Source organism: Salvelinus fontinalis, chromosome 19 (assembly GCF_029448725.1).
Source record: "Salvelinus fontinalis isolate EN_2023a chromosome 19, ASM2944872v1, whole genome shotgun sequence".
Classification (NCBI taxonomy): domain Eukaryota; kingdom Metazoa; phylum Chordata; class Actinopteri; order Salmoniformes; family Salmonidae; genus Salvelinus; species Salvelinus fontinalis.
The window spans coordinates 41,930,888-42,075,066 of record NC_074683.1 but is presented as its reverse complement, the minus strand read 5'-3'; the positions used below and the strand labels follow the sequence as shown (position 1 = coordinate 42,075,066).

General features: G+C 42.5%; 4 protein-coding genes across 9 annotated transcripts in view; all 4 read left to right on the top strand.

The window, feature by feature from the left end:
- The window catches only part of arhgef7a (Rho guanine nucleotide exchange factor (GEF) 7a), a 201,777-nt gene extending 174,100 nt beyond the window's left edge, over positions 1–27,677 (top strand). For both annotated transcript variants that reach the window (XM_055871610.1, XM_055871609.1), the window contains one exon: positions 25,975–27,677. The gene's annotated coding sequence lies outside the window, so the exon portion shown is untranslated. The remainder of the gene's footprint in view (positions 1–25,974) is intronic.
- Positions 7,428–11,667, top strand: sox1a (SRY-box transcription factor 1a). The gene has a single exon (XM_055871614.1). It carries the CDS (start codon positions 7,804–7,806, stop codon positions 8,827–8,829), a length of 1,026 nt encoding a protein of 341 aa, XP_055727589.1. The 5' UTR covers positions 7,428–7,803; the 3' UTR covers positions 8,830–11,667.
- Positions 27,678–66,981: 39,304 nt separating the features above from the next.
- On the top strand, positions 66,982–127,677 carry LOC129816750 (phospholipid-transporting ATPase IH-like). 5 transcript variants are annotated; one of them, XM_055871589.1, is made up of 31 exons: positions 66,982–67,593; positions 92,630–92,752; positions 93,239–93,328; positions 93,635–93,715; positions 94,035–94,142; positions 98,075–98,203; positions 98,361–98,464; positions 98,556–98,606; positions 98,724–98,788; positions 98,979–99,060; positions 99,531–99,681; positions 99,900–100,097; positions 101,379–101,552; positions 101,990–102,156; positions 105,248–105,319; positions 105,972–106,045; positions 107,796–107,899; positions 111,350–111,531; positions 112,582–112,815; positions 112,916–113,093; positions 113,316–113,418; positions 113,582–113,727; positions 113,967–114,026; positions 114,145–114,272; positions 114,440–114,575; positions 115,120–115,143; positions 123,251–123,316; positions 123,503–123,606; positions 123,706–123,871; positions 126,567–126,813; positions 127,584–127,677. In XM_055871589.1, the coding sequence occupies exons 1-31, from the start codon at positions 67,555–67,557 to the stop codon at positions 127,589–127,591; spliced, it is 3,594 nt and encodes a 1,197-aa protein (XP_055727564.1). In that variant the 5' UTR covers positions 66,982–67,554; the 3' UTR covers positions 127,592–127,677. The 5 variants fall into 5 exon arrangements, with proteins under 5 accessions (XP_055727564.1, XP_055727563.1, XP_055727566.1 ...); XM_055871588.1 differs by having other exon boundaries at positions 126,567–126,834; XM_055871591.1 differs by lacking the exon at positions 127,584–127,677 and adding an exon at positions 125,839–125,945 and having other exon boundaries at positions 126,567–126,653.
- Positions 127,678–135,429: 7,752 nt separating this feature from the next.
- LOC129816749 (guanine nucleotide exchange factor DBS-like) overlaps positions 135,430–144,179 on the top strand; it is a 68,549-nt gene continuing 59,799 nt past the window's right edge. The window contains exon 1 of the mRNA XM_055871585.1: positions 135,430–135,814. Within this exon, the coding sequence (XP_055727560.1) occupies positions 135,736–135,814 (79 nt within the window). The 5' untranslated portion in view covers positions 135,430–135,735. The remainder of the gene's footprint in view (positions 135,815–144,179) is intronic.

The following is a 144,179-nucleotide window of genomic DNA, read 5'->3' as shown; positions in this document are numbered from 1 at the left end:
TAAGAATGATGAAGGCCACTGTGTTCTTGGGGACCTTCAATGCTGCAGACGTTTTTTTGGTACCCTTCCCCAGATCTGTGCCTCAACATGATTCTGTCTCGGAACTCTTCGGACAATTCCTTCAACCTCATGGCTTGGTTTTTGCTCTGACATGCACTGTCAACTGTGGGACCTTATATAGACAGGTGTGTGCATTTCCAAATCATGTCCAACTAATTTAATTTACTACAGGTGGACTCCAATCAAATTGTTGAAACATCTCAACGATGATCAATGGAAGCAGGATGCACCTGAGCTCAATTTCGAGTCTCATAGCAAAGGATCTGAATACTTACGTATATAAGGTATTTCTGTTATGTTTTTTAATAATAAATTAGCAAAAATTCTAAAAACGTTTTTTCGCTTTGTCATTATTGTGAAGATTGACAAGGGGAAAAAATATTGAATCCATTTTAGAATAAGGCTGTAACATAACAAAATGTGGAAAAACTCAAGGGGTCTGAATACTTTCCGATTGCACAGTACAGCTTCTTACTTTCTAGTGTTCTTCTTATTTTTATTTTTATTTGTTGTGTGTTTTTGTTCTACCTTATGATATTTTTAGTGCTACATTGATATTGATTACTGCATTGTTGGGTTTGGAGCTTTCAAGAAAGGCATTTCACTGTACTTGTGCCCATGACATTAAAACTTGAAACTTGATGGGGAAGCAAGCTGTTTAGGTCTACTGAGAGATTTGTCTCTTTATTCTGTAAATAAAGAAACACATCTCACTCAATATAGGTCTGCTAATACACTTGTAGACACTAAACTCTATTAGTGCACTGTGCACACCTGATGTGAGAACTTTTAATTATATCATAAAATAAAGGGGTACCAAAATGTAAGCCTTTGCTCTCCACTCCTCAATTCTCTCTTTCTCTATTCTGTCCTCTCCTCCACTCTTCTCTCCCAACTCTTATGTCCTCTCCTCCTCTGCTCTCCTCTCTCTCCTTCTCCTCTCTCTCTACCTTTCTGTTTGCGCGTGCTTCGGGACCAGCTTTTGTGATCAATGTGAGGCCATATCCATGAGGGAAGCCGCAGGCGGCACACAGCCAAGTCCCCGCCCCACTCTCCACTGAATATGACACAGCTGCTTTTCAGAACCCAACCGCTCGAGCCCCTTCATCCTGAGAGCAAACAAAAAAGTGGCTATTTATTAGAATACTTGTTTTGTATTGTTCAGCGCCACACAACAGACGCTTCATTATGTAAGAAGCAAACCCCTTTCACTGAGAGAAACAAAAACTTGAAATTGTCTTTTAGAGTGTATAATAAATGTAATTTCTTCTTGTCTCTCCCCTCAGTGTGTGTTGAGTGGTGGGTTTGGGCACCGGGCACGGATGGCACACACAGCGGTTAGAGTTTAGGGGCGATGGCGGTCTTACAGGAAGCTTTGGTGTGTTTAGGACGGCTTTAGGAGGAAGATGGGGAAAGAATCAAATCCTACTTCACTGACTACGATAGAGGATCAGGGAGACGTGCGTAAGTTTGCATAACCTCAGCTATTTTATGCACGAGGAGGTTGGTTAGTCTATCTTTCCCTTGTCACGTCTTTATTTTCTGGTGGCTGCTGTTGGAATAGATTTTAGATATATATTATGCAGAACTGAAATCATTTATGTTTAAAAACTATTAGTGGGTGTGTAACAAGTGTTTTTAGGACAAGTTGAGATAGCTAAATAGAATAAATGGCAACTTTGGGTTCATCAGTCCATGTTCTCCGTCGTCCCTTAATTCAACGCAGATAAACTATAATATATTTTATTTGTGTGTATAATTCAATTGAATTGGACGCAAATGCTAGTCTCAATGCTTTGGTGAGTCTTGGAATCAGAGTGCGTAACGAACACCCACCACAATAACGCATATGCTACGCGCTATCACCTCTGAAATTTTGAACCAAATACTATTTGTTGAATTACTGCTAACGGTATTTTGCCTATATTCTTCAATAAAGAGATAGCTTATGTTGATTGAAATGTGTAATTGTCGTGTTACCTTATAAACAATTTAACAATTAGACTATCCCCTCAATTTATTTTAGACAAATATTCCCCCGCATTACTCCCTTTTCTCATAATGCCCCTCTTTATGTATTATATTTTTTTAGCTGAATGGAAAAACGCATTAGGAATAGCCTATTTATGTACGTTGATGTGGTTGTTTTGCCGGGCACCCGATGCAGATTAGTTCCTTGAACGCACAGTGAGTGCACGCTGACCATCAACATGCAGTGGAGGGAGGGCGGATTAGTGCCATATGGATCCTTGGGACGTCCATACCCTAAACCCTAACCCCTACCCTTACCCAACCCCTTGTATTACCCCCTTTTAAATGTCAACGACTAAGAGGACAGATTTGGGACGTCCCAGGGACCCCGTTTAGACTTTTTTGACTTCCCTCCACGGAGGGAGGCAGGTCAACAGATAGAGCAGCTCGCCTGATCTCTGTTGTTGTCGTTTTCACATGATATCCGGGTCGGTTAATTGACTCGTCCAAGTCGTGACTTTAAAGATCTTATTTTTGTGCCAATGCAGCCATTGCCTTTAACTGGGCTATAAAGATAAAAACAGACTATAGATGACCATGTCATGCCCGATAAACAATCATAGGCTATATCAAATATTTTTTTGTATTGTCACTTGCGCCGAAACAACAGGTGTAGACTTTACCGTAAAACGCTTACTTATGAGACGTTTCCCAACAATGCAGAGTTAAAAAGTAAAACATCCTGATACTCTTCACACACAGCCGCTGCTACTCTGTTCATTATCTATCCTGATACTCTTCACACACAGCCGCTGCTACTCTGTTCATTATCTATCCTGATACTCTTCACACACAGCCTCTGCTACTCTGTTCATTATCTATCCTGATACTCTTCACACACAGCCGCTGCTACTCTGTTCATTATCTAACCTGATACTCTTCACACACAGCCGCTGCTACTCTGTTCATTATCTATCCTGATACTCTTCACACATGCTGCTGATACTACTCTGTTTATTATCTATCCTAATTGCCTTGTCACTTTTTCACCTAAAGGTAACAGTGACTAGGCAATCAGGATAGATAATACACAGAGTAGCAGCATGTGTGAAGAGTATCAGGATAGACAACAACCAGAGTAGCAGTATGTGTGAACCTCTGCAGGGTTAAGGTAAGGGTTAATGTTTCCGATAAGCTTAAAACATAAATATCAAAAGCAACTTTCTATCCTGTATTCGAACTTGCAACCTTTGAACTCAGAGGGAGATAAAGTACTTACAACCGAAACCTACTTAAAGGTAACAGCACTCACTGTTGCTCCTAGTGGCCGGTTTCCACTTCATCTCCCGACGTCCTCAGACATGGATGGATGTCGAATATGGACTTGTATCACAGGTGACCTGGCCAGCGAGCGAGAGAGTGTGTGTGTGTGTGTGTGTGTGTGTGTGTGTGTGTGTGTGTGTGTGTGTGTGTGTGTGTGTGTGTGTGTGTGTGTGTGTGTGTGTGTGTGTGTGTGTGTGTGTGTGTGTGTGTGTGTGTGTGTGTTTAATTATTCTTGTGGGACCAACTGGGGACATGTTGTTGGTCCTTACAAGGTCAAATGCTATTTCTAGGGGGTTTAGGGTCAATGTTATAATAGGGTTAGAATTAGGTTTAGGGTTAGGAGCTAGGGTTAAGGTACGGGTTAAGGTTAGGGAAAATAGGATTTTGAATGGGACTGAATTGTGTGTCCCTAGAAGGTTAGCTTTACACAATTGTTTTTGTGCATGTGTGTGCGTGGTGTGGCTATAAATAGCTCTTCCTGTATAGGCTATTGACATTTAGCCTATAGGCCTACATATGTATCTCAAAGCAGCTTAGACAGACTAAGGTTGATAAATCGAATTTGTGTGCAGGCTGGTTCAAAATGCTGTGCAGGGTTATTATCACAATGTTACACTATGCCTTCTTGCCCTTCCTCCACCCCCCCCCCCCCCCCCCCCCCCCCCCACACACACACACACACACACTTGGGAGAAACTGGTTTGAGTGGCGCCAAGTGAACGGTTTTAAACATACAAGTAGCCTGACCTGAAGCTGTATCCTTCCCAATTTTGTTTTGATTGATTACTATCAAATTATAGAAACGAATTAGGCCCCGAGGATATATGAAAAAAAATAACGTTTTAATGTTCGCACGGTAAAAATGTCAAATCTTTCGGATCCCTATGATTACCATTTCCAACCTGCATCATCCGGATTAAGGCATTTCCCCCGTTGAAATCTGCATATAAAGTAGTGCCAGAGCGGCAGCAAATAACTATAATAACGTGGAAGGGGATGAAAGTAATGACCCTGCTCTAGGGACCGCGGGAAACGGCTCTGTCCTTCTACCTCGATGGCTTCAATTGAAAATTCAGGGGCATTTATGTCAAACGCATGATAGGGCGGCCTAATAGGTAGGCCTAATTTTGGTTCATTTCCTTGGGTAAAGGTGGTAGTTTAGTCTAAATTTAATGGCTGATGGTCCGCTAAAACCACTCGTTAATGAAAATTAAATTTAAACCAAAAAAAGAAAGAAAGAAAAGAACGAATATTGTTCTAGGCTGGTTGAGGGGGCTGGATAAGTGGTGTGACCCTTGGCCCCGCGCGTGCACCTGCAGCAACGCGTGTGCAGCGTTTCGCAGAGTGCGCACAAAGAAGCGGGGAGAATTCTAAGCTTGAGGCGAGTGATCGAGAATGACAGGGAAAGTAAATATGGCCCACGATGGTTGCAGTGCGTTTGAAAAAACTAATTCCTCGCTGATGACGTTCAACACCGGTTCCACTTTGGTTTCAGGCTGTTTGAATTGTGTAAGATTTTTTGTTGTTGAAAATATAGGCATTTTGAGATTATGTTAAAGAGGATAAAATTATTAGCCTATAATTTTGTAATATTTAATAAATATGAGAATAATAATAAATACTAAGTCTAATTATTATAATACCAATAATTTCCTTCATAATCATCATCCTCATCGTCATAATTTAGCAAAAAAATATCCCTAATGAAATACAAGGTTAGCTACATATGTCTAAATAAAGGAATCAGAAATCATCGAAATTAGCCTACATGAAATAAACGTTTTAGTAGGCCTACATGTTCCAGAAACATTTGTCGATATTAATAATATTTATATAGGCCTAGGTCGTCAGCCATTATCCACTTTGAACACTCAAAACCATTTGATGCAATTTCATAACGATATGCCCTAGAAAAACTTTATCTTTAGTTATTATTAAAGGCACTAACATGTTCAAATATGCTGTTCAAAAACAGGGTATGTTCACCCTCCTTAGACCAAATAAATGTGTTTTTTTCGACTCGAGCACATTTGTTCCTTATTGTTGGCTATTTTAATGGATCGCAAAAACCAACTGCCAGTCAAAATACACATTTAAAAATATATATTTTCATACTTTCAGAATATTTTAAATTGCAAGAATCATTATCATCATCATTAGCTTATAGGCCTTTGAAGTTACAGTATTTCAATGGCTTGTTTGTGTAATCACAATTTAAAGATGATGCTATAATGACAAGCCTCTCTCTGAATCATATTGTGGATTGTGTGATTTTCTTATTCATCGACATTATATTTAGACCTACATTAGTATAAAAACATGGGCCTGTGATATTGTGTTATTATAGACTATAATATAGGCCTATTATTATGATGTTACTTACTTGTTATTATTACAATTGTCCTACTATAGTCGGCCTAGTAATAGTCTAGTTGTAGTGGGCAACAGCTGTGATGTGAAGTCAAAAAAGGGGCTCATATTTATTGCGATTTGATCTGGGAAGAGTGGTATCAGTGCGCTCTCTCTCGGTGGTTTGCGCACGCAAGTGTGTCAGTAGCCCATTCTCGGTGTGTCACAACCCAAAAAATATCTAATCATCGAGCCATAAACCACGAGACGTGGGTTGCGAGGATGTTATTGACCATTTGCGAGATCCCTTAACTCTACCGGTCGCAGAGGGATAGATAGGCCTACACCTGAATGCTCCTCCAGCTCCCGTATTGAAGGCTATATCAGCCTAATTAAAAGCAACAAACCATGATACAATGATTAAATCGTTAGCCTCGCGGCGGGGAAGGAATATGTTTTTTTGCCTTTCAATTAGCCGCTGATTGGGTTTTTCAGGGGAGGTCAGCTGTGAAATTTGATGCACGTGCGCGCGATCTTGTGCCAGTTGAGACCTGACACCATAACACTCAGCCTTGCCAGTTTAAAATTAAATGAATTTGTTTTATTTTCTGTGTGGATAGGCATAGACCTAAATCTATTAACCCAACGTTATTATTGGCTAAAAAGACAGCATTGGAATAGCATGCGTGGTTTTTCCGCATCTTAAAATATACATATCGAATTATGGTTTACTTTCTATCATCAAGCCTATTGTGTCACATAATCATTCACTTTGATGCCCATATCTGTTTACAAAATGTTTTTGACTTTGGGTAGCGTAATAACCAGCTGTGAAGTGTATGCTATAGGTTCTTATGGCAACACAAACGGCAATGGGAACACCATGGCGCACGCAAGGCACGCTCCCATGCTGTTCCCCTCCAGCAGACGGCGATGACAGTCTAGAATCTCAAGTCTGCCCCAGTGACTACTTTAACAGCCTCCTTCACAGCTGATTAGAATAAGTAGCATGTCTTCCCGTGGTCCAAAACCCCATTTGCTTGTTTGTAGAAGTATGACATCTGATAAAGTCACACTTTGACGCACGGCTAGGTTGTGGTTAGTGATGCAAAACAGTGTGTGTGCGTGCGTGCGAGCGTGTGTGTGTAGGCCTATGTGTGGCCAACATCTTCAACAAGCCAACAATCTATATTAGCAGACTATACTCAATATTTTACTCTAAATGTATTAAACAGAAGTAGCTTATAAACTACTGACTGTTATAATGTATGTCATTTTGAAAAGATATAGCTGGGTCGTTCAAGACTGAAGTCGAAATGGGATGCCTATCCATGTCCTGAAGACATCGTGGACACATTTTTTTGTGTGTTTTTTTGACCCTATCCCAAACCATAGTCCTTACCTTAATCATTCGGACCGAGTGCCTAAACTTAACCCTTAACTTAGAAATTTGACTTTTGAAGAAATGTAACGATACAGAGCAGCAGGCGCTACAAAACACTCGAAATTGAATGAATGTCTAAATCTGCAGTGAGACTGTGAGAGCTTGTTTCAAATGCTCAATGAATAACTATGTGGTTGAATAACCTTTAGGCTAGAAGTCTAGTCTTTAAAGTGGCAAACGGATTTATATGTAATTCCCCGGAATTTTACTCACCATGTTACTTAGCGAGGGTGACCCACCTCTCACCCCCCTGCCAGTATGTTCCTCTTTCACTGGTTCTGCGTCACCTGACTGAGCGCCATGCAAATCGCTTTGCTTCTAGAACGCTATTGGCCGCTCGTGGCTCATTTAGCCGCTGTCAAGGCGCTTCATATGGCTGCCGCTTTAACTAACTTCTCAACTCCGACAGGGAAAGTGGCTCAAATGCGCCTTCTGTCAGCGTGGATGTGAACCAACAACCGGAGAGGAGATAAAGCATCCACGGGGAGAACATTTCTCTGACACTCTATGTATTGGATTATTAATTAAGTTTGCATTTCATTCTTTTTGTGGTGTAGGATTGTCGTTCCCTCGTGTGCACCTGCTCTGCCGGACTCGCGCGCCGACTGAACCAGACTTTGTTTCATCTGTTGGTTGAAAGTTTGAAAACCAGGTGAATGTATAGCATGATGATGGAGACGGACCTCCAGTCCCCTGGACCCCAAACGAACACACATTTGGGGCAAACGGGGCCGAACAGTGGGTCCAAAGCGAATCAGGACCGGGTGAAGCGTCCGATGAACGCGTTCATGGTGTGGTCCCGCGGGCAGCGGAGAAAGATGGCCCAGGAAAACCCCAAGATGCACAACTCTGAGATCAGCAAGCGGCTGGGAGCCGAATGGAAGGTCATGTCCGAGGCGGAGAAGAGACCCTTCATCGACGAGGCGAAGCGGTTACGAGCAATGCACATGAAGGAACACCCGGATTACAAGTACAGACCGAGACGGAAGACCAAGACGCTGCTGAAAAAGGACAAATACTCTCTGGCCGGTGGCCTGCTCTCTGGGGCTGGCGGCGGTGGAATGGGTCTGGGTGTCGGGATGGGTTCATCCGGCGTCGGCCAGAGGTTAGAGAGCACCGGGGGCCACGGGGGCTCCACCAGCTCAGGCTACGCTCACATGAATGGCTGGGCGAACGGTGCGTACTCGGGGCAGATGGCTGCAGCTGCTGCGGCGGCGGCGATGATGCAAGAGGCGCAGCTAGCTTACAGCCAGCACCCGGGCAGCGGGCATCACCACCACTCACACCACCACCACCACCCGCACAACCCCCAGCCCATGCACCGCTACGACATGTCGGCACTCCAGTACAGCCCCATCTCGAACTCTGAGGGCTACATGAGCGCATCTCCGTCCGGCTATGGCGGGATCACCTACACCCAGCACCAGAGCTCTGGCGTCTCCTCCTCGGCTGCCATGGGCACGTTAGGGTCGCTGGTGAAGTCAGAGCCGAGCGTAAGCCCTCCCGTTAGCACTCACTCCAGGGGCCCTTGCCCCGGAGACTTGAGAGAGATGATAAGCATGTATTTACCGACCGGAGAGCCCGGGGACCCGTCGGTGCAAAGTAGACTCCACGCATTGCCGCAGCATTACCAGAGTGCGACGGCTGGGGTGAACGGAACGGTTCCATTAACGCATATATAGATTATTTATATGACTATGGAAACTGCAGACAGAATACAAAAACCCATAACCAAATATTTACTTATTTTTTAAATGATCACTGAACTACCTGCATTTTGTTCAGAATGTTTATGGTGTTCTTGTAAATTAAAAGTAAATTAGCCTATCCTTTTCCCATTTTGGAGTATACACTCTCTTACGAACAGGATATGAGTTCAGATACTGGTTGTTGTGTTATCATTTTGTAATTTTTTATTAACCACACTTGTGGTTGAGGGCGATGCCAACCAAATTAATGAACACATTTGCTTAACTATAATCGAATTATTTTTGGTTCACTGTAAGTTATTGAAAAATAAGAACATGTTTTCCATAATCATGAAAGATGGTTTTAAAGATTGATATTTTCCCCATTTAAATATTCCCCAAGAGATTGTAAACATTTCCGTTTACACTGTCTATTCATGATCATAATTATCTCCTCTTATTGTAATAACTATTGTAAATTGTGAATAATTTGAATATTTTAAAAGACTGACGCGCAACTGCTATTGTATAATTTACGAAATGCATTTCTGCTAGAGAGAGGTTCTGATATTGGGCTGAATTACATTTTAAATAAATTTCACACATATGTTGCTCTGATTCTACAAAAAAAGTGTTAGCTTGATTATTGTTCACTATCTTCAGTTGCAAATGGTAATGAGTTATATATTGAAGGCCACGAAACTTTGAGTCCGACGTAAAGCTACCTATACAGCTAATATTTTTTTTAATGGGAGTGTGTCTCTGGCAAACCCGTAACATGAAACAAATAGTTACAATGCGTAATATTTAATATAAGTAAATTTATTTTTTGGCCATTGGATTATTAAGAGAGGCATGTCCCATGGTACACCCAAACTATTCTCAGGGTTTACCTTTATGGGTTTGTAATCATTTCTGTAAAGATAACGTTACTAGCAAGTTGTCACAATAGAACAGGGTCCACATATTTCAGAGAGAAGCACACTATTCACATTAGTCCTTCAGAATATAGCCTACATTTCGGATATATGCGTGCATCGTCTCACTTGCAACATAATTTTATAATTAATTATGCTCTTTTTGTTCTTGATTCGATTTTAAAAGTTTTATTTTTAGTCTTTTCATGGTTTTTCTTTCCCATGATAATTTGAACGCAATTAGGCTACATGCATTAGGCCTATGGTTTGTTTTATTTTGATTACTGACAAACTTAGACTAGACCTGTTCCGCAGGTATTGGTTATACAATAGGCCTATAGCACTTAATAACTTGTTTTTATGTTGTTATAATGTACAATAGATTATTCAAATAGCATAATATGATATATTTCTGTAGTAACTTGGCAAAAAATACATTAATATATCCTATAGCCCATAGAAAACAAGAGCAAAGCTATCTCGAGTTGGGTGACTTTTGTGGCTTTTTGAAAGACATATTTTTCTTGCAAGCGCTGAAGGAATGAACCATGCAGGCCTATTTGGACAATAACGCTATGAATGCAAATGGCGATCACCAAATGCAACTAGTAAATGTTGAACGATTATTCAGGCTCACTCAAATATCCTAGGCTATATTTTATCACAAAAATGATGTTTTTAAACCTAATAAATGTGTAGGAGGTTTTGACGTTTTTGTTATTGGCGAATTTAGGCCTACCCGTTTTATTGTTGGCATGAACAGTATAATAGGCGTACTGCTTTTCAGTAAGTTAGCCTAATATTATTTTACTTCATAGCATATTGTCCTAAATTATTCCACTTAAATTATTATTGACTTATTATAATTCAAATAAGGAGTTGTATAAACCAGAATTAGGTTGTATACATATATAGCAAGCTTCATTTGATTACTTTAGAATAGTTTAGTATTGAATTGACCTCATCTCACATTTTACTTGTGACTGACTATCTCCCAGTATTGAATACATCGACTACACTGTGAGTAGATAATCCTGATAAGTATGAGCTGAAGGCTTTTTAATGGTCTATTTGGGAGAAAAGTGGAAACTTTTCTGTTTTCTTGTTATGTGAGTAAGGGTCAAAGTTCAGGCTGTTTCCTTGATCCCTTAACAAAGCCTGTACCCCTGAATAGGAAGCAGTATGGATACAAAGAAACCACATTAGTCAGTGATTGACACACTCTGCATCCCTGCCATAGGCCTACTACAGCAAGTATACTTATGAAGGCTGCAATGCCAGAACAATGTGCCTGATTCACAATATAGGGACAATTCAGTACAGCTCCGCTTGGTTCGCTTGACTTGGCTCGGTTTGGCCCTATAGTGTGTAACAGGCACTTGGATTTTAATGATCAAGAACCACTTTTCTATTGAACTTAGATTTCCCCCCAATAATGGTTGAATACATTTTGCACTTTCAGGGAATATATTCCAGATGGCAGTATCATCCAAGTAGATAAAGTTCTTTATTTAAGCCATGGTTGTATTACAGACGACATAGTACCTTCAACTCATTTGATCGTATTACCACTGTGTGTATTGGATTGATTTAAAGTTTGACCCTTTGGAGATTCTGAGATGATGGTTAGTGTGTATGGGATGTTATATTCCTTTCCTGTGTGCCATGATGAATGGAGACTAGATGAAATCACCGTGCTGGAGACGGAGATCTAAAATGTGTTGAAGAGGGTGATAAGTGTGTATGACTCGTTTTGAATCAGAGCAGATCATCTGTAGACATTAGGAAACAAGGAAGGGTGAGCTGTTCACTAGGTGTTTCAAGTTGAAGTGTTTTAATACCCACATGGCAGTCATAGACACTGAAGCACATAGGCATGGCTAACATGATGAAATAAACAATTACACACAATTTAGATGAGAAGACTCACAGTCTTATTAATACGTTGGCAGAAGTAGGATATAGGGATCTCTTGTGTCTTTCAGTTCAACTGGACAGTTAGCTATAAATTACTTTATAAAAACGGAAAGACTCATATGTCATTTGAGTAGGCCGTCATTGTAAATAAGATTTTGTTCTTAACTGACTTGCCTAGTTAAATAAAATAAAACATTTAATAAAAATATGGTGTTACGAACAATCCATAAGAGCACAACACATAATGATGCGCACGCACGTGTATTGAATTGACAGTGATTTCCTCTTTGGGAGCAGCTTTATATGTGCATGATACATAATTGCTGTTCTTATCTCCTGTTCAAATACTCCAATGTAATATCATTGCTGGGGCAGGAGGTTTTGGTCAGGGCACATGGAGAGGAGAAACTCCCCGCCCTATAGTCATTGCTAAACCTGTACGCAGCAACAAGTGACATGACCTCTGACCTCAGGGAACTTCTCTCTCACGCTGTGCTATGATTCCACAACCTTCTCCCCAAAGTGGGCACTTGCTCCATCCCTCTTATGGGTGGAAAAGTATGGGAGTAAGCATGGGTTAGAGCAGAGGGAGTTCCCTTTGTATCTCACAGTAGTCCATTCCCTCTATGGGGGTTGCAGGAGCCTTTCTGTGCCTCATAGAGCCTGGAATAAACATATTTGGTGCATTGAGAAAAAGTATGAGATGGTATTTTCTGTTGTGCCTTATGAGGACAGTTACATCCTGTTTCAGGCTCTTGTGTCCACGGTTAGTCCAAATCAGGCCCCAAACAGCATTATAATACTTATTATTATTATTTGGAACGCTTCTGCACTTATACGGTTTAAACTAGAAACGTCATTCAAACTTTAAAATGTGCAGACTGGTATGGATTGAGTTACATACATGCAACTTTTTGATATCTTTTATACTTTTTAAACTATTAAGCTTTTTGTCCTTCTTTCTTACCTCCATCCACTTTAATGGAATGTCCTCAACGTTCTAAAGGCTCCATTGTGACATCATCACTTCCAACATTCCATTCACTGTAATTGCAACAATGCGACTTTTGACACAAATAAGCTACTTTGACCACTTTACCATCAACTTGGACAATAAGGCTGCCGAGTGGCGCAGCGGTCTAAGGCACTGCATCTCAGTGCTAGAGGCTTCACTACAGACCCTGGTTTGATCCCGATGATTGGGAGTCCCATAGGGTGGTGCACAATTGGCCCAGCGTCGTCCGGGTTAGGGGAGGGTTTGGCCGTGGTAGGCCGTCATTGTAAAATAAGTATTTGTTCTTTTAACTGACTTGCCTAGTAAAAAAAAAAGTTAGAGAGTGTATGAAATCTTTCTCCACTTCTCTTATTTTCAAATTTGAACTCAGAACAAAAATATCTTATTACACTCAAACGACAGCTCTTTTACTAACAACATTTCCTCGAACTTTTTTTAAGCAACGGAAGTTTGGACCACTTTCCCACAAAGTTAACACAACGTGTGAGGGTATGCAATCTTCCTCTACTTCTCTGCTATTCAAATCTGATTTCAGAACGAAAATATCTTATTCCAATCAAACGGTACAGCTATTTTAGTAACCACATCAACAATTTCTTTCCGTAACTTTTTGAAACAACTGCCGTTTTGACCACTCCCAAAACAGGATAGACAAACACTTAGCGGATCTAACATCATGGTCTAATTCTCTGCTATTCAAATCTGGACTCAGAACAGAATTATCTCATACCAATCAAACGCTACAGATGTTGTTCGGAGTTTAGAGTGACATAAAGTAACTAGCTAACGTCAGCTAACAGCTCTCTCATGTCTCATCATTGAGAAGCCCAAACGGAGCCGTTGCTATCGATACTCACAGACGTAGAGGCGCACAGGCAAAAATTATGAGTAGTGTGAAGAGGGTGATTGAATTTAGAACAATTGTGAACACCAAGAAAGTAGCGACAAGGCAACAGCGCATCGTCCTCCTTCTTAGGATCGTGCCTCGCGCTCTAAATAACTCAACTGGCTAGTTCGCCTGTCTGTAAAGAGAAGGACGGGCTGTACTTTGATCCTGCTGCTCTGATTGGTAATGCTGAGCATTAATGCTTTTTCAGACCGGTTCGGTTTCGGTACGATTATTAAAAAATAATCATGGTTTTCGATTTTGGTTTTGATTATTTTGTTTAACATTAAGTGCACTATGCATTATGTGGGTGCTTTAACAACACACAATAAAATGCTTTAACAACACATAATAAAGCAATGAATAAAAGTCCCATGATGGTAGTGACGGCCCATTACTGCTTATCACTTATTAACCATAATTTATTCACATACTTTACTTTAATAAAATATTTCAGTTGTGTATATTACATTGGTTTTATTTGAAGACTTGATTATTTAATTCGAAGTAATCATCTCATCTCTATAGAGCTGCTGCCAATGCTGTATGACAAAATCACTATTTTAGTAGTTCTTCAAAGTAAAAGAAACACAGACCAGACAAGTAGGAGTGCAATTGATTATGGTCATTGGAATGAATTACCATGTTTTCTGCACTAAACTGGGTAGAAATATACACTACAACTTCCTACTACATCGCACAGTTCAGGTTTGATCTGATTTATCTCTAGAGAAACTTTGCAATGTGTGCGTTGAGCTCACAGGAAAAAAAAGAAAAAAATGGAATTCAAATAATTTAAATGACGTTGGTCAATTAGTTGTTTAATAAATGAAAAATAACTGACATTCCAGTTAATCGCTCAGCACTACTGATTGGATAGAGTGAAGCTGTCTCCATTCACTCCTTTCATATTTAACCTGATCACTTCTCATCGCACATCTTTCAGTTTTCACGCAACAGTTAGTTATAGTTTAGACACCGACCAGAACTACTGACCACAACCTACTGACCATAACCACACAACTACTGGCCAACTTCTACTGAACCACAAATATTATAAACAACCACACAACTACCGACAACAACTACTGACCACAACTACTAACCACAGCTTCTGACCAAAACCACACAACTACTGACCAAAACCACACAACTACTGACCACAACTACTAAACCAAAACTACTAACACAACCACAAAACTACTAACCACAACTACGGACCACAACTACTGACCACAACAACTGACCACAACTACTGACCACCAAACTTCTGAACCACACAACTAATGTCCACAACAACACAACTCCTGACCACAACTGCTGAACCACACAACTACTTACCAAAACTACTGACCAAAGCTACTGATCACAATTACTGACCACAACAACACAACTCCTGACCACAACAACACAACTAATGAACCACACAACTACTTACCAAAACTACTGACTGCTACTGAGCATAACTACTGAGCACAACTACTGACCACAAAAATACTGAACCACACAACTACTGACCACACCTACTGACCACAACTACTGACCACAACTACTGACCACAATAATACTGAACCATGCAACTACTGACCACAACTACTGTCCACAACTACTGACCACAACCACACAACCACTGACCACAACTACACAACTACTGTCCACAACTACTGACCACACCTACTGACAACAACTACTGACTACAAAAATACTGAACCACACAACTACTGACCACAACTACTGTCCACAACTACTGACCACAACTACTGACCACAAAAATACTGAACCATGCAACTACTGACCACACCTACTGACCACAACTACTGACCACAACTACTGACCACAATAATACTGAACCATGCAACTACTGACCACAACTACTGTCCACAACTACTGACCACAACCACACAACCACTGACCACAACTACACAACTACTGTCCACAACTACTGACCACACCTACTGACAACAACTACTGACTACAAAAATACTGAACCACACAACTACTGACCACAACTACTGTCCACAACTACTGACCACAACTACTGACCACAAAAATACTGAACCATGCAACTACTGACCACAACTACTGTCCACAACTACTGACCACAACCACACAACCACTGATCACAACTACACAACTACTGTCCACAACTACACAACTACTGACCACAACTACACAACTACTGACCACAGCTACTGACCACACCTACTGACCACAACTACTGACCACAAAAATACTGAACCATGCAACTACTGACCACAACTACTGTCCACAACTACTGACCACAACCACACAACCACTGATCACAACTACACAACTACTGTCCACAACTACACAACTACTGACCACAACTACACAACTACTGACCACAGCTACTGACCACACCTACTGACCACAACTACTGACCACAAAAATACTGAACCATGCAACTACTGACCACAACTACTGTCCACAACTACTGACCACAACCACACAACCACTGATCACAACTACACAACTACTGTCCACAACTACACAACTACTGACCACAACTACAAAACTACACAACTACTGACCACAGCTACTGACCACACCTACTGACCATAACAATACTGAACTGCGCAACTACTGAACACAACTACTGTCCACAACTACACAACTACTGACCACAACTACTGACCACAGCTACTGACAACACCTACTGACCACAACAATACTGAACCACACAACTACTGACCACAACTACTGACCACAAAAATACTGAACCACACAACTACTGACAACACCTACTGACCACAACAATACTGAACCACACAGCTACTGACAACACCTACTGACCACAACAATACTGAACCACACAACTACTGACCACAACTACTGACCACAGCTACTGACCACACCTACTGACCATAACAATACGGAACCGCGCAACTACTGACCACAACTACTGTCCACAACTACACAACTACTGACCACAACTACTGACAACACCTACTGACAACACCTACTGACCACAACAATACTGAACCACACAACTAGCTCTGGTCCAGCTCTGGTCCTGGGTGTAGCAAGCTAGCTAAGGTTTGCACTTGCTCTGGTCTAGCTCTAGTCTGCACTATAAATTATAACTACTTAAATGTGAATAAATTAGCATATAATACCCACCAACAATAATTGTAACTATTGAACCGTTCAAGCTAGAGACACCAAACCAGCTTTCACATGTTCAGGCTATCATACCCCATAATTTCCTAACAATTAACCAACCAATCAATCAATATTTTAATCTAACTACTTTTTCAACTACAACCAGTCACCACCATTACTACTGCAGACACTACCACTACTATAACTTATTTAATTTCATTTGCTGGAAAAAATGCTTCACCCGTGCTGCAGACGGTTATATCGGTCCGCTAATACAGGACTATTAAAGGCCCAGTGCACTACTTTTGTGAAAAATATTATTTTCTATTTTTCTTTTTATTATTATTATTTTAATTCTTATTTTTCAGGTGGTGTTGCAGCACCCTCAGCACCCCTACTTCCCGCAGCTATGCTGTTAGCCTAAATAATGTATTTATTAGATAGAACTACAGGTAGCTAGCTATCAGTAGGTCTACATGTGAACCTATTCTACCTATTTCTTCAACTACCACAAAAATTATTTCAAAGAGCTGTCATCACTAGATCCATCATATTTCTCTCCCCAAATAATATCCTGAAACTTTCCAATCATTACATCATCATTCAACTAAAATCAAACTTAATTTACACTGAACATTTTACAAAAGTAAAATCTATTTTTCTGAAACTCACTGCATGAATAATTCATAGTGGCTTTGCTTTCCTAATAGTGTTGTCCACATGATCCTACCTTTTATTCCAGTCTTCTGAAAGAAGATCACTGTCCTATGTCTTTCTTCTTTCAGTTTTCACATGCAACAATGCAAGAAATATAGAAATATAGGAATATAGAAACTTTCCCCACCAGTTTTTCCCCAATCAGGAATATCAAACTGTTCCACCATTTAGAAAACGGATGATACATATTGTACTGTAGGCCTATACACATCTATCTGCCTATAGGTAGGTGTGCTGCACTTATTTAAAATTGGTTAACTATGGTGTATACCAGTGGAGGCTGGTGGGATGAGCTATAGGAGGACGGGCTCATTGTAATGGCTGGAATGTAATTCATGGAATGGAGTCGAACATGTGGTTTCCATTTATCCCATCCCAGACGTAACAATTAGCCCGTCCTCCAATAGCTCCTCCCACCAGCCTCCACTGGTACTAACTTTAGAAGTTCAGAGGACCATACCGCACCTAGGGCCGCCTACAGCACCTGTCAGAGAGCCGCCTCCCCAAGATACAGGTGGAGACCATTGAATTCAATAAAACAAACTGCTGAATTCAATAAAACAAACGGCTGAAAACTGAGTTTGGTGTGGATCCTAAACAGACAGTGATATGGCGTATGCAGAGCTCCCCTCCTACGCAGCGGAGGGGCACATAGCATGGCCCGCTTGGAGGTTATTTGTATCTTATCTGCAGATGTAAAGCGACACAGATTAACGCTGAAAAACCAGAGAGGCGGGGCGCGTCACGGCACATCGCTAGGTTAAAAGAGGAGTGTTCTGGTAAATTTAACCCGAATAATTTACTACTCGACCACAGAGGGGAAAGTGGAAGGGAGGGTAAGTGATGAGGAACGGGTTTTGGGGCAAAGGTGGCGATGTGGAGGTTGGGGAATTGAAGAGAGGAAGAGGGGGGAGGGGGGGAACAGCAGCAGTACATCTCTGACCAATAAATCTCTCCAGCATGCGATACTTTTATCTTGTAGCCACCGATATATTCCACGCTAGAAAGCCATCAGCGCTGGCGCACACTCGGCGCTGGTAAAGCCCCGATCCCTTGCACTCGCTGTCCTAAATGGGGATAATTAGCGTCACTTTATCACGCCTCTGCATATTTTCTCCGCTTTCCCTCCATCCCCAACGCCCCCCTCCCCAAAAAACCCAGCCGAGCTGCCTGCTCTCGGTGCCCGCTCTGTCACAGAAGATTACGGAGACAGATTGCACAGAACGAATGTGCCAGGCAAGATTAGCGGGGAATAGAGAAAGCAACTGGGCCAATGAATTCCTCGCGAGGGCCTTATCGTGCAATTACACGTTGACATGTTTAACAATCTTGCTGCCTCTTAATCCTGCGCTCTTCCAGGAGCGCTGCGATGCTGCTGTTGCTGCTGCTCTGTCCAGCACCATACACTGGAGCACAGGCCCCAATGCACCGAAACGTGGTGGCACACAGGCTGCTGACACACACACAGGGAAAGTTTTTTTTCTTCACACATTTACAAACTTTTACTCTTGTTGTTTCTTGCTCTCTTGCAATGCTGTTTTCTCACAACACGAGCTATTTTGAGCACGATGTTCTGTAGCCTATCCTGAACTGTTTGTCAGAAGATTTTCAATTAGACAGTGTCTAAGCAATCAGCCGGGGAAATGATTGTATTGATGATTAAACTTTGAAGTATAATCATCCACATTTTGAATACTTCTCTGTAGTATGGTTTTATTTGAGGACTTTTAGCCTATGAACGGGGACCCTGTGAAAATGGTTGATAATGTTGGGAATATAGAGCTCCCGAGGGGAGCAGTGGTCTAATGGCACTGCATCTCAGTGCTAGAGGCGTCACTACAGACACCCTGGTTCGAATCCAGGCTATATCATAAGGTGAATGCACCAATTTGTAAGTCGCTCTGGATAAGAGCGTCTGCTAAATGACTTAAATGTAAATGTAAATATCACAACCGGCTTTGATTGGGAGTCCCATAGTGCGGCGCACAATTGACCCATCGTCGTTCGGGTTTGGTCGGTGGAGGCCGTCATTGTAAATAATAATTTGTTCTTAATAACTGACTTGCCGAGCTAAACAAAATGTAATTGATTCAGGCCTAACCCGGATTTCACCGTCCATCGCGAAGAGTGATGGTGAGAAACATTTAGCCTTGACCATTTGTTTAGAGTTCGTTTTGGACTCTTTTCCTCTCTCTCTCCTCTTTACTCCTTCACACCCTTACCCCCCCCCCCCCCCCTTTAACTTCCCTCCTCTCCCTCCATCCCTCCTGCTTGGTGGTAGCGGGGCCTGTGTGGGAGTGATTGTGAGCGCCACTGTTGGAATTTGGCAGCGGCCGCGGTTTGGAGAGCCGCCCCACGCTGAGCCCCATTCAGCGACCGGCGCACTGTGAGGTTGGGAAGTTTCACTCAGCCGTACAACTCAATGCCCCAACAAAGGCGATTACAAGCCCCAGTGCATTCCTGAAGGGACCCGGTAGCGACGCAGGTGCGAGGGAACCGGGGGAACCCGTCAGAGAAGTGTCAAAAACGGGACATTGCCGGGACCACACAAAACCTAACGCACCGCGGGAAGCAGGGATTTTTTTGGAAGGGGTCGGGTGTACTGAATGGAAGAAGAATGGAAATAATAAGTTTGATGAGGATAACGTTTTGGGGTGCTTTAGAACAGGCTTGTCTGTCTGCCCAGTGAATGAAAGGAAGAGAAATCGTCCAATTTAGTGAGAGAAACACATTTCTAAGACACATTTTCAAGTCAGCAGTGCCTTGATTGTTGATTTGAAAAGAATATACTGCAAGGTTTAGCCGAAATATCTATATTTGACTAAATAATTGAAAGGACACTTACAAAAACATTTTTTTCATATAAAAAACAAAAAGTAGTCTGCAAGAAAAAATCTCCTCTAATTCTTACTCGACTGGTAGCAGAATAACTGGTGCACAGGGGTTAACTGCGTTGCAATGCGCCCAAGCGTGTGTTTTTGGCTGGCTATAGGTCTGTCTGTATCGCGGAGACAGACGGTATATTTGATTAGAACAGCGCCTAACTATCAGTTACCGAGGAGAAACAGAGGATCCCTAAGGAGTGGTAATCAGCACGCCAGCAGCTCGCGGACCTCTCATTTCCCACCACTGCAACATAATGGAGGCGCGCAGGACCGCATGAGAATCAGCCCAGCGCAGAAAAATAACTGTCACTCACTGTTTGGCGACCGAATACAAGACACAGTATTCATTCCTCTGTAACACTCAACAGCGCGAGTCTGTGAATTAAATTTACCCAAACGAAACTTACTTTTTGTTTGTTATGAGCACCTCGTTTGTAGCATCTTTGGAAGAGTTTCCTTATTATAGGCCTATGGAAAGGGAATTTTGTAAATAGGTGCACAACATTTTCACCTTTTTGTTGTGTGTGCCTCTAATTCCCATGCGTGGACACCATGGGGGTCTTGTGTAATCGGACTACTCCACTCTTCCCTGCCCTCACCTGAGTGCTACCCACAGGGGTGAGTGGGGGACAAAAGCGGTCCCCCGCACCGGCAGCGGTGGTCAGTCAAGCAGAGCGGACTATGCTAATGTTCCTGACCCAGAGAGGCAAAGGGGGGCGAACAGAGATTCCGATTGTTCATGATCTCACGAAACACACAGCTGCAAAGCAATGCTAGCAATGCTGCGAGACTTTCAGATCCAAGCCAATGCATGACCCGGCCAGAGTATGCTCTGTAATCGCCAATTTAAAGTATGTATACCTGCAGTTTGACCACGTTCAGAAAGGGAGTTGTGCCTGACTTCAGGCAAAGCTGAAAGGGCTTCTGTCTATAACTTGAACTTTCTTCTATATCATTAATATGATCCCATGCCTCTCTTTCTATCTACCCCTGCTGTGGCTTGTGTAAAGCACTGTCAAATGCTACAAGATTAGAAACGTAGGTCGTTATTCCTGCGTGCTTTACTTTATACCATTCTGGCCGGACGAGAGCTGTCCAGTGCTGAAATGACAGCGACTGAAATCACGTCATTTCAGCACCTCCTCGAGTCGTGCGTGAAAAAGCCAACTGTGTGTAGACCCTCTGCTGAAAAATGTATTGTAAAAAAAAATATAGGCTATTGGATTAGGCCACACTGGATGAGTTATCAGGGTGGCAGGTAGCCTTGTCGTTATTAAGAGCGTTGGGCCAGTAACCGACATGAGCAAGGCACTTAACACGAAATACTTCTTTCTGTAAGACGCTCTGGATAAGAGCATCTGCTAAATTACAAAAATGTCAAACGTAGGCCACGGAAGAAGTGGAGTGCATGAACTCCTATACTAAAGTTGATTGAATTCAACCAAATTGAGGCACAATAGAATAAATTAATAATATGACAGTAGGCAAATTCTAGATGTGGTGAATCCTTTCCACAAGTTGTACGCATGAAAACGCAATGGGAAACCTAAATTCCAGACTTACAGTACCAGTCAAAGTTTGGACACACCTACTCATTCAAGGGTTTTTCTTTATTTTTTTAAACTATTTTCTACATTGTAGAATAATAGTGAGGACATCAAAACTATGGCATAACACATATGGAATCATGTAAAAAAAAAAGTGTTGAACAAATTCTTCAAAATATCCACCCTTTGTGTTGATGGCAGCTTTGCAAACTCATAGCATTCTTTCAACCAGCTTCATGAGGAATGCTTTTCCAACAGTCTTGAAGGAGTTCCCACATATGCTAAGCACTTGTTGGCTGCTTTCCTTCTGTAAGGACAAACGCTGGGAAACAAGAAGCAAGTACAGGGAGTGAACATTTAATAAATAACGTTCATGAAACAGAATATGAATAGCGTCTGGACAGGGGAAACAAAACAACATTAATGCAGACACCGGGATGAAACTGAGGAATATACAGATATAGGGGAGTTATTCAATATGTGATGGAGTCCAGGTGAGTAAAATGAAGCGCTGCTGCGTGTAACGATGGTGACGGGTGTGTGTAATGATGGGCAGCCTTGCGCCCTCAAGTGCCAGAGAGGGGGCGCAGGCGTGACACCTTCACCCTGCGGTCCAACTCATCCCAAACCATCTCAATTGGGTAGAGGTCAGGTGATTGTGGAGGCCAGGTCATCTGATGAAGCACTCCATCACTCTCCTTGGTCAAATAGCTCTTACACAGCCTGGAGGTGTGTTTTGGGTCATTGTCCTGTTGAAAAACAAATGATAGTCCCACTAAGCACAAACCATATGGGATGCCGTATCGCTGCAGAATGCTGTGGTAGCCATGCTGGTTAAGTGTGCCTTGAATTCTAAATAAACCACAGACAGTGTCACCAGCAAAACAGCCCCACTCCATCACACCTCCTCCATGCTTCACTGTGGGAATCACACATGTGGAGATCCTCTTTTCACCTACTGTGCGACTCTCAAAGACATGGCGGTAGGAACCAAAAATCTCCAATTTGGACTCATCAGACCAAAGGACAGATTTACACCGGTCTAATGCCTATTTCTTGTGTTTCTTGGCCCAAGCAAGTCTCTTCTTCTTATTGGTGTCCTTTAGTAGTGGTTTCTTTGCAGCAATTCGACCATGAAGGCCTGATTCACACAGTCTCCTCTGAACAGTTGATGTTGAGATGTCTGTTACTTGAACTCCGTGAAGCATTTATTTGGGCTGCAATCTGAGGTGCAGTTAACTCTAATGAACCTATCCTCTGCAGCAGAAGTAACTCTGGGTCTTCCTTTCCTGTGGCAGGCCTCATGAGAGCCAGTTTCATCATAGCGCTAGATGGTTTTTGCGACTGCACTTGAAGAAACTTTTAAAGTTCTTGAAATTTTCTGCATTGACTGACCTTCATGTCTTAAAGTAATGATGGACTGTCATTCCTCTATGCTTATTTGAGCTTTTCTTGCCATAATATGGACTTGGTCTTTTGTCAAATAGGGGTATATTCTGTATACCAACCCCTACCTTGTCACAACACCACTGATTGGCTCAAACTCATTAAGAAGGAAATAATTTCCACAATTAACTTTTAACAAGGCCACCTGTTAATTGAAATTCATTCCAGGTGACTACCTCGTGAAGCTGGTTGAGAGAATGCAAGAGTGTGCAAAGCTGTCATCAAGGCAAAGGGAGGCTACATTGAACAATCGAAAATCTAAAATATATTTTGATTTGTTTAACACTTTTTTGCTTACTACATGATGTTATTTCATAGTTTTGATGTCTTCACTATTATTCTACAATGTAGAAAATATTAAAAGTAAAGAAAAACCCTTGAATAAGTAGGTGTGTCCAAACTTTTGATTGGTACTGTACTTCACAGCCTATATTTGACCCCTCTCCCGGAGTCAACCAGACAACAACACCCTGTGAAAGGACAAAACACCATCTGGAATTGTTTTTGTTTTCCCTCCAATGGTTGCTTGCTGTTTTGTGTAGGGGCGAACTTATACCACTGATTGAGTCTGAGCTGCTTCAGTCCAAAGCTATCATCTACGAGCTGACAATAACAGGAGAGAGAAGAGAACGAAAATACTTGATGTTTATGGATCGCTCATTGATCTTGCGCGGGTCTTTGAAGCGGTTTATGTGTTTGTTTGTTTGTTATTTTGATGACTGGCTCATTGTAAACAGACAGCGGGGGTTGGGGGACTGCTAGGAGGGTTGGCGCGGCCGCGGGAGCGCGCACAATTCCCTTTCGCTCGGACGGTCGATGACAGCATGTGCTCCGGTGTTCATGCCTGGAGACTCGAGGAAATGGTGGCAGAGGGAGCAGGGTAGTTTGGCGGTAATGACACCCCCTACAGCTCGTTATTACTTAAAGACCATGTCGCAGTGAAATTATAGTTTGGTGGTGGCATGGTGCTCTGAGCTTGTCAGTCTGTCTCCCCAGCCTGCTCACCCCTTCCTCCCCACCGTCTACTCCCTTCACAGAGCCACATCTGCAAGATCTTTTTTTCTCTATCTCTTTCTCACACAGAGAGAGAGAGAGAGAGAGAGAGATCATTATTGTTTGTTGAAGTTTTCCTTTCATTTCTATGTATCTCTATGAATGCTTATGTAGGACTATAAGGCCATAAATGAGTTATGTCACCATGACGCTGTAGTAATCAGTCTATGGATTGTGATAATTGTGATCAATCAATAAATCAATCAGATGTATTATAAAGCCCTTTTTACATCAGCAGATGTGGTTTAGAGCAAAGGTGTCTTGCTGGTCCGAGTGTTTTGTTACAGGTCCAGTTGACTCAGCTGTCCTCCATGTGTTCTCCTCCACATCTTTAACATTCACATTAACATCAGCCAGTGAAGAGAGAGACTGATGTCGCTAACAATATGAAGCACAGTGTTCACTGCTGCCAAGACAGCTAATCCTTTTAGTGCACTGCTGCTGGAAAATCTTTGGGTGTATAATCACACACACACACACACACACACACACACACACACACACACACACACACACACACACACACACACACACACACACACACACACACACACACACACACACACACACACACACACACACACACACACACACACACACACACACACACACACACTAAAGTGTACTCTCACAATTCTCTATCTTACAGTCACACACACACAAACACACACCAGGCTGTAAAGGATTTCTGATAGCTCAGTGCCAGGTGATTATTTCCAAAGTGGCGTGGAAGGGGTTAATGGGAGCGCAACGAGTCGGGCTAAGAAACATTGTTTTTATTTCCTGACGCTGCAGCCCTGCACCACGCTGATAGCTGTTTGAACTCCCTGACCTCTGACCTTTGTGAGGTCAAGTGATCAACAACCGTTGTCGTTTAGATGGGGTCAGATTGTAGCCTGTAAGGGATGTGCACTTCACACCAATCCTTCAGTGGAGGAGGTGTAAATTGCCTTTAATGATTATGATAACGCTGCTCTAATTGTTTCCAATGCCATTAGATAGTTATAAGCTATCAGACAATTTAGCAGAGCTAGGTGAAATGGGATTCATTTTATTCATTTATAAGTGTGCTGATAACCTTACTGGTCTTAAGGAAATTCACCTTTTGGCCTACATTTACATCATGGGTGTCAGTCGTGTGTGTGTGTCTGTGTGTGTGTGTGTATCTGTGTATGTATGTGTGTGTGTATGTGTGTGTGTGTGTGCATGTGAGCTTTAAGCATGGTAGGTACAATTCACAGGTGGCTAGAGTACAGGCTCATAGTAATTGCTGGAACAGAAACAATGGAATGGTATCAAACACATGGTTACCATGTCCTCCCCTCACCAGCCTCCTGTGGTACAATTACTGTAAATAATAACTCTACCTGGTCAATCATGGATAAGAAAAATAAAGATCATACTGTATGGTTGGAGACCAGACTCCATGTGGATGTGGTCTAGGACCTCTGTTCTTTCCCCCAGTCTGCCAGTTTCCAAGAAAGCTCCATATCTGTGTGATCAGAAGAGATAAATATTGTTGTGGTGTCTGAACTGACTGACTACTGACCTTTAGATGTCTGTCTCACTAAGTCCATCGTCTCTCTCTCTCTCTCTCTCTCTTCCCCCCCCCCCCCCCCCCCCCTCTCCCCAGGGTGTCCAGTATGATGACTGCCATGGGGGACAGTCCATGGATCACCGTGGAGACCTGTGATTGACAGACAGGCACTAGCCCCCGTCTGGCTGGCTGGCTGGCTGGCTGGCAGGCCGTCATTACGATGAGCAGGAGCAGATTTGCTATGCTGGCGACAGGACCGCACGGGAAATGTCAATGACCATCAGAGCCCCAGACAGACTTCCTCCCCTCCCCCAAGTACCTTACCTAATGTCAGCTAATGTCCATGCTCGTCATCCAGACCCTCGGTACCATCAACACAGCTTCACATGCTTCATCTACACTCATTATCAAACCACATGCACACAAAGCACTCTACCCCTGTATACTTTGTCCAACAACTTAACACGCCTCACCCAAACCCCCACATGGCTCACCCATCCCGCACATATTTCACCCCAACCCCTATGTATCACCCAACAGCCTCACACCTCATCCAACCACCACAGTACTTCACTCCTTATGTGCGTCACCCATTGCCCTTCCTTGCCCTTTTTTCCCACATACCTCATCCCAAGCCCCACACATCAGCCCCCCCCCCTCGTCCGTCACCCCCCGTCACCCCCCATGCACCTCAGCCAGCCTCCTATATTAATACCTTGTCTGCCTCTATTGGCCTATGTCCCAGCAGCACTCTGCATGTTAACATTTCAAAATTCCTCCAATTGTGACTAAGAAATATTCTCTTGCCTTCAGTCTATGTGAACAGCCAGTCTGCCCTGCATGCCAGACAGCTAGCTAGAACATCACGTGTGGCCAGTTCTGAGACAGACTGGCACTCTGACAGGCACCCTGACCAGAGTAAGTGCCTCTCACACATATTACAGCAGTTTAATGCAGTTTGGCAGGACACTGCCAACAAGATAAGCCAATGCCTGGCAAGCTGACTGACCCCGATAAGATAAGGAGAGAATAGAAGGAATATGACATTGAGATCATGTGTAAGTGAAAAAGGTTTCAGTAATTCTTTTCTCTTTCCTTAAGTGTTTTTTCTGCAAACGTACACACAGTGCAAACGTTTAGGAAATCTGTTCCAAGGTATCTCTCTAGTAAAGTCTTAACAGTCATCCTTCTCCTCTCCGGGCCCAGACACAGTGTCATATTAATGTTGGTGTTATTCAGAGCTCTGCTGCCTTGAATGATACCACAAAAGTAAATAAACACATTCAAATGGCTTGCTGTCGCCTCTCATTGGCGCCACAGGAGAAAATCTCAGTTTCATTAGATAGGAAATTAAAATGAAGGGTAATTGTAGAGTACAAGGAGGAAAGGTGAGGAAAACTTTCTGTGAGACCACAATCTAACTATAATACATATAATCACTCATTGAAATTGTTTTTTATTTATTTGAATTCTGTTCCTCCAGCCTGGGATTTTTTTAAATTCCTGCCATTGATCTAGAAGCTGCTTGAAGCAGTGGGAGAGAGGGTTAAGATCTGTGGTATGGAAATACTGGGCAGAAGTTATGAATGAGGCAATCAAAAAAATGAATAGGTAAATCAATGAAGCATTCAATGTGCATCAACATTGACTTAGTCAAGCGGTCATCTTTGTGGTCTTGTATTATTGATTTTATATCAACGTATCAAGTTGAAATCTAAATTATCTTTGCTTCTGTACATTTTGAGGATTGACTGAAAATCTGTCCCTTGCATTAGAAATAAAATGCAATGCAAAATAAAGAGTTATCTGTTTTTTGTGTGTCCCAACACCCTATTGTGTGTACGTGTACCCAAACAGACACAGAAACACAGCCTTGTGCATTATGTGCATCAATGTGTTACCAACCTGCAATTACAAACGATTGGAAACACACACGCACACACACACACACACACACACACACACACACACACACACACACACACACACACACACACACACACACACACACACACACACACACACACACACACACACACACACACACACACACACACACACACACACACACACACACAGGAATTGAAGGCTCTTAGCAGCAGTTTGATGTTGGTAGTTAGGTCCATGATGTGCTACTCTGTGGGATGTTAATATGCAGGTGTGTTATTCTGACCCAGACAGACTGTGTACAGGAACATGGTAATAGGCATCTCATGTGACTACACAAAGTCATTACCAGCATGTTACTGTCCAACTAGGCACTGTTCTTCTCCCTGTGCACACACACACACACACACACACACACACACACACACACACACACACACACACACACACACACACACACACACACACACACACACACACACACACACACACACACACACACACACACACACACACACACACTCCGGAGAGATCCTTGGTTATCACACCCCTGCAGATTGTTCTGAACTACTTATGGAAAACAAACATCTCAAGATGTGGCCACTCTTGCCAACAGTGAACCCAGTGTTAAGAACAGTTGTTGTCGTTGTTGTCAATTGTGTGTTTTTACCATCACTAAATTCCCAGCATTGCTAAGGTGCTTTGGAAGAGGATTAACTGATGTTGGCTGGCACCGATGAGCAAGCCTTTCAGATTTCCAACCAGCAAGATAAAGACAAAGAAAGAGGGGAAGGAGGAAGAAAATGCAGAAAAGGACAACAGGGAAACGGTTATAACAGCTTGTGTAAACATGATGACTTGAGAGAGGTAAAAAGGTAGAAGAGATGACGGGGGGAAGAAAGGAGAGAGGGAAGGAAATAAGGAGAGGAATGCTTTTGGCATGTGAATCTAAACAATAATTGTCCTAAAGGAGGCGGTTTCCACTTTCACACCGATACTGGATAGAGGACTGTCTCTCTCCCCTTTTCTGCTCCTCTTCGCTCTACTCCTCCCTCTGTTTAGATCTCTCTCTCTCCCCCCCCATTCCCAGAAGGTGACAGTTCAGTTCCAAGCTCTTTTGTCTCTCTTCTGTCTGACTTCAAACAGCAGTACTGCTCTGGTCATACTGATGGTGCCTGAAGCGGACTGACGCTCTGCGTCTCAGGTTTACGTATCTCTGAGTGTCCTTGGTGACACTTTTCCTCTCCTCTCCTCTCTCTCTGTCTCGCTCTCTCGCTCTTATTTTCTTCTCTTTCTTACTTCTTCGCTCTCTCTCACTCTCTCTCCCTCAGTCTCTCTTCCTTCCTCCTCTCTGTTTTTAATTAGTGTGTGGAGTAGCATCGGCAGAGAGAAGCCGCGAGGAATCTGAACGTTTACTAATTACCAAGTCGTTCAGAAATACCTCAGGGACCTACTCTGATCCTGTCAATCCATTTGGAGTTTTATGTGAATAAAAACCAATTACATGTCAAGTGACTCATATGAATACAGAATATCGTAGATTTTGATAACTTATTAGCCTGGACTGGAGAGAGGCATAAACTCAGTATATCTTGAAGTGCTGTATATTTCCACGACCCTTGATCATGTGACTGTGGTGTGCTATTTCAATAGCAACTTTATTATCCCCAAAGGGCAATTCGTGAGACAAACCACAATAGCATGGCCTACTTCTCATGCCAGCCCCATTCCCATGCAGAGGCCCTCATGGCTGGGCCATGGCACTGGCAAAACCATAGTTGTGGGTTCTATACTTACCAACAAAACTATGATGATATTAATGTATCATGTTATCAAATCAAATCAAGTTGTTCATGCTTTTGTTGTTTCCAATTGTTGTAGTTGTTGTCATAGTTGCTGTTGTTGTCGCTGTCGTAGTAGTTGTTGATGTTGTTGATGTTGCTGATGTCACTGTAGTAGTAGTTGATGTCACTGTAGAAGTAGTTGATGTCACTGTAGAAGTAGTTGTTGATATTGTTGATGTCACTGTAGAAGTAGTTGTTGATGTTGTTGATGTCACTGTAGAAGTAGTTGATGTTGTTGTTGATGTTGTTGATGTCACTGTAGAAGTAGTTGTTGATGTTGTTGTTGTTGTTGATGTCACTGTAGAAGTAGTTGTTGATGTTGTTGATGTCACTGTAGAAGTAGTTGATGTTGTTGTTGATGTCACTGTAGAAGTAGTTGTTGATGTTGTTGATGTCACTGTAGCAGTAGTTGTTGATGTTGTTGATGTCACTGTAGAAGTAGTTGTTGATGTTGTTGATGTCACTGTATAAGTAGTTGTTGATGTTGTTGATGTCACTGTAGAAGTAGTTGTTGATGTTGTTGATGTCACTGTAGTAGTAGTAGTTGTTGTTGTTGTGGTTGTCAGGACTTTGCTTTGAGCAGCCCAGGCAGGATGTCCAGAGAGAGAGACAGAGAGACTTACACGTGTCTGTTTGAATCTCCTTATCGGGCGTCTCATTTCAGGAGCACTGTAACTAGATGCCTCATGGTCGTGGAACACAAAGTACTTGACCGAGGGCCAGAGCTGTGTCTCATCTCCTTCTTCCCCATCCTCTCCTCCCTCCATCCCTCCATCCCCCCACCTGACTGTTTCAGGTTACGCCTCAACCCCTCTCTCACTGTTGCCCTGAGAAGTGGGAGGCAGGTAAGGTACTCTCAGGTGTGTGTGTGTGAGTGTATATGTTCGCTTGTATCTGTGTATGTGTGTGTGTGTGTGTGTGTGTGTATGAGTGAGTATGTGTGTCAGACAGGTGAGCTACTCTCAGGTGCATGTGGGCCGGGCTGGCAGTGTTTTCTGATTGGGTGAGCTGAGGCGTGGAGGAGGCTGCCTTTCAACCACTGATCGCCAGAAGTACTCATCTGATAAGGCCCTGCTGCCTGCCTGCCCACCTCTAGCTCCACGGCTGCCAGGGTCACTCCACCCCACCCTGGGGGTCAAACGGTTAGTTACAGACCCCCTTAGACACAATGTTTTGAGCAGGGCAGGAGGAGGATGAGAGAGAGTGAGTTCTGTGTGCAGGGGTAGAGGAGGTGGAATGGTGCTGGCATCTCTAGTTTTCATCACTCACTCACTCGCAAGTCAGTCACACTCTAACTATAGCCCCCAGGCTCACCCAAGCTGTCTCTGCCTCCCTCCCTCCCAGTCTCTCTCTCTCAATTCAATTCATTGGGTTTTATTGGCATGGGAAACATATGTTTACATTGCCAAAACAAGTTAAATAGATAATAAGCAAAAGTAAAATAAACAATAAAAAATAAACCATAAACATTACACTCCAAAATGTTCAAAAGGAATAAAGACATTTTAAATGTCACATTATGTCTATATACAGTGTTGTAACGATATGCAAATAGTTAAAGTACAAAAGGGAAAATAAATAAACATGAATACGGGTTGTATTTACAATGGTGTTTGTTCTCTACTGGTTGCCCTTCTTGTGGCAACAGGTCACAAATCTTGTGATGGCACACTGTGGTATTTCACCCAATAGATATGGGAGTTTATCAAAATTGGATTTGTTCTCAAATTATTTGTGGGTCTGTGTAATCTGAGGGAAATATGTGTCTCTAATGTAGCAGGAGGTTAGGAAGTGCAGCTCAGTTTCCACCTCATTTTGTGGGCAGTGTGCAGATAGCCTGTCTTCTCTTGAGAGCCAGGTCTGCCTACGGCGACACCTCTCAACAGCAAGGCTTTGCTCATTGAGTCTGTACATAGTCAAAGCTATCCTTCATCTTGGTTACTCACAGTGGTCAGCTATTCTGTTAAGGGCCAAATAGGATTCTAGTTTGCTTAGTTTTTTTGTTAATTCTTCCAATGTGTCAAGTAATGATATTTTTGTTTTCTCATGATTTGGTTGGGTCTAAATGTGTTGCTGCCTTGGGGCTCTGTGGGGTCTGTTTTGTGGGGTCTAATTTGGATAATTAGCGGGTATCGGCCTAATTATGCTCTGTATGCATTATTTGGTGTTTAAAGTTGTACACAGAGGATATCTTTACAGAATTCTGCATGAAGAGTCTCAATTTGGTGTTTGTCCTATTTTGTGAATTCTTGTTTGGTAAGTGGTTCAGTACTCAGAACCATAAAGGGCAATGGGTTCTATAACTGATTCAAGTATTTTTTGCCAGATCCTAATTTGGTATGTTGATTTTTATGTTTGTTTTGATTGCGTAGAAGGCCCTTCTTGTCTTGCCTTGTCTCTCAGATCGTTCACAGCTTTGTGAAAGTTACCTGTGGCGCTGATCTCTCTCTCTCTCTCTTTCGCTCTCTCTTCCTCTCTCTCGCGCGCTTTCTCTCTCTCTTTCTCGCTCTCACTCTCTTTCTCTCTCTCTCTCCTTCTCCCTCTCTCTCTCTTTCTCTCTCTCCTTCTCCCTCTTTTTCTCTAGCTCTTTCTTTATTTCTCCCTCTCTTACTCTCTCTTTCTCTCTCCCTCTTTTTCTATCTCTCTTTCTCTCTCTCTGCCTCTCTGTCTTTATTTCTTTCTTCTTTCAACCTCTCTCTGTCTTCTTTTCCCCCCAGATTGACTTCAATCCTCACAACCCTGTCCTTGCACCCCCAATGGGGGGTTCAACACATTATTCTGTCCCGCCTGGAATTGTTGGCCTGGCCAATCCCGGTTCCCCCCAGGGTGTGCTCTAAGTACAGGACCCTGGACCCAGTAACATTTCCACTGAGCTGACCTTTGCTGCGGCCATTGACTGAGGACTGACACGCTTGAAGAAAGTGCTGCTCACTGTGCCACACACTTAGAGAGGAGCAAACACACTGATGCACACTTTGAAGGAACAGACTCTCTCAAACACACACACATACGCATGCAGGCACTCAAGCACACCCACGCACACGCACACACACACACACACACGCACACACACACACACGCACACACGCACACACGCACACACGCACACACGCACACACGCACACACACACACACACACACACACACACACACACACACACACACACACACACACACACACACACACACACACACACACACACACTCACACTCACACACACACACACACACACACACACACACACACACACACACACACACACACACACACACACACACACACACACACACACACACACACACACACACAAATCAGAGAGAGAAGCAAAGGCCACATCATCAAGGCCATAAAACAACATTAAACTCCATTGAATAGGTAAGCATTGGTCAGGTACAGTCCACTGTGATAATAACATGGTAAGAGCCCACCCTAAGCCAGGTCAATCAACCTCTCTACCTCCACACTCTGTGTGACACCTGTTCCAAATAAAGATAATTGGTCAATTTAGCATAATTGAGTTCTGCTACGCTCTTTGAAATCAAGACATTGTGGTCAGCCATTGGGTGTAAATTTGTTGATGGGCTTCTTACTTTGTTTTGTCCCAAGGTGAACACTGATTTTCTCTATAACCTGACCCCAGGTCATCTCATTTAGCAGCATGTTGAACTCCTTTTGAACTCATGTTGGTTCGTGGCATGATGAAATGTACTTGTTTCACCCCTGCTTTGTTTTCGTCTTTATTCTGTTAGCCCTGCTTCTGACTTGCATCATACTTGGTTAGTTTCTGTCTGCAGGCTATTTGTTTGGCTCCCAAAGAAAACAATGTTACTTATTCTGAGCACAGAGCAACTTGCTCCCAGGGCCAACTCTCAGTCATCAGATAGACTAACAAAACTCATATAGACAAACAAACACACTACTTCCTGAGACTCATTTACAGAAATACTGACTCAGCTCTGATAACTCCTAAATCCCAGTGTGCGTGCAAGAGAGAGAGAGAGAGTGAGAATCTACTGCACTGCATCGCCAATGAACTGTAGAATCAGAAATCATTTGAGAGAGACAGAGAGTTAAAAGTAGCACAGTTCATAGTTCCCAGTGTACAATGTAAACAAACACGGGTAGAGGACAGTAAGTAGGCAACAGTAACCGACCCAAGGTCCAAATAAAACACCAACCCGTGGTGTCACTGCAGCAACAGAATTACGCCATGGGTTAACGTTTTAATTATGCCATGTGATTCCGTATCTTAACTGTCAGTCAAACTCCACAAATGTGAAACTAAAATGTCATTCATTAGGGTTAAGGTTAGGGATCGGGTAAAAAAAAACAATAACAACAAAAATCGAGTGCATGGCACTGGGATTGAACACAGACCCTTGGAGACAGTGTCTTCGGCTTAACTCCCATCCACAACCTCTAGCAAGCAGCAAGACTACTAGATGGTAATAGGTGTTGACATTGCCTCTAGTGGACGGTATGGCCTACACATTTGGCCAGGTCCAAAACTTAGTCTGGTACCTGCAGAATTGGCACCTCCTGGCGCATTCCATAAGAAAATGTGCTGTAACAGAGGCTTGTTGTGGTTTTACCACCGGCTCTTATCACCTTCTCCCTGTCTATCTGTTATCCCTCCGACCATCACGCCAGTGTTCCAAAAGGGGCGTGGCTGTGCATGGCCGATGATGTGAGTGCTCCTGAGAGTGGCGGGAGGACCTAACACTGAACTAACCATCAACCCTGCCCTCCTGATTCCTCCATCCTCCTCTGCCACCCTCCCTCTTTTTTCTCAGAACTATTATCTCTGAACAGGAAGCCAAACCGCCAGCGGCTCAGGTGTTACCTGTTTTGGTTCTGATCTGTTACCCTGGTCACCTGTTACCTCTCTCTGACTACACACACACACACACACACACACACACACACACACACACACACACACACACACACACACACACACACACACACACACACACACACACACACACACACACACACACACACACACACACACACACACACACACATACACAACATACACAAACACACACACAGCTCTGTTCACTGACCCTGGCAGTCTGATGGATAGGTCTGAGGAAGTCATATCACACATGACTAGGAGAAGGGAGCTGAAACTGTAGACTGTGCTAATTAGCTGACTGGATAAAGAGAGATAGAGATAGAGGGAGAAAGAGAGAGGGAGAGATAAGAGATGGAAGGAGAAAGAGAGAGGGTTAAGTCACGGAAGGAGAAGGAGAGAGGGAGAAAACATGGAAGGAGAAGGAGAGAGGGATAAGACATGGAAGGAGAAGGAGAGAGGGATAAGACATGGAAGGAAAAGGAGAAGGAGAGATGGATAAGACATGGAAGGAGAAGGAGAGAGGGATAAGAGATGGAAGGAGAAGGAGAGAGGGATAAGACATGGAAGGAGAAGAAGAGAGGGATAAGAGATGGCAGGAGAAGGAGAGAGGGATAAGACATGAGGGAGAAGGAGAGAGGGATAAGACATGGAAGGAGAAGGAGAGAGGGATAAGACATGGAAGGAGAAGGAGAGAGGGATAAGTCACGGAAGGAGAAGGAGAGAGGAATAAGACATGGAAGGAGAAGGAGAGAGGGATAAGACATGGAAGGAGAAGGAGAGAGGGATAAGACATGGAAGGAGAAGGAGAAGGAGAGATGGATAAGACATGGAAGGAGAAGGAGAGAGGGATAAGACATGGAGGGAGAAGGAGGGATAAGACATGGAAGGAGAAGGAGAGAGGGATAAGACATGGAAGGAGAAGGAGAGAGGGATAAGTCACAGAAGGAGAAGGAGAGAGGGATAAAACATGGAAGGAGAAGGATAGAGAGATCAAGACATGGAAGGAGAAAGAGAGAGGGATAAGACATGGAAGGAGAAGGAGAAGGAGAAGGAGAGATGGATAAGACATGGAAGGAGAAGGAGAGAGGGATACGAGATGGAAGGAGAAGGAGAGAGGGATAAGGCATGGAAGGAGAAGAAGAGAGGGATAAGAGATGGCAGGAGAAGGAGAGAGGGATAAGACATGAGGGAGAAGGAGAGAGGTTTAAGACATGGAAGGAGAAGGAGAGAGGGATAAGACATGGAAGGAGAAGAAGAGAGGGATAAGAGATGGCAGGAGAAGGAGAGAGGGATAAGACATGAGGGAGAAGTAGAGAGGGATAGGACATGGAAGGAGAAGGAGAGAGGGATAAGACATGGAGGGAAAAGGAGAGAGGGATAAGACATGGAAGGAGGAGGAGAGAGGGATAAGACATGGAGGGAGAAGGAGAGAGGGATAAGACATGGAAGGAAAAGGAGAGAGGGATAAGACATGGAAGGAGAAGGAGAGAGGGATAAGTCACGGGAGGAGAAGGAGAGAGGAATAAGACATGGAAGGAGAAGGAGAGAGGGATAAGACATGGAAGGAGAAGTAGAGAGGGATAAGACATGGAAGGAGAAGGAGAAGGAGAGATGGATAAGACATGGAAGGAGAAGGAGAGAGGGATAAGACATGGAGGGAGAAGGAGATGGATAAGACATGGAAGGAGAAGGAGAGAGGGATAAGACATGGAAGGAGAAGGAGAGAGGGATAAGTCACAGAAGGAGAAGGAGAGAAGGATAAAACATGGAAGGAGAAGGAGAGAGGGATAAGACATGGAAGGAGAAAGAGAGAAGGATAAGATGGAAGGAGAAGGAGAGAGGGATAAGACATGGAGGGAGAAGGAGATGGATAAGACATGGAAGGAGAAGGAGAGAGGGATAAGAGATGGAAGGAGAAGGAGAGAGGGATAAGACATGGAAGGAGAAGAAGAGAGGGATAAGAGATGGCAGGAGAAGGAGAGAGGGATAAGACATGCGGGAGAAGGAGAGAGGTTTAAGACATGGAAGGAGAAGGAGAGAGGGATAAGACATGGAAGGAGAAGAAGAGAGGGATAAGAGATGGCAGGAGAAGGAGAGAGGGATAAGACATGAGGGAGAAGTAGAGAGGGATAAGACATGGAAGGAGAAGGAGAGAGGGATAAGACATGGAAGGAGAAGGAGAGAGGGATAAGACATGGAGGGAAAAGGAGAGAGGGATAAGACATGGAAGGAGGAGGAGAGAGGGATAAGACATGGAAGGAGAAGGAGAGAGGGATAAGACATGGAAGGAGGAGGAGAGAGGGATAAGACATGGAAGGAGAAGGAGAGAGGGATAAGACATGGAAGATTGCAAATCAAAAGTAGGGAGGCTTTATTGACAGTGTTGGTTATTTATTCACATGAAGGGTGATGGGAAGTTCAAGAATAACACACTCTTTTGCCAAGAGCTAAAACCACACACACACACACACACACACACACACACACACGCACGCACACACACACACACACACACACACACACACACACACACACACACACACACACACACACACACACACACACACACACACACACACACACACACACACACACACACACACACACACACACACACACACACACACACACACACACACACACACACACACACACACACACCTGTCCATGTATTCTAGTGTTTAAGGCCAAACCCTGTCAGATGGAGGTAAGTCAATCCGGGGGGGGGGGGGGGGGGGGGGGGGGCTGTAAGTCTAGCCTGTGGTGGGACAGGTGAGAGAGTGGGGATTGTTTTCAGGCTCCTGGGGACTTCATGATTGGCATGGCACCACACTGCCCACCCAACTTCAACAGTCTCAGGTAACCACACTCTCATGGGCCCCATAATCACCCTGCTCTGTCTCTCTGTCTGCATCCACAGGGACCATCTGGAGGAGAGAGAGAAATAGACACAACTCTCTTATGTCCACCCGATCATACATTTTCTTCCACACCCAAAAACAAACACAGGCAGACACATTATACACACCTATCCTGATGACATCAATCCTTTGAGAGGGCAAGGTATCACACTAACACACAAACACACAAATATCTGAGGATCCCCGCTCTTTGTTGCCATAGTGACATTGTGATTGACACCCTAATCTCCGTGATTATCAGCTCACTGTGGTAACAGAGATACCTCTAATCCCATAATAATCTTTCAGTCAACACAGGAGTATCCAGACCTTTGACTCTATAGGACTATAGGTACTAATGAGCACTCTGAAAAATCTCTTTGGGTCCATTGAAGACAACCAGAATTGTGATAATCAGCATGATTTCATCAAAATTACCAATGATACTTGTGACCTGTCCATGTATTTTCAGCTGGAGGTTTGAATTTTATAAGAGCTTTGTTATTGTGTTAATTGATTGGTACTGTAGAGAAGCATTGGTCAACAGTCTCCCCCATTGATTACGATCAATATCAGTCTGAAAGGGAATTCCCCTCCACTGTAATATGCTAATTAATTGAGTGATTGCTTTATTGATTGTTTGATTCATTGGATGGGCATGGGAGTGATGCTCATGTCTTGTTTTTACTCTTGTCCACTCTTGTCACCCCAGAGGAAATTAGACTGGTTTTATTGTTGTGTACTCATCCATCCATCCGTTCATCCGTTCATCCGTCCGTCTGTCCATTCATCCCCTTTCACCTCTCCTCAACCAGGGCAACTCCAGGCTTAGGTTTCTAGTTAAAAGCTGTTCTTTTTCTACGAGGAACTCGGGGTCTTTTGTTGGTGAAGTGACAACTGTCTCCCTCCAAATAACTGCAGTGAGATGTGCCCAGCAGGGGGCCCAGCCCAGGAAGACAATGGATGTCACGACTTCGCCGAATAAGACATTGGTTCTTGCACTCTGAATTTAACCCATTTTTGAGTGGCACAATTTGCCATGATAAAGTGTAATAGGTTATGTATGATTTCTTTGTTGAGGAGAAGGCTCCTAAAATATTTCACCACTGAGAGTTGGCATCCAATGCAAAAATGAAATAGTGGTCAACATGGTGTGGAATATACTGTATAGCACCCACACTCAAAAGGCGAACCGCAGTCCGGATCTGGACCCAGAACGGAGTCAATGCGGGCCGCAGGTTCCAACTAAACATTTATTAATTTTTATTTAGGAACTGTCAGCCTCGAACCCTGGTATCATATGAAAACACATAAGACATGGCAAAATGTCTAGAATTGCAAGAAATTAGCTTAGTCATTTAGCAGACACTCTTATACAGAGTGACTAGTAGGAGCAATTAGCGTTTAATGCCTTGTTCAAGTGCACATCGGAAGTTTTTTCACCCAAAACCTTTCAATTACTGGCACAACGCTCTTAACCACCAGGCTACCTGCATGTATCCCAGGAATGTCATTCTACAGAGCAGCTCTTTTTGTCTATGTGTGTGTTTGAGTGCGTGCCTGAATCAGAAATCTCTGTATCTTTGTCTCTGGTAGAGAAAGGGAAGCTACAATTCACTCTTATTAAGGGACCTATGCAGCCTTGGGCAGACAGAGAGGCCTGTCGCTCTCCTTTGGTTTTCAGGGGGAAATAATCAAGCCCAGAGTTTTAGCCTTCACCTTTGTGTAGAAACCAGAGAGCCAGAGAACTTGTCTTCTGTATATGAAGAGTTTCGTTCCAAAACGCTATATCCGCCAATTTTTCACATTTGTGTTTTTTCATCAGAAATGATTGCAAAATTGTTTCGCTGGAATGGAGTGTTCATGTAGAGTATATTTGACTGTACTATGTGGTTGTCACACCTAGCTATCTTAAGAGGAATTTGTAACTGTAAATCACTGTGGATAAGACAATCTGCTAAATGACTAAAATGTAAATTTTTCCATACAGATCTCATATTACTGTATTGATTCGTAATGTTGTATATATATATATATATATATATATACAGTACCAGTCAAAAGTTGGGACGCACCTCAAAGCATGCGTGGACCAACAGTCAGGTGTCTTCACTGACATTTTCAACCTCTCCCTGACCCAGTCTGTAATACCTACATGTTTCAACCTCTCCCTGACCCAGTCTGTAATACCTACATGTTTCAACCTCTCCCTGACCCAGTCTGTAATACCTACATGTTTCAACCTCTCCCTGACCCAGTCTGTAATACCTACATGTTTCAACCTCTCCCTGACCCAGTCTGTAATACCTACATGTTTCAAGCAGACCACCATAGTGCCTGTGCCCAAGGAAGCGAAAGTAACCTGCCTAAATGTTTACCGCCCTGTGGCACTGACGTCGGTAGCCATGAAATGCTTTGAAAGGCTGGTCATGGCTCACATCAACAGCATCCTCCCAGACCCCTGGACCCACTCCAGTTCACATACCGCCCCAAAAGATCCACAGATGACGCAATCTCAATCGCACTCCACACTGCTCTTTCTCACCTGGACAAAAGGAACACCTATGTGAGAATGCTGTTCATCGACTACAGCTCAGCGTTCAACACCATAGTGCTCATGACGCTCATCACTAAGCTAAGGACTCTGGGACTTAACACCTCCCTCTGCAACTGGATCCTGGACTTCCTGACGGGCCGACCCCAGGTGGTAAGAGTAGGCAACAACACGTCTGCCACGCTGATCCTTAACACTGGGGCCCCTCAGGGGTGTGTACTTAGTCCCCTCCTGCATTCCCTGTTCACCCACGACTGCGTGGCCAAACACGACTCCAACACCATCATTAAGTTTGCTGACGACACAACAGTGGTAGGCCTGATCACCGACAACGATGAGACAGCCTATAGGGAGGTCAGAGACCTGGACGTGTGGTGCCAGGGCAACAACCTCTCCCTCCACGTGATCAAGACAAAGGAGCTGATCGTGGACTATAGCAAAAGGAGGGCCGAACAGGCCCCCATTAACATCAACGGGGCTATAGTGGAGCGGGTCGAGAGTTTCAAGTTCCTTGGTGTCCACATCACCAATGAACTATCATGGCCTTAACATACCTAGACAGTCATGAAGAGGCCACGCCAAAACCTTTTCCCCCTCTGGAGACTGAAAAATTTGGCATGGGCCCCCAGATCCTCAAAAGGTTCTACAGCTGCACCATCGAGAGCATCCTGACCGGTTGCATCACCGCCTGGTATGGTAACTGCTCGGCATCTGACCGTAAGGTGCTACAGAGGGTAGTGCAAACGGCCCAGTACATCACAGGGGCCAAGCTTCCTGCATCCAGGACCTATATGACAGTACCGTAGCGTCAAGTCTAGGACCAAAAGGCTCCTCAACAGCTTCTACCCCCAAGCCATTAGACTGCTGAACAATCTATAAAAATCGCCACCGTTCAATTTACATTGACCCCCCCCCCTCCCCTTGTACACTGTTGCTACTCGCTGTTTGTTTGTTACCTATGCATAGTCACTTCTCCCCCACCTACATGTACAGATTACCTCAACTAGCCTGTACTCCTGCACACTGACTCGGTACGGGTGCCCCCTGTATATAGCCTTGTTATTGTTATTCTTATTGTGTTACTTTTTATCCTTACTTTTTATTTTAGCCTACTTGGTAAATATTGTCTTCTTCTTGAACTGCACTGTTGGTTAAGGGCTTGTAAGTAAGCATTTCTACACTTGTTGTATTCGGCACATCTGGCAAATAAAGTTTGATTTGATTTGACCTACTCATTCAAGGGTTTTCTTTATTTTTACTATTTTCTACATTGAAGAATAATAGTGAAGACATCAAAACAATGAAATAACACATATGGAATCATGTAGTAACCAAAAAAGTGTTTTACAAATCAAAATATATTTTACATTTTAATTTCTTCAAAGTAGCCACCCTTTGCCTTGATGACTGCTTTGCATACTCTTGTAATTCTCTCAACCAGCTTCACCTGGAATGCTTTTCCAACAGCCTTGAAGGAGTTCCCACATTGGCTGATCACTTCGCTGCTTTTTCTTCACTCTGCGGTCCAACTCATCCCAAACCATCTCAATTGGGTTGAGTTCAGGTGATTGTGGAGGTCAGGTCATCTGATGCAGCACTCCATCACTTTCCTTCTTGGTCAAATAGCCCTTTCACAGCCTGGAGGTGTGATGGGTCATTGTCCTAATGAAAACAAATGAAAGTACCACTAAGCGCAAACCAGATGGTATGACGTATCGCTGCAGAATGCCGTGGTAGCCATCAAAGCACTCCCACACCATCACACATCCTCCTCCATGCTTCACGGTGGGAACCACACATGCAGAGATCATCCGTTCACCTTCTCTGCTTCTCACAAATACACGGCGGGTTGGATCCAAAAACGTCAGATTTGGACTCAAGGGACGTTCAAAATTCTTGACATTTCCTGATTGACTGACCTTCATGTCTTAAAGTAATGGTAGATTGCCGTTTCTCTTTGCTTATTTGAGCTGTTCTTACAATAATATAGACTTTTACCAAATAGAGCTATTTTCTGTATACCACCCCCACCTTTTCACAACACAACTGATTGGCTTAAACGCATTAAGAAAGAAAGAAATTCCACAAATTAACTTTTAACAAGGCACACCTGTTAATTGAAATGCAGGTTCCAGGTGACTACCTCATGGAGCTGGTTGAGAGAATGCCAAGAGTGTGCAAAGCTGTCATCAAAGCAAAGGGTGGCTACTTAAAAAATATAAAATATATAAATATTCAATATTTTATACAATATACAAATATTTTGATATGTTTAAGACTTTTATATATATATATATACAGTACCAGTCAAAAGTTTGGACACACCTACTCATTCAAGCGTATTTCTTTAATTTGACTATTTTCTACATTGTAGAATAATAGTGAAGACATCAAAACTATGAAATAACACAAGTGTTACTTTTTGAAACAGGTGTGCCAAGCTTGTAGCTTCATAATCAAGACTCGAGGCTGTAATCGCTGCCAAAGGTGCTTCAACAAAGTACTGAATAAAGGGTCTTTTTATTTCATACATTTGCAAACATTTAAAAAAAACTGTTTTTGCTTTGTCATTATGGGGTATTTTGTGTAGATTGATGAGGAAAAAAACACAGTTTAATTAATTTTAGAATAAGGCTGTAACGTAACAAAATGTGGAAAAAGTTAAGGGGTCTGAATACTTTTCGAATGCACTGTATGTGAGTGTGTGCAGTATTTTTCTGTTATGATGCCTGTTCAATTGACATGGCGTGATGTTAACACCGGTATAATTCTCCTTGGACAGGTTATATCAGGTTCCAGTCTTCTCCACTTACAATATGTTGCCCAGAGGACGGCACAGTGCATGGTTTCATATTCAACTCTATCAATCACAGGTAGTTATGTGATCACAAGCACGCACACAGACACACGCATGCACACACACATAGACACACACACACGCACGCGCACACACACTGGTCAGCCATGAAAACAGAAGGTGCATGTCAACCCTCTGAGGTAGCTTTCTATAATCCTCATCTCACCCCTCCTTTATCCACACTTCTGTTCAACTTGTTCACACTTCCTGTCACAAACTTTCTTACACGGAACTTGTTCTGAGCACTTGAAAAGCTAAAGTTCTGCCCTGTTATTCTGAAGTACCTGAGTGCAAGGATAAGGTGAGTGAACGTGAATTAAAAAAATATAATTACAATCCTCTGTACCCTCCTGCCATTGTGTCAAATCTTAAGAGGTTTTAATTGTTCTGTCTCCACCACAAAGACAGTGTGGCTACAACAAGTCTGAGAGGGAAAGGCGCTGTACTCCCTCTTGTTGTTGAATAAATTGAGCAGAAGATGAAATGAATAGACAGACAGAGCAATATCAAGAGCATGGATGTCTGGTTCTCATATATTAGTATATCTACTTAACGTTCAGATATTGAAGGTGGATATGAAGAGTTTTATTCAAAAATGCAATATATACCTTTTCAGAAGTTTTGGAATATTCGCTGTTTTTGTTTAAAGAATTTATAACAGAGATTGATGTGTTTTTCCACCATCTTATCATGTCATAGGGTTGTTCAATGACACATGTATTTGTTTAAAATCTCTTAATTGATGGATTCATTTCAGAAACACAAATAATTATGTTTTGTTGCATATATATATATATATAACAGTGCATTCAGAATGTATTCAGACCCCTTGACTTTTTCCACATTTTGTTACGTTACAGCCTTATCCTAAAATTGATTAAATTGTTTATTTCCCTTATCAATTTACACACAATTTATTAAATATAAAACTGAAATATCACATTTACTTAAAACTTCTTATGGCTGAAGGGGCAGTATTGAGTAGCTTGGATGAAAGGTGCCCATTTCAAATGGCCTGCTCCTCAGTCATAGTTCCTAATATTTGCATATTATTATTAGTATTGGATAGAAAACACTCTAAAGTTTCTAAAACTGTTTGAATTATGTCTGTGAGATTAACAGAACTCATATTGGCAGGCAAAATTCTGAGTTGAAATCAAAACAGGAAGTCAGAAATCTGAGCTTGTCTGTATTCACCAGAGTCCCTTAAAACCTGTTGAGGACAGAGGGCGCTGTTTTCACTTTGGGGGAAAATCGTGCCCAATTTAAACGGCCTCGTACTCAATCCTTGCTCGTACAATATGCATATTATTATTACTATTGGATAGAAAACACTCTCTAGTTTCTAAGACCGTTTGAATTATATCTGTGAGTAAAACAGAACTCCTTTTGCAGCAAACTTCCTGACAGGAAGTGGAAAATCTGAAATTGATGCACTGTTCTAGGGGCTGCCTATTAAAGTCCTTGATATTTATTAGTTTAGATGCACTTCATACGTCTTCCACTAGATGTCGACAAGCAGTGAGAGAAGAAACTGAGTGTGTAACTTGATCTGGGCTCTAATCATAGCTCTTGGCATGACGTGTCACCAGTTTCCTGTTTTCTGGAGAGCGCGAGGAGGGACCTGGATTTGCCTTCTGATAAGCTGACGTTATGGACGACTAATATCTCCGGCTTTGATTTTATTTGATACATGTGACAATATCATCGTAAAGTATGTTTTTTCAATATAGTTTAATCAGATTATTGAAATTTTTTCGGGAGTTTTGCCGTGTTCCGTTCTCTTCCGTTTGTTGACGATGGAGAGATTCGTGCCACTTGGCAAGTGTGCTTGCCAAATCGAGAGGGAAAAAGGCCGTTCTAAAACCAAACAACGATTGTTCCCGACAAAGGACCCCTTGTACAACATTCTGATGGAAGATCAGCAAAAGTAGGACCCATTCTATGATGTTATTTCATATATCTGTCGTACATGTGAACTAGTCGTTTGCGCCCAGCTTTTGGGTACTCTCTCGCTATACCTAAGCTGGATGTCGTAATGAAGTTATTTTTAGAATTCTAACACGGCGATTGCATTAAGAACTAGTGTATCTATCATTTCCTATACAACATGTATTTTTTAGTTATGTTTATGAATAATTATTTGGTCAGAATATGTGTGTCAGAAAAAGTGTCAGAAAAATATCCGGATGTTGTGGGAAAAAGATGCTACGTTAGCACAACGTTAGCACAATGTATAACCACTGATTTCAGCTCTAAATATGCACATTTTCGAACAAAACATAAGTGTGTGTATAACCTGATGTTATAGGACTGTCATCTGATGAAGCTTATCAAGGTTAGTCAAAAATTATATATCTTGCTGGTTTATTCGCTATCGCTAACGTGCCTATTGCTATCGCTAACGTGCCTTGATGAATGAATGCGGTAGTGTGGTAGGCTATTGTAGTAAGCTAATATAATGCTATATTGTGTTTTCACTGTAAAACACTTAAAAAATCGGAAATATTGGCTGGATTCACAAGATGTTTGTCTTTAATTTGCTGTACACCATCGATTTTTCAGAAATATTTTATGATGAGTATTTAGGTATTTGACATTGGTGTCTGTAATTATTCTGTCTGCTTTCGGTGCAATTTCTGATTGTAGCTGCAATGTAAACTATGATTTATACCTGAAATATGCACATTTTTCGAACAAAACATAGATTTATTGAATAACATGTTATAAGACTGTAATCTGATGAAGTTGTTTGTTGGTTAGTTTGGTTGGTTCCTGGTTAGTTAGGTTGGCTTTGTGCATGCTACCTGTGCTGTGAAAAATGTCTGTCCTTTTTTGTATTTGGTGGTGAGCTAACATAAATATATGTGGTGTTTTCATTGTAAAACATTTTAAAAATCAGACATGTTGACTGGATTCACAAGATGTGTATCTTTCATTTGCTGTATTGGATTTGTTAATGTGTGAAAGTTAAATATTTCTATATATCTTTTGAATTTCGCGCTCTGCCTTTTCAGTGGAATGTGGGAGGAGTTCCGCTGGCGGAACGCCAGAGCCAGACAGGTTAAGAAATCCAATTGAGTTATGAATGATGTTGCACTGCCTAGGGGTTCCACTAGATGTCAACCATCAATAGAAATTCCAGTGAGACTTCTATGATGTTGTGGGAGAGAATGAGAGCAGAATCAGTCAGGTGTCCATCAAGCAGCCATTTCCTGAACATGCGTTTTCTTCATGCTTCATTGCTCACGCAGACAAGAAAGAATACTCCGGTTGGAACTTTATTGAAGCTATATGTTAAAAACATTCTAATGATTGATTCAGTACTTAGTTTGAAATGTTTCTTCTACCGGTAATATCACATTTTGAAGTTTTTGTCCGATATAACGCTGACCAGAATTAGCGTTTGGATATGTAAACCAGACGCGCTAACAAAAGAAGGTATTTGGACATAAATAACGGATTTTTTCGAACAAAACAAACTTTTATTGTGGACCTGGGATTCCTGGTGTGCTTTCTGATCTACATCATCAAAGATAATGGAATATTTATCATGTATTTTATTGTTTATAGTGACGCCATCTTTGCAGCTGTGGTATGCTACTATTGAGCACCGTCTCAGATTATACCGTGCAATTATTTTTCCGTAAAGTTTTTTTGAAATCTGACATAGCGGTTGCATTAAGGAGAGGTATATCTATAATTCAATGTGTATAACTTGTATTATCATCTATATTTATGATGAGTATTCATGTTGAAACGATGGGCTATGCAAAGTCACTTGATGTTTTTGCATTTAGTGAATCTTGTAGCCTCAATGTAAACTCAGATTTTTTTATATAAATATGAATTTAATCAAACAAAACATGCATGTATTGTGTAACATGAAGTCCTATGAGTGTCATCTGATGAAAATAATCGAAGGTTAGTGATTCATTTTATCTCTATTCTGGTTTTTGTGAAGCTATCTTTAGCTGGGAAAATAGGCTGTGATTATTTCTTGTTTTGTGGTGACCTAACATAATCATTTGTAGTGCTTTCGCTGAAAAGCCTATTTGAAATCGGATATTTTGGTGGGATTAACAACAAGATTACCTTTAAAATGATATAAGACACATGAATGTCTAAGGAATTTTAATAATGAGATTTCTGGTTTTTGAATTTGGCGCCCTGCACATGGACTGGCTGTTGTCATATCGGTCCCGTTACCAGGACTGCAGCCATAAGAAGTTTTTTAAGTATCCAGAACCTTTACTCAGTACTTTGTTGAAGCACCTTTGTCAGCAATTACAGCGTCAAGTCTTCTTGGGTATGACACTACAAGCTTGGCACACCTGTATTTGGGGACTTTTTTCACATTCTTCTCTGCAGATCCTCTCAAACTCTGTCAGGTTGGATGGGGAGCGTTGTTGCACAGCTATTTTCAGGTCTCTCCAGAGATGTTTGATCAGGGTCAAGACCGGGCTCTGGGAGGGCCACTCATTGACATTCAGAGACGTGTCCCGAAGCCACTCCTGCGTTGTCTTGGCTGTGTGCTGTCATGACGTTGCCTGTTTGGGTACATCAAGGCCCATCCCCCTTTCCCTGCCACTCCCTGCCTCCCCCTTTCCTCCTTCAACCCATGCTGTGGTCACAGAGAGACGTCGTAAATTCCTGAGAATCTCCTCATGGCCAAGCAGCATTAGAGAGAGGGTAAACTTTCAGGACAAAGAGATTTCTTCCACCTCGCAGAACTTGAGGTACGAACAGATGTCTTGTTCCGGAAAAAGTATAAAAGATCGGTGAAGATTCCAGCTATTAACTGGTCCGTTTGTCACAACTTGGGAAACTCATGGGAAACTGTGTGGCTACATTACCATACCACTGTTTATATAATAGCCTCAGATATGAGGTTTACATCTAATTGTTGTATAAAATGAATGAGTGAGTATGATACTGTTTGTATAATTGTGTAATATGATGTTGGACTGTTTAATTAAGAAAAATACAATTCCTTTTGATTTGAACTAAATCCGAGGACCCGCCCCTGAGCCCAGTTGGGTCAGACATCCTGGGACAGCCCCTTTCTGCAATCCTAATAAAAACCCAACTCTGAGAAATTATCACCAGACCATGTTTTTTCTCCATTAGGAGGGGACAAAGGTTGTGGACAATTGCTGAATCTTTAACCATACCACATGGTTAAACTCTTAGACGAATAAGAACAAGTCTTTGATATGGACTACTAGTCTGCAGCTAGGAATTCGGTATCATTGAACGCGAAGAACGACAACCGCCGAAACATCCATTCTATAACGAATGTCACTCTGAACTATCTCCTCTAACCAAGACAGAGGAAGACGGACGAAACTCTCCAACAGAAACTAACTTTTCTCCAGCGATCAAGACGACACACTGAGCGTAAATATATATATATTGATTGCAATTGTTCCCGAATGAGTGAGCGTTCATGTGTAAAGGATTAGCATGTCAATTGTTATAATTATGAACTCTGTAGTGACTTCTTAGTCGACCTCCCCATTTCCCCTTTGTCTAACAAGCCGCCATGCCGGTCCAGCCCACTTGGGCATATTTCTCCTATCATTTCATGTAACCATTTTAAGTTTGTTTGTTTGTTTATGCATTTCTGTGAATTACTTAGTTAGTAATAAATAAATGGTTTAAGACAATTGATGTATGGATGACTCATAGTGAAGACTGGGTTCGTGCAGATAACCAACAATTTACGATGTTTGGAATGAGACTAACGTGAGGTAAAAGAAATAAATCATTAATCAGAAGACTATTGATCAGATATGAAAATATCTGAAAGGTTATATTGGGAAATTATAACTTTGTAATCTGAATACATTCCCTGGTGCCCCAAATTCATAGTTAATTAGTTACGTTATTAATCATGATCATCATTGATCGCGTAATCCCTAATTACAGGAATCTTTGATATAAACTATAAGTCTTCAATTTAATGATAGCAAAGACACGACAGTGCTTAGGGTCATTGTCCTGTTAGAAGGTGAACATTCGCCCCAGTATGAGGTCCTGAGCGCTCTGGAGCAGGTTTTCATCAAGGATCTCTCTGTACTTTGCTCCATTCATCTTTCCCTCGATCCTGACTAGTCTCCCAGTCCCTGTCACTAAAAAACATCCCGCAGCATGGTGCTGCCACCCCCATGCTTCACCGTAGGGATGATGCCAGGTTTCCTCCAGATGTGACGCTTGGCATTCAAGCCAAAGTGTTCAATCTTGGTTTCACCAGACCAGAGAAATCTTGTTTCTCATGGTCTGAGAGTCTTTTAGGTGACTTTTGGCAAACTCCAAGCGGGCTGTCATGTGCCTTTTACTGAGGAGTGGGTTCCATCTGCCACTCTACCATAAAGGCCTGATTGGTGGAGTGCTGCAGAGATGGTTGTCCTTATAGAAGGTTCTCCCATCTCCATAGAGGAACTCTGGGGATCTGTCAGAGGACCATTGGGATCTGGTCACCTCCCTGACCAAGGCCCTTGCCCCCTGATTGCTCAGTTTAGCCGGCCAGCTCTAGGAAGAGTCTTGGTGATTCCAAACTTCTTCCATTTATGAATGATGGAGGCCACTGTGTTCTTGGGGACCTTCAATGATGCAGACATGTTTTGCCACCCTTCCCCAGATCTGTGCCTTGTCTCTGAGCTCTACGGACAATTCCTTTTACCTCCTGGCTTGGTTTTTGCTCTGACATGCACTATCAACGGTGGGACCTTATACAGACAGGTGTGTGCCTTTCCAAATCATGTCCAATCAATTGAATTTACCACAGGTGCACTCCAGTCAAGTTGTAGAAACATCTCAAGGATGATCAATGGAAACAGGATGCATCTGAGCTCAATTTCAAGTCTTATTGCAAAGGGTCTGAATACGTATATAAATAAGGTATTTTTGTTTTCTATGTCTAATACATTAACAAACATTTCTAAAAATCTGTTTTCACTTTGTCATTATGGGATATTGTGTGTAGATTGATTAAGATTTTTATTTATTTAATCCATTTTAGAATAAGGCTGTAATGTAACAAAATGTGGAAGAATTCAAGGGGTCTGAATACTTTCTGAATGCACTGTAGATACATAAAGAAAAGCACATATGCACATATTTATGTATATGACCAGATCTGATGAACATCAAGACATTCTCTCCTGTTCAGAACTCAATAGGGATCATTTACTTTGGACTCAAATGTACAGGATCACTCACTAAGACTCTCTGCTCCTCTCCTAGGGGGTTTTCTGAGAAAGAGGACTAGCTGATCTTAGATCAGCACTGCACACTCAGATAAAAAGACAGATGTGGGAAAAAATTGAAGTGCTTCAAAGCCAACCATCTGCTGAGGTGAAAGATTCCTTGCTTTTTATAAAACACTCAGATCACCACAACTCATCCCCCTCTCATTCATCCCCTGCATCATTCCAAGACAGATTTATTCACCCTTCACCCCCCATTGTGTGTGTGTGTGTGTGTGTGTGTGTGTGTGTGTGTGTGTGTGTGTGTGTGTGTGTGTGTGTGTGTGTGTGTGTGTGTGTGTGTGTGTGTGTGTGTGTGTGTGTGTGTGTGTGTGTGTGTGTGTGTGTGTGTGTGTGTGTGTGTGTTATGGGGTAGTGGCTGTCACCCTTGATAAGAGGAGGCGGAAAATCAATCACCTCAATTGACAGCCATGTAAGTGATACTAGAAGACTGTCATTGGCAATCTCTCTCTCTCTCTCTCTCTCTGTCTTTCTCTCTCTCTCTCTCTCTCTCTCTGTCTTTCTCTCTGTCTTTCTCTGTCTCTCTCTCTGTCTTTCTCTGGCTCTGTCGCTTTGTCTCTCTCTCTCTCTGTCTGTCTTTCTCTCTCTGTCTCTGTCTGTCTTTCTCTCTGTCTCTGTCTCTCTCTGTCTCTGTCTCTGTCTCTCTCTGTCTCTCTCTCTGTCTTTCTCTGTCTCTCTCTGTCTTTCTCTGTCTCTGTCGCTCTGTCTCTGTCTCTCTCTCTTTCTCTCTCTCTCTGTCTTTCTCTCTCTCTCTCTGTCTCTGTCTTTCTCTCTGTCTCTGTCTCTGTCTCTCTCTCTCTTTCTCTCTCTCTCTGTCTTTCTCTCTCTCTCTCTGTCTCTGTCTTTCTCTCTGTCTCTCTCTCTCTCTCTCTCTCTCTCGCTCTCTCTCTGTATCTCTCTCTCTCTCTCTGTCTGCCATTGGCTCTTATCTATATCTGTCACCAGCTGTATGTGACGCTAACACACAAACACACGCACAGACGCACAGTCACTCACACACACACGCACACGCACACGCACACGGCACCTGCTATAGACCCGGCAGGATTAGCGTGTTGTATAAGTTGTTTATGTCACAGTGTCCTTCTCATTATGCTACCAAGCATGTGTGTGCGTGTGTGCGTGAATGCATGTGCGTGTTGGAGGGGTGAGGGGGGCACCAAAGCCGTAGAGAGTACTTGGCAGAGTCTCCCTCTCGCTTCATCGCTCCTTCCCAAATCCTATTTGGCAGTGCCAGGCATTCTCTCCCTGGGATCTCCACAGCTCCGGTCTCCAAACGCAGCTTTAAGCCCCTCTCCTGGCTCCCACACTGGGCTTGGAGAGGAGAGAGACGGGGAGCCCAGCACCACCGCCAACGACACAGACACACACCTATTATCATTACGCTGCTACATGCTCCTTCCATGTACACTTACACATGACCTCATTCACATAATCACTAAGTTTCTCAAAGTGTCTAAAACCCACATTCATAAAGTCACTCGCTCAATCACAAAGTCAACAAGGTTCGCGCACACACTGACCCACAAAACACACATACACTCACTCGCTCATTCACATCTCTTTTGTTATTTTAAATCCAGTCATTTGATTCGGCTCGACAGTTTATGTGTGCCACGGCTGAGTATTTTGTTCTGATGGATGTTTACTGATTTTCAACACTGCTGGATCCACGACATGGAGCAGTGAATTATAAAATCTGAAGGGTGCATGTTCAACAACCCACCACTAGATGGCGGCACATACTCATATTTCATCCTGAACGATTCCTCCAATGCAGGGATCATAAACTAGATTCATGCATGGGCCAATTTCTTCTTGAGGGGATGGTCAGGGGGCTGGTACAGGCCGGGTCGACAGGTAGCCTAGCAGTTATGAGCGTCAGGCCAGAAACCCGAAAGGTCACTGGTTCGATTCCCTGAGCTGAATAGGTGAAAAATCTGTATGCCCTTGAGCGAGGCACACTATCCTAATTGCTCATTTAAGTCGCTCTGGATAAGAGTGTCCGCTAAATGAAAAAAATGCAAAAATAATTACAAATCATTTGTGGAGTGCAAACGGATATAATGTACGACTGAAACATGATCATTTAAAACCTTGCTTACATTTGTATATGATCACGTGTCTCTCTACTATACTTGGGAACATATTTCCTGGTGTTTTTACAGTCGATTATGCCCAACAATTATTACTTTTTAAAAACTTGGTCAACTGCAGAACATCATTGGCTGAAGTGCTATCACTCTGTCCTCCTGTGACAATCTACCCTTCTGGCCCTAAACTGTCTGGTAACACAAGTGAGTCCCTGCATGCTCTTTTACCAAGGCCACTGTCCACAGTGTTTATTCATCATCCTCAGCCAGACATGCTCCCTGGGGTGGTGGAAGTAGACATGGACCAGTCACTACTCTAAGGAACTGATATTACAGCACCCCAGGCTACATTTAGTACCAGTGGAAAACGCGTGCATAGAAGCAGCACAGGAAAAATCGTTTTAGATCCCACTACCAGCGCATCTTATTTCCACTGGGAATCAAAACAATGTATGGTTGGGCTAGTGACATAATGGCCTAGCCTACATGTCGGGAATAAGCTAAAACACTGATACAGGGCCAGATTTTTTTCAATTTCCCTAGATTAAGGTTTGGATTGGGGTTAGGGGTAATCTGATGCTAGATCTGTGATTAAAGACAGCTTCTACCTCTGTTGCCTTCACATTTCCTCTCTCTCAGATAGATTCAGTCATGGGAAGGTAAACAGCAACCTGAAATGAAGGAGTGAAGCAGACCAGAGTAACCTACCCTGAACTACCCACAGAAGCCACTGCTAACACTTCCTGTGATGTTGGTTACCCAGTGGCCTATTTACTGCTGGTCTCTCATGCGCTGTGACCTGTACCCCCACAATTAGACAGCTAGCGGGCAGAGGAGCATTAGCGCTGACCCATTTCCTCCAGTCAACTGGAGCTATGGTGGGCAGTCATCTATGAGATAACCAAGGCAACAACCGAAAGTACAAACACTCCTCCTTGCTATTCATTGGGCCAAACATGAGACCAGATCATTCCATTCTATCTGGCCACCTTGCAGTCCAAACCTAGAACTCAGTTGGGGAACTGGTTTTAGGGACAAATGAATGAATGGTAACCCGCCCTCAGTTATACATTCAACACAAAACAATGCCAGCAATACATTTCAAAACCACAACACAACATAGCCTATGTGACTTGTAATACTCGATTAATACTCGATTAATAATTAACAGCGACAGCCAGTGCTAGCACATTAGCGCTGGAAGTGCTGGATCCTATGCATTATTAATAGCATCGATGCTAATTGAAAGTCTTAACTCCACAAATGAAATGTCTGGAGCAGACAATCAGACACCCTGGTATTCTGCAGGCAATGAATCTTATTCTGATGGGAGAAGAGGCTATTTTTAACTTGTCTTTCCGAATGCTCAGCTCAACAAATACATAGTCATGGAAGTAAGGTGAGAATTCAGTTCTTGTTTACCCTCTGAGCAATCCTCGTAACCAATATGTTATGTCAGGCTGTACGCTAGACTAGAGCAATTAAAATGTACTATCTCAATGACAGGCCTAATACATGCGTTGTTATGGTTACTTATGGATTAAATAATTTGTGATAGCCTCTCTTCCTCTCTTACACTTAAGGCCATAATTGTTTGGTCTGCTGCTGTGAGCTCTCTCTCTCTTTTAATCTTGAAATTATTAACATTTATTTTGCCAAGTTGCCAACAATTACCACATTTGCAGTGTATTGCAATTTATTGTAAATCTATCTATGGGGTGAAATCATAGGGAACTTTTTGCCAAACATTAGTGTCCACGAGGCTAGGGTTTAAAGAGTTTGGAGGTAGGGGAATCTTCATTTAGAAAGCAGCAGTGGAGGAAAAAGTACCTAATTTTCATACTGGAGTAAAAGTAAAGATACCTTAAAAGAAAATGACTCAAGTAAAAATGAAAGTCACCCAGTAAAATACTACTTGAGTAAAAATCTAAAAGTATTTGGTTCTAAATATACTTAAGTATCAAAAGTAGAAGTATAAATGCCAGCAGCATACCACCCTGCATACCACTACTGGCTTGCTTCTGAAGCTAAGCAGGGTTGGTCCTGGTCAGTCCCTGGATGGGAGACCAGATGCTGCTGGAAGTGGTGTTGGAGGGCCAGTAGGAGGCACTCTTTCCTCTGGTCTAAAAATATCCCAATGCCCCAGGTCAGTGATTGGGGACACTGCCCTGTTTAGGGTGCCGTCTTTCGGATGGGACGTTAAACGGGTGTCCTGACTCTCTGAGGTCATTAAAGATCCCACAGCACTTATCGTAAGAGTAGGGGTGTTAACCCTGGTGTCCTGGCTAAATTCCCAATCTGGCCCTCTTACCATCATGGTCACCTAATAACCCCCAGTTTACAATTGGCTCATTCATCCCCCTCCTCTCCCCTGTAACTATTCCCCAGGTTGTTGCTGCAAATGAGAATGTGTTCTCAGTCAACTTACATGGTAAAATAAATAAAAATAAATCATTTAAAATGTCTTATATTAAGCAAACCAGACAACACCATTTTTTTTTTTTTACATTTATGGCCAGCCATGGACACAGTTCAACACTCAGACATCATTTACAAACTAAGCATTTGTGTTTAGTGAGTCTGCCAGATCAGAGGCAGTAGGGATGACCAGGAATGTTCTCTTGATAAGTGCATGAATTAGACAATTTTCCTGTCCTGCTAAGCATTCAAAATGTAACAAGTACTTTTTGCTTTCAGGGAAAAGGAGTAAAAAGTACATTATTTTCTTTAGGAATGTAGTAGAGTAAAAGTAAAAGTAGTCAAATATATAAATAGTCAAGTAAAGCACAGACACCCCAAAAAAACAACTTAAGTAGTACTTGAAAATATTTTTACTTATGTACTTTACACCACTGGAAAGCAGGTTACGGACGCATGTGGTAGTGCATAGGGGAATGTCTCCTAAAATTACACAATTTTTTTGTATTTTTTTTTTTTTAGGGGTGGATCAGCTTAATATTGCGGAAAGAATGTTGCTTCCAATGTAATTGTCTGCATCATTTCCAATCCCCCATATTTTTCGGGGTAAATATATATATCCATACACGTATGCATACATTACACATATATATATACACATACCTATATAGACATACATACTTTTTTAAAGAATATACCTTTATTATTATTCCCCGCAAACCCTACCACCGATCCCCCAATTGGAGTAAACTGATAAACATTTCTGTTTTTACCTTCAATTTATACATCTTATACATATTTTACAGACACAGTCTACTTTATAGTAGTTCTCTCTTGTTTGTTCTTAGTCCTTCCTCTATTTCTGTTGTCCATGTAGTTTGATTTCCACTTGTAACTGTGCTATTTCACAAAAGCTCCGCACCTATACACATTTCACAGGTCCCGTATGCCCTACATTGTTTATCTTGTTATTAGTCCCACCCTTCAGCTCCACTCAACCCTTCCCATCTATCTTCCAACATCATCCATTTCGGATTTTTATTTGCCATATATTTTTCAACTGTGCTGTGATGCTTCACAAAAGATTTGAATCTTCCTATTCTCATAGCTTCCACGGATTGTAAATTAAAAATAAACATTTTTGCTAAAATAATTATTATATTATTGATTGATTGACTATGGCTTTTCAAATCCCCCAGTATTGCTAACTGTAGCGTTAGTTCTACGCAAATGTTGCAATTCTTCAGCCATTCCTGGACCTGTGACCAAAAACGAGCTACATATGGACAATACCAAAATAAATGATCTAATGACTCTGCCTCCTCACAGCAGAATCTGCAGAGCTGGGAAGATTGTATCCCCCATATATATAACATTCTATTAGTTGCAAGAATTTTGTACAATAATTTAAATTGAAAAATTCGAAGTTTTGAATCCGGCGTTGTTTTGCGTATCAATTCATAAACCATGTGCCATGGAATGGGTACATCGAAAATCTCTTCCCAACTATTTTGCAATTTATACGGCACAGCTGTCAGTTTTTTGGTCCTTAAATTAAATTGGTATATGTTTTTATTTATCACACTTTTCTTTAACCATTTATGTTCTTTAATATAAGGCCGACATACAAGTTCCTTACTTTTATCCCCTTCCACCTGCCTCTTCCATTTTTGTGGTAATGCTGCAATTAATTGGTTGTAATTTTGGGTAGAGCAGACATTTCCATATGTCTGTGTTAGCTGCATGTGTGACATTACTCCACCAGTCCTATTTATGATATCATTCACAAAAATTATACCTTTTTTAAACATTTCTTCGATAAATACAGTTTTTTTATCAATTACTATATTTGAATTTAACCACAATATTTGTTGTACTATTTGTTCCGTCCTCTCAGGTGGATTAAACTGAAGTTGCAACCAACTTTCTAAGGCTTGTTTAAAAAATAAAGATATTTTGGAGATTATTTCCTTTTCAAACAACCGAAAGTGTGCAGGTGTAATCTGAATAAAGGGGAAAAGGCCCGTCTTTTTTTTTTTCTTTTTCTTTTTTTTTTATCCCATTTTCTCCCCAATTTTCGTGGTATCCAATCGCTAGTAATTACTACCTTGTCTCATCGCTACAACTCCCGTACGGGCTCGGGAGAGACGAAGGTCGAAAGCCATGCGTCCTCCGAAGCACAACCCAACCAGCCGTACTGCTTCTTAACACAGCGCGCCTCCAACCTGGAAGCCAGCCGCACCAAATGTGTCGGAGGAAACACCGTGTACCTGGCCCCCTTGGTTGGCGCGCACTGCGCCCGGCCCGCCACAGGAGTCGCTGGAGCGCGATGAGACAAGGATATCCCTACCGGCCAAACCCTCCCTACCCCGGACGACGCTATGCCAATTGTGCGTCGCCCCACGGACCTCCCGGTCGCGGCCGGCTGCGACAGAGCCTGGGCGCGAACCCAGAGACTCTGGTGGCGCAGTTAGCACTGCGATGCAGTGCCCTAGACCACTGCTCCACCCGGGAGGCCGAAAAGGCCCTTCTTGAACATAGGATGAGACATTCGTACCAATCTACTAGAGAACCAGTTTGGATTTAAGTATAACTTTTGTATGACTGATGCCTTTAGTGAGAGGTCTAATGCTTTAATATTTAATAATTTCTGCCCTTCCGAATTCATATTCGTTATATAAATAGGCCCTTTTAATTTTATCTGGCTTGCCGTTCCAAATAAAATGGAATATTTTTTGTTCATATAATTTAAAAAGCAGGTCACTAGGTGTAGGCAAAACCATAAGCAAATAGGTAAACTGTGATATGATTAAAGAGTTAATCAGGGTGATTTTCCCACAAATAGACAGGTATTTTCCTTTCCATGGTAGCAAGATCTTATCTATTTTTGCTAACTTTCTATAAACATTTATTGGAGTGAGATCATTTCTTTCTTTTGGGATTTGTATACCGAGTATGTCCACATCTCCGTCAGACCATTTAATTGGTAAACTACATGGCAATGTAAAATGTGTATTTTTTAGTGATCCAATACGTAATATGGTACATTTATCATAATTTGGTTTTAATCCAGAGAGGATAGCAAATGTATCTAGATCCTCTAAGAGGCCGTGGAGAGACTCTAGTTGTGGTTTTAAAAGAAAACATGAATCATCAGCGTACAATGACACCTTAGTTTTTAGGCCCTGGATTTCTAATCCCTTAATATTAATGCTTGATCTAATTTTAACAGCTAACATTTCGATGGCAATAATAAATAGATATGCCGATAGTGGACAACCTTGTTTTACTGCTCTAGATAGTTTAAAACTTTCTGAGATGTAGCCATTATTTACTATTTTACACCTAGGGTTACTATACATAATTTTAACCCATTTTATAAGAGATTCCCCAAAATTGAAATATTCTAGGCATTTATATATAAACTCCAGTCGTACTTTATCAAAAGCCTTTTCAAAATCAGCTATGAAAACCAGGCCTGGTGTCCCCGATATTTCATAGTGTTCTATTGTTTCCAGTACTTGTCTTATATTATCTCCAATGTATCGTCCATGTAAAAAACCTGTCTGATTAGGATTAATAATATCTGATTAATAATATTCTATGCGCAAAGCATTTTGCTAGGATTTTTGCATCACAACACTGAAGTGTAAGAGGTCTCCAATTTTTTAAATGGACTGGATCTTTATATATACCACTTGGGTCCTGTTTCAGTAATAATGATATCACACCTTCTTGCGTGTCTGATGATCTATCATTTATATAGGAGTGGTTAAAACAAGCTAATAATGGTCCTTTGAGTATATCAAAAAAAAAATGGTATACTTCCACTGGTATGCCATCCAGCCCTGGAGTTTTCCCATCCTTAAAGGCCCCAATTGCATCAAGTAGTTCCTCCTCTGTAATTAGGCCTTCACATGAGTCTTTCTGTACAGATGTTAATTTTACATTATTATTAGGAAAAAAATCCATACAATTAGTTTCAGTTAGTGGAGATGGAGGAGCCTGAAACGAAAACATATTCTTAAAGTACTTTACTTCCTCTTTCAAAATATAATTTGGTGAATCATGCGTGACTCCATCATTTGTAACAAGTTTTAATACGTTTTATTTGGTAGCATTTCTATATTGAAGATTGAAAAAGAATTTGGTGCATTTTTCCCCATATTACATCCAGTTCGCTTTGTTTTTATAATATATTACACTGGATCTTTCTTGAATAAGGTCCTCCATTTCTTTTTGTTTTTCCTCTAACTTATTCTGTGCCTCTATGGTACCGTTTTTATTGTTATCTAACTGTACTGTTAGTCCTTCAATTTCCTTTGTTAATATGGACTCTTTTGATCAAAATTGCTTTTGTTTTATAGATGAGTACTGAATTGCATGGCCTCTAAAGGCACACTTAAAAGTGTCCCATACAATATGGGGATCTGCTGTACCTATGTTATGTCTGAAAAAGTCAGTTATAAATTCTTCTGTCCTAGTTCTAAACAATTTATAATCTAGTAGGCTTTGATTAAATTTCCAATATCCTCGCCCACGTGGAAATTCTGTAAGAGTAATATATATGCCAATTATGTGATGGTCCGACCGCATTCTGTCCCCTATCAAACACTTTTTAACTTTTGGTGCCAGAGAGAATGATATAAGAAAGTAGTCAAGGCGACTAGCTTGATTAAGCCTCCGCCATGTATATCTCACTAGGTCAGGGTATTTAAGTCTCCATATATCCACTAATTCCAATATATCCATGACATTCCTGATTTCCTTAAGTGCCTGAGGGTGATAGTTTGTAGTGTGATTTCCTTTCCGGTCCATAGAGGTATTTAAGACCGTATTAAAATCTCCCACTACAATAATAGAGTCTAGTGTTGCTTGTAGAGTTGATACATTCTTATATATATATTGTCAAAGAAGCTTGGATCATCATTATTCGGACCGTATAGGTTAATAAGCCATATCTGTTTATTGTCCAATAACATATTTAAAATAATCCATCTACCTTGAGGATCTGTTTGGACAAGTTGCACATTTGGATCAAAGTTATTATTAATTAAAACCATCACCCATTTTGAATTTCTTTGCCCATGGGAGAAATATATTTCGCCCCCCCAGTCCTTTTTCCACAAAACTTCATCTAAAACTGTTGAATGGGTTTCCTGTAAACAATAGATATTATAATCCTTCTCTTTTAGCCAGGTAAATACTGATCGTCTTTTCTTATTATCTGCTAAGCCATTACAATTGTAACTGGCTATACTTATTTCACCACTTACCATAATGAGACACACCTTTCAATTATTTTTTATCAAAATATGTTTGTAAACGTCCTATTAAAAAGTAACATAATGATTGAGTGTCTATATAGTTGTACCATGATATTTGCATTTCTACTAAGTAAACCTCCAATTTGTCCCTACTATTCCACACGCTAAAAGCCCTCATCTCGAGTTGGGTTGTCATCCCAATGCCCGGCAGACCACCCTCGACCCCCTGTATCCCATAGCCTTGGACCGACAGGAAACCATCCTTTGAAAAGAGCACACAGTGCCATTTACCGAATTGAAGTAGATCCATTGCCAAATGCATTTCCATCGCCCTCACCTCGATTTTTATTATATATTGCTGTGGATCATCCTCTATAGTCCCTAACATCATTTACTTCTTCCTTCGCAACAGTTCTGAGATACACACATACACCCACACACATTCAGCCCTTACCCCCACACAACCATAAGCGCACTTTCTCAACAATTGCACCATCCCAGAGCCCAACTCAAGATAGGTCATGATTTACAAATGTACTTGCAGTTGCAGCTGCATGAGAAGGCCTGCAAGACCGCGCAAAAAATGAGCATAAATGTAGAGATTTATTTACCATTGTCACATCCTAGATGATGGAGGTCAAATGTACACCTTCTTCCTGAAACACCCACAATACGGTCATCCGTCATGACCATGTTCCCAAGCATCTCCATGCAGTCTGACTTTGATTTCGTGCCACCAGGGCCACAATAATATACTCCCTCTCTGAATGTCCGAGTGTGACCCCCTCCCCATGGGTTACTGCACCATTTTTTACACAAACTTCCCCATGGGAACTACACCATTTTTTACACAACCTTCAGCTGAAGGGAAACCAACCCAGCCAGCAAAATGCTAATTCATATCATTAAAAATGTATGTAGACTAAACCTGAAAGAGATGGATTTTAGGCCTATTTCAATTATTGATAGAAATTCTTCAAATAGAATATGACTATGCGACCGCAGCCGGCAGATTGAATATCACTGCATGAATTCCCTTTCCCAGAAATGGAAAGGGGTTTAGACTATGTCAAAGACTGTACTGTATTTCTAACAATGCCCTCAATGGTTGAAGGCAGGCGCAATCAGGTGGGACCATTCTAGCCAATGAGAGGGCAGATACGTGGGTGAACAACAGGCACAACTAATATCCCTTTCATACACAGACCAAAATCCCACTAATTAATAAATCTGAAAGGGGTAGGGCGTAAAAAACATGGAAAAATAAAAGACACCTAAAGAACTAGTCACTCAGAATACCAAAACAGATGTCAGGTCTGTGTGAATGTTTTTTTTTCATTAACATTTTCATTGTTTAACATCTCCCTAATTTGAACTGCAAACAGCCCCCATGGTTTAACAACATCCCCCACCTCCCCACCCCTCCAAATTTGCCAGTTACCACTGATACAGACCCCTTGACTTTTTATTCTAAAATTGATTAAATAACAAATTTTCCTCATCAATCTACACACAATACCCCATAATGACGAAGCGAAAACAGGTTTTTAGAATTTTTTGCAAATGTATTAAAAATTAAAAACAGAAATAACTTCTTCACATACAATAAGTATTCAGACCCTTTGCTATGAGACTGGAAGTTGAGCTCAGGTGCATCCGGTTTCCATTGATCATCCTTGAGGTATCATCCTTGAGGTACCCCCCTATCCACATTGACGGGACAGCAGTGGAGAAGGTGGAAAGTTTTAAGTACCTCGGCTTACACGTCACGGACAAACTGAAATGGTCCACCCACACAGCCAGTGTGGTGAAGAAGGCGCAACAGCGCCTCTTCAACCTCAGGAGGCTGAAGAAATTTGGCTTGTCACCTAAAACCCTCACAAACCTTTACAATTGAGAGCATCCTATCGGGCTGTATCACCGTCTGGTACGGCAACTACACCACCCACAACAGAAATGCTCTCCTTTACAATACACTGCAAGAGTGGTGTGGTCTGCACAACGCATCACCGGGGGCAAACTACCTGCCCTCCAGGACACCTACAGCACCCGATGTCACAGGAAGGCCAAAAAGATCATCAAGGACAACAACCACCCGAGCCACTGCCTGTTAACGCCGCTACCATCCAGAAGGCGAGGTCAGTACAGATGCATCAAAGCTGGGACTGAGAGACTGAAAAACAGCTTCTATCTCAAGGCCATTAGACTGTTAAACAGCCATCACTAACACATTAGAGGCTGCTGACTATATACTGTACATAGACTCGAAATCATTGGCCACTTTAATAAATGGATCACTAGTCACTTTAATAATGTTTACATTTCTTGCATTACTCATCTCATATGTATATACTGTATTCTATACCATCTATTGCATCTTGACTATGCCGCTCGGTCATCGCTTAGCCATATATTTATATGTACATATTGTTATTCCATCCCTTTACTTAGATTTGTGAGTATTAGGTAGTTGTTGTGGAATTGTTAGATTACTTGTTAGATATTACTGCACTGTCAGAACTAGAAGCACAAGCATTTCGCTACACTCGCATTAACGTCTGCTAACCATGTGTATGTGACCAGAAACATTTGATTTGATTTGATCTCTCCCTCCTCCTCCCCTCACTCTCTTTTACATTCATCTCGTCTCCCTTTCACTTTCCCTTCTTCCTTGTCCTCCCTATCTCTTCCTCTCTCTCGTCCCTTCATCTACACAGTACAATACATTATTAAGCCTTCAGGGCCTTTACAATGGGTGTGGTTGGCAGCAGGTGTATCAGTTGATGATTCCCACCAGGAGCAAAGACACATACGTAGAAATATAATCTATCTGTGGATACAGAAACCATTAGAGATCTGGGACCTCTCCCTTTCTCTCTGCCTCTAGAAATGTCTGCCAGTATCAGTAATGGTGTCACAATGACATAGCCAGTGACGCAAAAAGAGTGGATTTCTGCCAAATGCTGTTTTTGAGGCCGGTTTGGATATATGAGAAGTATTTTGAGATATAATACAGGAAACATCCATATAATCTAGCTGAGTAACCATTATACACTGCGCCCAAAATCAGTGAAGAAATCAATCTTAGCCCATATAGTACGCTACCTATCACGTGTGCAGCTGAATACATAACAGAACGTGAATCACTCTTTTGGTGGTCAGAATGGGCCTGACTCTGGGTCAAATATAAGACCACATCCTCACTCCACAGGTAATCAAACATCTGTCCACTAATGGCCTACTTCTATTAAGTGTTTATGTTTGTTGGTCACTCTTGTTTTCACCAGATGCAAATACATTCTCCTGGTATTCTAACCTGGGAACTATGCAGGTTGATGTATCCCCAGTATCCTGGTTACTTCAACAACAAAAACACGTATCCACACACGCACGCACGCACGCACACACAGCTTTTGTGTTTGAGTAATACAGACAGGGGTCAGTAGAGAGAGAAATTGGGGAGGAGAGAAAGACGGCGCGAGGGAGGAGCCAGGAACAGAGGAGCGACAGGGGGAGGAGCCAGAGACAGAGGAGCGACAGGGGGAGGAGACAGAGACAGAGGAGCGACAGGGGGAGGGGTCAGAGACAGGGGCGCGACAGGGGCCAGGGAAATAAGAAAATGAAACAAAGCAAGGGGGAAGTGAGTGTGTGTTTCAGGATGTTAACATTGAAAGACTTCCGAGTATACATACATCATGTATAGTCTTGTACCTGTAGATGATATATTTGAGTGTGAGAGACAGTGGCTTGGGTATACAACAGCAGATGTGAAATACATTCCCCAAACAGAGAACCATAAAACATGTGTAGACTCCATTTAAAGCTCTTAAACATTTCTCTTAGCCAGTCTAACACCAAATATATAATCCTATTCATCATTGACTCTGAGAAGCCATGCTAACTCACTATGCTGTATATATGAAAGGGGTAAACCTGCAAGAAAGTGGTAAATAGGGGGCTGTTTGAAAGGGGTCATATACTGTAAACATTGCTGTTTGAAAGGGGTCATTATAAACATTGCTGTTTGAAAGGGGTCATATACTGTAAACATTGTTGTTTGAAAGGGGTCATTATAAACATTGCTGTTTGAAAGGGGTCATTATAAACATTGCTGTTTGAAAGGGGTCATTATAAACATTGCTGTTTGAAAGGGGTCATTATAAACATTGCTGTTTGAAAGGGTCATTATAAACATTGCTGTTTGAAAGGGGTCATTATAAACATTGCTGTTTGAAAGGGGTCATTATAAACATTGCTGTTTGAAAGGGGTCATTATAAACATTGCTGTTTGAAAGGGGTCATTATAAACATTGCTGTTTGAAAGGGGTCATTATACACATTGCTGTTTGAAAGGGGTCATTATAAACATTGCTGTTTGAAAGGGGTCATATAAACATTGCTGTTTGAAAGGGGTCATATAAACATTGCCTTGTATTTTTTACAGGTAATATACCACATCTTCTTTCTGAAATGGGTATAGGTCGTTTTTCCCAAAGTTGCCAGAATCCCAGGGGCGTTTCTAGGATTTGAAGACATTCAGGGATTTGCCCAAAGCCAGTAGGGGCATTCTCAACCAAATGTCAACGGCTAAATGCATGAATTTGGTGCCCTTTGAGATGAACATTGAGCGATTAGAACATTGAGAGATTAGATTTTTTGGAGATAATTTACACCTTCCCACCTGCCACAGCAGACACTGACAGTACTCAATTAAAGTTGTAATTGTGGGTCTCTCTACTCTGGAACACTCTCTACTCTGGAACACTCTCAACTCGGGAACACTCTCAACTCAGGAACACCCTCTACTCTGGAACACTCTCAACTCAGGAACACTCTCTACTCTGGAACACTCTCTACTCTGGAACACTCTCTACTCTGGAATACTCAACTCTGGAACACTCTCTACTCTGGAATACTCAACTCTGGAATACTCTCAACTCTGGAATACTCTCTACTCTGGAACACTCTAAACTCTGGAACACTCTCTACTCTGGAATACATACATCTACAGTGTTTTGTCAAAAACCACTCAACAACTTCAAACACAGACTCTGACCTGTCCAATGCGCCAAACTGATTAAATAATCCCACAGCTGTTAGCTAATCCAAGATTATCATTTTAAAAGGCTAATTGATCATTAGAAAACCCTTTTGCAATCATGTTAGCACAGCTGAAAACTGTTGTTCTGAATAAAGAAGCAATAAAACTGGCCTTCTTGCGACTAGTTGAGTATCTGGAGTATCAGCATTTGTGGGTTCGATTACAGGCTCAAAATGGCCAGAAACAAATAACCTTCTTCTGAAACTCGTCAGTCTATTCTTGTTCTGAGAAATGAAGGCTATTCCATGTGAGAAATTGCCAAGAAACTGAAGATCTCGTACAACGCTGTGTACTACTCCCTTCACAGAACAGCGCAAACTGGCTCTAACCAGAATAGAAAGAGGAGTGGGAAGCCCCGGTGCACAACTGAGCAAGAGAACAAGTACATTAGTGTCTAGTTTGAGAAACAGACGCCTCACAAGTCCTCAACTAGCAGCTTCATTAAATAGTACCTGCAAAACACCAGTCTCAATGTCAACAGTGAAGAGGCGACTCCGGGATGCTGGCCGTCTAGGCGGAGTTGCAAAAAAAAAAGACATATCTCAGACTGGCCAATAAAAATAAAGATTAAAATGGGCAAAAGAACACAGACACTGGACAGAGGAACTCTGCCTAGAAGGCCAGAATCCTGGAGTCGCCCCTTCACTGTTGATGTTGAGACTGGTGTTTTGCGGGTACTATTTAATGAAGCTCAACAGTTTCCTGGGTGTATCAAGAATGGTCCTCCACCCAAAGGACATCCAGCCAACTTGACACAACTGTGGGAACCATTGGAGTCAACATGGGCCAGAATCCCTGTGGAATGATTTTGACACCTCGTAGAGTCCATGCCCCAACGAATTGAGGCTGGGGGTGCAACTCAATATTAGGAAGGTGAGAGCGAGAGCCTCAAATATCACATTAATTTGTACATATCCACTGTATACATGAAATGCGGCAAAGTTTGTTCCTGTTTTAGCAATGTCTTTGGTCATGTTCGTGTGGGTCAAACAAACCTCCCTAATGGTTGGTTGACAGTAGAACATCCCACAATGCAGGTGATGGCAGTATGAAGTTGGTGAAGAGCAACTGCAGAATTGCAGTCGACTGAATTCAAAACTTCTTGACCTTTGATCTCGCAAGTGGCACAGCAGTCTAAGGCACTGCATCACAGTGTTAGAGGTGTCAATATAGACCCTGGTTCGATCCTGGGCTGTATCAAATCCGGCTGTGATCGGGAGTCTCATAGGGAGGCGCACAATTGGTCCAGCGTCATCCGGGTTAGGGGAGGGTTTGGCCGGGGTAGGCCGTCATTGTAAATACACATTTATTCTTAAATGACTTGCCTACTTCAATAAAGGTAAATAAATCACATGATTTTTGTTAAGTTCATGCAGTCAACATGTAGGCACAAGCCAAATCATTTTATCCTCATAATACAACACACTTTGGAAGGCGGTGGGTGACCAAACAAAAATGATCCACTTGAACGTGCCCATTGACAAATAAAAGTACTGTAAGGGGTGGTCGAAGGGTCAAGGGACTTGAGTGGTCCACTGAGTTGTAAAATCTCTACCAATCACAGCAGGCACTACATCACTCCAGGTACTTCTTGCAGTGCCTGCTATTGCCTAGCGCAGTATATTGTATTGTTTAAATTCTTGCATAGCGCAAGTGATGTGTGGTTATGGAAACTCATCAGACTGAAATGTAAAAAAAATCTATAAAATAAATGTTGACCATCAAAAGGTATGGGGCTGGATAAAAAACACCTGGGTCTGATGCCCCGGAAGCCCAGACCTAACGACGCCACTGCATAATGCCACGTGCGTCCACTTTTTTGTAACAGCCTAAACATTACGAAACTTCTATTTCAATCACATAAGCCTCACATAATTCGACATGATAGACCTCAATACAAAAAGGGCTTATCTCACGCGAACAGATTTTGGGCGGAGTAAATTGCCTCTTCCTCTCTCGAATAAACCGTTATGTCGCACACAGATGCATTTCCATTGAAATCAGCATGGGGTGAAGTAAATTGCACTACGCATGCGCGGCATTCTGACGTATGGAGCAAACAGCTATTCGTATGTGCACCATAACAGAGCAAAAAGAGAGCGGGACTGAGGGAAAGACTGATATGAAAGGAGATTCATAGAAGGAAAATAAGAAGAAAAAACACCAAGGGGAACCAGTGAAAATAAGCTCGTCAAGCATTTTCAATGATCAGTTTAGCAAACTTTTATTCGTTGTGAAAAAAGGGACATTCCCGAAAACGATTGCCGCGTTCATGTGCTAGTCGGAACTTGTTAACTGGTTGTAGTTCTACATGTGCCACGTTCAACCAGTTTGCAAGTCGAAAATGTCAGAGTTTCCCAGTTCCGACTAACGCGTGAACGCGGCATAAGCAGCAAGAATAGCTGCATCACATTGCTCAATTGCATGGCTGTCCAAAATTACATGAAAATCAAAACAGCCAACTGAAAGACCGCTGCTTTCTCGCGCTCATATAGATGGAGAGACAGAGCGGTGGTGAGCGATGGATGCGTGGACAGAGATGAACATTGGGTAGTGTCGGTAAAGATCCAAGAGACTGGAAAGTGGACAGTAAATAATTGCAAACGGGGAGCTGTCAAAATAATGGATTTTAGCGTGCTACGGAATCTCATCAGCAGATACGTAAGTAGTGGATCGATCAACGCCGCAATGTTACATTTGTATTCCAGTAACATCTGCAACTGGCATTCTGTTACATATTCGTTACATTGTAACTAACATCACAACATTGTTGACTTTTTGAAACACAGACGTGGGTTGTTTAGGCCGGAAAACATGTGATCAAAGGTTTGTCACAGCTAAACGGCAGTGCAAATGGACTTCCGCCAGGCTTCAGTACTTTGTTTTCGAGCTGAATGTCGAATGTGCCAGAAAGGTCCAGATGCATTGGAAGAGTGTGAGGAATTGAAATCAACATGGCTGGTCGTTTTCTTTCCCAGAGGCCAGCAACAACACACCTGATATAATTGTCTAATCAACATGCTCTTTATTTAAATCAGGTGTGTTGGTGCAGGGCAAGAAAGAAACACTTCAAGAAGTGTATCAGTTCAAGAGGCTGTATTGATATGGGAAACATATGTTAACATTGCCGAAGCAAATTAAAGAAATAATATACAAAAGTGAAATAAACTTAAAAAATGAACAGTAAACATTACTCACAGAAGTTCCAAAAGACTAAAGACATTACACATGTCATTGTGTATATATACACTGTGTTGTAACGATATGCACATGGTTAAAGTACAAAAGGGAAAATAAATATATAAATATGGGTTGTATTTACAATGGTGTTTGTTTACTGGTTGCCCTTTTCTTGTGGCAACAGGTCACACATCTTGCTGCTGTGATTGCACACCCAATAGATACCCAATAGATACCAGTTGATCAAAATCGGGTTTGTTTTAGACTTTTTTGTGGATCTGAGGGAAATATGTGTCTCCAATATGGTCATACATTTGGCAGGAGGTTAGGAAGTGCAGCTCAGTTTCCACCTCGTTTTGTTCTTGAGAGCCAGGTCTGCCTATGGCGGCCTTTGTCAATAGCAAGGCTATGCTCACTGAGTCTGTACATACAGTAGTCAAAGCTTTCCTGAAGTCAAATCAAATTTTATATGTCACATATACATGGTTAGCAGATGTTAATGCAAGTGTAGCGAAATGCTTGTGTCTCTAGTTCCGGCCTTGCAGTAATATCTAACAAGTAATCTAACCTAACAATTTCACAACAACTACCTTATACACACAAGTGTAAAGGAATGCATAAGAATATGTACATAAAAATATATGATTTTTATTTTATTTTTTTATTTTACCGTTATTTTACCAGGTAAGTTGACTGAGAACACGTTCTCATTTGCAGCAACGACCTGGGGAATAGTTACAGGGGAGAGGAGGGGGATGAATGAGCCAATTGTAAACTGAGTGATGAGTGATGGCTGAATGGCATAGGCAAGATGCTGTAGATGGTATAGAGTACAGTACATACATATGAGATGAGTAATGTAGGGTATGTAAACATTATTTATTTATTTATTTTTATTTATTTTTTTACCGTTATTTTACCAGGTAAGTTGACTGAGAACACGTTCTCATTTGCAGCAACGACCTGGGGAGTAGTTACAGGGGAGAGGAGGGGGATGAATGAGCCAATTGTAAACTGGGGATTATTAGGTGACCATGATGGTTTGAGGGCCAGATTGGGAATTTAGCCAGGACACCGGGGTTAACACCCCTACTCTTACGATAAGTGCCATGGGATCTTTAATGACCTCAGAGAGTCAGGACACCCGTTTAACGTCCCATCCGAAAGACGGCACCCTACACAGGGCAGTGTCCCCAATCACTGCCCTGGGGCATTGGGATATTTTTTAGACCAGAGGAAAGAGTGGAAAGAGAGGAAAGCAGCATCTGGTCTCCCATCCAGGGACCGACCAGGACCAACCCTGCTTAGCTTCAGAAGCAAGCCTGCAGTGGTATGCAGGGTGGTATGCTGCTTATATAAAGTGGCATTGTTTAAAGTGCCTAGTGATACATTTATTACATACATTTTTCCATTATTAAAGTGGCTAGAGTTGAGTCAGTATGTTGGCAGCAGCCACTCAATGTTAGTGATGGCTGTTTAACAAACAGTCTGATGGCCTTGAAATAGAAGCTGTTTTTCAGTCTCTCGGTCCCCGCTTTGATGCACCTGTACTGACCTCGCCTTCTGGATGATAGCGGGGTGAACAGGCAGTGGCTCAGGTGGTTGTTGTCTTTGATGATCTTTTTGGCCTTCCTGTGACATCGGGTGGTGTAGGTGTCCTGGAGGGCAGGTAGTTTGCCACCGGTGATGCGTTGTGCAGACCTCACTACCCTCTGGAGAGCCGTTACAGTTATGGGCGGAGCAGTTGTCGTACCAGGCGGTGATACAGCCCGACAGGATACTATTGATTGTGCATCTGTAAAAGTTTGTGTGTGTTTTTGGGTCAAACTGTGAATCAGTTTGTTTCAGTCACAGTGGTCAGGTATTTCTGCCGCTTTGTACTCTCTGTTTAGGGCCAAATAGCATTCTAGTTTGCTCTTTTTTTCTTTCCAATGTGTCAAGTAATTATCTTTTTGTTTTCTCATGATTTGGTTGGGTCTAATTGTGTTGCTGTGCTGGGGCTCTGTGGGGTCTGTTTGTGTTTGTGAACAGAGCCCCAGGACCAGCTTGCTTAGGGGGCTCTTCTCCAGGGTAATTTTTCTGTAGGTGATTGCTTTTTTATGGACGGTTTGGGAATCGCTTCCTTTTAGGTGGTTGTAGAATTTAACAGCTCTTTTCTGGATTTGGATAGTTAGCGGGTATCAGCCTAATTCTGCTCTGCATGCATTATTTGGTGTTTTGCGTTATACACAGAGGATATTTTTGCAGAATTCTGCATGCAGTCTCAATTTGGTGTTTGTCCCGTTTTGTGAATTCTTGGTTGGTGAGCAGACATCACAACTACAAAGGGCAATGGGTTCTATAACTGATTCAAGTATTTTTAGCCAGATCCTAATTGCTATTTCAAATGTTATGTTCCTTTTGATGGCATAGAAGGCCCTTCTTGCCTTGTCTCTCAGATTGTTCACAGCTTTGTGGAAGGTATGTATAGTTTTTTGTGTGCTCCAGGGCAACGGTGTCTAGATGGAATTTGTATTCGTGGTCCTGATGACTGGATGTTTTTTGGAACACCATTATTTAGGTCTTATTGAAATTTACTGTCAGGGCCCAGGTCTGAGAATCATTGCAGAAGATCTAGGTGCTTCTGTAGGCCCTCCTTGGTTGGTGACCGAAGCACCAGATCATCAGTAGACATTTGACTTCAGATTCTGGTAGGGCGAGGCCGGGTGCTGCAGACTGTTCTAGTGCCCTCACCAATTCAGTGATATATATATGTTGAAGAGGGTGGGGCTTAAGCTGCATCCCTGTCTCACCCCATGTCCCTGTGGGAAGACATGTTTTTTTTGCAAATTGTAACCACACACTTGGTGTTTGTGTACAGGGATTTTATAATGTCGTATGTTTTTTCCACATCACCATTTTCCATCAATTTGTGTAGCAGACCCTCATGCCAAATTGAGTCAAAGCTTTTTTGAAATCAACAAAGCATGAGAAGACTTTGCCTTTGTTTTGGTTTGTTTGTTGTTCAATTAGGGTGTGCAGGGTGAATACGTGGTCTGTCATACAATAATTTGGTAAAAAGCCAAATTGACATTTGCTCAGTATATTGTTTTCCCTGATAAAATGTACGAGTCTGCTGTTCATGATAATGCAGAGGATTTTCCCAAGATTGTTGTTGACGCATATCCCACGGTAGTTATTGGGGTCAAATTTGTCTCCACTTTTGTGGCTTGGGGTGATCAGTTCTTGGCTCCAAATATTGGAGAAGATGCCAGAGCTAAGGATGATGTTAAAGAGTTTTTTTTAGTATAGCCAATTGTAATTTGTTGTCTGTATATTTGATCATTTCATTGAGGATACCATCAACACAACAGGCCTTTTTGGGTTGGAGGGTTTTTATTTTGTCCTGTAGTTCATTCAAGGTAATTGGAGAATCCATTGGGTTCTGGTAATCTTTGTCTCTCTTGCTCTCCTTCACATACATATGCACAATTTTGACATGGAAAAAGAGGGCAAAAACATTTATAATGGCTTCTTAATGACAGTTACCAAAGAGACCAACTAAAAGAGTGAGGGAGATTAAATAAACATTTTAGTGTCAAAATTGACTACAAAGTGGTTTATCCAAAACTGAGTTTGTGAGTTCGTCACAATTTACTGGAGGGTTTGGTAGGACAGAGTTCTGCAACCTTTTCTTGTCCAGGGACCCCCTCACAGGAAAACCGGTGACACAGCGAACCCATCATACGTTAGCAAAAATATTATTTTCTTGTCTTGTGTTATCATTAGGTGAATGATAATGGCAAGTAGCAGTAATCATAATTTTAGAATGAATAGATTTGGTTGATAGTTTTTCACTATTTGGACCTCCACATAATTGGAAGAGGAAGTGAAAACTCTAACATTAGCTAGAAAGGTAACTCCAAACACATTTTCACTATGAGCAGCTGTTTATGTTAGGTTAGCCATGTTTTGGCAAAAATGAATGTCCAAGTCAAGAAAGCTTACCAGCGGCACTTGCCGCACTGGTAGCCTGTTCACACAAGCCTATGTCAGATACTTGAATGAGTGTAACGATAGTCGTCATATTCCTCCTCCTCGGACGAGGAGAGGCGAGAAGGACCGGAGGACCAATTTGCAGCGTAGTAATTTAACATAATGAATTTATTTAAATGATAGACGAACACGAAACAACACTTGAGAATTTACAAAATAACAAACGCAGTCAACAGACCTGGACATAAGAACTTACATACAACGAAGAACTCACAAACAGGAAAAATGACTACACAAAACGAACGAACGGACAAAACAAACCGAAACAGTCCCGTGTGGCGCGACAAACACAGACACAGGAGACAACCACCCACAACAAACAATGTGAAACCACCTACCTTAATATGGTTCTCAATCAGAGGAGATGAAAACCACCTGCCTCTAATTGAGAACCATATCAGGTCACCCATTAACCAACATAGAAACACATAACATAGAATGCCCACCCACACTCACGCCCTGACCGACTAACACATACAAAAACAACAGAAAACAGGTCAGGAACGTGACAATGAGTGTAATTGGCTCAATTTTCCACTTTCTTAAAATATATTTTTTTGCTCCAAGAGTATCTTTTTTCTCCCACTCTGGTCGTTGTGGGTGGGGGGGCTGATAAGCAACCTTGGTAGCTGGGTGGGATTGGAAGGGGTGGGAGGTGTGCTTCCCCCCCCCCCCCCCCCAGACTGGTGGGAAACATGGTTTCTGGGTGGAGAGGTAGGATGTGGGTGGGTGGATGGGGACTAAGGAGGGGGGGGGTGGCTGTAATTATCCTTGTATACATTTCTTTGATAGTTTTTTTTACCTGTAACCCCCTCGCCCCCCTATGAGTTTCTTTCTTGAGAAAAAAAAAAAAAGTTGGTCACCAAGAAATAAAATTCAGTTGTATCCCAACTGCTACTTTTCAGTATTCCAAAACCCATTCGCGAGCATCTTATGTCCCAACGTGACCTGTTTTGTAGCATGATTCCCTATGAAACACTGACAGACAGATGCACACTAGATAGTGAGAAAGTTGTCAAAAACTTAACAGCACTGAAACACACATGTCGCCACTCGCCGGTGACTTGATAAGGTGATTGTAGCCTGGCTGCTCAATGTGCCTGCTAGCTACTACTTGCTAGCTTCATTGACAAACACAGAGTTGGAAATTAGCTATCTAACAAGTGAATTTGGGCACTGATGAACAGTGTGTAGCTTGTGCTTTATTTTTGATAGTTTGAGAGCTTGCAGATGATGAAGTTTCAGACATGTTATTGTTCTCAGAAATCTGTCCTGAGCGTGCAGCCAGACTTTCCGGACTCAGTAGACTATATGCAGTGCACTGAATAGTTTTTCATCCACATTTTTTTACTTGAGAACATACTACACCAAACATCTTAGCTAGATTTAAAATTGCGACACTAAGACCTCAGCGTAAACGTCTAAATCTATTACAGATTTCTTGATTTGTATTACATTAATTCAGATTATTTTACTATATTGTTGCTAAGGTGACTCGGGAGGGACAAACAGCTGTACTTGCCAGGGTACAATATACGAACATAACACACCCAAGACAACTCTCGTTTAGCTTCAGTCATGGCCGCTAGCATTTCTTAATGAGCAATCCTTAAAGCAAGGCCAAATCAGGAAGTGCAGTCACCCTTTTGTGTGTGTGAGAGAGAGGCAGATATCAAGAAGGAAAGTCACACAGAGAATTACATCAATTTGATGTATAATCAATGGGAGGAACAGGAGCAGAGCAGGAAATGGCTGTGCTGATGAGTGTTGATGACCGTGAGTTACAGTATTACCAGTAAGAGCACTAATGTCACTGTCATTAACACAGCCCGCTATCTGCACAGAAAGGAAGCAGCTGGACGCTAATGAGAGAGGGTAACCGTGATAGGAAGCAGGCCGCTGACTTAGTCTCAAATTATACCCTACACAGTACACTACTTTTTTTTTAAATGAAATTTTCTTACAGAGTTCAAAGATAAAATAGTAATCACATAGTGCATCTACTTCTGACCAGAGCCATGCAGTAGCCTATGCGGTGAACTATAGGGCATAGGGTTTAGACTAGATATGGTCCTAATGACAGAAGGGAACAGTGATAGGAGGCTGTCCTCGCTCTCAGGCTCTCTGAACATAGAGTGCAACCTCCACTAAAACCTGCCTACACTGGGTGTCTATCTTTGTTTTGTAGAGTGTGTGTGTGTGGACGGCGGCTTGACTGATGCCCTGCTGAGTGTGATGTCAGGGGAAATCACATTCACTAGTGAGAGGAGGTCACAGAGCTCACCTCTCATCCCTCACTTTTCCCCCTCTCCCTCCCTTCATTCTTCTATCACCATGGCAACATGAAGTTGAAGTGGTCATCCATCCATCTATTCTTCTCTTAGCTTGTTCTCCTAGGCTACAGGTATACACTCTAGGCAGGTGCTAAAGGTCAACTAGAGACTGTACAGCTAGTTGTTTACTATGTCTTGTTAACTCATTGATGTTTTACATTCTAGTCTTGTAGCAGACACTCTTATCCAGAGCAACTTACAGGAGCAATTAGGGTTAAGTGCCTTGCTCAAGGGCACATCATAAGATTTTTTTCACTAGGTTGGCTCGGGGATTCGAAACCAGCGAACTTTCGGTTACTGACCCAATGCTCTTAACTGCTTGGCTACCTGCCGCTGTAGTTTTGGGTATTTCCATGTAAAAGGACCCATGAGCACTAGAAGTCGACCGATTAATCGGAATGGCCGATTAATTAGGGCCGATTTCAAGTTTTCATAACAATCGGAAATCGCTAATTTTGGACGCGATTAAGAAATAAGAACACATTCTTTTTTTCAATGACGGCCTAGGAACGGTGGGTTAACTGCCTTGTTCAGGGGCAGAACAACAAATGTTTACCTTGTCAGCTCAGGGATTCAATCTTGCAACCTTACGGTTAACTAGTCCAACGCTCTAACCACCTGCCTCACAAGGACGCAAATGCAGTAAGAAGCCAAGGTAAGTTGCTAGCTAGCATTAAACTTATCTTATAAAAAACAATCAATCAATCATAATCACTAGTTATAACTACACATGGTTGATGATATTACTAGTTTATCTAGCGTGTCCTGCGTTGCATATAATCGATGTAGTGCGCATTCGCGGAAAAGGACTGTCGTTGCTCCAACGTGTACCTAACCATAAACATCAATGCCTTTCTTAAAATCAATACACAGAAGTATATATTTTTAAACCTGCATATTTAGCTAAAAGAAATCCAGGTTAGCAGGCAATATTAACCAGGTGAAATTGTGTCACTTCTCTTGCGTTCATTGCACACAGAGTCAGTGTATATGCAACAGTTTGGGCCGCCTGGCTCATTGCGAACTAATTTGCCAGAATTGTACGTAATTATGACATAACATTGAAGGTTGTGCAATGTAACAGGAATATTTAGACTTAGGGATGCCACCCATTAGATAAAATACAGAACGGTTCCGTATTTCACTGAAAGAATAAACGTTTTGTTTTTGAGATGATAGTTTCCGTATTCGACCATATTAATGACCTAAGGCTCGTATTTCTGTGTGTTATTATGTTCTAATTAAGTCTATGATTTGATAGAGCAGTCTGACTGAGCGATGGTAGGCACCAGCAGGCTCGTAAGCATTCATTCAAACAGCACTTTCGTGCGTTATGCCAGAAGCTCTTCGCAATGCTTCAAGCATTGCGCTGTTTATGACTTCAAGCCTATCAACTCCCGAAATTAGGCTGGTGTAACCGATGTGAAATGGCTAGCTAGTTAGCGGGGTGCGCGCTAATAGCGTATCAAACGTCACTCGCTCTGAGACTTGGAGTAGTTGTTCCCCTTGCTCTGCATGGGTAACGCTGCTTCGAGGGTGGCTGTTGTCGATGTGTTCCTGGTTCAAGCCCAGGTAGCGGCGAGGAGAGGGATAGAACATCCAATAGTCAAAGGTATATGAAATACAAATCGTATAGAGAGAAATAGTCCTATAATTCCTATAATAACTACAACCTAAAACTTTTTACCTGGGAATATTGAAGACTCATGTTAAAAGGAACCACCAGCTTTCATATGTTCTCATGTTCTGAGCAAGGAACTTAAACGTTAGCTTTCTTACATGGCACATATTGCACTTTTACTTTGTTTTTGCATTATTTAAACCAAATTGAACATGTTTCATCATTATTTATTTGAGGCTAAATTGATTTTATTGATGTATTATATTAAGTTAAAATAAGTGTTCATTCAGTATTGTTGTAATTGTCATTATTACAAACAAATTTTATAAATCGGCCGATTTAATCGGCATCGGGGTTTTGGGTCCTCCAATAATCGGTATCGGTATCGGCGTTGAAAAATCATAATCGGTCGACCTCTAGTGCAGATGCACTCACACCTGCCTGCTGCTGCCATTCCTGCCTGCCTGCTGCCATTCCTGAGCAAGCTCTGTACTGGTGGTGCCCCGATCCCACAGCTGAATCAACTTTAGGAGACGGTCCTGGTGCTTGTTGGACTTTCTTGGGCACCCTGAAGCCTTCTTCACAACAATTGTACCGCTCTCCTTGAAGTGCTTGATGATCCGGTAAATGGTTGATTTAGGTGCAATCTTACTGGCAGCAATATCCTTGCCTGTGAAGCCCTTTATGTGCAACGCAATGATGACGGCACGTGTTTCCTTGCAGGTAACCATGGTTGACAGAGGAAGAGCAATGATTCCAAGCACCACCCTCCTTTTGAAGCTTCCAGTCTGTTATTCGAACTCAATCAGCATGAAAGAGTGATCTCCATTGTTGTCCTCGTCAACACTCACACCTGTGTTAGCGAGAGAATCACTGACATGATGTCAGCTGGTCCTTTTGTGGCAGGGCTGAAATGCAGTGGAAATGTTTTTTGGGGATTCAGTTCATTTGCATGGCAAAGAGGGACTTTGCAATTAATTGCAATTCATCTGATCACTCTTCTTAACATTCTGGAGCATATGCAAATTGCCATCATACAAACTGAGGCAGCAGACTTTGTGAAACTTAATATTTGTGTCATTCTCAAAACTTTTGGCCATGACTGTAGTTAATGTCATCCCTCCCAGCTCTTACTGACACCTACCCATGAGCCCCCTCTCTTTCAATTTACTGTAACCAGCATCCTCATCCACTGAGCTCCGACCGACTCCGGACGTCCATGGACATTGAAAGTAGTTGAAATTTGGTCAGTCCACCCTGGCCTTGATGTTAACGTCCACAGACGGACTGGACTGGACCAAGTCTGAACCTATTATAGACGTACACTACCGTTCAAAAGTTTGGTGTCACTTAGAAATGTCCTTGTTTTTGAAAGAGGCAATTTTTTTTGGTCCATTTTTAAAATGACATCATTGATCAGAAATACAGTGTAGACATTGTTGTGCTTTGGTGGTGGTAAATTTTGAGATTTGTACAGGGTAAAAGGAATCTTAAAGAAGGAAGGCTATCACTCCATTTTGCAACGCCATGCCATACACTGTGGACGGCGCTTACTTGGAGCCAATTTCCTCCTACAACAGGACAATGACCCAAAGCACAGCTCCAAACTAAGTAAGACCTATTTAGGGAAGAAGCAGTCAGCTGGTATTCTGTCTATAATGGAGTGACCAGCACAGTCACCGGATCGCAACCCTATTGAGCTGTTGTGGGAGCAGCTTGACCATATGGTACATAAGAAGTGCCCATCAAGCCAATGCAGGAAGCATGGGGTGAAGCATGGGGTGAAATCTCTTCAGATTACCTCAACAAATTGACAACTAGAATGCCAAAGGTCTGCAAGGCTGTAATTGCTGCAAATGGAGGATTATTTTACATTATTTATAACCTTGTCAAAGTCTTGACTATATTTCCTAATCATTTTGCAACTAATTTCATGTATGTTTTCATGGAAAACAAGGACATTTCCAAGTGACTCCAAACTTTTGAACGGTAGTGTACGTTTCACAAGTTTGGATAGTACAGTCAATACAATACTGTGGTACAGTAAAGTATTGTACTGTACTATACTATACTGAACTCGCTTGTACTCTACTGTATTACACTGTACTGAACTCTGCCCTGCTCTGCTTTTCTGTGCTGGTCTGTATTGTACTGCACTGCACTCTACTGTGCTCTGCCCTGTGATGTCCAAATGTGTGAAACATGAGGAGACTGACATTCATATCCATAATTATGCATTTTTGTGTAGTACAGATCAGGGAACCATTATGTAATTCCGTTACCGTAATTTTGTTACCGGGTGTAAATCCACTTCACTTACTTTAGTTCAGTAACCAGTGGAGGAGAGGAGTGCAGAAGCTATGTAGAGGCTTGGTAGGGTGTAGTGTGACATTTATTCACTTTAAAGCCCCAGGTGCCAGGCTGTGGTCAGGCGTTAGCGGCAGCTAGTGATGAAAGGGACATTTCAGCTCTGTGTTAGCGCCAATGCTAACCTGGCAGAGGGCTAAAGGCAATCTATTCCTGTCTCTGCTCCCTCTCCCTGGGGCTGAGCCCCTGTGAAGAGAGGGGGTGGTGTTAAACCTAGTTGCCAGTCTTTAGGGGCAGAGTGTATGTGAGGGGGCAGTGTTGGATTAAGCATTTTATTCATCTACACTTTACAGTTAAAACAAAGGACTTGATGTTTGCCTCTTTGCAGTTCTGTCCATCTAGGAATAAGTCATGCCTGGTGTTTATAGCAGGTCTACATTGATATTGATGTTATGTGCTGTTTCCTTTTAATGTCTGTTTTCCATCAGTGAGTCTTGTCTCTTTCCTTCACCTCCTGTCATAGAAATGGACCTCTTTTGATGTAGAAAGAATATCTGGTCCTGTACTACCTTCTACTACACTCACTTTGTAAGGCTCGACTCTTTCTCTCTCCTCTGTTCCTCTCTGGTGGACCCGTGCTGTGTTGCCATGACGATTAATGATATATCAGTGGTGGCAGCATGAGTGTGACTGCAGAGAGATCGTGACTGCGTGGTGGTATAGCTGCTCAGACAGACAGACAGACATGTCTGAGCGGTGCTGCTTGTCTCCCATTTGTATGTCTCTCTGTCCAGTATGAAGGAAGTTAGAGGTAGTTTCGTGAGCCAATGCTTCTAGCAGATACCCATAGACTTCCAGTCATTGTGCTAATGCTAGTTATCAATTGCGCTAGCGTTAGTTAGCTACTTCCTTCAAACTTCATTCAGAGACATGTTCATCTGACTCTGGGGAAGAAGATTTAGGGCCTTTTATTACACACTATAACATCTTTAGTGTCTCGAAGCCCTGCTGGGGGCAATGTAGCATGACATAGAGGAGATTCCTGTTGATGCTGATCTAAGGTCAGTTTAGTGTTTAAATGATTAAGGTTAGGAGGATTTGAGGAAGGGTAAGCTGATCCTACAGTAGATCTGATCCTAGGAGGGGAGCTGTGGGTCGGGGTCTTATTTGATCTCTTATGGATGATCCCATCCATGTCACATCAGATTATGACAACATGACTTGTGGTGGGATATAGCGATGATGTAACACCATCTTTATATAGAGACGGGCCTCTTTAGTTTGATTAATAATACACGTCAAAACAATATGGCCGCCCGGCCAACATACTCTCGCTGTCCGGTCTCTTCTCATCAGCATAGAAAGTTGTCGAACGTGGCCGTTTGACACGGATCAGAACTTATTACTGATCAGACTGTAAAGCTATTATTCTCTCCCTCTCTTCCTCTCCCACCGTCACATTTGCAGAATGTGACAGGAAGGAGATAGAGAGGAGAGAATGGAAGAGGAGAGGAAGGGAGGATAATATTATTGTATGGACATTGGATCTGAAGTTAAATACGGCACACACTGCACTGCACTAGTCCTTCATACACAGAGGTGGTGTTACAGCCAACCTCTATATTATTCAACTCACACACACTGCACTGCACTAGTCCTTCATACACAGAGGTGGTGTTACAGCCAACCTCTATATTATTCAACTCACACACACTGCACTGCACTAGTCCTTCATACACAGAGGTGGTGTTACAGCCAACCTCTATATTATTCAACTCACACACACTGGGGAGGTATAGCCAGCATGTGGTTTTGAAGTCATTTTCTAATATCCTAATATGTTGCCTTACTCGGGATGCGCACACACACACTCTGACTCCTGAAGTCCTCACAAGAATAGTAAACAAACAAATATTTGATCAACTGGGGTCATTTTGTTGGTCCCCACAAGGTCAAATGCTATTTCTAGGGGGTTTAGGGTCAAGGTTAGAGTTAGGGTTAGGAGCTAAGGTTAGGTTTAGGGGTTAAGGAAAATAGGATTTTGAATGGGACTGAATTGTGTGTCCCCACAAGGTTAGTTGTACAAGTGTGTGTGTGTCTGTCTCATGTGACAACCTGTTGTGGGTCACAGATCATCTAGTCATCATTAGGCAGCTATTACTGTAACTGTTTTTACTGCCCCCCTAACCCCTCTTTTTCACTGGCTCCTTCACTCTTTCCATTACTTATCACACATATCACATATCCCCTTCTCTTTCCCAATCTCCCTAGTAAGTCTATATACTACACACAGATCTCTACTCCTCTCTTCTTCTCTCCTTTTACTCCTCTCCTCAACTGTAACCTGTCTTGCATTTGTTTCCCCCCATCTTCTTTCTCTCGCTCTCTCTTTTTTTCTCTTTTGTGTGCGCTCTCGCTCTCTCTTGTGCGCTCTCTCTCTTTTTCGCTCTTTTGCACACTCACTCTCTCTCTCTCTCTCTCTCTCTCTTTTGCACACTCACTCTCTCTCTCTCTCTCTTTTGCACACTCTCTCTTGCTCTCTTGCCTCTCCTTCTCTGGGTCATGCCTCTCTTCTTGGGTTTTGGAGCAGCCCGTTTGCTGACACTCTCTGTTGGCTAAGTGTCTATTTATAACCAGCTGCTAAATGCTTGTTGATCAGCCTGGTCTGGGCAGTGGTCTGGGCAGTGGTCTGGGCAGTGGTCTGGGCTGGTCTGCCGCATCATGTAATGGACTCTACCACTGGGTGACACGCAGCTCAGAGGCAGCAATGGTATCAAAAGTTTAAAAACATATCAACCTATTATGGTCTCATTCATAGATCAGACCATAGAATTAGAATTTTATTGTTGAATGTAATCTATGGCAGAGAAATGTGAGTTCTCACTGTGCTTTCTTTTGTTCGATCAGATCAGCTGGTTTATATTAGTCATTACAGTCAAGATGTTGTGAGAATCAGTGAGCATGGATGATGTCATTGGTTTCAGATAACTAAAGTCACTGAGGTGCTTGTTCTAGTATTTGTTATTGGATAGTTGAAGCGTTATTGGGCTCCCGAGTGGTGTAGCGAGTGTTTCAGAGCCACCCAGTGTGCAGGGCTCTGCCTAACCAGGGAGGAAGCTCTCTGTGTGGGGAGAGATCAGAGTATGGGCTGCTGCCCAATGGGCACTACACCAAGACGCAATCTGTTTCTCTCAATTCAATTTAAGGGCTTTATTGGCATGGAAAACATATGTTTACATTGCCAAAGCAAGTGAAATATATAATAAACTAAAGTGAAATAAACAATACAAATGTAACAGTAAACATTACACTCACAAAAGTTCCAAAAATAGTAAAGACATTTCAAATGTCATTATGTCTATATACAGTGTTGTAACGATGTGCTAATAGTTAAAGTACAGTGGAGTTAAAGTACAGTCAGTGGATTGACTGTGAACGCTCTGAGAGACTCTGGGTTGAGGTCAGTGATAAAGTAGTCTACAGTACTACTGCCAAGAGATGAGCTATAGGTGTACCTACCAAAGGAGTCCCCTCAAAGCCTACCATTGACTATGTATATACCCGGCATCCGACAGAGCTGCAGGATTTGTGACACGTTTTTGTTGGTTATGTTGTCGTAGTTGTGTCTAGGGGGTTATATGTGGGAGGGAATGCTGTCACCTCCAGTTAGGTGATTGTCCCTCTGTGTGCTGAGGGTGTCAGGTTCTGGCATTTAGGTACATGTCCCTGAGTCTGGAAATTGTTGATCTCCCCCTCAAGGATGGAGAAGCTGGGATTCTATTGGGGGGATATAAACTCAGCAAAAAAAGAAACGCCCCTTTTACAGGACCCTGTCATAGATAATTTGTAAAAATCCAAATAACTTCACAGATCTTCATTGTAAAGGATTTAACTTCTTGCCGCACGGATCCCTTTAGCGGGATCATTTTCGTAAACAACCGCTGAATTGCAGAGCGCCAAATAAAAAAATAAAAAATACAAAAAATATTTATAATCGTGAAATCACAAGTGAAATATACAGTGGGGCAAAAAAGTATTTAGCCAGCCACCAATTGTGCAAGTTCTCCCACTTAAAAAGATGAGAGAGGCCTGTAATTTTCATCATAGGTACACTTCAACTATGACAGAGAAAATGAGAAAAACAAATCCAGAAAATCACATTGTAGGATTTTTAATGAATTTATTTGCAAATTATGGTGGAAAATAAGTATTTGGTCAATAACAAAAGTTTATCTCAATACTTTGTTATATACCCTTTGTTGGCAATGACAGAGGTCAAACGTTTTCTGTAAGTCTTCACAAGGTTTTCACACACTGTTGCTGGGATTTTTGCCCATTCCTCCATGCAGATATCCTCTAGAGCAGTGATGTTTTGGGGCTGTTGCTGGGCAACACGGACTTTCAACTCCCTCCAAAGATTTTCTATGGGGTTGAGATCTGGAGACTGGCTAGGCCACTCCAGGACCTTGAAATGCTTCTTACGAAGCCACTCCTTCGTTGGAGGTGGAGTGTCTGTCATGGTCTGGGGTGGTGTGTCACAGCATCATCGGACTGAGCTTGTTGTCATTGCAGGCAATCTCTACGGTGTGCGTTACAGGGAAGACATCCTACTCCCTCATGTGGTGCCCTTCCTACAGGCGTATCCTGACATGAACCTCCAGCATGACAATGCCACCAGCCATACTGCTCGTTCTGTGCGTGATTACCTGCAAGACGGGAATGTCAGTGTTCTGCCATGGCCAGCAAAGAGCCCAGATCTCAATCCCATTAAGCATGTCTGGGACCTGTTGGATCAGGTGAGGGCTAGGACCATTCCCCCATGTAATGTCTGGGAACTTGCAGGTGCCTTGGTGGAAGAGTGGGGTAACATCTCACAGCAAGAACTGGCAAATTTGGTGCAGTCAATGAGGAAGAGATGCACTGCAGTACTTAATGCAGCTGGTGGCCACACCAGATATTGACTGTTACTTTTGATTTTGACCCCCCCCCCCCCCCCCCCCCCCCTGTTAAATTTCTGTTAGTCACATGTCTGTGGAACTTGTTCAGTTTGTCTCAGTTGTTGAATCTTGTTATGTTCATACAAATATTTACACATGTTTGCTGAAAATAAACGCAGTTGACAGTGAGAGGACGTTTCTTTTTTTGCTGAGTTTAGGTAGCACACATGAGGACATTTTTCTCTGTTAAGATCATTTCCTTATTAATTTCTAGCCAGACATAACATGTTCCCGTTTTGACTAATTTGATAGAATTGGTTAGGTCTGATCTATACCAAATTAGCATACCCCCTTAGTCTCTTCCCTGTTTCACACCTGGTAGTTTGGTGGATGGGACTACCAGCTCTCTGTAACCTAGTGGGCCACCAGTGGGTCCATCTCCTTTATTCCATGTTTCTTGTAGGATGACAATGTCTGCATTTCCAATTTCTTTGATGATGTCTCAGTTCCTTCTCTTTAGGCCAAAGGCAGATGACCTTGTATATTCCAGGATGAGATATAGTAAAAGCTTTGTGTTCCATAGTTTCTAGTGTTGTTTTTTTAGGCCCGGACCATCACAGTAGGAGTGAGCAGAGCATGTTGAGCGTCTGACCTCTCAGGTTGCAGGATGGGGCTTGGGCGGGTTATTAGTGGGGGTTGGGCCTGTTGCTCTGCTCACGGCCTGGGCATATGTCCTGCTGTCATGTTGAGGTCCTTGCCTCGGGGGGTGGGCAGAAGGGGCATAGGTCTGATATGAGGGGGCCTATATAGGGTGTGGCCAGGGTTTGCTTGGGCTGGCTGGTGATACTGTGGTCTGGGTGTAGGTCCTCTTGGCGTGGGTTCTCTCTGTTTAGGTCCTTCACGAGGGGGTCTTGCAGGTCTAGGAGGGTGTCTCGCTGGTCTGGGCAGGGTCTCCGTTGCTCCTGTGACGTGCTGGGGCTACGGTTAAGGGTGACGTCCTACAGGGTCCTGGCAAAATTTGGGATTGCTGCCTTGCAGAGGTGGACCTGGTCGTAAAGGCTGTTCAAGTCCAGGGTGGAGTGGTGGGCCAGGTAGACATTAGGTTTTGAGCTACAGTCTCATGAAATGCTTGCATTCACCCGTCGTATGGTAGCAGGGTGAAAGTCTTTTCGTGGTAGCAGGATGGCAATAACCACTTGTGCGTTTGAAAAAGCTTCTTCCTCTTTCTCCATCACACCTTTAGTGCTGTGGCCACTCTTTCCTTATGGGCACTCAGGTAATTTGTGCCCGTGTGAATTAAAATGTGGCTGGGGGACCCTAGTTTGTCCTCTGACAACAGCTCCAGGGCATGACTAGTGTTTGTCCTCTGACAACAGCTCCAGGGCATGCCTAGTGTTTGTCCTCTGACAACAGCTCCAGGGCATGCCTAGTGTTTGTCCTCTGACAACAGCTCCAGGGCATGCCTAGTGTTTGTCCTCTGATAACAGCTCCAGGGCATGCCTCGTGTTTGGGCACCAGAGTTTGGCCACTTTGTGTTTGGGAAAAAGTTTATCCTTTTGAATGCATTTGCCATTTGAGTCGATGAGGAGCACAATCTCTGGCTCGCTGGATGGGGGGGGGGGGGGATTGTTCTTCTGGAGGGCTATTGGGGGAGCTGACAGGGGGGCTGTTAGGGGGTCTGTTGGGTTGGTGGGTCCTGTGTTGTCTGTCCCGTTGAGGTTGCGGTCTGGGCCCGAGGTGGGCTGTTCTGCTGGCTTGTCTGGGGGAGTGTCCTGCTCTCTGTCACACATCAGCTGTGTCACACCCTCCTTCAGTGCCATGTGTGCCTCTTTAAGCTCTCTCAGACAGTGTCCTTCTCCACCTTCTGCACTCCGGGTCTTGTTGGGGGTGGAGGGGTGTTGTACTGGTCTATTTCGTGGTTTTGTTCTGTCTGGATTGTGTGGACTAGCTCTCTAAACTCCACCATGTTTCTCTCCACCTCTGTGAATGTGTCCCTCTCAATGATGCAGGAGCAGTGCAGTTGTGGGACCTTGTTGTGTTCAGTGTTGTGGGGGTGACTATCCTCGTCTGTAGGACAGGTTGAAGAGGTGTGATCAGACTCACTCAGGATGGGGGAGTCGTCACAGTGAGAGAGCTTTTCCTGCTGTGCTCTCTCTTTGATCCTGTAAAAGTCCTGCTAGAACTGCATGAGGATGCCCTGCACCATTATGGTCCCAGACTTGTACAGGTTGAAGAGGTGTGATCAGACTCACTCAGGATGGGGGAGTCATCACAGAGATCTTTTCCTGCTGTGCTCTCTCTTTGATCCTGTAAAAGTCCTGTTGGAACTGCATGAGGATGCCCTGCACCATTACTGTACCAGACTTGTACACGTTGACAGAGGTTGTTTCAATTTCCTCAATGTCTAGTATTCTGAGTTTCCACCCTGGGCCAATACCCTCTCTCTTGACATAGGGGTAGTGTGCTCTTATAGCACTGTGCCATGCCAGGGGATGGTCTGTGTGGAAAATTACGTTGCTTACGTTCCCCTCTTTGTGGTAGTCAGCAAATAGTGTCTCTGGATTGTCCTTGAGGAGCTTTTTTTTGTACACTGTTATTTTTAATATCCATTGTGTCCTGTATTGTAAAACTCTTGAGCCCAACAATGGCAGGAGAGTTTTCACACATCTGACTCCACACTTCAGTGCTAGTTGAAGATGCCGCCAGGTCTGTTCTGACCGAACAACTTGGTGGTGTAGTATACTTATTTACGTAGCTTTATATAACAAAATGACCTAGAGATTATTGTTTTTGGCTTCAGACTTATCTTCAGACTAAATATTACTCACTCAGTGTTGTGTTGGATGGTATTTCCAGGTTCAGCTGTGTTTCTTCTGCAGGTGTTTTTTCTTGACAGTCCATGGTAGTAATAGTCCATTCGGGTAATATTGTCCAAAATCAAGGTTTTAGGTGTTAGGTTTTAATTTTCAGAGTAAAAACTCAACAGACAGTATGAAAACTCAAACCAAGTTTATTCTTCCCAGAGGATCAATACAGCTTCATCAGACAACGACATTTCACACAAGCACTGATATGTAACCCTTCCTCCTAGGCTGAGTCTCCTCCTACTCATCTGAACAAACATTGCATCTTTGTTGCTAGGCAGGAAACAAAGTGATACGTGCCATAAACTTTTCTCCCTTAACGTGACCTGACCTGACCTCAACCCCCTTCATCACCAATCCATGGTTCTCTCCCCTTACCAATGCCTGCCACGTGATCACTTTCCCTACACTCAGCACAATTCAAGCTTTATTGCACACAATATATACCTTCTTCCTACAGATAACCATTAACTTCTGGTGTAAACCCTCTAAACCTAAACACTCAATATTTCAATAGGATACCTGATAATTAACCCTATCCCAAGTTTAGGAGTTAGAACCCAGAATCCATCAGTCCCCCTATTTTGAACATTTCACTCCATACTGTTCAACATTACATTACACTTATACATGGACAAACAATGATAATAAACATGAACAAAAAATAAAACATAATTAACATTCACAGTGAGGTTTACAAACTGGGAGACTTATGGCCTCTGTTCTATGATCACACCAAGCACACTCGTCTTTACATTCTCATAGAACACTGATAATAACGTGTCCACTGGAGCTGTTCACTTCTTCCATTTCATCTTTCTCCTTCTAAGAGAATGATAGCACAAGATTTTAAAAGCAACGAGAAACACAAAACATTACAGTATTAACAATGTGGTAAGCTATGCATAATAATATATGCATGAAAGCCTAAAGTTTGATAACATGACAATTCCCACTCTCTATTTACCTGACTATGCCTTCAGGATACTTTTCTGCTGAGTTTGCAAAAAGAAAGCCCTAAAAAGCCTCCTCATGTTTCGCCCAGTCTTCCCTGTCTGACCACAGGATCCAGGAGGTGTTCCCAAGCCATGTCATCCTCACTTTGCTCCCCATCTCCTTCTTTGCCACCTGATAGGCACATCATCTGATAGGCAAGTGCGTATCCATAATCAACGCTACATCCTCTTGAGGTAACTCAGCACTGTATGTGCTTTCACATCGATGCCTTCAGAATGTTGTCCAGAGTACAATTACCCCAACATCTATCCTTTCATGTGATGCATTAACCAATAAAGCAACTAACCCAACCTAACTATGATGTTTAAAGTGTCTCCTAGACCCAGCCCATCTGCATGTCTACAGTGGAATCTAGTGTCTCTCTCTCTAGCTCCGTTTCCTCTGTCATGGTGTCTTCAAGCTCACCCATTATGCACCTGGATCTCACTTCACATGAGAACTACGCACCCACCGAGGAGAGACATGACAATCTTTACCGCTGCAGGTGCTGTAAGCAGTACTGTGTGTGGAACAGACCAACATTGTCCCAACACCCCCGCCTGGTGTATCTTGATGTACACTCAATCTCCAGAATTCAGGCCACGCCCTCGGTTATCTCCTGCTCCTCATGTGCCTCGTCCATCAGGGAATATACACATTGCAACGCATGGGTCATTTCCTGACAACAGACTCTCCCCTTATCCCAGATCACTAATCAGTGAGGTGAATAACAGCCCCCGGTACTCCCATCGGTCCCCCAGTTACCAGCTACCCAGCCATGTGGCATGAGTCCTCATAAAATGATATGCCAACAATGCTACTAAAGTAACCCCTGCTACTACTAACATGGCCCATGACTATAGCCTCCTTCAATTACTGTCCTTGCAGCGACTTCCGTGAGAATAACTACTGCATGTAATCTGTCCAGTGTTCGCTGGCTGTTAGAAATTGGGAAAGAGATGAATGAGTTTGAAGAATATCTGAGTCACAGGTTTCTTGAAAGGTCACCATAGTGTCTGAGATGCCAACACTATCTCTGCTACTCTCACCGCGATCTGGGTATGTGTAACGTTCAATTTAACTTCATATTAGTCCCTATATTGTGCAGTTAGCTGTCTTGCCTCTCCTACAAGCTATCTCCTGTAACAATATACCTAGTCTCTGACAATGATACCGCTCTATCAACACAACCTTAATTTATGAGCCCCCACAGATCTCCACCGCAGTCACATTCCATCCCACTTAACAGTCTGATGTAAACATTCTCAACCACAGGCCTCATGTGTACCTCGTCTCCTGCTACAGATACATTTACACATATATCATTCCATCTAACCCATAACACACTAGTCACTACTCCTAATGCACTTCTACAGTTATAAACATACTAAAACATTCTCAAATCACTTAGTCAATATACATCAGTCCCTCGTCTGGAACAACGATCACTCTTATGTTCCAAGAAACCTAAAAACATGTTGACTTGAAAAGGAAAGAGAAAAAAAGTACATGTTTAATAATTTCACACCACCCTTGATGCGACTAAAACTGGGGAAAGCAGCATCCATCTGCTCCGTTCTATACCCATGTGATGCTGGTCTCCCTGCTGTCTCTTTCATTTTCATCCTTGGGTGTTAACGCAAAACACAGACTGAGCCTTGTATGCAATTAATTGTACCGTATCATATAAAAATTCTGATGACATGGTAAAATAAAAAACCTTCATGGTTGACCCAAGCTATCATCCAGTGAGTTCTCTAATAACCTCCCTGTCGGAGGACACTTAAAGATAAGGTTTCGAGAGCCTCCCTAGGCCTAATACATTTGAGCAGTGCCCCCACCCCTCACCGTTCGAGAGCAACTCTCTCTCGCTGAATCCGATTCATAACCAAAACATTTTATAAATTATCCAACCCAAATTTAGAATGACAGTCCTTAGTGCTTTACTTTCAGTCTATGACTCGAAGTCAAGCCTGTCATCCTAGCACACCTCATCCCGGTTAGAATGTACATTTAGAAACGGGACCTTTTTATTGCCGGTAATAACTCTTCTCATTACAGCCCCCCTTTGGCCCTGTTTTCCTGTTGTGAGTGGCCTGGTAATGAAAGATCGGTATCTCAGTGCATACTTAGTCTAAATTGTTTGCAGTGTGTAGACCTTATTACATTCCACATTTTTTTTGCATCTCTAAGACAAACGTCAAAGAGTATAACAACATACTGTTACTGTTGAAACCATTTTCAAACTTAGTTCATACTCCCTTATTTTACTGGCGACCTCTCGGAAGAGTTACCAGATCAGGGAGTTAGCACCCTAACCCAGGGGGAATCCCAACACTCCAGCAGACCCAATCTGGTGACATTTGTATCGAAACAAAGACAAAAATGAAATCAGCAAAACACATATCACAATCCATTTGGAGTAACTGTCATCACTTATTAACATATATTTTTCCTTTTTATATGCAGACTGAACAAAATACATTTGTATATTTACCCAAAGACCAGGGCCCCAGGGAACTGGTAATTTCCCCTTTGAACACATGATTCACATCGTGATTCAAAAACAAACAACGCTGCATGTTAACTCAAAAATAAACAAATTCGAATAACCAATCAACTTAGAATTACAAAAATAGTATCTCATAAAGTAATGCTAAAATAGAATAGAAACTAGTGTTTCTCGTTCATTTTATAATTAAGTCCCACCTGTTTCGGTCATGAGATTGATCAGGCTTCACCAGAAAGTCAGGATACAGGGCATTCAACATCCTTCAATATTTCCTCTCCCTTTTCTCCCCCTGTCCTTCGGAAACCATTTCAAAACATTTCCATCCTTCTGCATACTCAATTTAAAATCAAATTGGAAAGACCCCACTAAATAAATCCCACGGTATCAACATCACTAACGCATATTCATAACCGGTAAGTTGTGTGTGGTAAACTGTAGGTCAAAAACACACATGAACAGGCCTCACTTATCTGGGAACTCCATTTATGGCCTAATCCAGATACTGTTATACCTAAAACTGCCGAATATCACTAACTGCTCTCCCCTAGACCACAGTCTCCGGGAACATTCCAACGAGAGATGATGAAACCTCCTCTTCTGGAAAAGAAAGTGTACATTTCGTTAGCATTCTTCATGCTACATAATAATCAGCAATCCAAAGGTATTAATTATAAACCAAACTTGATAATGGTAAATCTACTGTCCTTACTCCAACCATTAAATGTTTGTTTTAATCCACCCCATAATTTCTGTATTTTGTATTTAGCATGTACTACCCTAAGACACAGCGACTTTATCTCACCATCGAGTCCAACGATTCACTGGTCTCTTTTCCCCATGATTCTCCATAACCACCGCACCACAATGTTCATCAACTAAAAAAAAAGTGAAGTTCATTTTAGGTTTAGTAACCCCTTTGCTAATTCCTCGTTACGCCTCCACCCTTTCGTCCATTCTAGAAATCTATTTCAGAATAAGATGACTTAAAATGTAAATCTATTTCATAATTAAACCACATAAAATGTCTCATGAGATTAAAAAAACAAGGTGTTTGGCCATCATTTTAATTTGTTACCTCTGTAGAATCCACCCCCCTGGGACTTTGCCTAGATTCTTCAACCCAAAATAATTTTTACTGTGGCATATTTAGCCAATTTCTCATCATAAGGTATCTGCGATATTTGTTTCCTGGCCTCCATTAAAAAGTTGTGTAAGACGATATCATACGTCTTCCTTCACGTAGAAACTGTCATCTCTATGAACCACTATCGATCGTACCGAGGCCATACACCGCTATGTGAAAGTTCCTGTCCTGCTACTTTCCGGAGGATTTGCTGCCCTTTTGGAAAGGATGCAGACGCTTGCATGGCAGCATTTCCTCCGACTGCAGCAGCTCCATCCCTACTCTACACTCATTCTTCCAATGCCCAACGGCCCCACACCTAAAACAGGACTCTGTCTCCCTACGCTTTGAAGTTTTTTCGCTGCGTTTCTTTGTCTTACCTTGGCCATTGAAACCACTGTTAGAGACTTTCACTGTGGCTGTATTAACCCCTCGCACGTCTGCGAAGTGAGCAGAGTTATATTACACACTCAAAGCATCCTGCTCTACTTCATCCACAACCCCCGCAGCTGCCGTTTTGATCACAGGTTTCAAACTTGCCATCAAAGCCGAAGTACAAATTCTACCAATGTACTCATGTACCCAGTCTTTTTGCAGCTGAGGACATCTACTAATTTTCCATATTCAAATTGGTACAATGCTCGTGCACTTCTTTCAGCGGCTCCATGGCTTTATTAAAATCCTCTAGCTCCGCTTTACAGGGAGAATCGGGGCCGTCTGTTGCCATATCAATAGTTATTATTCCCAAACCTCTCCCATCGGTGTCCAGGGTATTTAGATTTCTTCACTCCCGTCTCTAATACAACCTTCTATTAACTATTGTACAAGTTAGTGCTTCCATCTTCCCCGGAGAATAGTTATGGTATTTGTGTCTATTAATTGGACAGGGCACTTAATACCTTGTATTAGAACCTATGCTATAGCGGCTGCCAATTTATTACTGGAGAATACGCATTACCTAATGTCTTATTCCAGTCTTGCGCCTCAAATAGCACTGTTGTTGATAACACACGTTACCAATTTATTCACACTTGTCTTCCTATTTCTACATAATCTTTCATGGTTCCCCCTCCCCAAAGATCATAAACCAACCTTTCTCTTATTGCTACGTTACTACAGACGTATCTTGTTCAAACATTCATACACATACAAACGCACGCACACACACACCCCGCGGCCTCACTGTGTGGGCTTCCAACCTCCTTACGGGTCTGGCCAATACACCACTACACTAGGGTTTTACCCTCTACAGGAACTATCCTGCTCTGGACTTACTCTGGTTCTAAGAGATTTAGGTATGGAATTTTGATTTGATTTTAATGTTGAGGTTAGTGTCCTGTATAAACTTGCATTTTTTCGCAAGGACTTATCTACATTTATTCAACTGTAATTCTATATTTTTTGCAGAAGAACTCAGGAGCTCACTGTCACTCTCACTCTCACTCTCACTCACCCTGTGTATTCTATAGAATCACAGTGGTAAAGGCACAGCCGCTCTCTGAAGCAGCCTTTTCACTTCTGTTTCTTGAGAATCTTGTGGGAGATCGTTTAATTCAGGGTAACTCAACTTCCTTATCCACCCTGGGTCATGTGTTCTGTAGAAAATATTTTACTGACACTACTGCTGAACATTAACTTGTTCAATAAGAATGCACATTTTCATATCAAAACGTTTGCTACAATTTTACTACAACGTGTTATTCCCTCGTCTCTCCTCACTATCTGTCTCTTGCTCTCTGTGTCTCGCTCTTTGTGTCTCCCCCACCCCCCCACCCTTTCTCTCTAACAGTGTGCGGGGGAGGAGTATTGGGTGGACAGTCGTACGGTTTACATCGGTCACAAAGAACCCCCGCCGGCGGCCGAGGCCTATATCCCTCAGCGTTACCCTGACAACCGCATCGTCTCCTCCAAGGTGAGCAGGTGTCATGGCAACCAAGCCGTCAGCACAACAACCACGTCATTTAGCCCTGATAACCAAGCATGTTGTGCTCTTGTGACAGTATGTCATCTATGATTAGCAACATCTTAATGTGGGTGACAACCATAGATATCTGCTACTGCTCAAGGTTCGTTAGCCGTTTCTATGAGGAACTGTCATTGTTGATATCAATTTTGGATTAAATTAAGAAAGAAAAGACACACACTGGTATAAAGTGTTATTCCCTCTCTCTAGAAAACATGTTGATAATGTGGGTGTGTGTCAGTGGAGGCTGGTGAGGGGAGGACGTCTCATAATAATATCTGGAACGGCGCAAATGGAATGGTGTCAAACACCTGGAAACCATCTATTTGGTCCATTTGATTTCATTCCTCTGATTCCACTCCAGCCATTACTACAAGCCCGTACTCCCCAATTAAGGTGTCACCAACCTCCTGTGGTGTGTGTTCTCTTTACCAGTACACCTTATGGAACTTCATCCCCAAGAACCTGTTTGAACAGTTCAGAAGAATCGCTAACTTCTACTTTCTGCTAATCTTCCTGGTCCAGGTGAGAATATGCCATCTCTCTGTTTGATCTGAACCCCAGGGCCGTTTTATCATACATATTGTAAAGACTGGTGTTTCATATTATCAGTTAAACACGTAGGCTATGTGAAGTGAATGGGAGTTAATTGTTTGGCTTGGAATGGCTTATGGTCATGGTCCACGATGGATATAATATGAGCCGTCCCATCCAGTAGCTGGAGGAGATGATGAACGGTAAGAGGAGGAGACTGGTTGGCGGTGGTCCATCTCTGTACCATGGAGAACCTGAATGAATGATAATCAGCTGGTTCTCTTCCTCTCTCCTCAGCTCATCATAGACACGCCCACCAGCCCTGTCACCAGTGGACTGCCTCTCTTCTTTGTCATCACTGTCACCGCCATTAAACAGGTAGACGAGACACACACACATCCTCTGGTCATTGGTGTTGGTAAATCTAGGGAAGCCTTCCCTAGATAGCAGTGATGCATGAACCACACCTGGCTTATAAAGCCCAGGCCTTATACAATCATTAATCTAAAACATGACATGTTGTGTAGAGGCCATGGAAACAGGTCACCATGTTGACAGATTATACCACTAATTAGATACCAGCGATGACCATATCTCTCTCGCTCTCTGTGTGTGTGCTCCATTTCTCCCCACAATCCCTCATTCCCTTTCCTCCTTGTATCTATCAACCCCTCCTTCCTCCCCTTCTCTCCTCCAGGGTTATGAAGACTGGCTGAGACACAAGGCAGACTGCAGTATAAATGAGTGTCCCGTGGACATGGTGCAGCAGGGGATGGTGGTGAGGACACAGAGCTCCAAGCTACGGGTACTACTACGCTATTAATGGGCCTTCTACTCTCCAGTCTACTACACATTATTATGACGCCTTTGGGCCTCATTGGCTGGTGTTTCTCTATTCTGACCAAGCATGCGTGTTCATTCATGTTCAGATAGAGCCTTTAGCTGTAATAGCTATAGTATGTGAGTATAATGGCTAGTATGAGAGCTCATCCTTCTTCATTAAATTATTATTCATGTAACATTATGAACTGATTATTTTATACACTGAATAATACCCGTAGTTATATAACCTTTGAACATTTATATCTTAGCCACGGCGATCATCTTTGATCATATTGAAATGAAATCCATTCCTGAGACCTTTTTAAGGCCGGTCTCCATGGGAACGTGCGTGCGCTTGTCTGCAATGCCATAGCTAGCGTCCCAGAGAAGATCAACATTCCCCCTACAGTACCATCCCAAACATTCCTGTTGTGATTACTCTGGTCCCATACAGGGGAAAGGATTTGCCTTTCCAGACAGAGACTAAATATCAATATGACTGATATGTCGGGTCGTTATTATCCTGTTATCTTCTGTGCTGTCAGGCTGGACTAGGGTCAGAACCACTATATTACCATAGAATTAGGAATTAGAATTTAAAGGATTTGTATGGTTGTCACTGTAATATCTATAGTTGTATTTGAGTGTGCGTCGGCACGTGTTGCCATAGCCATGCCGTCCACTGAAACGTGTCCTGACTATGAAAGACATTCATCATCCAAACACACATACAGTTGAAGACGTAAGTTTACATACACTTAGGTTGGAGTCATTAAAACTCGTTTTTCAACCACTCCACAAATTTCTTGTTCACAAACTAGTTTTGGCAAGTCGGTTAGGACATCTACTTCGTGCATGACACAAGTAATCTTTCCAACAATTGTTTACAGACAGATTATTTCACTTATAATTCACTGTATCACAATTCCAGTGGGTCAGAAGTTTACATACACTAAGTTGACTGTGCCTTTTAAACAGCTTGGAAATTTCCAGAAAATGATGTCATGGCTTTAGAAGCTTCTGATAGCCTAATTGACATAATTTGAGTCAATTGGAGGTGTATCTGTGGATGTATTTCAAGGCCTACCTTCAAACCCAGTGCCTCTTTGCTTGACATCATGGGAAAATCAAAATAAATCAGCTAAGACCTCAGGAAAAAAATTGTAGACCTCCACAAATCTGGTTCATCCTTGGGAGCAATTTCCAAATGCCTGAAGGTACCATGTTCATCTGTACAAACAATAGTATGCAAGTATAAACACCATGGGACCATGCAGCCGGCATAACGCTCAGACTACGGTTTTCAACTGCACATGGGGACAAAGATTGTACTTTTTGGAGAAATGTCCTCTGGTCTGATGAAACAGAAATATAACTGTTTTGCCATAATGACCATTGTTATGTTTCGAGGAAAAAGGGGGAGGCTTGCAAGCCGAATATTTTATTTTACCTTTATTTAACAAGGCAAGTCAGTTAAGAACAAATTCTTATTTTCAATGACTGCCTAGGAACAGTGGGTTAACTGCCTTGTTCAGGGGCAGAACGACAGATTTTTACCTTGTCGGCTCGGGGATTCGATCTTGCAACCTTTCGGGTTACTAATCCAACCCCCCCCCCCCCCCCCCCCCCCCCCAAAAATACCATCCCAACCGTGGCAGCATCATGTTGTGGGGGTGCTTTGGGGAGGGACTGGTGTACTTCACAAGATAGATGGCATCATGAGGCAGGAAAATTATGTGGATATATTGAAGCAACATCTCAAGACATCAGTCAGGAAGTTAAAGCTTGGTCGCAAATGGGTCTTCCAAATGGACAATGACCCCAAGCATACTTCCAAAGATGTGGTAAAAAATCTTAAGGGCAACAAAGTCAAGGTATTGGAGTGGCCATCACAAAGCCCTGACCTCAATCCCATAGATAATTTGTGGGCAGAACTGAAAAAGCGTGTGCGATTAAGGAGGCCTACAAACCTGACTCGGTTACACCAGCTCTGTCAGGAGGAATGAGCTAAAATTCACCCAACTTATTGTGGGAAGCTTGTGGAAGGCTACCTGAAACGTTTGACCCAAGTTAAACAATGTAAAGGCAATGGTACTCAATACTAATTGAGTGTATGTAAACTTCTGACCCACTGTTAGGAGAATTAAGTTCTCATATTCTTTACCAATTAAATTAAATTACTCAGTCTGCTAAATCAGGATTTGTAGGATACTGATAGAAATAAAAACAGACAGAGGCCCAGTCTACAATAGTCAAATGTTTATTTACGGGAACGTTCCGCCTATCATTTCCTGTACATTGGTCTATATACCTCACATTTCGCCATAAATGTCCCTCCTCCTCTCAGAAACAATGACAATATAGTTCACAAGTCTTCCTGTCATACATTGTCTGCCACCTGTTATACAATCTACTACAAGCCCAAGGTCTCTCCCCTCCCTAGGTGGGGACAGAATGTCCTGTAAGGAACACAGTAGTACAGCTTGTCTGTCGATAGCTCCTCTTATCTCATACGTTGTCTCACACTTGCACCCTGCTTACATACTAAAAAGGAACAAGAAGTCCATGTCCTAATTCTGACTAAAACTACACACATCAGATTTATAGATGTAGGATTCTAATAAATTTCATACAATCATACAATAACAGGGTAGTTTTAGTTATACTTCTACGTTAAATGTATACATCATTTAGTCATTATTCATAAAATCCATAACACCCACTGGGAATGTGATGAAGGAAATTAAAGCTGAAGTAAATCATTCTCTCTACTATTATTCTGACATTTCACATTCTTAAAATATAGTGGTGATCCTAACTGATCTAAGACAGGGAATCTTTACCAGGATTAAATGTCAGGAATTGTGAAACACCTTAGCCAACTACATTTAAACTCAGTTTATGTAAACTTCCGACTTCAACTGTACATGCACATTCTACCGATGTTCCTCACCGATGGTCCCCTGACTCCCCCCACAGATTAAACAGAGTGGATTTTGGGGAAAAGAGGAATAGTAAATAAGATATTAATCATAGCTATTGAGTGTGTATGTGCAGTACAGTGGTGTGTACGGTCACCGTGGAGATGGGATTTATAGGCAGTTAAGCTGCTCCACTTGCATAATCCCACTCTTACGCAACAACTCAATCCCCAAGAAAAAAGGAGTGTGAAAAATCTGAAAGTGTGATTGTGCACGAGGCATGTGTGTTTCCTGTAGGAGAACTGCTAATTATTTCTGGATCTGCAGCAGCACCTCTGTGTTTGTTTACAATGGCATGGGGTTTATAATGGGCACATTTCAATTATATCCCATCCCCCAAATAGTGCAAACATTTTGACCACCAGAGCCATCAGGCTCTGGTCAAAAGCAGTACACTGTATGAGGAATATGGTAGTCCCAGGAGCGTAGGCACGAGTGAGCCTGGGTGGACCCAGGCCCACCCACTGAGTAGTCTGGCCCACCCACTGGGGAGCCAGGCCCACCCACTCAGATTGAGCATTAAACATTCATTAAAAGTGTTCCAAACGGGACATTATTTGTCTTTTTACCAAAACATGCAATCACCATCAGATAGAATTCCGAGCAAGAAGTTAGTCAGATTTTATTAAATATAACAGAACAGATTAACTGGAATGACATTCACTCTCATGGGATGGGTTGACAAAAAGAACTAACTAAACCACAAAAAAAAATTCTCGGCACATTTTTTTGAAATGTGTAAAATTGCAGGAAGTTAGCCGCTCTAGCCCCACCCACACCAAAGAAAAGCCCAACCACCAACAAATTTGTCTATCACTGGGTAGTCTACACCATTTAGATCAGGTCAACCGTAGTGAACAAGGGAATAGGGTGTGATTTTAGGACCCAGCCTGTATTTCTTGAGTCTAAACTGATGATGTGGTTGACCTGTCAGGTCGGGGACGTTGTCATGGTGAGGGAGGACGAGACGTTCCCCTGTGACCTCATCCTCCTTTCCTCCAGCCGCGGTGACGGAACCTGCTACGTCACCACTACCAGCCTGGATGGAGAGTCTAGCCACAAGGTATGTACACACACACACACACACACACACTCACATACTGTTACGCACACACACGTACACTGCTGGGATTCACCCCTGAATTATTCCAGCATGCTCTCTGATCAAACATGACTTCTCAGTGATTCGTCTCTCTCTCCCCCCTACTATGCTGTGTCAGACCTACTATGCTGTACCAGACACCATGGCCTTTAAGACAGAGCAGGAGGTGGACTCTCTACATGCGACTATTGAATGTGAACAACCACAGCCTGACCTCTACAAGTGAGTGACACTCAATGTGTGACACACACAGAATCATTCAGTGACCTGTTTGTTTGTTGAAAATTGCATACATTTTATTTTTCCCATTTAGATTTGTGGGGCGCATCAATATTTATAAGGAAAGAGAGGATCCCATAGCCAGGTAAGACCAGCATTCCCCTCTTTCAATTTTAAACAGTCTTTGAAAGGGCATGTCTTTGCCATAGATAGTAAAGCTTTTTCTTTTTGACTTTTTATCTTGTTCCTTTTCTCATTTTAGACCGCTGGGAGCTGAGAACCTTCTCCTCAGAGGAGCTACCCTGAAGAACACAGAACACATTTATGGTAACACACACACAGTTCTGTGGTTGAAGATATATCTATGGTTATATTTGCGAATGAGTCGGCACGTGTTGCAATAGTCATACCGTCCACCGAAATGTGTTCTCCTGACAAGTAAAATACATTCTTCATACACACACACACACTGTTCTGCGTCTGTAGTGATGGTAACCCCTGGTTGTTGTTCCCTCAGCTGTAGCCATCTACACAGGCATGGACACCAAGATGGCGCTTAACTACCAGTCCAAATCCCAGAAACGCTCAGCTGTGGAAAAGTAAGATTTATTCCCATAACTTCCCCTCTCTGTGTCTGGTTGCTCTGGTGTGGCTAGAACTACCTGTCTGATGAAGGATAGCAGGAGTTGGAAGAGTAGCGGGAGTTGGAAGAGTAGCGGGAGTTGGAAGAGTAGCGGGAGTTGGAAGAGTAGCGGGAGTTGGAAGAGTAGCGGGAGTTGGAAGAGTAGCGGGAGTTGGAAGAGTAGCGGGAGTTGGAAGAGTAGCAGGAGTTGGAAGAGTAGCAGGAGTTGGAATAGTAGACTCTGTTATTACATAAAGTCTGCATAATTCTATTTGATCTCTTTCAAGCTGTGTGTGTGTGTGTGTGTGTGTGTGTGTGTGTGTGTGTGTGTGTGTGTGTGTGTGTGTGTGTGTCACTCTATTGACAATTCTTTTACATCCAGTTCTGGAGAATCAATCTGCATTTAGCTCCTCTAAACTTCTCCTCCCTCCCCCTATCTCCCTCCAGGTCTATGAATGCGTTCCTAATCGTGTATCTGTGTATCCTGATCAGTAAAGCGGTCATTAACACGGTTCTGAAGTATGCGTGGCAGTGGTCTGCTGACCGCGATGAACCCTGGTACAACCACAGGACCGAGATTGACAGAGAACGCCATGTGGTTAGTTCCCCCAAACCACTACACTACCCACAAAGCACGCTGTCATAGCAAAAATTATTAATCAGGTCACTCCTTATTTAATGTTCACTGATTCTGATAAAGCCTTTTGTTCTCTGTCTCTAACCAGCCTTTTGTTCTCGTTCTCCCCTTCTCTCTCTTCCTACATCCTCCTACTCCCTGCCTCTACCCCTCCCTCCATCTTCTCCTCTCTCTCTCAGGTGATCAGGGCGTTCACAGACTTCCTGGCCTTCATGGTGTTGTTTAACTACATCATCCCAGTCTCCATGTACGTTACCGTGGAGATGCAGAAGTTCCTGGGTTCTTACTTCATAGCCTGGGACAAGGATATGTATGATGAGGAGCTGGGGGTGGGGGCTCAGGTCAACACATCTGACCTCAACGAAGAGCTAGGACAGGTACACACACTCACACATCTTCTGAACATCTAGATATACTAGACTCACTTGTGTCCACACACGCACACACACATTTATACTGCACGTATAGTACACAAACACACACATACGTATACTACACACACTCCAAAAACTGAGTTTAGGGCTTGTATCCATAAAGCATCTCAGAAAATATCTTTGAAATCCTGTTAACCTGTTTTTAAGACAACAACAAAAAACTCCCAGATCCGAGCTCCCAGCTTTTAGGATGATGATCAAACACTGTTCCGACAAACTCTGAGCCAGGAGTAAAATCAACTCAGAAAAGTTTATCTCAGCTGGTAGTCACGACAGTTTGAGGTACCGCAAAGGAAAGATATTGATGATCCTCATTGACATTGTTGCAAATTATGGGGAATAACCAATCATGAGGAGGCATCGCCAGGTGTAAACTCTATAGCACGCTTCAGACAACCACAGTGAATGTGACTGTACATCCTAATGTTGAAATGGTAAAATGTTTAATATCATTTCTCCTGACATGATCAGTTCTCTTAATTGTCGCCTAATAAGCTTTTGTTTTTACCAATTCTGATGGTTGTTAAAATTAGAATTTTGACAATATTACAGTTATCAACACACTTGTCACTCCCATTCAACAACTCTAAATCGCTTTGTCAGTCAGCCCCAAGCCACTCACCGGTAATGTTGCATACAATGTTTGAAAGGTCTGTCGTTTTCATCAAAGACAATCAAAGTTAACATAAGCTCTAGATGTCTTTAATTACCCAATTTATAGGTATGCCTAATTTAGGCTTCTTTTTTAACGTGATATTGCACTCCAAAGGGATAGCATAATGTAGTTATTTCATATATTTTCCTTTCAATTATTTAACTAGGTGTTATGTGAAATCATTGTCAAAGGCACAAGTGATGCTGTTTCATGTAGGTCTAGATTATTTGTGGATTGATTCTTTAGAATTATAAAAAAAATCTTTCAACAACTCCAAAGCAATTGCATGTGGTGCAGGAACCACTGACTCGCTGCATTTTTCCATTATTAAGACACCTGCTGGTAACTCTTAACTGGTTAGTACAGCTCACAAAGTCTCCTAAATATCTGTCGACTCTGTGTGACTATTATGAATAAAGGGGCTTCATGTATAGCTTTTGTTTTTTCCCGTAGGAGTAAAATGCCTCTTTTCTCACAACGTATGACCAATTTTCTACTCTGAGACGCTTTGTGGATACGGGCCTAGGTCAGCATCTAAATATAACGTCTGCTTCTGTCTGTGTGTGCAGGTAGAGTATGTGTTTACTGATAAGACAGGGACGTTGACAGAGAACAACATGGAGTTTATAGAGTGTTGTGTGGACGGACACGTCTATATCCCCCACGCCATCTGTAATGGACAGATCCTCAGTGCTGCTTCCAGCATAGACATGATCGACTCTTCGCCTGGAGGATACCGCAGGGTAAGACACAGTGTGTACCAGTGTGTACCAGTGTGTACCAGTGTATACCAGTGTGTACCAGTGTGTACCAGTGTGTACCAGTGTGTAATAGTGTATACCAGTGTATACCAGTGTATACCAGTGTATACCAGTGTGTACCAGTGTGTACCAGTGTATACCAGTGTATACCAGTGTATACCAGTGTATACCAGTGTGTACCAGTGTGTACCAGTGTGTACCAGTGTGTAATAGTGTATACCAGTGTATACCAGTGTATACCAGTGTGTACCAGTGTGTACCAGTGTGTACCAGTGTATACCAGTGTATACCAGTGTATACCAGTGTGTACCAGTGTGTACCAGTGTATACCAGTGTGTACCAGTGTGTACCAGTGTGTACCAGTGTATACCAGTGTGTACCAGTGTGTAATAGTGTGTCTGTGTTCCTGTGTGTCTCAGGAGCATGAGGACCTGTTCTTCCGGGCTCTGTGTCTGTGCCACACGGTGCAGGTGAAGGAGGAGGAGACAGTGGATAGCATCAAGAGAGGGATCCACCTAGGAAAACCCACCTCCTTCTACATATCATCCTCTCCTGATGAGGTGGCTCTGGTGGAGGGCATGAAGAGGTAACACACACACCAGTGGCGGTCGGTGCCGTTTAAGATGAGGGAGGATATTGGGTGACTGTCATTCATATGCCATTCACCCAGTTCAATGTAATATTGCTAGGTTTAGGCTACTAGATAATACTCAAATTTTCACTGTACCCATCATGAGGTTGCTATAACCTAGACTATGAATGATTGTTTACAACGTTGGGCCACAGGTCGAGATGATAATTTTGAGTGCATCTAGCTGATCTAGGTGGAATCATTAGTCCAACAGTTGCAAAGGAGAGTTTTTATTGGGCAAATGCAGGTATGTATATCCTCGTTTCTTTTCATTTAAGAAACATTTTTCAAGAGAATCGGTGGAATGAATACACCCTTGATCACACGCAAACAGTTCAGTTTCAGCCACATACAAACAGCATCATCACTTTGCTTGTTGTACAGTGTATATATAATTCCTTCTTGCAACTATCTATGCGCTCTCCTCTCACCTTTTCCCTTCACTTGTGGATTTCAGTGCACAACACATCAGCTGTCTGGGACCAGGCGAAAAAACCTTTCCAAGCCAAACTTTCATATCATGACCACTAACCACTACACACAGCCTACATCGTTGTCACGTCATAGTCTATGAGAACTAACACGTTCGTAAACCCACTACGTTCATGCAGTATAGTGTACAGTCAGAAAGCAGTTTAGCAGTTAAACCGGTGGGCCGCAGTGGTGTTGGGTGGTCCTTTGCATGGGGTGATGTAAGTCTCCTTTAACAATCAGTCTTCCATATAGATGACACAGGAACCTTGGTATAAAACTTTTTAGTAATAAAATGCAATTGCAGACAGAGTTTCACATACAGAATACCTCAGTAGTCTATAGTAAAGATCTGTGTGGTGAAACAGGAGACAAAGCTCATTAAACTAGTGGGTGTGACGACCTACCGTCAATCATACCTTAACATTGTTGCATTGGATTAGATACAAAGTAACTAAGATGAGAAAAGCATGTCTAAACTGTGGTTTCTCACTCTGCTATCTCGGCCTTGAGCCTGTGTGGCTATCAGCAGGTGCAGACAATTCTCAGCCTGAGAACTAAAGCAGAACATCTCCATTTACCCAGTACTTTTCCATCATTGAGCATTGCAAGCATACAAAGGTTATCACATATATATATATATATATATATATATACAGTAGTCATGGCATTGGTGTATCCCCACACCCGACCCCCAGGGTAACCCCCAACAGTGGCAATACATTTATAAAAGCTTAACTTGGAAAAGTCCCAGTGTTGGATAGCAATAGCCAGCTAGCTAACATAGCATCCCTCTCTGTTTGAGCCAGGTGTTTGTGTAGGCTAAACTAACTAGCTGCATTTGCTAGCTAAATGAACAAAAAAAATACAACCAAATGTCTCTCTTGCTTCTCCTTAATTTTGAACGAAAGAAATGTTTTCAAAACAGTTCAGCTATTGTCTTTCTCTCTTTGAGTCAACTACTCACCACATTTTATGCACTGTAATGCTAGCTAGCTGTAGCATATGCTTTCAGTACTAGATACATTCTCTGATCCTTTGTTTGGGTGGACAACATGTCAGTGCATGTTGGAAGAGCTCTGATAGGTTGGAGGACGTCCTCCGGACATTGCCATAATTACTGTGTAAGTCTATGGAAGGGGGAAAGGGAACCATGAGCCTCCTAGGTTTTGTATTGAAGCCAATGTACTCAGAGGAGGACAGAAGCTAGCTGTCCTCCAGCTACACCATGGTGCTAACCTACAGAGTGTAAACTTTCATTGCAAAACGGTGCTTTTGAATCAATTATTTGGTGACGTAAATATATTTAGCATAGTTTTATCTAAAAAATAAATATTTTTTAATGTTTCACTTTTAATTTTTATGAAATTTACTGAGGAGGATGGTCCTCCCCTTCTTCCTCTGAGGAGCCTCAATTGACACACACACACTGAAGGACACATACACACAAACTGAAGGACACACACACACGCACACAATACATGCACACATTTAACAATACACACACACTTAGTGATACACACACTAGGCCAGGGGTGTCAAACTATTTTTGCACTGCGGTGCGCATTCGGACCTCACAATGTTCTTTGCACTTAAAATTGATTCAATTCCAAAATCGCTTTTGGAATTTTAAATTCTCCATGACTGTCTAGCTTTCATTTCGATGACTTTTAGCAAGCTGGACAGAGTGAATAGACTATAAAGGTAGGTCCATTATCATTTCTATACAGTTTCGATTTGGTTTTAGTCATTTCGATGTCGATTGAGATCGATTTACTTCATACCACTCGCAGGCCAGATTGACACCCTGCACTAGGCAATACACACATAGTGATAAACAAGAACACAAATAGTCATGCTTTTTCTCACACCCATTCACGCATGTACGCACACACTGTACACACGCACTTAGTCATGCTCTTTCTATCTCACACGTGTAAGAACACATGCTCACATTTACAACTCCATGGTCTCTGGTCATGGTGGTGGGTCTGTTTAGGGTGCAGCTGATCACGTTATTGTACTGGACTCTGTCATAGTGGCCCTGTTGTAACGACCTCAGTGCTGTACTGGATGGGTGTCTACTGTCAAACTGATGTACACTACCAGTCAAAAGTTTGGACATACCTACTCATTCCAGGGTTTTTCTTTATTTTTACTATTGTCTACGTTGTAGAATAATAGTGAATACATCAAAACTATGAAATAACACATGGAATCATGTAGTAACCAAAAAAGTGTTAAACACATCTAAATATGATTTATATTCCAAGAGTCTGCAAAGCTGTCATCAAGGCAAAGGGTGGCTACTTTGAAGAATCTCAAATCTAAAATATACTTAGATTTGTTTAACACTTTTTTTTGGTTACTACATGTTTCCATATGTGTTATTTCATAGTTTTGATGTCTTCACTATTATTCTACAATGTAGAAAACAGTAAAAATAGACCAACACCCTTGAATGAGTAGGTGTGTTCAAATTTTTGACTGGTACAAAGAGTGTATCTCCTTCTAACCTACAGAACATTCTCTTCCCTCTCTACATTTTCACGCACACACACATTCTCTCTCTCAGGTTGGGGTACACCTATCTGAGACTCAAAGACAGTCATATGGAAATACTCAATAAGGACGATGAGATTGAAAGGTAGGGCTTTGCTCAGAACATAATTCGTGATTGTCCCATCTTTTATTTTGGAGTTTAGTATTTCACAGCTTCCTGTGAAACCATAGAGTATTCATGTTTAAGTTATGCATGCATAACTCAAGTTATTAATTGATTCCACATAATGGAAGTTCATTCTGACCGTATTGCTGCCAATTGGTAAACCCTACGTGCTTTGGTTTGTGTGCAGGATGTCTGTAAACATTTTAGCAAAAATGCAACTTCCTTATACTAAGACACCACTGCCAAGAAAAATGCATGTGAAACCCCAGTGAAAAGTTACATAGAAGTGTGTGGGAACAGAAGACTCCAGAATTGGTGGATTTATCAAGGGTTTAAATAGCTGGTTTGGATCCCACAGGGACCACTTGTATAATATCAGTATCTACATCCCTCTCTGCAGTGGGCTGTCTATGAAATGTCCATTTTAAGAGAGAACGAAGGAAGAAAAAAGAGAGGGAGATACAAAGTAATGGGAGGGAAAGAGAAGGATGATTCATCTATTACAATGACTTTTAATTTGACTACTCTGTTTTTGTCACTAGCCCCTCTTATTGCTGTGTACATTATTAGAGAATGTCCTGTGTATTATGTCTGGTACTAAGGGAGTTGTCGTCTCCTGTGTGTGCTCCAGGTTTGAGCTGCTTCACGTGCTCAACTTTGACTCTGTCAGGAGGAGAATGAGCGTCATTGTCAAGTCTTGCTCAGGTAACACACACTCATACAAACACTATCTGACATTCACATAATAATGAATAGAAACTCAGAGATTCAGATGTATACAATTAAACCTACAGTTGAAGTCGAAGTTTTTACATACACCTTAGCCAAATACATTTACACTCAGTTTTTCACAATTCCTGACATTTAATCCTAGTAAAAATACCCTGTCTTAGGTCAGTTAGGATCACCACTTTATTTTAAGAATGTGAAATGTTAGAATAATAGTAGAGAGAATTATTTATTTCAGCTTTTATTTCCTTCATCACATTCCCAGTGGGTCAGAAGTGTACATACACTCAATTAGTATTTGGTAGCATTGCCTTTAAATTGTTTAACTTGGGTCAAACGTTTCAGGTAGCCTTCCACAAGCTTCCCACAATAAGTTGGGTGAATTTTTGCTCATTCCTCCTGACAGAGCTGGTGTAACCGAGTCAGGTTTGTAGGCCTCCTTGATCGCACACACTTTCAGTTCTGCCCACACATTTTCTATGGGGTTGAGGTCAGGGCATTGTGATGGCCACTCCAATACCCTGACTTTGTTGTCCTTAAACCATTTTGCCACAACTTTGGAAGTATGCTGGGGTCAATGTCCATTTGGAAGACCCATTGCGACCAAGGTTTAACTTCCTGACTGATGTCCTGAGATGTTGCTTCAATATATCCACATAATTGTCCTTCCTCATGAAGCCATCTATTTTGTGAAGTGCACCAGTCCCTCCTGCAGCAAAGCACACCCACAACATGAGGCTGCCACCCCCGTGCTTCACCGTTGGGATGGTGTTCTTCGGCTTGCAAGCCTCCCCCTTTTTCCTCCAAACATAACGATGGTCATTATGGCCAAACAGTTCTATTTTTGTTTCATCAGACCAGAGGACATTTCTCCAAAAGTACAATCTTTGTCCCCATGTGCAGTTGCAAACCGTAGTCTGGCTTTTTTATGGTGGTTTTGGAGCAGTGGCTTCTTCCTTGCCGAGCGGCCTTTCAGGTTATGTCGATATAGGACTCGTTTTACTGTGGATATAGATACTTTTGTACCTGTTTCCTCCATTTTCACAAGGTCCTTTGCTGTTGTTCTGGGACTGATTTGCACTTTTCGCACCAAAGTACGTTCATCTCTAGGAGACAGAACGCGTCTCCTTCCTGAGCGGTATGACGGCTGTGTGGTCCCATGGTGTTTATACTTGTGTACTATTGTTGGTACAAATGAACGTGGTACCTTCAGGCGTTTGGAAATTCCTCCCAAGGATGAACCAGACTTGTGGAGGTCTACAATTTTTTTTCTGAGGTCTTGGCTGATTTCTTTTGATTTTCCCATGATGTCAAGCAAAGAGTAGGCTATGAAATAACGGTAGGCTATGAAATAACGGTAGGCTATGAAATACATCCACAGGTACACCCCCAATTGACTCAAATGATGTCAATTAGCCTATCAGAAGCTTCTAAAGCCATGACATCATTTTCTGGAATTTTCCAAGCTGTTTAAAGGCACAGTCAACTTAGTGTATGTAAACTTTTGACCCACTGGAATTGTGATACAGTGAAATAATCTGTCTGTAAACAATTGTTGGGAAAATTGCTTGTGTCATGCACAAAGTAGATGTCCCAACCGACTTGCCAACACTATAGTTTGTGAACAAGAAATTTGTGGAGTGGTTGAAAAACGAGTTTTAATGACTCCAACCTAAGTGTATGTAAACTTCCGACTTCAACTGTATGTGTGTTTGTGTGTCCTCAGGGGAGTACCTGTTGTTCTGTAAAGGGGCAGACACCTCCATCTTTCCCAGGGTGGTGTCAGGGAAGGTGGAGCAGGTGAGGGCACGGGTGGAGCAGAATGCTGTGGTAAGTCTATACACAAGTGTACACAGACACACACAGTCTCTATATAGCATCTTTTCTTTATACTGAGCAGAAATATAAACAGAACATGAAACATGGGACCAACACTTTACATGAGCTGAAATAAAAGATCCCAGAAATGTTCCATATGCACAAAAACTTATTTCTCTCAAATTTTGTGCAAAAATGTGTTGATATCCCTGTTAGTGAGCATTTCTCCAAGATAATCCATCCACCTGACAGATGTGGCATATTAAGAAGCTGAGTAAACAGCATGATCATTAAACAGGTGCCCCTCTAAAATGTGCTGTTTTGTCACACAACACAATGCCACAGATGTCTCAAGTTTTGAGGGAGCATGCAATTGGCATGCTGACTGCAGGAACGCCACCAGATAATTTAATGTTAATTTCTCTACCATAAACTGCCTCCAATGTCGTTTTAGAGAGCTTGGCAGTACGTCCAACCGACCTTGCAATCGCAAACCATGTGTAACCACGCCAGCCCAGGACCTCCACATCCGGCTTCTTCACCTGTGGAATTGTCTGAGACAGCTGATGAAACTGTGTGTTTGCACAACTGAAGAATTTCTGCACAAACTGTCAGAAACCGTCTCTGGGAAGCTCATCTGCATGCTCGTCGTCCTCACCAGGGTCTTGACCAGACTGCAGTTTGGCGTCGTAACCGACTTCAGTGGGTAAATTCTCACCTTCGATGGCCACTGGCACACTGGAGAAGTGTGCCCTTCACGGATAAATCCTGGTTTCAAACGTACTGGGCAGTGTGGGGTCGTGTGGGCGAGCGGTTTGCTTTTGTCAATGTTGTGAACAGGGTGCCCCATGGTGGCGGGGGGGTCATGGTATGGGCAAGCACAAGCAACGAACACAATTGCATTTTATCAATAGTCATTTCAATGCACATAAATACCGTGATGAAATTTTGAGGCCCATTGTCGCGACATTCATTCTCCGTCATCACATGTTTCAGCGTGATAATGCCCAGCCGCATGTCACTAGGATCTGTACACAATTCCTGGAAGCTGAAAATGTCCCACTTCTTCCATAGCCTGCATACTCACCAGACATGTCACCCCTTGAACACGTTTGGGATGCTCCGGATCGACGTGTACGACAGCGTCTTCCAGTTCCCGCCAATATCCAGCAACTTCGCACAGCCATTGAAGAGGAGTGGGACAACATTCCACAGGCCACAATCAACAGCCTGATCAACTCTATGCGAAGGAGATGTGTGGCGCTGCATGAGGCAAATGGTGATCACACCTATCTGTGACCAACATCTGTATTCCAAATCATGTAAAATCCATAGATTTGAACCCAATGAATGTATTTAAAGTAACTAATTTCCTTATATGAACTGTAACTCAGTAAAATCTTTGAAATTGTTGCATGTTGCGTGTATATTTTTGTTCAGTGTTGATACAGACACCAAAACCCTTAATCGCAAACAAATACACCATGACAGCGCAATACACAAGGGGTGGAACAGTGGCAAAGGTACCCACAGGACAAACAGAATAATATTAGTCTGAGGAGAGATTAAATAGCATTAATACAATAAAAATAATTTGTATGTATAATCATTTTTGTACATGAAGTCTCCCACTCCCTTGGTAAAGACACCATACCCTGAACGAGGGGAAAATATCAAATGTAAGAGTTGAACTGAAATTACTGAACCCAAATGTTTTACAGCGGCCTTAAAATGAATTTGTGAATCAGTGTATAACTGAAGTTTGCCTTCACAGAAAAATACATCAGTTTAACTTCACAAAAAAATACATCAGTTTAACTTTGTAAAGTAAAGGTGTGTTTAGAATTATTTTCGTTGTATTAATGCTATTTAATCTCTCCTCAGACTAATATTATCCTGTTTGTCCTGTGGGTACCATTGCCACTGTTCCACCCCTTGTGTATTGCGCTGTCATGGTGTATTTGCCAGCATACCACCCTGCATACCACTGCTGGCATGCTTCTGAAGCTAAGCAGGGTTGGTCCTGGTCGGTCCCTGGATGGGAGACCAGATGCTGCTGGAAGTGGTGTTAGAGGGCCAGTAGGAGGCACTCTTTCCTCTGGTCTAAAAAATATCCCAATGCCCCAGGGCAGTGATTGGGGACACTGCCCTGTGTAGGGTGCCGTCTTTCGGATGGGACGTTAAACGGGTGTCCTGACTCTCTGAGGTCATTAAAGATCCCATGGCACTTATTGTAAGAGTAGGGGTGTTAACCCTGGTGTCCTGGCTAAATTCCCAATCTGGCCCTCAAACCATCATGGTCACCTAATAATCCCCAGTTTACAATTGGCTCATTCATCCCCCTCCTCTCCCCTGTAACTACTCCCCAGGTCGTTGCTGCAAATGAGAACGTGTTCTCAGTCAACTTACCTGGTAAAATAACGGTAAAATAAAAAATAAAATAAATAAAATTTGTCTAATATGCCTATAGCATAACCAAAACTCCAGATATATATCTTGAGTCTCACAACCCTAAATCATATATCTGCTATGGTCATAGTACTGTGGCTGCTATTACCTTCAAGGGGCAATTCACTGTTGAAGCAATAGAATTGCCCTCCCCGCCAATAGTTTTCATAAAAAGCTGAGGGATGGGGCTGGAGAAATGTAACCACTCTCAAATTCATAAACCGCTGTGGATGCAAGGACTGACCATCCATGATATGAAAGTATAGCTTTAATTATTGTTTTGTGGCTATACAGTGTGTTTACATTTACTTTGTTTACAAACATTGGAGTAAAACAAGCTTATGTTGGGTTCTGATGGGGTACGACAGTTGAACTTAGTTCATGAGGCATTTATAAGCAGTGGTGGAAAAAGTACCAAATTTGTCATACTTGGGTAAAAGTGAAGATACCTTAATAGATGACTCAAGTGAATGTGAAAGTCACCCAGTAAAATACTACTTGAGGCTAAGTTTTAAAGTATTTGGTTTAAAAAAATACTTGAGTATCATAAGTAAAATTCCTTATGTTCAGCAAACCAGTCGGCACCAATTAAAAAAAAAAAATTATGCACAGCCAGAGTCACACTCCAACACTCAGACATCTTTTACAAACGAAGCATGTGTGTTTAGTGAGTCGGCCAGATCACAGGCAGTAGGGATGACCAGGGATGTGAAGTGGGTGAATTGGACCATAAGCATTCACAATGTAACAAGTACTTTTGGGTGTCAGGGGACATGTATGGTGTAAAAAGTCCATTATTTTATTTCGGTGAAGTAAAAGTTGTCAAAAACATAAATAGTAAAGGTAAATACAGATACCCAAAAAACAACTTCGATATAAACAGTGGGGTAAAGTACCTAAGTTATGTTGTTCAAGAATACGTCCAAAAATGGATGTAGCAACTGCAGATTGCCTTTTTTAACAGGCATAACCATAATCTCTCACTCAACTGAGTCTCTCGTTTACCTCTGTCAGGAGGGCTTACGGACCCTGTGTGTGGCCTACAGAAGTCTGTCCCCAGCGGAGTATGAGGAAGCATGTCATCAGCTGAGCGACGCCAAGCTGGCCCTGAAGGACAGGGATCAACGGCTGGCCCAAGCCTATGACCTCATTGAGAGGGACTTCACCCTGCTGGGGGCTACGGCCGTGGAGGACAGGTAGGAGAGAAAGGGGAGGCAGAGGGGGGGATTGGAGATACGAGGTGGTGAGCGAGGGAGGACGGGGAAGGAGCGAGAGGAAGATGGAAAGCAGGAGTTGTGAAGAAAAAGGGAGCAGGAGAGAGGGAAAGGAGATTCAGGGGAAAACAGCAGGAGGGGAGAGGGGGAAAGAGTGGGTAAAAGAAGTGAGCGAGAGGAGAGGGGGAAAGAGTGGGTAAAATAAGTGAGCGAGAGGAGAGGGGGAAAGAGTGGGTAAAAGAAGTGAGAGAGGGGAGAGGGAGAAAGAGTGGGTAAAAGAAGTGAGAGAGAGGAGAGGGGGAAAGAGTGGGTAAAAGACGTGAGCGAGAGGAGAGGGGAAAGAGTGGGTAAAAGAAGTGAGCGAGAGGAGAGGGGGAAAGAGTGGGTAAAAGAAGTGAGAGAGAGGAGAGGGGGAAAGAGTGGGTAAAAGAAGTGAGAGAGAGGAGAGGGGGAAAGAGAGTGGGTAAAAGAAGTGAGAGAGAGGAGAGGGTAAAAGAAGTGAGAGAGAGGAGAGGGTAAAAGAAGCGAGAGATGTAAAAGGGAGATTTACCATCATGGAATTTCTGATTTGATGACCACTTGTTTTCCTAATCGACTAGCCCTCTGATGTATGATACACATTGACCTGGCCTTGTATAGATTAGTCATCAATAACCGGACTGAGTTGATCAGTGTGTTAACCCATCGGCTGCTGGCCGAGGAGACTTATTGACTACAAGAGTTATCAATGACCACAAAGGAAATACTCTAACTCTTTCTCGGCCTTGATTGTTTTTACAATGGTGTGGAATCAATGTAGTCTTTTTAATCAGGATTTAATTCAAGAGGTTATCTCTTGAATTGAATTATATTTTTTTATAATAAATATTATTATTGAATTGAATTATATTTTTTAATAATAAATATAAAATGAATAGGGTGAAAAATAATATTATTGATCAATAATGTCACAATTTCTATCTTGTGTACTTTGAAACGTCCATACAGCCTATTGTGATGTGTAATTCTAACAACCTATTGACTGCTGTGCAGGCTCCAGGAGAAGGCAGCAGACACCATCGAGTCTCTCCAAAAGGCTGGGATGAAGGTATGGGTGCTGACGGGGGACAAGATGGAGACAGCGGCGGCTACGTGCTACGCTAGCAAACTGTTCCGCCGCTCCACACAGATACTGGAGCTGACCAAGAAACGCACAGAGGAACAGAGTTTGCATGATGTTCTGTTTGACCTGAGCAGGACTGTACTCAGACAACGCTCCCTGTCAGGGTAGGCTGCACATTTTGTGTTCCTATGTTTTGTTTGTGTGTATTCACGGTATGTGTGTATCTCTGTGTGTTAACATCTGTATCTGTGTGTATTTCCCCAGGCTGTCTGTGGAATGTCAGGACTATGGTCTGATCATCGACGGGGCCACCCTGTCTGCTGTGCTGAAGCCCAGTCCAGAGAGCTCTGGCTCAGGGAACTACAGAGAGATCTTCCTGGAGATCTCTAGGAACTGCAGTGCCGTGCTCTGCTGCCGCATGGCGCCCCTACAGAAAGCACAGGTTGGTCTGATGTCACTTCCTGTCTCACATGGGAAACCAGTGAGATAGAGAGTGGTTAGTTAGCCTGTTAAGTCATTGTGAAAAACTGGTCTTCTACTATAATGACCTAGTTAGGCAAGAGGTGAACTGTCAAGTGATTTTTAAAATGCATCTTAGTCTGTACCTTATTAGCAGTATTATTTTGGTATTTAATGAGTTGTGGTATGACTGTTGTCTGTCCAGATTGTGAAGCTGATCAAGGCATCTAAGGAGCACCCCATCACTCTGGCCATCGGAGACGGAGCCAACGACGTCAGCATGATTCTCGAGGCACACGTGGGCATCGGTGAGCTCATCTCTCTAATTGGCAAGCTCTTGGGTCTATGATTGGTGGGAGTCATTAGGTCCCAGACATCTCATTGGTGTCAAAACAGACACTAGATATTTCACGAAGACCTATTGGTATGAATGTTTTCCATCAATCAACCAATCCCTTTCTGTCTTCTAAGGCATCATGGGTAAGGAGGGGCGCCAGGCGGCGAGGAACAGTGACTACGCCATCCCAAAGTTCAAACACCTGAAGAAGATGCTGTTGGTGCACGGACACTTCTACTACATCCGCATTGCTGAGCTGGTGCAGTACTTCTTCTACAAGGTGAGCTTTACTTCTGACACTAATACTGGGCATTTACTGGGCACACATTTCAATTGTTTAGTATTGAATGACACAACCAGGGACTTTGACACCACCTCAGCCTGGTACCTGTCCCAGAAGAGAGAGCCATTGGTGAGCCAAATGTCGAGGCACGACGCTGCAAGCAGCTGAATGAGGAACAATGTTTAGTCCTCCCTTTCTCACTTTGTTTCTCCCACTTTCACTCTCTCGCTCTCCAGAATGTGTGCTTCATCTTCCCTCAGTTCCTCTATCAGTTCTTCTGTGGATTCTCTCAGCAGGTAGGTGCTCAGAATCATCCTAAATGACGGTTGCCTATAACGGTTGCCCGTCATGGCTGCCTGTTTTGTCATGTGTGGTCTGTATCTTTCTGACTGTGCTGTTTGTGTCTCTGTGCAGCCACTGTACGACACAGCCTACCTGACGCTGTACAACATCAGCTTCACCTCGCTGCCCATCCTCCTCTACAGCCTCATAGAGAAACACATCAGCATAGAGATGCTCAAGAGAGATCCCACTCTGTACAGGTCAGAGGAACATCCCACTAAAACTGTTTTGAAAGACAGTATAATTCCCACACAGAAAAAAAGGTTTGAACCAATTATATTGTTTCTGTTTGTTGAAACATTCTCTCTTTATCTCCCCTCCTCGCTCTCTCCCCCTCCTCCCATCTCTCTCTCTCTTTCCGTCACAGGGACGTAGCTAAGAACGCTCTCCTGCGCTGGCCCGTGTTCCTCTACTGGACGTGCCTGGGCTTGTTCAACGCCTGTATCTTCTTCTTTGGTGCCTACTTCTTGTTCGACAACACCACCTTCACCAGTAACGGACAGGTGAGCCCTGGCAACCGTCTCCACTGCAACCGGGGCAGAGCGCCGTTGTCAAGGACCAGTTGACATGTTGCCCCTAACCACAGATCGAGGATTAGATGACTAAACCCCAAATCATAAGCATTGACCATTAGCTGGGTGCCATTTTGAGATTCACTCAGAGTGATGATTGATAGAACACCCATCCATCTACATGTGATTGTCCCATAACACCAGACGTTGAGACGGGAGTAATACAATGTGGTCAGGTTCAGGTTATCTATGGGTAAGTTATGGTCAGGTTGTGGTTCATTTGTGTTCGGAGTCCAGACGGAATCTCAGTGGTCTTCTTTAGCTTGACAACCATCAGGACTCCATTCATATGGACACTGCAATAGCATCTTTCTCTGTACTGTTGATTTATGTCATTACTGTTTTGTATTGCCTTTGGTCCTGTTCTTTTAAGTTCAAACATCCTGGAATCCATTTACTCTTTGTCCTGATTATTTTCTCTTCTTCTTCCTCCTCTCTGCTTCTACTTTATTTGACTTTTCTTCCTGTTCCTCAGCTTATGACCACCAACACACAGATGGTAAGCCTGTCTCTCTCCCTCTCTCTCTGTCTCTCTATCTATCATGTTCTTTTAGCTTCTGTTGTTTTTTAGTTATGAGTTTAGCTTTGAGCTTTACCGTTTCATTCCGAAACATCCATCCATCCCCACCTCCGGCATCCACCTCATTCTGCCTGTAGTTGTTCAGTTCCACATCTCTAGAGCGCCTCTACCCAGTCCAACACCTGACCTCACTAGCTCCACTCTACTAATATAGATACACTAGTCTCTCCCCCACATTATCCTTTATCTGTTGGTAGTATATTTAATTGTGTGTGTGTGTGAGTGCATATGTGCTGAGTAGTAGTACGTCATAGACGATGCCTTTTGTCAAAAAAGCAGACACTCTGCTGTTCATTCTAGCTGCACTGTCTTGGAAGGTGCCCTCTTTCACCCAAATTATGTATGTTCACATTGTCTAGTGTTTGTAGGAGATATATTTATTGTTGAGAGATACATTTCTAGTTGTCATGCTCCTTGGGTAGGGACATGATGATGTTGATTAGGCTAGTGAGAGGAGGAGGAGGGGTAGTCAGGGATGACAACATGGGGGTTCCAACTCCTCCACTATGCTAATGAAACACATCCTTTCTCACTCTACCTCTTCCTGCATCTCTCTTGATCTCTCTGATTACGTCTCGCTCCATCTCGTTCTCTACGGCTTTCTCCTTCTCTCCAAACTCTCCCTCTCTTCATCTGACTCTCCCTCTAATATCTTGCTCTCCTGTCTCCCGCACTCTTCCTCCTGATCCTTCCCGATGGCTGCTTTGACAGTCATCTGTGAGGAGAGACCACACACACAGAGAGGGGGATGACTAAGGAACAAATGTGTTGATTTGCTCTATTTTTAGCACTATATTTTGCATCCTGCTTTTGCTTTCAAGTTTCAAGGTTATTTACCATAATTGGTCTCATTATGTATACAGTGCCTTGGGAAAGTATTCAGACCCCTTGACTTTTTCCACATTTTGTTATGTTACAGCCTTATTCTAAAATGGATTAAATAAAGAAAATCCTCAGCAATCTACACACAATTACCCCGTAACAACAAAGCAAAAACAGCTTTTTATACATTTTTGCAAATGTATAAAAAGATAAAACGGATAGTATTCAGACCTTTTGCTATGAGACTCGAAATTGATCTCGGGAAGGGTACCAAAACATTTCTGCAGCCTTGAAGATCCCCAAGAACACAGTGGCCTCCATCGTTCTTAAATGGAAGAAGTTTGGAACCACCAAGACTCTTCCGAGAGCTGACTGCCCGGCCAAACTGAGCAATCACTCTGACAGAGCTCTAGACAATCATCTCTGCAGTACTCCACCAATCAGGCCTTCATGGTAGAGTGGCCAGACGTAAGCCACTCCTCAGTAAAAGGCACATGACAGCCCGCTTGGAGTTTGCTAAAAGGCACCTAAAGACTCTCAGACCATGAGAAACAAGATTCTCTGGTCTGGTGAAACCGAGATTGAACACTTTGGCCTGAATGCCAAGCGTCACGTCTGGAGGAAACCTGGCTCCATCCTTACGGTGAAGCATGGTGGTGGCAGCATCATGCTGTGGGTGTTTTCTTCAGTGGCAGGGACTGGGGGACTGGGAGACTAGTCAGGATCGAGGGAAAGATGAACAGAGCAAAGTACAGAGATCCTTGATGATAACCTGCTCCAGAGCACTCAGGACCTCAGACTGGGGTGAAGGTTAACCTTCTAACAGGACAACAACCTTAAGCACACAGCGCAGGAGTGGCTTCGGGATAAGTCTCAATGTCCTTGAGTGGCCCAGCCAGAGCCCGGACTTGAACCCGATCAAACATCTCTGGAGAGACCTAAAAATAGCTGTGCAGCAACACTCCCCATTCAACCTGACAGAGCTTTAGAGGATCTGCAGAGAAGAATGGGAGAAACTCCCCAAATACAGGTGTGCCAAGCTTGTAGAGTCATACCCAAGAAGACTTGACTCTGTAATCGCTGTTGTCAAAGGTGCTTCAACAAAGTACTGAGTAAAGGGTCTGAAATAGTTATGTAAATGTGATATTTCAGGGGGGTTTTCTTCATAATTGGGTATTGTGTGTAGTTTGAGGGAAAACAACAATTTAATCAATTTTAGAAAAGGCTGTAATGTAACAAGATGTGGACGAAGTCACAGAAGACCACACATTTTCTATAGTATTTAGGTCAGGGCTTTGTGATTGCCACTCCAATACCTTGACTTTGTTGTCCTTAAGCCATTTTGCCGCATCTTTGGAAGTATGCTTGGGGTCATTGTCCATTTGGAAGACCCATTTACAACCAAGCTTCAACTTCCTGACTGATGTCTTGATGTTGCTTCAATATATCCACATAATTTTCCGTCCTCATGATGTCTTCTATTTTGTGAAGTGCACCAGTCCCTGCTGCAGAAAAGCACCCCCACAACATGATGCTGCCACCCCCGTGCTTCATGGTTGGGATGGTATATGTATATATATCTCTCGTTCAAAATAATAATTCTATGCATGCGTGCATACAGCACCAGTCAAAAGTTTGGACACACCTACTCATTCAAGGGTTTTTGTCTATTTTTACCATTTTCTACATTGTAGAATAATAGTGAAGACATCAAAACTATGAAATAACACATATGGAATCATGTAGTAACCAAAAAAGTGTTAAACAAATCTAAGTATATTTTAGATTTTAGATTCTTCAAAGTAGCCACCCTTTGCCTTGATGACAGCTTTGCACACTCTTGGCATTCTCTCCACCAACTTCACAAGGAATTATTTTCCAACAGTCTTGAAGGAGTTCCCACATATGCTGAGCATATGCTGCTTTTCCTTCACTCTGCGGTCCAACTCATCCCAAACCAGTTCAATTGGGTTGAGGTCAGATGATTGTGGAGGCCAGGTCATCTGATGCAGCACTCCATCACTCTCCTTCTTGGTCAAATAGCCCTTACACAGCCTGGAGGTGTGTTTTGGGTCATTGTCCTGTTGAAAAACAAATGCTAGTCCACTAAACGTAAACCAGATGGGATGGTGTATCGCTGCAGAATGCTGTGGTAGCCATGCTGGTTAAGTGTGCCTTAAATTCTAAATAAATCACCAACAGTGTCACCAGCAAAGCACCATCACAACATCTCCATGTGTCACGGTGGGAACTACACATGCGGAGATCATCCGTTCAACTTCCCTGCGTCTCACAAAGACACGGCGGTTGAAACAAAAAATCTCAAATTTGGACTCATCAGACCAAAGGACAGATTTCCACCGGTCTAATGTCTGTTGCTCGTGTTTCTTGGCCCAGGCCAGTCTCTTCTTATTGGTGTCCTTTTAGTAGTGGTTTCTTTGCAGCAATTTGATCATGTTGAGATGGGTCTGTTACTTGAACTCAGTGAAGCATATATTTGGGCTGAAATTTCTGAGGCTGGTAACTCTAATGAACTTATCCTCTGCAGCAGAGGTAACTCTTGGTCTTCCTTTCCTGTGGCGATCCTCATGAGAGCCAGTTTCATCATAGCGCTTGATGGTTTTTGCGACTGCACTTGAAGAAACTTTAAAAGTTCTTAATGTTCCGGATTGACTGACCTTCAGGCTATCTTCTGTTTACCAACCCTACCTTGTCACAACACAATTGATTGGCTCAAACGCATTCATTTGTGGAATATTTATTTATTAACTTTAACAATGCACACCTGTTAATTGAAATGAATGAGTAGGTGTGTCCAAACTTTTGAGTGTGTGTGTGTACGTGGGTGTACATACAATGGGGAGAAGAAGTATTTGATACACTGCCGATTTTGCAGGTTTTCCTACTTACAAAGCATGTAGAGGTCTGTCATTTTTATCATAGGTACACTTCAACTGTGAGAGACGGAATCTAAAACAAAAATCCAGAAAATCACATTGTATGATTTTTAAGTAATTCATTTGCATTTTATTGCATGACATAAGTATTTGATTCATCAGAAAAGCAGAATTTAATATTTTGTACAGAAACCTTTGTTTGCAATTACAGAGATCATACGTTTCCTGTAGTTCTTGACCAGGTTTACACACACTGCAGCAGGGAGTTTGGCCCACTCCTCCATACAGACCTTCTCCAGATCCTTCAGGTTTCGGGGCTGTCGCTGGGCAATACGGACTTTCAGCTCCCTCCAAAGATTTTCTATTGGGTTCAGGTCTGGAGACTGGCTAGGCCACTCCAGGACCTTGAGATGCTTCTTACGGAGCCACTCCTTAGTTGCCCTGGCTGTGTGTTTTGGGTCGCTGTCATGCTGGAAGACCCAGCCACGACCCATCTTCAATGCTTTTACTGAGGGAAGGAGGTTGTTGGCCAAGATCTCGCGATACATGGCCCCATCCATCCTCCCCTCAATACGGTGCAGTCGTCTTGTCCCCATTTGCAGAAAAGCATCCCCAAAGAATGATGTTTCCACCTCCATGCTTCACGGTTGGGATGGTGTTCTTGGGGTTGTACTCATCCTTCTTCATCCTCCAAACACGGCGAGTGGAGTTTAGACCAAAAAGCTCTATTTTTTGTCTCGTCAGACCACATGACCTTCTCCCATTCCTCCTCTGGATCATCCAGATGGTCATTGGCAAACTTCAGACGGGCCTGGACATGCGCTGGCTTGAGCAGGGGGACCTTGCGTGTGCTGCAGGATTTTAATCCATGACGACGTAGTGTGTTACTAATGGTTTTCTTTGAGACTGTGGTCCCAGCTCTCTTCAGGTCATTGACCAGGTCCTGCCGTGTAGTTCTGGGCTGATCTCTCACCTTCCTCATGATCATTGATGCCCCACGAGGTGAGATCTTGCATGGGGCCCCAGACCGAGGGTGATTGACCGTCATCTTGAACTTCTTCCATTTTCTAATAATTGTGCCAACAGTTGTTGCCTTCTCACCAAGCTGCTCGCCTATTGTCCTGTAGCCCATCCCAGCCTTGTGCAGGTCTACAATTTTATCCCTGATGTCCTTACACAGCTCTCTGGTCTTGGCCATTGTGGAGAGGTTGGAATCTGTTTGATTGAGTGTGTGGACAGGTGTCTTTTATACAGGTAACGAGTTCAAACAGGTGCAGTTAATACAGGTAATGAGTGGAGAACAGGAGGGCTTCTTAAAGAAAAATTAACAGGTCTGTGAGAGCCGGAATTATTACTGGTTGGTAGGTGATCAAATACTTATGTCATGCAATAAAATGCAAATGAATTACTTAAAAATCATACAATGTGATTTTCTGGATTTTTGTTGACAGACCTCTACATGCTTTGTAAGTAGGAAAACCTGCGAAATCGGCAGTGTATCAAATACTTCTTCTCCCCACTGTATATGTGTGTGTTTATATGCATGTTTTTTTTGGCCTTGTAGCGTAAGATAGCAATGGTCTGCTGTACCAGAGTCAAAACTTCAGTATTTTTTCATCCTATAGCTTGTTCTCCATCTTCTTTTAAATAATGAGCCAACATGTTTTCAGCACTCTTATTCCCATAACTAATCCCAACAAGGGACACATACAGAGCAATATGTTTGGAACATCAAATCACAAGAAAATTGCATTATCGAATCACAATATATACAGTGCCTATCATAAGTATTCACTTCCCTTGGATTTTTTCACATTTGTTGCGTTACAAAGTGGGATTGAAATGGATTTAATTGTGATGTTTTGTCACTGATCTACACAAAATACTCCATAATGTCAAATTAATAAAATATTACAAATGTTTTAGTTGCATAAGTATTCACCACCTTAGATGGCAAGCCTAAATAGGTGCAGGAATAAAAACGTGCTTAATAAATTACATAATAAATTGCATTGGCTCACACTATGTGCAATAATAGGGGTTAAAATAATTTTTTCATGACTACACCATCTCTGTACCCCACACAATCTATTAATTACACTTTGGATGGTGTATCAATACACCCAGTCACTACAAAGATATAGGAGTCCTTCCTAACTGAGTTGCTGGAGAGAACGGAAACCGGTCAGGGTTTTCATTAGGAGGCCAATGTGGCAAAGAAATTAACTTTTTATCCTAAATACCAAGCGTTATGTTTGGGGCAATTCCTACATATCGCTTAGTGTCACTCTCCACATTTTCAAGCATGGGGGAAGGGAAAGGAGATACCTAGTCAGTTGCACAACTGAATGCATTCAACCGCAATGTGTTTTCTGCATTTAACTCAACTCCTCTCAATCGGAGATGCAGGGGGCTGCCTTAATTAACTTCCACATCATCGGTGACTGGGGAGCAGTTGTTGGGGGTTAATTGCCTAGCTCAAGGGCAGAACAGCATATTTTTCTAACTTGCCGCCTCTATTAATGGCCCAACGCTCTTAACCACCTGCCCCCCTGGTGGTGGCTGCATCATGTTATGGGTATGCTTGTCATCAGCAAGGACTGGAGTTTTTCAGGATAAAATTTAACAGAATGGAGCTAAGCACAGGAAAACCTGGTTGTCTGCTTTCCACCAAACAATGGGAGAATAATTCACCTTTCAGCACCTTTCAGCAGGACAATAACGTACACAAGGCCAAATATCAATCAATCAATCAAATTGATTTACAAATCCCTTTTTACATCAGCAGATGTCACAAAGTGCTATACAGAAACCCAGCCTAAAACCCCAAACAGCAAGCAATGCAGATGTAGAAGCACGGTGGCTAGGGAAAAACTCCCTAGAAAGGTGGGAACCTAAGAAGAAACCTAGAGGAACCAGGCTCTGAGCGGTGGCCAGTCCTCTTCTGGCTGTGCCGGGTGGAGATTTATAAGACTACATGGCCATTTAAGGAAGTCCAGGTTGTTCTTCAAAATGTTCAAACATTCATAGATGACCAGCAAGGTCAAATAATAATCAGTGGATGTAGAGGATGTAACAGGTCAGCACCTCGGGAGTGAATGTCAGTTGGCTTTTAATAGCCGAGCATTGAGGTTGAGACAGCCGGTGCGGTAGAGAGAGAGAGTCAAACAGCAGGACCTGGACAAGGTAGGATGTCCGGTGAACAGGTCAGGGTTCCCTAGCCGCAGGCAGAACTGTTGAAACTGGAGCAGCAGCACGACCAGGTGGACTGGGGACAGCCAGGAGTCGTCGCATTATCCTAGGGCTCAGGTCCTCCGGGAGGGGGAGAGAATTAGAGGGCGCATACTTAAATTCACAAAGGACACCAGATAAAACAGGAGAATTACACCAGATATAACAGACTGATCCTAGCCTCCCGGCACAGACTATTGCAGCATAGATGCTGGAGATTGAGACCGGTGGGTCGGGGGACACTGTGGCCCGTCCGACGATACCCCTGGACAGGGCCAACCAGGCATGATATAACCCCAGCCACTTTGCCAAAGCACAGCCCCCACACCACTAGAGGGATATCAACAGACCATCAACTTACTACCCTGAGACAAGGCTGAGTATAGCCCACGAAGATCTCCACCGCACGAGACCGAGGGGGCACAAAACTGGACAGGAAGATTGTCTGTGACTCAATCCACTCAAGTGACGCACCCCTCCTAGGAACGGCATGGAAGAGCACTAGTAAGCTAGTGACTCAGCCCCCATAATAGGGTCAGAGGCAGAGAATCCCAGTGGAGAGAGAGGAGCCGGCCAGGCAGAGACAGCAAGGAAAATATATACTGGAGTTGCTTACCAAGAAGATTGTGAATGTTCCTGAGTGACCGAGTTACAGTTTGATCTTGAATCTGCTTCAAAATATATGGCTAGAAAATGGCAGTCTAGCAATGATTAACGACCAATTTGACAGAGCTGGAAGAATTTTGAAAATAATAATGGGCAAATATTGTACAATCCAGGTGTGCAAAGCTCTTAGAAACTTACACAGAAAGTGCCTTGCTAGTCCCAGCACTAAAATGCAGGTGAAATTGACATTGCTTGTTTTTAAGCATCAAACATTACAGGGTTTAGGGTTGTAATACAGTAATTATAGATGGTGCTCTGTGTTGAATAATGGTTTTAAAGAAGTCAATGGTTTCAACCGATGTCTCCCTGGAAAACGGATCTTTTATCTCAATGGGATTCTGTATATAAAGGATGAAATGCAGCGTGATGATGTACTGTAACAAACTGTTCCTCCTCTCTCTGTTCTCTAGATGTTTGGAAACTGGACCTTCGGGACTCTCGTCTTCACTGTGCTGGTGTTTACTGTCACGCTCAAGGTGGGTTAGTGTATGTGAGTGTTTTGTGAATCCGATAATAGTGGATTCCATAATCCCTTTGCACGTGTGAATAGCCTGTGTGTGTGTGAGAGAAAATTGATCCAGTAGACTTGCTCATCAGTCGTTAGAGCTGTGTGCCCTGCAGGCGTGGCGATTGATAATGTGTGTGTATCCTGTGTGTTGCAGCTTGCCTTGGACACACACCACTGGACCTGGATCAACCACTTTGTCATCTGGGGCTCCCTGCTTTTCTATGTCATCTTCTCTCTGCTCTGGGGAGGCATCATCTGGTACGCCTCCCATTCTTACAACTAACTGGTTCTTACGCTGTACATTATTAGTATCACTTAAACAGAAATAAAATAACTAGATGTCATCTCTCCCTCTAGGCCCTTCCTGAACTACCAGAGAATGTACTATGTGTTCATGCAGATGTTGTCCAGCGGTCCGGCCTGGCTCGGCATCATCCTTCTCATCACGATCAGCCTGCTGCCTGATGTGGTCAAGAAGGTCCTCTGCAGAACCCTGTGGCCCACCGCCACTGAACGCGCACAGGTAGGAAGGACCACAACTTGACCACATAAATAAGAGTGTACCAGTGAATGAAAAGGTTATTTGTCTTCAGAAACAATATGTTCACTAGATAAGTACTGTACCTGTAAAATCACCAAAGGTATCCAGGTAGAGCTCCCTCTGATATGCCAGACAACTCATGGTACTAAAACTCATTTCAAAGATTTTACTGAGTTACAGTTCATATAAGGAAATCATTCAATTGAAATGAATTTATTAGGCCCTAATCTATGGATTTCACATGACTGGGAATACCGATATGCATCTGTTGGTCACAGATACCTTAAAATAAAGTTGGACTGATTTTCTGTTCCACTTCCCTATCTGGTGTGACTACTATTTGGCTTTTGCAGCGCAACACATCTCCTTAGCATTGAGTTGATCAGGCTCTTTATTGTGGCCTGTGGATTGTTGTTCCACTTCTCTTCAATGGCTTTGCGAGGTTACTGGATTTTGGCGGAAATTAGAACACGCTGTTGTACACGTCGATCCAGCGCGTTCCAAACATGTTTCAGGGTGACATGTCTGGTGAGTATACAGGCCATGGAAGAACTGGGACATTTTCACCTTCCAGGAATTGTGTACAGATCCTTACGACATGTGGCTGTGCATCATCATGCTGAAACATGAGGTGATGGCGGCAGATGAATGGCATGACAATAGGCCTCAGGATCTCGTCACGGTATCTCTGTGCCTTCAAATTGCCATTGATAAAATCCAATTGTGTTCATTGTCCGTAGCTTATGCTTGCCTATACCAAAACCCCACCGCCACCATGGGGCACTCTTTTCACATCATTGACATCAGAAAACCGCTCACTCACATGACGCCGTACACGCTGTCTGCCATCTGCCCACTACAGTTGAAACCTTGGATTCATCTGTGAAGAGCACACTTCTCCAGCATTGGCCATCAAAGATGAGCATTTGTCCACTGAAGTCGGTTAGGATGCCGAACTGCAGTCAGGTCAACACCCTGGTCAGGACGACCAGCACACAGATGAGCTTCCCTTTCTGACAGTTTGTGCAGAAATTCTTCAGTTGCACAGTTTCATCGGCTGGTCTCAGACAATCCCACAGTTGAAGAAGCCAGATGGGAAACTCCTGGGCTGGCATGGTTACACGTGGTCTGCGGTTGTGAGGCCTGTTGGACGTACTGCCAAATTCTCTAAAACCATGTTGGAGGCAGCTTATGGTAGAGAAATTAACATGTAATTCTCTGGCAACAGCTCTGGTGGACATTCCTGCAGTCAGCATGCCAATTTAATGCTCCCTTAAAACTTGAGACGTCTGTGGCATTGTGGTGTTTGACAAAACTGCACATTTTAAAGGGCCTTTTATTGTCCCCAGCACAAGGTGCACCTGTGTAATGATTATGCTGTTTAATCAGTTTCTTGATATGCCACAGGTGGATGCCACAGGTGGATGGATTATCTTGACAAAGGAGAAATGCTCACTAATAGGGATGTAAACACATTTGTGCATAAAATCTGAGAGAAATAAGGTTTCTGTGCGTATGAAAAATTTGTATTTCAGGTCATGAAACATGGGACCAACACTTTACATGTTGCGTTTATATTTTTGTTCAGTGTAGATTGACCCTCTGTTAACCCACACTGTATTGCTAAAACTCCTCCACCTTTCACCACCTATTATTACTACTTCCTGTCACAATTGCATCGGTGTTTGAAATGTGGCAAAGATTCCACCAAGCCTTATCAGAACGCAAGGTGAAGCAAATATCACATTGCTTATACCTATCCAATGCTTTCAGATCTGTAGCTAAATCTGACTGATTCCTTTCTACTTTTCTCTTCCCTCTCTGCCTCTGCTTTGCTTCCTAATCGCCCCCCTTCAATCTCTCCTGTCTCTATCTTTCTCCTCACCCCACCCCTCCCTCTGTCTCCCTCCGCCCTTTGACCCCATCACCCTGGGCAATGGCAATGGCAGTCCAATCGCCCGTGCCTTACCGTGGAGCTATCCACCATCTTCGTGCTCACTCAGTCCGACAGCAGATTGAGTTTCTGATTGGCCGAGAGACTGCAGAAGAGGAGGAGGTGACTCTTTTTAAACACTTTCGTCAATATCACGTCAGTGTTCCACCGTCATTGAGTTACATCAGTTTCAACATTTAACTCCCAACTTTCCAAAGTCAATCACAATAGTGTTCCCATCCGGGGCTTCCATTTCTATGTCAAACAATTGAACTCAAGTGCCAGACAATACTGACATTCATACTGCTAAAATATGCTACTGCTGATCATGCTACAGCTGATAACAAGCTCTAATCACTGATTTCATAACCTTATTAACCTATCACTAGCCTTCTGTTAGCATCTCGCTAGCTTTACAACCTCACCCAGTACAATACTCAGCCTGTCATTCTCATCATGTTCCCCTATGGATGCTATTCAAATGTAGCACTGTATGTATTGTATATTCATGTTTAAAATGTACGTTGATGTGCTATTCCATCCAAATGCTAACTTGCTAGCATGTGTGGCACACCGACGCTAGACTAATCTTCCGTGACAACAGACAGATTATTGCTAGCAGTACGCTGGGAAGTTGAAGGGCTATCATCATGTTAGTTACAGTGCAGTGGTTCACCGCATGTCTTCTATTCGGAACCGCCTCCTGGTTCCTGACCCCTTCTCACCCTTACTGTTTGCCCACAGAGGGTGAGGGCTGATGGCGTGTGTGAGGGGAGTGTGTCCCCGGCCACGGGCCCGGACCCCAGTCCTGTTGCTGGTGGTGGAGGCAGTGAGAGCGACATGCTTTGCCCTGCTAGGACCTGTGAGGGGGAAAGAGGAGGTGAAGGGGTGCGAGCTGCCAGGACTTATGACTCCATGATGTCACACAACCCTAACTACCTTCTCAGCCAGCCCCTAGACCACGCCCCCTCAGATGGAAAGGGTTGTTACGGTAACTGTGGGGTACATCTTGGTGGGTGATGGTTTACGCTTTGTGATTGGGCATGTACCTTCCTGAACGCTGGGACCTTTTGAAGGGTATTGGGGGCATTTAATTTCCCGCTAGAGGCTCTTCACTGCTAGCTGGTTTGGGACAAATCACAACCATGGAATGCAACGCATGGGGCCTTCTGGGTGGTTTACGTGTGATGATTCTCTTCCAGTGCTTTAGGGTGGTTAGCCTGCAGGATCAGGGTGACTGGCTTGAGCTGGTACTGTATTGTAAACAAACTTGGGATACAGAGGCCTTTTCTGGCTTTCCTTCTGTCCTGCTGAGAGATGCTCTTAGGTAGCCTAATTTGTTCTTACCTGACTTGCCTAGTTAAATAAAGATTAAATAAATAATAAATAATCATTAAAGGTAAATATATTGTTATTGGATCACTCACATGCTGTCCGTGTCAACACGGGTTTCAGAGGCAATGCCACACATACATTTTGTGCAAATAAATACATTTGGTATCTTAAACATGGAGATAAAGTTAAATACATAGGAAAACATTGGCATTGATTATTATTGAATACATTTGATTGAATAAAATCCCCAGGCCACATCAGTGTACTTTTGACCTCTGGGGTTGGAAAATGGTACAGCATGTATGTTAATCTTTCATTGTTATTGCATGCTGATCACCTGAATGTGAATTGAACATGAAACAGACCAGGGTATTTTCAGTAGGTCTTACCACTTCCTCTCTCTATCCCCTCCTTCCCTCTCTCCAGGACATTGACAAGCTGTTGCAGAGCAGTGTAGCAGAGTTGACCCCCGTGTCCTCTCGCCCTTCTGGCCCCTCCTCCAAACGGGAGAGCACTGACTCCTCCCACCTTCACCTTGGGGTTCCGGGGCCCCTAACACTCCACAGGTCTGAGTTCTTCCCCCACAAACTGGTATTGGCCCACTGGGCTGATGGGGGTGGGGCAGACCTCCGCACCCTCATCCCCTACGTGCTCCGTAAACTCGGGCTGGCTTTGCCTACTACCCAGCAGGGCCAGAGACCTCGGTGTGACACACCGAGACCAATATGTGACCTAAACCTACAAATACTATGGATTTGTGTTCCAATCATAAACAATGCATACACACAAACGCTCACTAATTCTCACATACTCCTCAAATGTGAAACATTTACCATGTGCATTGTCAGCCATTCGGAAGCGGATACGATTTGAGGCTTCCACATGCTTCAGTTCGGCTGGCGCCTTGCCGAGAATGTAACGAGTGCGCTTGCATACTCCCTTAAGACTTTCGCTTGAAAAATCAATACAAAATGTATGTCCGTTTTGAGATGCCGTAGCCAGCATACAATTCCTCAAAATAGACAGAAATAATCTAAGAACTCGTGAAATTTTGACGTTTTTGCCGATGAGATCTTAGTTGAGCAATTTACATCTAACTAAGATGATTGGTGCAGTATTTATCAATGAAAAAATGTGCATGAAAATTATTTGTCACGTTGAATGACAACAAAGACTTTATTGAAGAATCCCTACTGTTGACCAATCACCGACTTCGGCTACCGACTTCGACTTGCCTCGAGAAAACATGTTGTGTCCCTGAACAGCCGAAAAAACTCTTCCCAAAGTCCAAAAGGACAAATATTTCAGAAAATGTCGTCATAATATATGCACAAACTCTTACGAACTGTTTCGGCTGGGAAGCATGCGGACACCTTTGTGACCTCCAAGCTGCCTCCCATTGGTCCTGTCATAGTTCTATTTCAGTCTGGTCCTGATCCCAGTCCACACCACTACTCTACGGTACTCTACTATTCAATTCTACTACTTTACTACTCTATTACACTACTCTATTCTACTACTTTACTACTCTATTCTACTCTACTACACTACTCTATTACTCTACTCTTCTGCTACTTTATTCTACTCTATTACACTACTCTATTCTACTACTCTACTCTATTCTACTCTACTAATCTACTCTACTCTATTCTACTACTATACTCTATTCAACTCTACTACTATACTCTATTCTACTCAACTACTCTATTATTCTACTCTACTAATCTATTCTACTCTACTCTACTATGATAATCTATTCTACCCCACTACCCTACTTTATACTACTCTACTCTTTATGTGAAAATACTTGAATCCAAAAGGAAAACTCTCACTGAACAAAAGGAGAAATTCTGTATTTGAATGTCTGTCTCTTCTACACAATGGAATCGTACTGTGTCACAATATCAAATGGGCCGGCCTTTTCTGCTTCCATTTTATTTACTGTGTTTCTCTTGTTTTTAACTTTCTTTACTGTCTCTCCATTTTGCTCTTTTTGTTGAAATAACTGGTGTTGCTTTGCAAAATGTTCTGGGGAGAAAGACCTCTGTTATTCTGTGCGTGCGTGTGTGTCACGGTTTCCATTAGCCGGCAATTGCCAAGCTTTTGACCGATTTTTAAAGAAAAGCCCATAAGTTAATAAAGCTGTTCCAGGACAAAATGAACAGGATAAAAAAAATCCCATTGCAAAATAATGCTGTTTATTCATTGATGTTAATACCAGTTGATGGAAATACATTTGACCATCATGAGTATTGGCCTATAGGTTAATTTGTATAATTTAGTGGAATTAAATTGGCCTGTGTATTCTCGTTAGTCATCATGTATCTTATTTATCCAACACAACTATCACATGTGCACAGCATACAGAGCCTATTTTGAGGGGGATTTCTCCTGCAGCTCCTCAGCTGGTCGCTGCTGGATTAAAACATGCTTTTATAAACCCATTCATTGTGCAACAATTCTAAATGCAATCATATGTTTGTTTTTTTAAAGAAAGAGCTACTATTTTTATTTCTCAACTGGTAATTGAAGCCTGTGTCCCATTCACCATTCAAGTGCAGGCAACAGGCTATCAGTGCGTCACCCACCATTTTACAATGTGAGCTGGAGGCAGTATGCATTTTGAAAACATACTTCATTGTTTGAAACCTGAATATTTTATTTCATATTCAGAGGCATGTCTTATGTTGCTTCAAAGTAGCCTGTAGGCAAAATCCAAACATGGTAACATGGAGGAAATTAAGTTTGGGGAAGCTTACAATTTATCCTACAATTTCTACAGTTCTGTGTGCCAGTTATGATTTTTATGTAAGTATTTTCGTGGGACAGTTTAATTTAAAACCTAGTTGTTTTTCAAAATAATTTTCACGTGGTTAATCATAAAAATGTCAGCTAATGGGAGACCACCAGCTTCTGCCAAATGGACACATTGATACGCCGTGATCCATTGGTGCCTAAATTATTGAGCACATGGAACTCGTAGCCTATAGGCCAATGCAGCAGTAGGCCTATAACTTCCATTGCTTTTTCACACAAGGATTCGTGACTATTGAGGAGGAGATTGTTGGAAAGATTTTTTTAAAAGCTTACTGTGAGGAATTATAATTTTAATATTTAAATCGCAATGGATGTTAAACACTTTCCTACCTTTCCGTGCAGCAGGCCAGGGACTTCTATGCGTGCTCAGGAGCGCGCTCCCTCAACATTATCAGGACAGAGAAACCAGACACATGCTCAGGAGCGCGCTCCCTCAACATTATCAGGACAGAGAAACCAGACACATGCTCAGGAGCGCGCTCCCTCAACATTATCAGGACAGAGAAACCAGACACATGCTCAGGAGCGCGCTCCCTCAACATTATCAGGACAGAGAAACCAGACACATGCTCAGGAGCACGCTCCCTCAACATTATCAGGACAGAGAAACCAGACACATGCTCAGGAGCGCGCTCCCTCAACATTATCAGGACAGAGAAACCAGACACATGCTCAGGAGCGCGCTCCCTCAACATTATCAGGACAGAGAAACCAGACACATGCTTATTGCGCACATGGAGCACTCCAAATAAACAACAATGCAAATATTGACAAATCTCATAAACGATGGTTATGAAATAAACCAAAACTTGTTTCTCACAAGTATAGCTGGTTTATGTTTCCACTCTGAGAATGAGAACGGCAAATGACTGTAATTAATACAATCATTAGCAGAAATTAATGTAAACAAATTATGAGGATTATCAGTACATTTACTACTGGTGACATATGTAATGGGGAATTGAACAATTCACACAATGAAACAATGAATGCTCAAGAATTGGCGGGAGACAGCTGAGCGATTCTGGAGAGAGACTCACCTATATCTTCGCCCCTTGTCTCAACATTTTAAATTATACTCAAGACACTATCTTCTCACATATTTTATATGCTTTTGACTGACAGCTGCAACTCAATAATCAGCTAGGCCTATTTTCAAGCGTGCTGCCCAAATTGCGGGCTTCCCAAATAGGCTTAGTCCAGGCCTATGAGCTTGTGATCTGAAATAATCTACAGCAATTTTTTTAAAGAAGCTAATGTTTCCGGCGCCACATTTTCCTAGCGGAAACCTTGGGGGGATACCTCTGCCTTAATATAACAATAACAGCAGGCTAGGAGCCAAATGAGAATAATGGAATTGTATAACTCTCACTCTAGTGGTGTATCTATCTATTCTAAATCAAATAACATTTATTTATAAAGCCCTTTTTACATCAGCAGATGTCACAAAGTGATGTACAGAAACCCAGCCTAAAACCCCAAACGGCAAGCAATGCAGATGTAAAAGCACGGTGGCTAGGAAAAACTCTCTAGGAAGAAGCCTAGAGAGGAACCAGGCTCTAAGGGTTGGCCAGTCCTCTTCTGGCTGTGCCAAGTGGAGATTATAAAAGAGAGAGGGTCCAAAACAGCAGGTCCGGGACAATGTCGCATGTGTGGTGAACCGGTCATGGTTCTATAAAGCCTTACACATCTATCAGTATATTTATAACCCATTCCTAATCTTCCCATTGCCCCTATCCCCTAGTCCGCAGTGCACCTGTGTAAATCTGAAAGCATTGAATAGGTGTATGTAGTATGGTGAAAATTCCACCAAGCCTTTCAAGGGACAAGATGGAGCAACTAGCATAGATATACACAAGGGCCTAGGGGAAGGGAGGTTAGTGGTCCATTTGTGATTGGGCAAGAGGTGATAGAAGAGGATCAGAAGAGGGATGTAGAATACAAGCCACCCTCCCTTAATCCACAATCTCTCATCTCCACTGGTATAGATGTACTGTGTATCGCCAACTGGAGCTGTGCAGCTTGTTTAGTGGCTGGTTAGTGTGGGAACTGGTATGACATGTGTGTGTGGTGGAGCATCTTTCATTTCTCCATGTGCCCTCACTCTTATTGTCAGTGTTCTTTTCTTTCTCTTCATCATTTATCTCTCTCACCCCCCCCCCCCCCCCCCCCCCCACACGCACACACACAGACAAAACCTCTCTCATACCCATCATCTATCATAATCCTGCATAGCACCACTATCTCCCATAGAGCCCCACAGTTGAGGTGTCATAATACCCATAAAACCTAGCGGTCAAATAGGGAAATGGTTCCAATCGTTTTTCCACCATTCATTTCTCCCATAGGGGAAAATGTAGGCTTACCTTGGCGTGATGTTTTGATATCCATGTAGATCTCTCTGACAGACAAGGTGACTTGTATCAATATATTTGGCTCCATTTACTTTGATTCGAAAATACTAATTAGCATCAAAGTAGGCATGTAAAGACTCTTAATCCCTGCAAGCTCTTACATGTCATCTCTAGCTGACACCTTTGCTAACAGGTATTGTCAATTTAAAACTTGCACAAGACCGTTCACAGAATTGTGAATTTAAAGAAATGTTGCCAATTTATTCATTACCAATTTAGTTAACATTAGATAGTTAATCCAGAAATTCTTACTTTTATTCTGTAGTCTTGTCCAGATCATCATGACATTGATAGTTCTTTATGATAGCTGCTAATGTGGCTAACTAGTGTTTCATTTTTGGAAGTTAAATTACAGGCAAATATATTAATAAGTCACCTTGTCCTAGAGAGATGTACACGGTTATCAAAACATCACGCCAGGGTAAGCCTTCACGAAACACAGCGCTTATATGAAGTGTTTCTAAAATCCACTATGGGAAAAATAATTGGAACCATTTCCTTGTTTGACCGCTAGGTTTTATGGGTATTATGAATCATACTGTAGTACTCTATAAACTTTTTCTACTCACTCAGGCCACCATGTGGCCATACACTGTAACAGCACTCTGTTTGGGTCAGACAGAAAGCTATGGTATCTACTATGCCCTGTACACAGGCTGATAGGGTTATTTCATGGATGTTTCAATGACTGATTAGTCAGTGTTGCTTGCGTTATGTTTGTTGTCTAAAGATTGTGTATTCTCTGTTATGCAAAGGTTCTTGTCTGTATTCCTAGTATGATGTGTCTTTATCGCATTGTGTTATGACTATTTATACATGTTCGATTATCAAATTAGGTATTTTATATGGTATATTATGAATGTAGGTTGTTTATCATGTATGGATGTAAATTCAACTAATAGAGGTATCTATGTATAAATGGGGTATGGTTTGGAGACTTGAATCGAACAGCGGTGTCACAATCAAATCCATCTTTCTAGAATGTCATATAAATGATTGGTTTGCCACATCCTCTATATAGTAGATTGTGATTCAATGAATCTATTTTCCACATTTCTAACATGTAAACGTATGAGGTGAAACGTCTGCCTTTGTCCAAAGCTCGTCTATGGTGTTAGTGAGCGACTGAAATTCATTGGATCATAAGCATCTTTGTATGTTTATATGTCTGCTGAGTGTTGATACACACACACACACACACACACACACACACACACACACACACACACACACACACACACACACACACACACACACAACAAATATCTATAGGCCTGTATATCTTCTGTCACAACTCTCTCCTTTTGGGGATTTTGTTAAAGGTCCGAGTTGAGGTTTTTTGTTTGTTTGTATTATGACTAGAAGCCTTCGGTTGGGCTTACTGACATGGATTGCAAAGAAGTTATCGTGCATGTCATATAGCCACTATAAAGAATATTTGGTCATGTTTTTATGGAAATCATGCATTGTCTGATGTTCTTATCATTACTAGAGGCTAGCCAAAATACAATGTAGCTGGAACACTCAGGCAGGTGGTTATGGGGAGAGTATTCACTGTTTGTTACTCATTGGATGAGAGGTCAAATCATCACGTTGTCACTTATTATTAGTAGTAGTAGTTATTATTACAATTATCCATGTTATTGAAAATATATATCAATCAAAATATATTTTATTGATACTTTTGTATCCAGGGGAGAAGATTCTATTTTAACTCTATTTATTTAGATATTGCCTTCGGTTTTGGAACAGACAAAATTCAAAAGTAGACCCACAGAATAAACACACTGTAGACTTTAGAAGGAAATGAAACACACAGCACTTTGTACACCTCAGATCCCTCAAAAAATAAGGTTTACTACTGTAAGTGCACTGAGTTTTATAAATAGACTAGTCACCCACAGAGATTATATTTCTACAAGTCACTCATCTCATAAACTCTTTGTATTGAACTTTTTTGTTTTAAATATCATAGTGAGAGAAAAAGTGTGACCAAATAACTTGATTAGTCAATGAAGATTTGGGACTTCTCTCTCTCTCTCTCATTGGTTAACCACACCAGCCTTGTGACTATTGCTGACCAGAATGTCCACTGCTTTTTCAGCACAACTTTAGGTGCTCTCACCATACTGCTCCTGAACTTGTGATACTCTCACAAATGAAGTGTCAACTACTGTACTGTGCCCTCAAAGTCAAACGGTATTCTGCGTAACATACAAACCTACATTGTTTGTATCCGTGAGCAGTTTTCGAGCTTGTTTTTCTACAAAGATTGAAAAATCAGTTTTGTTGACATTTTGCCAGCCTTTCTGTAGCGAATGAGGACAAAGCTCTGTACTGTCATTCTGCTTGTAATAAATACATTATTTAACACACCGGTTTGTCAGACTCCATCCTGTATGTCACAGTAACTGCATTCTTATTGGAGGATATATATATGACCTGACTAAGTTGAGCGGGCCCAGTGTTCTGGCCCAGTGCACCACAGTAATGTGTTGTAATGGCACAGGATGGCCACATGGTTGTGATGGAGGACAGCTAATCTCAGAGCCCACATAGAAAACAACCACAGATAATGAATGATAACAGCAAGTGATAACCATCATGCTCTTAATGAGGATGAGGTAAACCTTTTTATGTTATTCTCTTACATTTTCTCTACCCCTCCCCCCTCACTGTCTCCATCTATTGCAGTCATGTCCTTTCTCAGAGCTGCAGGGAGACTTTAAATCAAACTGACCTCTCTCCTTGTGACTGCAGCCAAGCCTCAGTCCTATCAGTTGTGTGTGTGGTGTGTATGAGTGCAAAAATCTGACTTGGCTGCAATTGCGCTCCTCTCCCCTCCTCTAGGTCTGCATTGTGTGTGCATGTTGAGGGTGCATGCAGTGCATCTGTGAGCCAGCCCCCTCTTTTCCTCCTCTCCAGTGCCGGCATCCTCCACTCTGCATCTCTCTGTCACTGCAGCTGGGGACGTCTGCATCCATCGCAGCTTCAGCATCCTCCCCATCCTCTCTGCAGCCAGCATCCTATCTCTTCTCTAAAACATTACTCTCTCTTCTCTCCTTTCTCCAGCACCCCTCTCTCCACTCACGTCCTCCACACCATCTGTAGTGCAAGCCAGCCAGGCAAGCCCCCCCCCAGTAGCATCCTTACCCTGGGCTAGTGACTGTGCAGTCTCCCCCCTCTTGCCTCTTCTCCCCTGGGGAGAAGCAGCTACGCCAGTCCCTCTCCCTCCTCCACAGCATCGGCTGTCTGAAGCACCAGGGAGACAGGCAAGCAGGCTCAATCTCTCTCCAGCCACGGCGTCCCTTTTCTGGTTAGCAGGGCTCCCGTTCCCCCTCCTGAGGATGATCCTGTGGATGAAGACGGAGGAGATGGCTCTAGGAACGATGCTGGAGAGACTCCGACTGGTCACCCAAAACATAGGTGTGTATCAACAGCATCGCTAACAATAGGAATCTGAATAACATACAGGAGGTACTGTTGTTAAGAAAGGGTTTCCTGAAACATGTACAGCAAGAATATGACCAGCCAAAACGTAGGTAACAAGAGCATGACCAGCCAAAACGTAGGGAACAAGAGCAAGACCAGCCAAAATGTAGGTACCAAGAGCATGACCAGCCAAAACGTAGGTAACAAGAGCATGACCAGCCAAAACGTAGGGAACAAGAGCATGACCAGCCAAAACGTAGGTACCAAGAGCATGACCAGCCAAAACGTAGGGAACAAGAGCATGACCAGCCAAAACGTAGGTACCAAGAGCATGACCAGCCAAAACGTAGGTAACAAGAACATGACCAGCCGAAACGTAGGTAACAAGAACATGCTTATTTTAAACACAACATTTTAAACACGTCTGAGAAGATGGTGTAGCCTTACCTAACAACAGTATGACTATTAAAACATTGCTATATGTGGCGTAGTTGTACACTAATTGGTTTGTATGTTATCCTTGTCAATGACAGACCCATCACTGGTATGGGAGCACACTTAGCTATGTTCTGTGAAGCTGTGTTTTAGAGCTGAAATGTAACGTGTTTTTGTGTATGCAGTGTAATATTGACCTAAGTCATCGGAACCTCTGCAGGGGGATGTAACGGCTCTGGAATTGGCTTGGTTTTTCCTGCCTGTTGTCATGGGGAGACGTCATGTATTTACATTTATTTGGTGTCAGTACCCGTGCAGCTCTTGAATAGTTTGGTTGATCAGTTTAGATCAAATGATAGATAAGATAGATACATAGAGGTTTTTCTCTAACATAACTACCATACCTGTTGTATTACATGGTTATTACTGTAGTACAATAACCATGTCATATAGGACTCAAACATGGGTGTAAACAGATGATTGTGTTCTGTTACCTCATTGCCCTATTTCTTTCACCACTGTCCTGAAGTTACCAGTGTTTATTTAACAACCGTAAATGTATAGGTCTGTAATAGAAGACCAGGTGACCCAGAACATGTTACTTCACGTCTATATCTCTCAGCATCTTTCCTAATTTAGAGGTACATAACATCTCCTCTGTCACTGACATTCCTTCCTACCGTAGCCATGTTTTTACCATATGTCATGTATGTGTAAAATGGTTTTGGTCATAATGTACATCCATCATACATTTCTACGGTATTTTGGTGCAGGTTTACACACGGATTGCAAACATGAACTGTTGCTGTGAGTGTTCTAAGCCTGGTTGTCATGGAGTTTTGTGAGTTTTTAAAAGATGATGGGCTATATCAGTTGTGCGTTTTATGTGTATTATGGACACCATGTACTTACATAGATATAAAATCAGATATTATCTAATACCCTTATTAGATATGTTCCTCCCTAGCCACAGGATGTACTTATTAGATATGATCCTCCCTAGCCACAGGATGTACTTATTTGATATGATCCTCCCTAGTCACAGGATGTACTTATTAGATATGATCCTCCCTAGTCACAGGATGTACTTATTAGATATGATCCTTCCTAGTCACAGGATGTACTTATTAGATATGATCCTCCCTAGTCACAGGATGTACTTATTAGATATGATCCTCCCTAGTCACAGGATGTACTTATTAGATATGATCCTCCCTAGTCACAGGATGTACTTATTAGATATGATCCTCCCTAGTCACAGGATGTACTTATGAGATATGATCCTCCCTAGTCACAGGATGTACTTATTAGATATGATCCTCCCTAGTCACAGGATGTACTTATTAGATATGATCCTCCCTAGTCACAGGATGTACTTATGAGATATGATCCTCCCTAGTCACAGGATGTACTTATTAGATATGATCCTCCCTAGTCACAGGATGTACTTATTAGATATGATCCTCCCTAGTCACAGGATGTACTTATTAGATATGATCCTCCCTAGTCACAGGATGTACTTATTAGATATGATCCTCCCTAGTCACAGGATGTACTTATTAGATATGATCCTTCCTAGTCACAGGATGTACTTATTAGATATGATCCTCCCTAGTCACAGGATGTACTTATTAGATATGATCCTCCCTAGTCACAGGATGTACTTATTAGATATGATCCTCCCTAGTCACAGGATGTACTTATGAGATATGATCCTCCCTAGTCACAGGATGTACTTATTAGATATGATCCTCCCTAGTCACAGGATGTACTTATGAGATATGATCCTCCCTAGTCACAGGATGTACTTATTTGATATGATCCTCCCTAGTCACAGGATGTACTTATTAGATATGATCCTCCCTAGTCACAGGATGTACTTATTAGATATGATCCTCCCTAGTCACAGGATGTACTTATTAGATATGATCCTCCCTAGTCACAGGATGTACTTATTAGATATGATCCTCCCTAGTCACAGGATGTACTTATTAGATATGATCCTTCCTAGTCACAGGATGTACTTATTAGATATGATCCTCCCTAGTCACAGGATGTACTTATTAGATATGATCCTTCCTAGTCACAGGATGTACTTATTAGATATGATCCTCTCAATCCATCTCATCCTATTAATGTGACTCCTACTGGACTGGCCTTCTACTGAGTTACACATCTATGGTTTGATCCCGCACACGCACGCAAACAAAGGCGCCCTCTAACACACACACACACACACACACACATGCTCAATATCAGCTTTAGGCCCAGGGGGACTGCTCTCCAGTGTTGATATTGGCCATATGGATTTTGGTCAGACAGACTTAGAGAGGTGGTATATCAGTCTGTAACTGTCAATACAGAATAACAGTTACCAAGGCAACACCAGTGTCAATGTTTTGGCTGTCTGCTCGTTAGAACCATACAAGCTTTTGAGATATTATTCAGAGGGGCTGTAGTTTGTGTGTAGTAGGACGTGCATGAGTAATCTAGTACTATTCTAGTACTCGAACGAATGCCAAAGCTCCATCTTTAAACAAAATCAAATAGGCCTGTAGGCTACAACTATTTGGTGGAATGTTGCTTGTGGCTGCCCGAACGGGCAAGTGAAATTTGGTCCTGAAGACTACGTTAATTTGTTTTGACTCTAGTGTTCCATTTTTAGGCCTAGCCTACATGTGCATTTGTGGGGCACAACCCCCCCCCCTTCCCCCAAATAACGTGTGGCGGTATTTCAACACCATGCAGTGTTCAATGTGGAATTGTTCATGCATTTGGAAAATTCCAAAGAACAGGCAGAATAAACTAAATCAAACGTCTGTATATCAAAAACAGCACATTTTGGTTTGTAACCCTGAAAGAATTGTCTTTCAACTCGCCAAATTGAGCCCCATTTCAAATGATCTCTCTGTAAATAACTGTTCTATGCATGAGATGTGCATCACTTTTCACTGGCAACTTTTTTCATTTGGAAAAATATTCAGTGGTGTTATATTACATTTTATGTTTTACTATAAAATAGGTGTGATGACTGTGGGCTCGGGAAATAAGAGTGTCTTTTCTGCTAAATTAACAAAACAAAGCTATGACATTGCACAGCCATAGCTTTTACTAGAATGCTCCACTGCTGAGGTTACTGCCTTTTTGAAGATTGTGTTCCACAACATAATATGGCCAGTTGATATTACGGTTTCAATAAATGTAAACTTAAATGGTACTTGCTTTTTTTATGGACTGAATATACAGTACCAGTCAAAAGTTTGAATACACCTACTCATTCAAGGGTTTTTCTTTATTTTTATTATTTTCTACATTGTAGAATAATAGTGAAAACATCAAAACTATGAAATAACACATATGGAATCATGTAGTAACCAAAAAAGTGTTAAACAAATCAAAAATATATTTTATATTTAAGATTCTTCAAAGTAGCCACCCTTTGCCTTGATGAAGTGCTCAGTACTTGTTGGCTGCTTTTCCTTCACTCTGCGGTCCAACTCATCCCAAACCATCTCAACTGGGTTGAGGTCGGGTGATTGTGGAGGCCAGGTCATCTGATGCAGCACTCCATCACTCTCCTTCTTGGTCAAATAGCCCTTACACAGCCTGGAGGTGTGTTGGGTCATTGTCCTGCTGAAAAATAAATGATAGTCCTACCAAGCGCAAACCAGATGGGATGGCGTATTGCTGCAGAATACTGTGCTAGCCATGCTGGTTAAGTGTGCCTTGAATTCTAAATAACTCACTGACAGTGTCACCAGCAAAGCACCATCACACCTCTCCCTCCATGCTTCACAGTGGGAACCACACATGCAGAGATCATCGATTCTCCTACTCTGCGTCTCGCAATGACACGGTGATTGGAAAATTTGGTCTGATGAGTCCACATTTGATACAGCCTGGATTCGAACTAGGGTGTCTGTAGTGATGCCTCTAGCACTGAGATGCTGTGCCTTAGAAGCTTCATGAGGTAGTGACCTGGGTGTGTGTGGTGTGTGTGTGTGTGTGTGGGGGGGGGGGGGGTGTATTGTATGGTGTTGGTGTGTGTGTGTGTGTGTGTGTGTGTGTGTGTGTGTGTGTGTGTGTGTGTGTGTGTGTGTGTGTGTGTGTGTGTGTGTGTGTGTGTGTGTGTGTGTGTGTTTGTTGTAGGGTGAGTGTGTGTTGTATGGTGAGGGTGTGTTTAGGTATGGTGAGGGTGTGTTTAGGTATGGTGAGGGTGTGTTTAGGTATGGTGAGGGTGTGTTTAGGTATGGTGTGGGTGTGTTTAGGTATGGTGTGGGTGTGTTTAGGTATGGTGTGGGTGTGTTTAGGTATGGTGAGGGTGTGTTTAGGTATGGTGTGGGTGTGTTTAGGTATGGTGAGGGTGTGTTTAGGTATGGTGAGGGTGTGTTTAGGTATGGTGTGTGTGTGTGTGTGTGTGTTTGTGGTGTGTGTTTTGTTTGTGTGTGTGTGCGTTAGGTATGGTGTGCGTGTATTTAGGTTGTGTGTTTTGTGTGTGTTTTGTATGCTGTGTGTGTGTGTGTGTGTGTGTGTGTGTGTGTGTGTGTGTGTGTGTGTGTGTGTGTGTGTGTGTGTGTGTGTGTGTGTGTGTGTGTGTGTGTGTGTGTGTTTGTGTTGTGTTTTTTGTATGCTCTGTGTGTGTGTGTGTGTTTGTTTTGTATGCTCTGTGTGTTTTGTATGTTCTCTGTGTGTGTGTGTGTGTGTGTGTGTGTGTGTGTGTGTGTGTGTGTGTGTGTGTGTGTGTGTGTGTGTGTGTGTGTGTGTGTGTGTGTGTGTGTGTGTGTGTGTGTTTTTGTATGCTCTGGGTGTGTGTGTGTGTGTGTGTGTGTGTGTGTGTGTGTGTTTTTTTGTATGCTCTGTGTGTGTGTGTGTGTGTGTGTTTGTTTTGTATGCTCTGGGTGTGTGTGTGTGTGTGTGTGTGTTTTGTCTGTGAGTGTGTCCAATTTGTAAGTCTCTCTGGATAAGAGCGTCTGCTAAATGACTTAAATGTAAAATGTAAATGTGTGTATGCTGTGTATCAAATCAAATTTTACTGGTCACGTACACATGGTTTGTAGATGCTAATGCGAGTGTAGCGAAATGCTTGTGCTTCTAGTTCTGACCATGCAGTAATATCTAACAAGTAATCTAACAATTTCACAACAACTACCTTTTACACACAAGTGTAAAGGAATGAATAAGAGTATGTACATAAAAATATATGGATGAGCGATGGCCGAACTGCATAGGCAAGATGCAGTAGATGGTATAGATGTAACAGTCCTGACCTATTTATGTTAGTTTTTATGTGTTTATGGTCAGGGCATGTGTTTTGGGTGGGCAGTCTATGTTACCTGTTTCTATGTTGGTTTCGGTTTGCCTGGTATGGCTCTTGATTAGAGGCAGGTGGTTTGCATTTTCCTCTAATCAAGAGTCATATTTAGGTAGGGCATTATCACTGTGTGTTTGTGGGTGATTGTCTCCTGTGATGTCTATCGTGTTGTCGATGTTTTTCACATTTGGAGCTGTTTTGCTGTTCGTTCGTTTTGATGTTCGTTCCTGTTCGTAAGTTTACGTTTGTCCATGTAAGTTTATGTTCAGGTTCCGTTGTACGTCGTTTTCTTATTTTGTAAGTTTTTTGAAAGTATTTTGTTTTGTTTCGTGTTGCCATCAGTTCATCGTTATAAATAAAGATGGCATATTTCCCTGACTCCGCATTTTGGTCCGAAGATCCTTCTCTCCTCACCTCTTCTGAGGATGAGGAGAGCGACAGCTCTAACAATAGAGTACAGTACATACATGATGAGTAATGTAGGGTATGTAAATATTATATAAAGTGGCATTGTTTAAAGTAACTAGTGATACATTTATTACATCCAATTTTGAATTATTAAAGTGGCTAGAGATTTTGAGTCAGTATGTTGGCAGCAGCCACTCAATGTTAGTTATGGCTGTTTAACAGTCTGATGGCCTTGAGATATAAGCTGTTTTTCAGTCTCTTGGTCCCAGTCTCTTGGTCCCTACAGCAGCACCTAGATCTTCTGCACAGATTCTGTCAAACTTGGGCCCTGACAGTAAATCTCAGTAAGACAAAAAATAATGGTCTTCCAAAAAAGGTCCAGTTGCCAGGACTACAAATTATATCTAGACACCATTGCCCTAGAGCACTCAAAAACTATACATACCCCGGCCTAAACATCAGAGCCACAGACAGACCTGGCTCTCAAGAGAATACAGGCAATGTGCACACTGCTCACAAAATGAGGTGTAAACTGAACTGCACTTCCTAACCTCCTAACAAATGTATGACCATATCAGAAACATAATGTATTTCCCTCAGATTACACTGATCCACAAAGAATTTGAAAACAAACTACATTTTTATAAACTCTTATATCTATTGGGTGAAACACCACAGTCTGCCATCACAGCAGCAATATTTGTGACCTGTTGCAACAAGAAAAGGGCAACCAGTGAAGAACAAACACCATTGTAAATACAACCCATATTTATGTTTATTTATTTTCCCTTTTGTACTTTAACTATTTGCACATAATGTGACATTTGAAATGTCTTTTATTCTTTTGGAACTTTAAACTTTTTTATTGTTTATTACACTTTTGTTTATCATCTACTTCACTTACTTTGGCACGGTTAGCATATGTTTCCCATGTCAATAAGGCCCTTGAGTTATAATGTTGTAACATGATCTGAAACCAGTCAAGCATGTAAAAAACCCCATGAGCAGAACTATTAACTAGAATTACTAAGCTTTTCACTGTCATGCACAAAATCAACCATTATTCAGATGGACACCGTAATAAACCAGATTAGTGACACTAATATAAAAAACAGATGAAACAGTACCAGCATGTCTATGGCCCACTATGTGTAGACTAAACTGCACAGATCTCCTAACCCTCTATGCCCATTGCTGCTAAAGGCTGGCAAACTGCTTATCCATCTGGCTGTACAAGCTTGTACAAGCGGGCACCTTCTACCCAGAGCTTTGAGGGCAGCTGTGCTTCCTGTTGGATGGCACCAGGTAACTCCTCCTAAACCTGGGTAGAAATCCTGGCTCAGTTATAGCAGGCTTTACTACCGGTCTGTCTCTATAGGGCTGTCCAAAGCTTCACACACACGCACCTACGTGCATGCCCACTGGCCCACCTACACACACGTATGCGTGCACGTGCGCTCAAACAATGACACACAACGATGCCACCGCTCTGTCTCATGATCTACACAATAACATATTCCAATAGATAATGCCCAGTCAGTGTTTCTGTGATCTAGATGTGGATGTGGATTGACTAGAAGTAGGTCAAATCAGTCAGTTAGGAAAGCGAGGTGAGGACAGAAGTGATTGCTGCCCAACATCTCTGCCCCCTCTCTGCTGATTACAACACTTTATATTCCTGATGAGCTGAGAGTCTGTCTGCAGCGAGATGCAGTTTAGATCAGAAATCACATAAAGAGCAATCTGAGCTCAATCAGCAAGGTCAGTGCTGTCTGCAGCTTGAGTTGAATTGTACAGTGCAGAACACACAGTATCCCTCTCCCCCCCCCCCCCCCTTCAACAGGGAGTGTCTCTGACAATCTTCCTGGTTTGCTGGTTGCATGATTTGAGCCAGCTTGAAAACCCAGTAAGGTCAGCTTTACATTGACTCCTGTATCTGTGGTTTATGACCAGCAGGGTTGCCAGGAGCCTATGCTTGTTTCAGATCAGTGTTTCTCAACTTATTCCTAGTTGACTGCCAGGGTGTGCACATTTTCATTCTACCCCAGCATTCTGTGTGTGCAGAAGAGAGACAGCAGATGGGAGGAGGTTGAGTATGAGGGGTGAAGCTCACCTACATGACAAACGAGGGCTGCGGGAGGGAGGGAGGGAAGAGGTGTATGGAGTGGAGGTGTGATGGAGAGGTTGAGACGACAGTGGTGGTGT

Excerpts from the sequence above, each read along its gene's own strand:
- sox1a (XM_055871614.1), top strand. The coding sequence starts at position 7,804 with ATGTATAGCATGATGATGGAGACGGACCTCCAGTCCCCTGGACCCCAA.
- LOC129816750 (XM_055871588.1), top strand. The coding sequence starts at position 67,555 with ATGGATTTTAGCGTGCTACGGAATCTCATCAGCAGATAC. Across the intron at positions 67,594-92,629 it reads GGAATCTCATCAGCAGATAC|TGTGCGGGGGAGGAGTATTG; the intron begins GTAAGTAGTGGA and ends TCTCTCTAACAG. Across the intron at positions 113,419-113,581 it reads CGAGGCACACGTGGGCATCG|GCATCATGGGTAAGGAGGGG; the intron begins GTGAGCTCATCT and ends CTGTCTTCTAAG.